The 142,357-nt window shown below is 39.4% G+C and overlaps 23 protein-coding genes and 2 pseudogenes across 24 annotated transcripts; 19 read left to right on the plus strand and 6 right to left on the minus strand.

The window, feature by feature from the left end:
• Window positions 1–21,898: 21,898 nt before the first annotated feature.
• LOC113142564 (olfactory receptor 1-like) lies at window positions 21,899–22,894 on the plus strand. The gene has a single exon (XM_026327602.1). It carries the CDS (start codon window positions 21,899–21,901, stop codon window positions 22,892–22,894), a length of 996 nt encoding a protein of 331 aa, XP_026183387.1.
• A 2,098-nt stretch (window positions 22,895–24,992) lies between these two features.
• On the plus strand, window positions 24,993–25,982 carry LOC113142565 (olfactory receptor 5K4-like). The gene has a single exon (XM_026327603.1). The coding sequence runs from the start codon at window positions 24,993–24,995 to the stop codon at window positions 25,980–25,982; it is 990 nt and encodes a 329-aa protein (XP_026183388.1).
• A 2,906-nt stretch (window positions 25,983–28,888) lies between these two features.
• On the plus strand, window positions 28,889–29,884 carry LOC113142567 (olfactory receptor 1-like). Its single transcript, XM_026327604.1, has one exon. It carries the CDS (start codon window positions 28,889–28,891, stop codon window positions 29,882–29,884), a length of 996 nt encoding a protein of 331 aa, XP_026183389.1.
• A 3,138-nt stretch (window positions 29,885–33,022) lies between these two features.
• LOC113143150 (olfactory receptor 1-like) lies at window positions 33,023–34,009 on the plus strand. The gene has a single exon (XM_026328617.1). The coding sequence runs from the start codon at window positions 33,023–33,025 to the stop codon at window positions 34,007–34,009; it is 987 nt and encodes a 328-aa protein (XP_026184402.1).
• Window positions 34,010–46,936: 12,927 nt separating this feature from the next.
• On the plus strand, window positions 46,937–47,920 carry LOC113142568 (olfactory receptor 5K4-like). The gene has a single exon (XM_026327605.1). It carries the CDS (start codon window positions 46,937–46,939, stop codon window positions 47,918–47,920), a length of 984 nt encoding a protein of 327 aa, XP_026183390.1.
• A 3,371-nt stretch (window positions 47,921–51,291) lies between these two features.
• Window positions 51,292–52,263, plus strand: LOC113142569 (olfactory receptor 1-like). Its single transcript, XM_026327606.1, has one exon. The coding sequence runs from the start codon at window positions 51,292–51,294 to the stop codon at window positions 52,261–52,263; it is 972 nt and encodes a 323-aa protein (XP_026183391.1).
• A 2,894-nt stretch (window positions 52,264–55,157) lies between these two features.
• LOC113142570 (olfactory receptor 1-like) lies at window positions 55,158–56,403 on the plus strand. Its single transcript, XM_026327608.1, has 2 exons — window positions 55,158–56,110; window positions 56,370–56,403. The coding sequence occupies exons 1-2, from the start codon at window positions 55,158–55,160 to the stop codon at window positions 56,401–56,403; spliced, it is 987 nt and encodes a 328-aa protein (XP_026183393.1).
• Window positions 56,404–65,028: 8,625 nt separating this feature from the next.
• On the plus strand, window positions 65,029–66,012 carry LOC113142571 (olfactory receptor 146-like). Its single transcript, XM_026327609.1, has one exon. The coding sequence runs from the start codon at window positions 65,029–65,031 to the stop codon at window positions 66,010–66,012; it is 984 nt and encodes a 327-aa protein (XP_026183394.1).
• A 4,107-nt stretch (window positions 66,013–70,119) lies between these two features.
• LOC113142572 (olfactory receptor 1-like) lies at window positions 70,120–71,103 on the plus strand. Its single transcript, XM_026327610.1, has one exon. The coding sequence runs from the start codon at window positions 70,120–70,122 to the stop codon at window positions 71,101–71,103; it is 984 nt and encodes a 327-aa protein (XP_026183395.1).
• Window positions 71,104–72,610: 1,507 nt separating this feature from the next.
• On the plus strand, window positions 72,611–73,594 carry LOC113142573 (olfactory receptor 1-like). The gene has a single exon (XM_026327611.1). The coding sequence runs from the start codon at window positions 72,611–72,613 to the stop codon at window positions 73,592–73,594; it is 984 nt and encodes a 327-aa protein (XP_026183396.1).
• A 1,742-nt stretch (window positions 73,595–75,336) lies between these two features.
• Window positions 75,337–76,332, plus strand: LOC113142574 (olfactory receptor 5K4-like). The gene has a single exon (XM_026327612.1). The coding sequence runs from the start codon at window positions 75,337–75,339 to the stop codon at window positions 76,330–76,332; it is 996 nt and encodes a 331-aa protein (XP_026183397.1).
• Window positions 76,333–76,938: 606 nt separating this feature from the next.
• Window positions 76,939–77,910, plus strand: LOC113143178 (olfactory receptor 1-like). The gene has a single exon (XM_026328665.1). The coding sequence runs from the start codon at window positions 76,939–76,941 to the stop codon at window positions 77,908–77,910; it is 972 nt and encodes a 323-aa protein (XP_026184450.1).
• A 3,291-nt stretch (window positions 77,911–81,201) lies between these two features.
• On the plus strand, window positions 81,202–82,173 carry LOC113143200 (olfactory receptor 1496-like). The gene has a single exon (XM_026328698.1). It carries the CDS (start codon window positions 81,202–81,204, stop codon window positions 82,171–82,173), a length of 972 nt encoding a protein of 323 aa, XP_026184483.1.
• A 6,602-nt stretch (window positions 82,174–88,775) lies between these two features.
• Window positions 88,776–90,275, plus strand: LOC113142575 (olfactory receptor 1-like). The gene is made up of 2 exons (XM_026327613.1): window positions 88,776–89,731; window positions 90,233–90,275. Exons 1-2 carry the CDS (start codon window positions 88,776–88,778, stop codon window positions 90,273–90,275), a joined length of 999 nt encoding a protein of 332 aa, XP_026183398.1.
• Window positions 90,276–91,998: 1,723 nt separating this feature from the next.
• On the plus strand, window positions 91,999–95,015 carry LOC113142576 (olfactory receptor 1-like). Its single transcript, XM_026327615.1, has 2 exons — window positions 91,999–92,800; window positions 94,837–95,015. The coding sequence occupies exons 1-2, from the start codon at window positions 91,999–92,001 to the stop codon at window positions 95,013–95,015; spliced, it is 981 nt and encodes a 326-aa protein (XP_026183400.1).
• A 1,543-nt stretch (window positions 95,016–96,558) lies between these two features.
• LOC113142577 (olfactory receptor 1-like) lies at window positions 96,559–98,296 on the minus strand (annotated as a pseudogene).
• Window positions 98,297–98,365: 69 nt separating this feature from the next.
• On the plus strand, window positions 98,366–101,309 carry LOC113142578 (olfactory receptor 1-like). Its single transcript, XM_026327616.1, has 3 exons — window positions 98,366–99,323; window positions 100,583–100,708; window positions 101,287–101,309. The coding sequence occupies exons 1-3, from the start codon at window positions 98,366–98,368 to the stop codon at window positions 101,307–101,309; spliced, it is 1,107 nt and encodes a 368-aa protein (XP_026183401.1).
• Window positions 101,310–105,122: 3,813 nt separating this feature from the next.
• On the plus strand, window positions 105,123–106,118 carry LOC113142579 (olfactory receptor 146-like). The gene has a single exon (XM_026327617.1). The coding sequence runs from the start codon at window positions 105,123–105,125 to the stop codon at window positions 106,116–106,118; it is 996 nt and encodes a 331-aa protein (XP_026183402.1).
• A 2,305-nt stretch (window positions 106,119–108,423) lies between these two features.
• Window positions 108,424–111,160, minus strand: LOC113142580 (olfactory receptor 1M1-like). The gene is made up of 3 exons (XM_026327618.1): window positions 111,145–111,160; window positions 110,792–110,950; window positions 108,424–109,280 (listed from the first exon to the last, which is right to left on the minus strand). Exons 1-3 carry the CDS (start codon window positions 111,158–111,160, stop codon window positions 108,424–108,426), a joined length of 1,032 nt encoding a protein of 343 aa, XP_026183403.1.
• Window positions 111,161–111,797: 637 nt separating this feature from the next.
• LOC113142581 (olfactory receptor 1-like) lies at window positions 111,798–112,793 on the plus strand. The gene has a single exon (XM_026327619.1). The coding sequence runs from the start codon at window positions 111,798–111,800 to the stop codon at window positions 112,791–112,793; it is 996 nt and encodes a 331-aa protein (XP_026183404.1).
• Window positions 112,794–114,336: 1,543 nt separating this feature from the next.
• Window positions 114,337–116,081, minus strand: LOC113142582 (olfactory receptor 2AT4-like; annotated as a pseudogene).
• Window positions 116,082–116,127: 46 nt separating this feature from the next.
• On the plus strand, window positions 116,128–117,123 carry LOC113142583 (olfactory receptor 1L4-like). Its single transcript, XM_026327621.1, has one exon. The coding sequence runs from the start codon at window positions 116,128–116,130 to the stop codon at window positions 117,121–117,123; it is 996 nt and encodes a 331-aa protein (XP_026183406.1).
• Window positions 117,124–118,791: 1,668 nt separating this feature from the next.
• Window positions 118,792–119,991, minus strand: LOC113142952 (olfactory receptor 2AT4-like). The gene has a single exon (XM_026328339.1). It carries the CDS (start codon window positions 119,965–119,967, stop codon window positions 118,996–118,998), a length of 972 nt encoding a protein of 323 aa, XP_026184124.1. The 5' UTR covers window positions 119,968–119,991; the 3' UTR covers window positions 118,792–118,995.
• A 264-nt stretch (window positions 119,992–120,255) lies between these two features.
• On the minus strand, window positions 120,256–122,128 carry coa4 (cytochrome c oxidase assembly factor 4 homolog). Of its 2 annotated transcripts, XR_003296998.2 has the most exons (3): window positions 121,992–122,128; window positions 121,091–121,438; window positions 120,256–120,935 (listed from the first exon to the last, which is right to left on the minus strand). XR_003296998.2 is itself a non-coding variant. In XM_026328340.2 (2 exons), the coding sequence occupies exon 2, from the start codon at window positions 121,396–121,398 to the stop codon at window positions 121,150–121,152; it is 249 nt and encodes an 82-aa protein (XP_026184125.1). In that variant the 5' UTR covers window positions 121,399–121,438; window positions 121,992–122,128; the 3' UTR covers window positions 120,256–121,149. The 2 variants fall into 2 exon arrangements, 1 of the variants encoding a protein (XP_026184125.1); XM_026328340.2 differs by having other exon boundaries at window positions 120,256–121,438.
• Window positions 122,129–131,526: 9,398 nt separating this feature from the next.
• Window positions 131,527–132,588, minus strand: tpbgl (trophoblast glycoprotein like). The gene has a single exon (XM_026329003.1). The coding sequence runs from the start codon at window positions 132,586–132,588 to the stop codon at window positions 131,527–131,529; it is 1,062 nt and encodes a 353-aa protein (XP_026184788.1).
• Window positions 132,589–142,357: the final 9,769 nt, after the last annotated feature.

The following is a 142,357-nucleotide window of genomic DNA, read 5'->3' on the forward strand; positions in this document are numbered from 1 at the left end:
ATATGAGTAAGTTATGACTATACACTGCTTAAAACAGTGTTTTTCTCAGTAATTCATTGAGATGTAGTTATTATTGTCAGGATCCATTTCTCTGGACTTCCTGTTATTTTATTTTGAAGGATCCTGACATGAACTGGTTTTTGATTATTTCTGTTTCCTTTATGTTAATCTAATTTGGTTGATTGTTTTCACCTGTTTCTTGTTTTGTGCCCGGTCTTTTTATACCTTGGTTGCTCTTTTAGTTGCCGGGTTGTCTGTTCTGTTATGCTTTGTCTAGAGTTCCTGTCAAGATATCTATTGACCCTATTTGATTCTCTTGTTTTCTTTTGGAGTTTTGGATTCCGGGTTACTTAGGTACCCTCAGCTTTAAGTTATGTATTCTGCCTTCTTTATTTTGTTCCCTGTCCTCTCCCCCATGTCTCCTGTTCTTGTGTCACTCTCTCGTGTCTTGTTCTGTGTTCTTTTGCCCTGTTGTCCTTGTCTACGATCCTGTTCTCTGTGTAGGCTGGTGCGTCTCCCTCTTTGTACGTGTGTGTGACCCAGTCTACCTCATGCCCTGACTCCCTGTCTCCTCTTTCATGTTTCCTTGTAGTCTGGTGCGTCTCCCCAGTGGTGTGTGACCCAGACTACCTCATGTTATAACTCCCTAGTTGTGTTTTGTTCTCCTGTGGTCTGGTGCGTCTCCCAAGGTGTGTGTGACCCAGACCTTCATGCCCTGACTCCTCGTTTTCTTGTTCAAGTGTCTGTGTGATCTGGTGCGTCTCCCCGAGTGTGTGTGACCCAGATTCCTCCGACCTTGTCCCCTTGTGTCCTTGTCCTATGTTCATGTTTTCATGTAGACCCCCTTGCCTTGATTCCTGATGTCCTGTTTATATTTCATGTCCTTGTGTTACCCTGCCTAGACCTGTCCCTTCTTAGTCTAATGTTTTGGTTCCTGTTTCTCCTACCCTGTAAATAAAGTCTTGATTTGAACCTTTAAGTACCAGAGTGGGCGCATCTTTTGGTCCAAACTTTATAATAGTTCCTCGAGTCCTGACAATTATAGCCATATAAAGATATTACATTATTTTAAACATATGTTTTAATTGAAATGAAAAAACAGTAGGTACAAAAACTTTTGGAAATTTCATCCTGGCAAATTTTTAATAGCTCAATTCTCTTTTGTCTCTGTCATGAGTCCCCTTTGGGACTTCCTGTCTGAGGACCTTTATTTTGTATAGACTTCCGGTTTTCCCCTTGCTCAGGTCTCCGGCAACTTTGTTAGTAATTTGTGTTCATGAGTTTCACCTGTTTCAATTATGTTCCTAATCACTGTTTGTGTTCTCCCATTTATACCTCCCCTCTTCCTTTGTAACCTGTCGGAGCATTAGTTATTGTTTGCCCGAAGAGAAGGATAGTGTTTTTACCTGCCTGTTTCGCCGAGCGGCGTTCCTCGCTGTCTCTTGTTTCCCCGCCAAGTGGCGGTGAATCTTGGTTTCCCAGAGCCCTGGATGTTCAAGGGAAATAACTTGTTTGTGTGTCCAGCACTTGGGTCCTACCTCTCCTTCTTCACACCGACATCACCACATCCTGACAGTTTCATAAAGTAAACATGGCTGAATCAACTTCTATCAGAATAAATGGATCAATGAATTATACCCTCTTTACAAAATGTAATGTTATTAATATTGTGCAAAGGGACAAAACTACTTTGATCATATCTGATTGTGCTTCACGCTGTTGTTACAACAAGAAGGTTTAATATCTGAATGCCTGAACCTTTGTGTGGGCAGTTTGCATGTTCTCTCCATATCTGAGTGAGTTTTCTCATGTCACCTCAGTTTGCACCCACAGTTCCCATGCTTGTTGAAAATAAACAACAGCAGCTTAAAAGTTTAATATGTAATGTTTAGAGTGATCTATCAACAGAAAAGAAATATGGAGTAAAATGTTGTCATTAGTGTGTAATCACTGGAAAATTCCAAACATTGCATTATCTTAATCTTAGAATGAACCTTACAAATCTACATAGGCAGCATCAACAAATGTCCCAGTTAGGTTTAGACATTATAATGAAAAAAAAAAAAATTAAATAATAACTGTTATATAACAATATAACACTGTTTCACTCTCATTGCCCCCAGTAGGTGAAGTAGGATCCTACTGACCAATATATATTTAGGACTGAGGTACGCTGATTCAGTAGTAAGATAACAGTCAAATCACCTGGAATTTGGTGGCACAAAGTTCTGATGACTCCTAGTTTGTTGCAATAAGTCTACTGGGTCTACAACATAAAGGCATTTTTTTAAACACTGTAGATATTAAATGGCGCAAGAGTCGTCAGACCCAGACTGAGTTGGTTTCACTTCACGCCTGGTCTCAATAGGCTTAATAGCTGAACAATGGAAGTGAGCACAGGTGAGTGTCATTAGGATCTAATCGTAGGCTCATGTGACCCCTTTGATCCACCAACTGGCTGCAGAGTGTGTCCTCCCTGAAGGATGTGTTCCTTAAAAGCCTTGGGAAATTTTCTGATGCAACGCTCAAGGACAGAGGCAATAAGACAAACCTATGGGGAGTGTGAGAGGTGGTTGCAAGAAGTAGACGAGAGTGGACCTCTAGGGCAGTTCAAGGCTTGGCTTTATCAGCATGGTATTTTTCCAAGACTACTATGGCCGATGAGGCCTGGAGAGGGTTGTCAGTTGGTTCCTGCCAAGATGGCTGGATTTACCTAGAAGCATCAGCAGCATTTCCATTTATGGAAAATCTTGAGTTCAAGGTGATGCGAGCAAGAGAAGTGCTGCAGTACCAGGAATCTTCAGACCTGAAGATTTCTGGAGCAGGAGTGGAAGTGAGAACAGGAAGGAAGTGGAAAGCAGAAGCAACAGTGGAAGGAGCTGAGACACGACTGTGCCACAAAGTGCTGGTAGGAAGAGTCGCTGAGGGAAGAGCTGGTTTCGGAAACCTTGAGGTCCCACGCTTTGACAGAGCAGAGGGGAAAGTGCGACGAGACCTGATTCTAGATGAAATCAGGGCAGCGGTGGAGGTGGAGAGCAGCCAGTGAGAGTACAGAGAGTGTAGCTTGCTTTGCTTCACCAAGACATGGCTGCATGAAAATATACCGGACAGCTCGCTTGAGCTGCCTGGATTCTCACTAGTGTGAGCGGACAGAGGGAAACAGAGCAGCAAGAAAAGAGGAGGTGGTCTCTCTGTTTTTGTTAACTCCAAATGGTGAAACCCTAGACATGTAACAGTGAAGGACTGCATCTGCACTCCAGACATTGAGCTGTTGGTGGTTGGACTGAGGCCATACTACCTGCCCGTGAGTTTTCACATGCCACTGTTGTGACTGTGCATTCCTCCATCAGCTGCAGCACAGAGTGCATGTGACATCATCCACACAGTTGTCGCTGGTCTCCAGACAAAACACCCCAGTGCCCTTATAGTAATTAATGGGTATTTTAATCATGTCAGTATTTCAGGAACTCTGATCAACTTCAAACAGTATGTGGACTGTGCACCACGAGAAAATAAGATTCTTGATCTCCTTCATGTCAATGTGAAGGAGGCATACAGCTCTTTAGCCCTCCCTCCACTTGGTGGATCAGACCACAACTTAATATATCTAGTACCAACACACAAGCCCATAGTAAGACAATAGTCTGCTACTAAGGGGTATGTGAAGGTTTGGTCAAAGGATGCTGAGGAGGCCCTGCAGGAGTGCTTCAGGGTTACAAACTGGGACCTTTTCATGGACGCTCATGTTGAGGACATCGAAGGCATCTCTCACTGTATCACAGATTACATCCACTTCTGTGAGGGCAATGTTGTTCTATCAAAAAAGGTTTGTTGTTTCCCCAATAATAAGCCATGGATAAATACGGACGTTAAAGGCCTCCTCAACAAGAAGAAGAGGGCGTTCATGGCAAGAGACAGGGAGGAACTCCAGGCAGTGCAGAAAGAACTCAAGAGGAAGCTGAGGGAGGCAAAGCAGCTCTATAGAGACAGAGTTGAGACAGAATAATATCATAGAATGAGATGAAAATAATGACTGGCTATAAGAAGTCACACACTGCTGTGGAAGGAGACTCAAAGTTTACTAATGAACTTAACCTGTTCTTTAATAGATTTGACACTGCCTCTGTTTCTTACTCTGACCCAGTGTCCTCACACACCATCCCTGGACAGCTTGCAGAGGTTTTTCAGAAACTCTTCAACCTCTCTCTGAGGCTCAAAAAGGTGCCTAAGTTATGGAAAACTTCCTGTATTGTCCCATTACCAAAAAGAAGCCATCCCAGAGTGCAGTGGATTCCTTCTCCAGTGCAAACTCATTCTGGACCAACATCCCCACGTGTTCCCCACGGATAGTTCAAAGATAGCCTTCGTCGTCACCTCTATGACGGGTCCCGCTCTCCAATGGGCAGAAACTATTTTAAGTTAGACGGGACACACTGCCCAAACGTATGACAATTTGACCGCTCACTTTCGGGAGGTGTTCTGTTGTCCTCCCGGAGACTCCTCGATTGGTGAGCAACTTTAAACTATCACTATCACTACTATCACTTTAAACTCCCTTCTCTCTACTATCACTTTAAACGGAGCGCTCACCATATAGCAATATTCCCTCAAATTCCGAACCCTGGCGGCCGCCAGCGGCTGGAATGAGCCTTCACTACTGACTTCCTTTCGCCAGGGACTGGAACCTGACCTACGCCGCCACCTGGCGGCCCACGACGATACTTACGGTCTTGAGAAATTTATCCAACTAGCGATACGGTGTGCCAACCGTATTAGTGCCTGCCCCCGGGATAGCCCGGCCACACCCATCAGATCACCTCCCAGCTTGCCTGTGATCTCCAGCACTCCAGAGCCCATGCAAACAGACGTCACTCGCCTCACTCCGGCAGAACGACAAAGACACCTAGGACAGGGTCTCTGCTTATACTGCGGCGGCAGTGGACATAGGATCAGAGATTGCCCAGTGCGTCCCATACGAACCTGGGTGAGTACGATCCATCCTCCTCTTCCCAAAATGAAACCCCTAACTACTATGGCCCATTTAACCCTTGGTATGTCTGTCATACCAGTTACTGCCCTCCTCGACTCTGGGTCAGTGGGGAACTTCATCTCCAGCAACCTCTGTCGGCAATTTGGAACCCCGACCACGACCACAGAAACCCCCTACAATGTCCAATCCGTGACCGGAACCCCGCTAATGACCTCCCATGTTTCTCGTTGTGTGGGGCCCCGGCTTCTCCAGGTGGGGCTACTACATGAGGAACGGATCCATTTACTAGTCCTAGAGGGAGCCACGGTGGATCTCATCTTGGGCCGCTCGTGGTTGATGAAACATAAAGTTCGGACGCACCCACCTACCAGCCAGGTCAGAGGGTATGGCTCTCCTCCCGGGACATCCACCTGCGTCTGCCCAGTCGAAAACTCAGCCCCAGATTCTTAGGACCCTTCACCATTTTACAGAGGACTAATCCAGTCACGTATAAACTCCAGCTCCCAGCTCATTATCGCATTCACCCCACTTTTCATGTCTCACTCCTAAAACCTTTTTACCTTTCTGTTTCCCCAGAGTCCTAGAGAGGATGTCCTGGACCCGAATCTCCTGACTGCATTCCACAGGGATCATCTTGCCTGTCCCGCTCCGCAGGGTAGGAGTAGACCACCACGACGTCGGGGTCGGTCCTCAGGAGCGGACCGTGAAGGGGGGGGTACTGTCACGGACCGGCCGGATTCTCCACCAATCCGGTAAGACGATCCAGTTCACCTGTGTTTTGATGATCAATTAGACTCACCTGTTCCTCGTCCCTCAGCTGCCTATAAAAACGCCCGGCGCTAGCGAACAGACATCCGATCTCGTTAATGACTGCAGTGACTTGTTGCAACGCAGAACCTATTGCCATTCAAAGGACTCTATCGTCAAAACCCTGTTTCTCCTGAGCCCCACACCACCACCTAGCCGACTGACCTCCGGTCCACCGGTGCTCTGATCTCCTGATTCCAGCATTCCTCCACGTTCCCTCGAGCAGTAAATAAAGACTCCTGAATCCTCCCTACTCCGTGTTTGCTTGAATACGTATAACACCAACATAAGTATATTGACCTCCAACATCCATCCTAATGCCTGGACCATAAACTCAGCTGTGTCAATCACAATACTATCTTTGCTCAGTCCTATGATATACTCAATAAACACAGAAGAAATTCTGAGCTCAATAAAGAGACTTTGTAAAAACCATCGGCTGATCAACATAACTTTCTCCACCAAGGTGACCTCTATATTCAATGCAAAGCAGAGTGTTAAAATAGCATAATACTGATTTGTAATTTCTTTTATTAATAAGTAAGTTTAATATTAAGTATCAAAGTTTTAGTTTTACAATGGTGGTTATTATGAGGTATTTTGTCTTCAGTGGTTTCTGGTTAAAGACTATTCATACCTACTACATACATTAAAAAGGTTAAATCAACTCAGATTGCAATACATAGATCAATAAACTATCCTATTTCTGAATCATTTAAGCAGCATGTTGAAAACCTTGTAACTTTGCTTAGTGATGTTTTTTTTTCCCAACACAGCTGAGTTTTCTTCAGAAGTCAGGAAAAGGCTGGTTGCTGCCTTCTTACAGAACGAAAAATGACAGCATGTATTTTGTTCTTGTTAACTGTCACAGTGTCTTCAATGTCAGTCTTTTGTGTCTGAAAATAAAGCAAAAACAAGAAGACATGAAAATGTGTAATAGAGGGGAGATTTTCTTCAATCTAAATCTCAAATCCTACTAAGTATTCATGTCTCTCAGAAGAGGACAATGGTTTAAATTGAATAGTTTTTACACTGTGCCATAAAGAATTATTTTGTATTCCACTGACAATCGTAACAGCTGAGTCAGAGCTGATTGTATTGAACCACATATTGATGAAAGATACTATGAGGAAGTTTCATATAGAATATATTAGTATATGATTCCTAATCATGTGATGCAGCTTCCTGCCTTTCTGCTGTCTCTCAATGACAGAAGAAAAGCATAAATGATGAGGCTCTTATAGTACAGCTCATTTTAGGGAACTGCACACTTGATAGTATCTGAGGTGAGTTTGGTTAGAACAGTTTCCATCAGTCAGCTGTGTTATGTCTTATTATAAATTGTATTTGCTCTTTTTACATCTACTTAAAGTGATAATGGTTCCAACAGTGAAAGCTGCTACCATATCTAATGTCACATTTGTTCGTCCTGCAAAAGTTTATTTCAGTGGATTTTCCAATATCCCTCATGTTACATATTTTTTAATCTTCCTGTGTTTTGCCTATATCATGACTGTTGTTGGGAATGTCTTCCTAATGTCAGTGATTTACCTGGTCAGGACTCTTCATACTCCTAAATACATGATTGTGTTCAACCTGGCTTTAGCAGATTTGTGTGGGAGCACTGCTCTCACCCCAAAAGTATTTGAAACATTTTTGTTTGACAGGACCGACATTGACTTTGAGGATTGTTTAAGTTATATGTTTTTTGTCTATTTTTTTACAGATGTGCAGTCATGGATACTTGTCATTATGGCATATGACAGATTTATAGCAATTTGCTTCCCTTTAAGGTACCATAGTATTGTGACTAATCCAGCTATTGCTGCAATGCTGCTGTTAGTGTGGGTTGTTATTATGAGTATAACAGCATTTATGGTTGGGCTACTTGATCGTCATTCTTTCTGTGACTCTTTGGTGATACAAAGCTTTTTCTGTAATCATGGATTGATATCGGACCTGTCCTGTGGTGACTCATCTTTAAGTTTCATTATTTCTGATATTAGCTTTGTTTTAAATCCCTGTTTACCTCCTATATTGATAACATTGACATATATTTACATTGCCATAGCACTGAGCAGGATTGCATCACAAAAGGAAAGACTAAAAGCTTTGAAAACCTGCACTTCTCATTTGATTCTAGTGGCTATTTGCTTTATTCCCATTTTCTACATCAGCGTAGCTAATTTGATTTCCGAAGTTGATCGTGATGGCAGGATCATAAGCATGACTTTATCATACATCATACCCCCTTTACTCAATCCTATTTTATACTCTTTAAAGACAGAAGAAGTGCTGAACTCTATCAAAAGACTTTGTAACAATATGCTGAGTAACATAACTATGTCCAAAAACGTATTCACTGCTATGCTGACAAAGTGGAAAGTGTTAAAATAGCATACAAAGGTTTAGAATGTTTTACTATTGATTTCTTACTAGCCAGTTGCAGTCATGATGTGGTATTTTGTCATTTATTGTATTTTGCTGCTGCAGTGGCCATGTATTTATCTGTTGTGCAAAATGAAATCAAACATGAATCTGTTAAGTCTGCACTGCTTAAGATATCACATATTTCAGAAAAATTCATTTTTACCTTCTCATCATTCACTGTTGTTTAACAATACTTCAACACCAGAGATGTACATATATAAAATAGATGAAATATATTTAAACATATGTGGTCAACATTTAGAAATTGGTTTTGAGGCATTTTGCCTTTATCTCAGTTGGATATTGACAGGCTGCTATGAAATGCCTCCATGTGCAACTTCCATGTGCATTAACACCTAAATGACACTCCATGACAACAGTCAGCACAGGAAATAAGGTCATAGTTGAAGAATAGCACCACCATTTTACTGTGAAGAAAAGCAGTAAAATCTACTGCAGCTTTTAGAAAGTGAGACTCAAAATTGTTTAGAGCAGCAGGATTTCTTTTATCTGATTTCACCAACACTTCATGTAGCTGAGACAAGGAGAGTGACTTAAATTTAAAGCTGCAAGTGGGAACAAAATATCCAATGAAAAACCACAGTATATTAGGGCTCTGTAGCTGTAGCTGAATTTACCAAGTGCAGGAAGGTAAATCAATAAAAGTTTTTCTCAGCCTATGAAGATTTAATTGATTTCTAGTCCTTTCTGGTTTCAGAAATGATTGACAGTGAAAGTACTGAATTAATTTTCAGATTCAGCATTTTTGATATTAGAACTACATTGATTCCTCATTTCCTGAAGTGGATCCAGTTTAATTCAGAGCCCGTCTTTCTTGCCTTAACCCCAGGCCTTTATGTCTCCCCCTTTCTGAATCCACACAGTTGTGCAATTATAAACACCAACTTGTAAAGTGATTGCCTGTACACCCTGTCAAATCAATTTGTTTGTCAACAAAGCTTTTCCAAGCTTGAACCTCAGGACCTTGATTTTCTTGATTGATTGGTGTTGCAGTAATTTTGTGGAACCCAGATGTTTTAGAAGTCATTGTGAGCCATTCTCTTTCTGGAAAACCATAATGTTAAGTAGACTCATTAATGTTTTTCTCTTCATATGCTGAATATACTCAACATATTAGGTTAATTGTTTTTAATGTACTTATTGCTTTCAGACTGTAGTCGTGTTTCTTTTAACCTTCAAATTGAAACTGCGAATAGAAAAAAAACATTTTTTTCAGAAAAAAGCTTTTAGAGAAATGGAGGAAATACAATGTTTTAGTTGCATAACGTGACCTAATGGAAACACTGTCATGTCAACATTGTGTTTTATCAACATTTGGAAAATAGCAATAAAGCTTTCCACAAATCTGTAAAGAAAATGCATTTAGTGAGTGTTTACTACAGTGACCACAACCAACCAAAATCTACATCAGTGGTTTTGTTTGGCAATGCCAAATTTAAAAAATTTAAATCACTTCAAAATTTCTATTTTTCAAAAGAATGTATAGTGAAAGACACATTTGAAAAATTATATAATTGTGTATAGAAAGGTATAATTCAATTGTTTAGTCAGAATAGTGTTGAATTAGGCAAACAGTTGGGTTTTATAATTATAGTTTAGGATTACATAAGTTACAACAAGTAAATAAATAAATATGGAATTAAAATTCATTTGTCTGTCTGTGCATGTTGTTGTTTAAGCAGTTGTCAGTCTAAACATTTATTAGTGACTGGGACTATGATGCATAAAACCTGATCAACAGATGTGCTTGACATCCACAGGCTGAAAGTAAAACATTAGCATTGGAAGTAATTTCAACATCTAAATGTAATGAATTTACATTGTTTTTTAATGACAAGATTCAGAGTATTAAACAAGCAATAAATTGCACAAGGCAGATACCAACTCTGCATCCATCCAGGAGACACTGGATGTAGAACTGACACACTTTACACATGTAAATGACGAAACAGTTGAAGAGATCATCTCCAGTCTGAATTCATCCACCTGTTGGCTTGAGGTTTTACCCACTAGATTTCTAAAATCAGTACTAAGCAGTTTGTTACCACAATTCACTCAATTAGTTAATAACTCATTACAGTCTGGAACATTTCCAAGGGCCTTGAAAATTGCTGTCATCAAGCCTCTCCTGAAGAAGAGCAGCCTTGATGCTATGGTACTGAACAACTAGCGGCCCATATCAAACCTGCCGTTTTTAGGCAAAATCCTTGAAAAAGTTGTTTACCAACAACTTACTGATTTTCTCATGCTAAACTACTGCTTTGATGATCTTCAGTCAGGTCTTAGGCCCCATCACAGCACTGAAACTGCACTCATAACGGTGACAAATGACATTCTTCTGAACACTGATGCTGGTGGAGTCTCTGTCTTAGTACTGCTGGATCTAAGTGCTGCTTTTGACACAGTGGACCATGTGATCCTGTTACAAAGGTTAGAGGACTGGATAGGCATCTCTGATACTGGCCTTGAATGGTTAAGTCCGATCTTGACGACAGGAAGTATTTCATTGAAGTTGGTAACTGTGTCTCAGACCAAATGGTGTTGATATGTAGGGTCCCCCAGGGGTCCATCTTGGGACCCCTTTTGTTCATCTTTACATGTTTACATATCTTTAGGCCAGTTAATATGCAGCAATAATGTGCCCTACCATAACTATGCAGATGACACTCACATACATTTCACTGAATGAATATGGGCCAGTCGATTCACTGTGTCACTGCATTGAACAGATCACTCTGTGGATGCAAAACAACTCTCTCCAAATAGACAGTGACAAGACTGAAATAATCATCTTTGGGCCACAGAAACAAAGAGAAAGTGTCAGCAGTCACCTTGAGTCTCTTTCTCTAAAATTTAAAAATCAAGTTAGAAATCTAAGGGTAATCATGGAATCAGACATGAATTTTAACAGCCACATTAAATCGATAACACCATAAGCATTTTATCATTTCAAAAACATTGCTAGAATCAAAGGGATCATGCCTAAACCAGATGTAGAGAGACTCCTCTACGCATTTACCTCTAGCAGGTTTGATTACTGTAACGGCCTGTTCACGGGGCTCTCAAAAAGAACTGTAAGGTAGCTCCAGTACATTCGGAACGCTGCTGCTCGTGCCCAGAGTCAGGACTAAACAGGGAGAAGCAGCATTTCAATTCTATGCAGCTAAAACCTGGAATAATCTTCCTGATGATGTTAGACAAGCCTCATCTCTCATCTATTTTTAATTACTCTGTGTATGAATTGTGCTATATAGAGAAACTTGCCTTTCCTAGTTCTACATGTTTGCACCAGTTATTACTTTGATATAATAGTATATTATTATATAGTTTATCATTTTAAAGTATTTCTTAACACAATGCTCATGTGTAAATTCCTCATCTCCAGTATTTGTAAATCAAACAAAATGCAGTGTGATCTATGTTTAAATATTTTTCTACAATTTTTGCAAATTTTTGGTTAGCATGTGATGTTGGGTCTGTACATCTGCAAATTTTCTGCAAAGTGTATCATTTAAATGTACCCAAGTGGAAAACATGTATTTCGGAAACTAGAATTTAGAGTGGATTCATTTTATATCCTTTTTACAAACACTAATCATACTGTGCAATTTGTACCATTCATTCTAATTTATGTGCAGTTTCGACACTAACAGAAATATAATTCAGTATTTTGGTGACGAAAGTTAACAAATTCAAATCTATTAGCACATTGATGACATAAACTATGAGGCAGGTAAAAATGGCAGGTTTCTCAGGGTACAGCTGCACACTAGTTACTGTCTGAGGTGAGTGTGGTTACAACATTTCCCATCATTCAGCTGTGTCATTTATTTATATATTGGGTTATTTTTGCTGGTTTTTCATCCAGAAAAGAAGGTATTCATAATGGCCCCAGCTGCTACCATATCTGATTTTCCTAGCCAAGACTCTTCATATTCCTAAATACATGATTGTGTTCAACCTGGCTTTGACAGATTTGTGTGGGAGCACTGCTCTCATCGCAAAAGTCTTAGACACATTTTTGTTTGGCAACAGATACATTGTCTATGAGGCTTGTTTAAGTTATATGTTCTTTGTTTGGGTCTTTGCAAGTGTGCAGTCATGGACACTTGTTATTTTGGCATATGACAGATTTATAGCAATTTGCTTCCCTTTAATGTACCATAGTATTGTGACTAAACCAGTTATTGCTGCAATGCTGCTGTTAGTGTGGGTAGTTTTATTGGGCTTAATTTCAATTCAGCATTTTCATTTCGGCAACTTGATTGTCTCTCCTTCTGTGGATCTTTGGTCAAACAAAGCTTTTTCTGTGATCAAGGACCAACATATTATCTCGCTTGTAATGATACTTCTTTAAAGGCACGTTTTGCGTGTTATATCTATAGTCATGTGTTTACTTTTACAATTAAAATCTATGCCTTGATATTTTACCAACAAATTTTTTTAAAAATGTTTTTAACAGCTTAGCTCCAGATGTATTGCAGATTGTCAATAGTTCTTTTCAGTCTGGGCAGTTTCCCCAGGCCTTAAAAACTGTTATAAAACCTCTTCTTAAAAAGCCTAATCTAGATGCTTCAGCAGTAAGTAACTACAGGCCAATATCAAATCTTCCATTTTTGGGAAAAATAATTGAAAAAGTAGTTTCTCAACAAATTCACAGATTTATGGTGCAAAACAATCTTTTTAATGCATTTCAGTCTGGATTTCGCGGACACCACAGCCCGAGACTGCACTTATTAAAATTTTAAATGATTTACATTTAAATAATGATGAATCCAAAACCTCTGTTTTAGTACTACTGGATCTCAGTGCTGCATTTGACACAGTTGATCATGATGTGCTGCTTGATAGACTGTATGAAAGGTGCAATACAAATAAATTTGCCTTTGCCTTTGCCTTTACCTCCTCTATTAATAGCACTGACATATTTACATTGCCATAGTGAGCTCAGTGAGCAGGATTGTATCACAAAAAGAAAGAGTCAAAGCATTGAAAACTTGTACTTCTCACCTGATTCTTGTTGCACCAACATAGCTGCAGTGACCTCCTACCTCCATCCTAATGCCAGGATCATAAACTCTACCTTAACACACACCATACCAGCTTTGCTCAATCCTATTATATACTCTTTAAAGACAGAACAAGTGCTGAACTCTATCAAGAAACCTTGTAAAACCAATAGGCTGAACAACATAACCTTATTGAACAAGGTGACGTCATAATAACTGCTGTATTCACATAACAGTGTTAAAACTGCATGAATGTGAATGAAGTTATGACTATACACTGCTTATGATGGCAAAATGTAATTATTTAAGCCATATAAAAATATTTTAAACATAACGGTTTTAATTGAAATGAAAAAACAGTACAAAAACTTTTGGAAATTTCATACTGGCAAATTTTTAATAGCTCTATTCTCCTTTGTCTCACAAAGTAAACATGGCTGAATCAACTTCTATCAGAATAAATGGATCAATGAATTATACCCTCTTTAAAAAATTTTATGTTATTAATATTGTGCAAAGGGACAAAACTACTTTGATCATATCTGATTGTGCTTCACACTGTTACAACAAGGTTTAATATCTGAATGCCTGAACCTTTGTGTGGGCAGTTTGCATGTCCTCTCCATATCTGAATGAGTTTTCTCATGTCACCTCAGTTTGCACCCACAGTTCGCATATTTGTTGCCATGTGTCTGTCCTGTGTTTGTCTGACAAACTCTCCAGGGTGTACCCTGCCTCTGAGACTGTACAGCATGAAATGGAGACTGTATTCTGTAAAGTGTAAGAGGAGCTCATTAGATTTTGTGTACTCAGTCCTAACTTAGAGATAATTAGCAAACCAGTTTGCTGTTCAGTCAGACCAATTTACATTAAGAAACCTTTGCTGTAACAGGGTATGATCCATGTAATCAAAGGCTTCAGACAAATGAATAAATACAGCTGTACAGCTTCATTTTGACAGGAAATGATATTCAGAACTTGGATTGTAGCAGTAACAGTACATCTATGCTGTCCAGACAATATAGCATCAACAGTGTGCACAACTATTTTTTGGCTGCGTAAGAAATAGTCCTATAATTAAATAAGTGTTGCAACCTTTAACAACAGTTGAACCAAAGCTGATTTCCACACTCCTGGAATCTCATTGTAGAAAAAATAACATTAAAAATGTGTGTTAGAGGAAAAAAATCTACAGCAGCTTAAAGGTTGAATATGTAATGTTTGGAGTGATTTATCAACAGAAAATAAATATGATGGAGTAAAATGTCATTAATGTGTAATCACTGGAAAATTCCAAACATTGCATTATCTTAATCTTTGAAAGAACCTTACAAATCTACATAGGTAGCATAAACAAATGTCTCGGTTAGATTTAGACATCAAAATGAAAAAACATAAAAACATACATTTATGTCAGTTGCTATTGCTGATCGCCACTCACTGTCATTGCCTCCAGTAGGTGAAGTAGGATCCTACTGACCTATACATATATATATATATATATATATATATATATATGTATGTATGTATAACAACCTGATGAGAAATGGGCTACTGGAACAAGACACTTGTGGACGAGGGCTGATAACAGAGAACTGTTGGAATGCTACTACATGAGTAACCCCAGCGATAGGGGCTACATGAAGAGGATGTGGGACCTATGGAAACTCCGAAACCCACCATCCACACTAGGGCCAAAGCATCTAGTAGCTCAGTGTTCCAACATCCGCCCTTCCAACGGCAGCTGCTATCACAACTAGAGATTGAAGAAATACAACACAAATGCTATGGCAAGGGGGAGCCAGGACGCCAGGTCAGGGGGGAAACCATATCACCCTGGGTATCAAGATTGGGTATCAAGCCCCAATGACAAGGCCCGACACACTCAACACAAGAGCAGCTGACCTGAGAGTGAAGATCGTAGACAAGATGGTCATCTGGAACCTCCGCAGCCGGTTACCAAGACTAAGTGAAGTACTCTCTGAAAGTCCACTAGAAGATGTGAATGCAGCATTACGAACAATCCCCACTGTGACCATCACCGAGACCAACAAGCTGATATACACCACGGCAACAGTGATCCTTGAGATGCTTGGCCACAAAATCCATTCCACCACCAAGGAGCAGTACCCTGCGTGGAGAAGGAGGTTAGAGGCAAAAATAAGGGCAACACGGAGAGAAGTTAGCCAACTATCAGAACTGCAGAGAAGGGGCATGGAGTTGGGTAAGAAATACAGCAGGCTGTCCATACCTGAGGCCCTGGAGACTGCCAAACAACGACTCACAGCCCTGGCCACACGCCTGAAGAGGAACACCAGAGAAATAGAAGCACGGAGAATAAACAGGATGTTCTCCACCGAACCATCCAAAGTGTACTCTCAGTGGGGGGGCAGTAACACGAGAGCAGACCCACCAAGGCTGGAGACTGAACAATACTGGGAAAACATATGGGAGAGGGAGGCATCACATAACACCAATGCCCAGTGGCTGGCAGACCTGAGAGCAGACCACAGCAACCTCCCTGAACAGGAACCAGTAACCATCGCAACGGCAGATATCCGAGAAAGGGTCTCAAACATGAAGAACTGGACAGCACCGGGGCCTGACATGATCCACACTTACTGGCTAAAGAAGCTAACTGCCCTCCATGAGCGCCTGGCAGCTCAGATGAACCAGCTGCTAATGGGTGGGACTCACCCAGAGTGGCTAACTGAAGGCAGGACAGTCCTGATCCTGAAGGACCCCCAAAAGGGAGCAGTCCCATCCAACTACTGTCCAATAACCTGCCTCTGTACAACATGGAAGCTCCTGTCGGGCATCATAGCGGCTAAGATGGGTAGGCACATGGCTCGATACATGAGCGGGGCCCAGAAAGGAATGGGTAAGGACACCAGGGGAGCAAAACATCAACTACTGGTGGATAAAGCGGTCGCTCGAGACTGTAAGACCAGACAGACCAACCTGTGCACCGCCTGGATTGACTACAAGAAAGCCTACGACTCAATGCCTCACACATGGATCCTGGAATGCCTGGAGCTGTACAACATCAATAGGACCCTAAGAACCTTCATAAGGAACTCAATGGGACAACAACCCTAGTAACCAACCTCAAGCCGATAGCACAAGTCTCCATCAAGTGCAGCATCTACCAAGGAGATACTCTGTCCCCACTGCTGTTCTGCATAGGCCTGAACCCCCTCAGCCAGATCATCACTAAGACTGGCTTTGGATACCGACTGCGAAATGGGGCAACCATCAGCCACCTCCTGTACATGAATGACATCAAGCTGTATGCCAGGACCGAGCGAGACATCGACTCACTGATCCACACCAACAGGATATACAGCAACAACATTGGAATGTCATTCGGACTGGACAAGTGTGGTCGGATGATAACAAAGAGAGGGAAGGTTGTCAGGACTGAAGGAGTTGAACTCCCAGAAGGCAGCATAGCGGATGTTGAGGGGAACTACAAGCCCACTTAGCGTTGTCACATGTTTTGAGGGCTGTCTTCAAATGTGTATCCTCCTCCTTCTTCTCCTCCATAGAGGTAGGGATGTTGCTCTGTGGACCAAAGTCCTGATGACTCCTAGTTTGTGTTGCAATAGGTGATGGGAGTCAAATAACAGGTATTGGTCCATGTTTGTGGGTTTCCTGTAGACTTCTATTTCTAGATGACAACCTCAGTCCAAAAAGGCTAGCCTGTTCTATTTTGCGTCCTCTCTGGGGAATATGATGTTTGTGTCTACTGCATTGATGTGATCTGAGAGGGCTTGAATTTCCTGGGTCTTGATTTTCACCCATGGCACATCCATGTTTCTGTCTGTAAATTCACCTCTGTGTGAGAAGTACGTGGTGTTCAGACATAGATCCAGAAGCAGGCAAATTTGGTCTGCGTTGAGGCTGCTCCTGGTTGAGAGGGTGCTGTTTTTTAGTCTTCTCCTAATAGATGTTAGAGCATTGGTGTTGAGGATGCTAGTGAAGAGGAATGTAATATCAAGGATACCATTGTTTCATCTGTATCCAGTTTTAGATGTCTGACTTTGGAGGCCAATTCCTCTGAATTCTGGATGTGGTGGTCTGTGTGACATACCAGTGGTGCTAAGATGGTGGCAAGGTGTTTGGCAATGTTTTATGTCACTGAGTTTATGCTGATGATGATGGGTCTGAGGGGGGCTTCTTCTTTGTGTATCTTGGGGAGCCCATACAGGCTGTTGTCTCCGCTGGATGCAGTCTGTGGTAGGTAGTCCTGTCAATGGCATTGTCCTGTTCCAGGTTTTTAAACAGTGCATCACCTCTTTCGTGTAAGTGCTGGTGGGGTCCCTTCTCAATTTTTCATAGGTCTCTCCAAAAGGGAGGTTACTTTTTCATGGCAGTCTACCGTGTTCAAGACCACAGTGCATCTCTGTTTGTCTGCAGACAGGATGGTAATAGTCTCAGAGGACAATGGCCGAACGCTGCAAATACAGAAACGCTGCAACAGCCAAAACACACGTAAAACGTCGCCTCTCTAAAAGTTAGCCAAACTTTGTTCATAGGATCCCTCAGTTCAGGGTCCCACTAGAGCGCTGGCGCACTTCGGTCCATGAATATGTAGCGTTTCTCTCTTGGTTGTGTTTTGGCTGTTGCAGTGTTTCTGTATTTGCAGCGATCGGCTGTTGTGGCGCGTTTGCCCTTGTCGGCCACCGTAGATCAACTGAGCAACATAACCTTACCAAACAAGCTGACCTCTTTATAACTGTACTGACATAACTGTGTAGTAAATAGTGTGTTTCATAAGATTTTACTGTCAACTGTGATTATTAAGTGGTGTTCCAGTCATTGTATTTTGCTGTTGCAGTAGCTCTATAATGATCTTTGCAAAATTAAATCAGAGATATGAATATGTTATGGCTCTACACTGCTTAAGACATCAAATATTTGGCAAAAAGAAATCATCATGCAGAACTTTTGTTTTTCAGTGATTCATTCCAGTGTAATTATTAAAGGCATATAAAGATATTACATTATATTAAATATAACAATTTGGAATGGAAATACAATGCAAGCTTTGTGTTTGACAAACTGTCCTAGGTGTCTAGTGTCACCTGGGCTTGGCTCCACCCCTGTTTTGACCCTGGATAGCAGGAATAAGCACTATAGATAATGGGTGTCTGCATTCAGTACAAAATGGAGCTGAATGAGCAGAGACTGTACAGCGTTAAAGGCGGTAATCTATAAGGTTTATGAGGCGCATATTAGCTTTGCTGTTTGGTCTGACACATTTCTGATTGCATCAGCACTTTGATGACCAACAATATAAGGAATCTCTAGAATATCAACATCTAATTCAAGATCATGTGACACTGATTTTTTTACTGTCTTACAATGAAAGGAAAAAATATAAACGCCAGGTGTCAAAACTCACTTCAGAAAATTGCATACTGTTACTGTAGTTTATCACAGTATTCAAAAGCACTGTAAGCACACAGACAAATGGTAGAAGGATGAAGTAGACAGTGATGTGGTGAAATGTCTGAAATGTGATGCTATAGAAGTCTGGATGTTGAATGATGACAGAGCCCTGAGAAAAAACAAAACTCCACCATGGCTGTACCCACCATTGAGGACACTGAGGTCATGACATCTGTATTTTTTCCAAGGCACATACAACTGATGTTGTGAAATATTTGCCTAAAATAACTTTGACTTCCGTAACCTTGTAACCTGAAAATTGCAGGTTCGAGTCTCAGGTCTCAGAGTGAATAGCCAGTGCCCTGTCCATCCTCAATACCACGACTGGGGTAAGACCCTTGAGCAAGGAACCGGACCCCCAACTGCTCCCTGGGCGCCGCAGCATTGGCTGCCCACTGCCCTGGGTGTGTTTGCACGGTGTGAGTGTGTGTTCACTGCTGTGTGTGTGCACTTGGGTGGGTTAAATGCAGAGCGCAAATTCCAAGTATGGGTCACCCTACTTGGCCATGTAAAGTCACTTTCACATACATTGTACTGCGTCAAAATAACCGACTTTATTGACTGAGCACTGAGCACTCTCTTCATGTAAATCTCTTTACATGGGGTACTTTGGCTGGCCTTTATAGTGCCTTTATACAAGAGGGAGAGTGCAGAGGAGGTGCAGGTGAGTGACTTGGGAACAGGTGAGACGAATAGTGGTGATTGCCAGGGGGAAAACCTGGCAGAACCGTAACAGTACCCCCCTCTCCACGGCCAACTCCTGGGGGCCGAACCCCCCTCTTGAGGACAGGGGACCGTGGAGACTGGGGACCGTGGAGACTGCGGACCGTGGACAGAGGAGAATGGGGACAGGGGACAGGGGACAGAGGAGACTGGGGAGAGAGGAGACTGGGGACAGAGGAGACTGGGGACAGAGGAGACTAGGGACAGAGGAGACTGGGGACAGAGGAGAGAGGAGACTGGAGACTGGGGAGAGAGGAGACTGGGGACAGAGGAGACTAGGGACAGAGGAGACTGGGGACAGAGGAGAGAGGAGACTGGAGGCTGGAGACTGGGGAGAGACGAGACTGGAGACTGGGGACAGAGGAGCCTGGAGACTGGGGACAGAGGAGCCTGGGGACAGAGGAGACTGGAGACTGGGGCGGCGACCTGAGACTCGGCAGCGACTCGGGAGGCTCTGGGAACGCTGGAGACGGCGATGACTGGAGAGACTCTGGAGACGGCGACGGCTGGGGAGACTCAGGAGACGGCGACGGCTGGGGAGACTCTGGCTCGGACGGCTGGAGACTCTGGCTCGGATGGCTGGAGAGACTCTGGCTCGGGCGGCTGGAGAGACTCTGGCGTGGACTGCACCTGCTGCAAGGGTGGTGGTTCCAGAGGCCACGGCAGCGGCGGCCACCACTCCGGAGGTGGCGGTTCCGGATACCGAGGCAGTGGCCGTAGCAGCTGTGGAGGCGACGGCTCCGGGGCCCGCGGCAGAGGCAGCAGCCGCTGTGAAGGTGGAGACTCAGGAAGCTCGGGGGACGCTGGAGACCCAGGGGACGCTGGAGACCCGGGGGACGCTGGAGAAACAGGTGACGCAGGAAGTACCGGAACTTCAGGGGGCCCAGGCGGCTCTAACTCCGGTAGCTGGGGAGACTCTAGCTCAAACTCTGGCTGCTGATGAGGATTCGGGAACACTGAGGGCATGAGTGGGTCCGGGAGATTAGTGGGAAGGAAAGAATCCATGATGGGCTGCTCGGGGAACTCCGCTGGTGGCAGCGGCTCCGGGGACACTGGCGGCGGTAGCTCGGGAAACTCGAGCGGATCCGGAGGTTCGGGTCCTGGTAGCAGCTCGGGAATCGGTCGCTCGGGAGCCGACCCCTCGGGAATCGACTGCACAGAAAACCGCTGCTCGGTGAATGGCTGTACGGAGCCTAGCAGCTCGGGAATCAGCAGCTCGGGAATCAGCTGTGTGGGGCGTGGCTGCTCGGGGAGCTCTGGAGGCTCGGCCGGGTGCTGCTGCTGCTGGACTGGCGGCAGCATAGGTGGGTCTGGGAGCGGAGGCGGCTTCGGGATCTCTGGGAGCAGAGGTGGGTCCGGGAGTTCTGGGAGCAGAGGCGGGTCCGGGAGCTCTGGGAGCAGAGGCGGGTCCGGCAACTCTGGGAGCAGAGGCGGGTCCGGGAACTCTGGGAGCAGAGGCGGGTCCGGGGGCAGCTGTAGGGACTCCGGAGGAGATGACTGGCGAGACGGTACAGGAGGCGGCGACCGGCGGGGCGGCACTGGAGGCAGCGACCGGTGAGGCGGCACTGGAGGCGGTGACCGGCGAGGTGGCACTGGAGATTCGGGTATCTGCAGAGGTACTGGAAAGCGTGGTGCTGGGGGTGTAAGAGGAATCCCGGCAGCGGAGACTTCATTAGGGGACGGCGACTCTCGGGCTGGTCCTTTACGATTCCGTCGTTGTCGTCGAGACGGCAGGTCAGGTGGCTGTCCTCCGAACCTCCTTGCCAGACGGGTACCGCGGACGGAGTTTCGGTGGGAATCCCCGATGAGGAGGTCTGTCCAAAAGAGGTCCCAGTCCTCATCGTCGAGGCCCTCCCCGTCAGAATAGTAAAGGAGATCCCTTGGTTCTAATCGGTGCCGCGGAAACTCTGGATCCTCGGGATACATCAGCCCCTCGGGATACTCTGGGTCCTCGGGATACTCCAAAAACTGGGAAGGAGGGAGAACGGGTGCGTCGGTGCACGGCGGCTTCAGGGTCCAGGGTCGTGCCTTAAGTTCCTGCCAAATGGCACGTGCCTCAGCCGGGGGTAGAGGCTGGGGAGCCATCTGGCGGAGCTGTGGCTGAGATGGCCGCGGCGACGGCCGGGGACGTGGCTGTGGAGAGGGCCAGGGAGATTCAGGCTTCGGAAATGAGTCCAGAGATCTCTTCCTGTTTGTTCGGTGTCGGTCGGATCTTCTGTAACGGACACCCTCAGAGACAGGAACGAGGAACATATTTGAGGTCTTTATTTAAACACTCACAATATCGCAGGAAACGAGGAAGAGGGAGAGTGCAGAGGAGGTGCAGGTGAGTGACTTGGGAACAGGTGAGACGAATAGTGGTGACTGCCAGGGGGAAAACCTGGCAGAACCTTAACAAGTCAGTTGTGTCATACTTTATTTTATATTGTGTAATTTTCTCTATTTACACTTAGTGAAAGAAATAATGGCCCCAGACAAGAAAGCTGCTACCATATCTAATGTCACATTTGTTCGTCCTGCAAAATTTTATCTCAGTGGATTTTCCAACATCCCTCATGTTACATATTTTTATATCTTCCTGTGTTTTGTCTATATCATGCCTGTTGTTGGGAATGTTCTGCTTCTCTCAGTGATTTTCCTGGTCAAGACTCTTCATACTCCTAAATACATGATTGTGTTCAACCTGGCTTTGACAGATTTGTGTGGGAGCACTGCTGTCATCCCAAAAGTCTTAGACACATTTTTGTTTGACAACAGATACATTGTCTATGAGGCTTGTTTAAGTTATATGTTCTTTGTTGTGTTCTTTCTAAGTGTGCAGTCATGGACACTTGTCACTATGGCATATGACAGATTTATAGCAATTTGCTTCCCTTTAAGGTACCATAGTATTGTGACTAAACCAGCTATTGCTGCAATGCTGCTGTTAGTGTGGGTTGCTATATTGAGTCTAATATCATGCATGGTTGGGCTACTTGATCGTCTCTCCTTCTGTGGATCTTTGGTGATACAAAACTTTTTCTGTGATCATGGACCAACATTTCGTCTGGCATGTAATGACACATCTTTAAATTACATGATGGCATGGGTTGTGTTTATAGTAATCATTTGTTTACCTCGTATATTAATAGCATTGACATATGTTTGCTTTGCCATAGCACTGAGCAGGATTGCATCACATAAAGAAAGAGTCAAAGCATTGAAAACTTGTACTTCTCACCTGATTCTTGTGGCTATTTTTTACTTACCTCTCTTGGGCACCAATATAGCTGCAGTGACCTCCTCCCTCCATCCTAATTCCAGGATGATAAACTCTGCTTTAACACACACCATACCATCTTTGCTAAATCCTATTATATACTCTTTAAAGACAGAAGAAGTGCTGAACTCTGTCAAGAAACTTTACAAAAACAATAGGCTGAGAAAGATAACCTTATCAAGCAAAGGGAGCCCTTCATAACTGCTGAACTAGCACATCACCTAGTGTTAAAATTGTATTGTGTTTTGTACATTTTTTATTATCAACTTTTACAAGCAAGTACTACAGTTTTAGTATACTTTTTACAATAAAGTTATTAAGTGGTGTATCAGTCATAGTATTTTACTGTTGCAGCAGCTCTATAATGACCTTCACAAAATGAAATCAGAGATATGAATATGTTATGGCTCTAATACGCTTTAAGACATATATTTGGCAAAAATACACCATCATGAGTAACTATTGATTTTCAATCCTTTATTCAGCTGTAATTTTAAAGGCATATAAAATATTCAGTTATATTAAAAATAACCATCTGAAATTAAAATGCAGTACAAAATTTTCAACTGGTGGAAATTTCACTGTTAAATATTTAATATCTCATATGTTATATGTGTTATACAGAGACAAAAAGCATGGCTGAAATAACTTTTGTCAGAATAAATAGATGAACCAATTATGCCTTCTTTACAAACTTTAATAATATTAATACTTTAAAAAGAGACAAAGCCTGTTTGGTAATATCTGACTGTAGAAATTGCTGTTGCTTTGATATTTGTTTGTCACCATGTGTCTGCTTTGTCTTCGGATGATAAACTGTCCAGGGTGTACCCTGCCTCTTGGACAGTGTCACCTGGGATCGGCTCCAAACTTGACCCTGGATGGTAGGAATTAGCACTATAGATAATGGATGAATATTTTGTCTTCATTCAGTACAAAATGGAGCTGAATGTGCAGAGACTGTAGAACATAAAACGAAGACTGTAGTTTGTAAAGTTTATGAGGGGCCCATTAGCTTTTGCGTGTTGAATATTACCTCAGACATAATGAGTAAAGCAGTCTGCTATTTGGTCAGACAAGATAATATCTACAGCTGCACAGCTCTGCTTTTGATTTCAAATAATATCACTCACAGCTTTGATTGTAGCAGTAGCAGCATTGCTAAGCTGCTTCCAAAATCCAGACTGATGCTCAGACAAACTAGCATCAACATGTAAAACCTTTTTCAAATGGCTGCTCACAAGAATTTGCAGAATCTTCGCATGCACATAAAACAGAGCTATAATTATTTAAATAAGTGTTGCAACCTTTAACATCAGTGGAACCAAAGCTGATTTCAAGGCTTCACAAATCTCACTGTGTCAAGAATAACATCAAAAATGTGTCTCGGATTAAAAACAAGAAAAATCTCCAGCAGCTTAAAAAAATAAGACTGTTAATATTTTGGAGCAGCTGGTGTCTGACCTCATTCAGCTCAGACCAGGTCAAAGGCTTAAATTGTTGAAATCATTTAAATTATTACAGTACATCTAAGTAGAAACTGTTGTATTTTCTCTACATTTGCTAAGATTGATGATAAATATTTGATTTCTAGGGTCAACCTGGTGGGGCAGTGGTTAGCAGTTGTCTCACAGCAAGGAGTTTATGGGTTTGAAACCCTGACCCAGGGCCTTTCTGTGTTGTTTTATGTTCTCCCTGTGTCTGTGTAGGTTTTATCTGAGTAACTGGACTTCAGTTCAAGTAATAACATGCAGTCAGGTGAGCTTAAATGGTGACTCTAAATCATCTATAGGTGTGAACGTGAGTATGAGTGTTTCTCTGTGTGTCAACCTTGTAAAAGACTGATGATGAATTCAGGATGTAAACTGAGGACCATTGTCAGCTGGACTTGACTGCAGCCCCTGCGACCCTGGATAGCAGTAACAAGTGGTAGATTAAAACTTTACTATTTCTTAAATCGCTAATTATAGTTTAGAATTTCAGGGATTTGTTGAGATTTTTCATGTTTATGTACTAAGCAATTAAAAAACAGTCAGTATCATTGTGACAACAATTGAGTGATCTTGATGACGTGTCTAATTTATGATCATGTGACACGTCTACCCTCATTTCTATTGTGTCACAGTGACAGAGGATACAATATAAATGGCAGGTCTGTCACAGTACAACTCACTTCAGGGAACTGCACACTTGTTACTGTCTGAGGTGAGTTTGGTTACAACAGTTCCCATCAGTCAGTTGTGTTATCGTTTATTATGTACTATATAATTTTCTCTATTTCCACGAAGTGAAAGAAAAAATGGCTCCAGACAAGAAAGCTGCTACCATATCTAATGTCACATTTGTTCGTCCTGCAAAATTTTATCTCAGTGGATTTTCCAACATCCCTCATGTTACATATTTTTATATCTTCCTGTGTTTTGTCTATATCATGACTGTTGTTGGGAATGTTCTCCTTCTCTCAGTGATTTTCCTGGTCAAGACTCTTCATACTCCTAAATACATGATTGTGTTCAACCTGGCTTTGACAGATTTGTGTGGCAGCACTGCTCTCATCCCAAAAGTCTTAGACACATTTTTGTCTGACAACAGATACATTGTCTATGAGGCTTGTTTAAGTTATATATTCTTTGTTTGGTTCTTTCTAAGTGTGCAGTCATGGACACTTGTCATTATGGCATATGACAGATTTATAGCAATTTGCTTCCCTTTAAGGTACCATAGTATTGTGACTAAACCAGCTATTGCTGCAATGCTGCTGTTAGTGTGGGTTGCTATATTGAGTCTAATATCATGCATGGTTGGGCTACTTGATCGTCTCTCCTTCTGTGGATCTTTGGTGATACAAAGCTTTTACTGTGATCATGGACCAACATATCGTCTGGCATGTAATGACACATCTTTAAATTACACAGTAGCAGTAGTTGGTTTTATTGTTGTCATTTGTTTACCTCCTACATTAATAGCATTGACATATGTTTGCATTGCCATAGCACTGAGCAGGATTGCATCACAGAAAGAAAGAGTCAAAGCATTGAAAACTTGTACTTCTCACATGATTCTTGTGGCTATTTTTTACTTACCTCTCTTGGGCACCAACATAGCTGCACTGACCTCCTACATCCATCCTAATGCCAGGATGATAAACTCTACTTTGGCACACACCATACCAGCTTTACTAAATCCTATTATATACTCTTTAAAGACAGAAGAAATGCTGAACTCTATCAAGAAACTTTCTAAAAACAATAGACTGATCAACCTAACAAGGGGACCTCTCTACTGCTAAACTGACAACAGTGTTAAAATTGTATAATGTGTTTATTAGCAAATATTAAGTTTTGGTTTTAAACTCTGTTTTTTTTTTTTTTTGTGGTATTTTATCAACCATTGTGTTTTGCTATTGCAGTAGACATATAATGACTCTATAACTCATAAGACTTCAAATGTGGTAAAAAAAAACATGATTTTATTTTGTTGGATTTCATAAATCTTTGTAATTATTAAAGGCCTATAAAAATATTACATCATATTAAGTATGACAGTTTTATAAATAATACAAAATATTCAGCTGCTGGAAATTAAGCAGTTGTAAATATTTTATAGTTCATGTGTTATGTCTCATACAGAGACATTAAGTATGGCTGTATCAACATACAGTGCTTTCAGAAAGTATTCAGATCCTGTTTTTTTCACTTTTGTTATGTTGAAGCCTGATACTACAATCGTTTAATATTTTCCTCATTCTACACTCAGTATTCGGTCTGAGCACTTTCTGAATGGACTGTATGTCAGATTAAATGGATCAATGAATCGTGTCCTCTTTACAACATTTAATAATATTAATACTGTAAAGAGGTGTTTACTTTGGTAATATCTGATTGTGGTTAACATTGTCACCTTACAACAAGGTTTTGGGTTTGAATCCTGGAACCTTTCCCGCTGGAGTTTGCATGTTCTCTTCCTGTCTGGGTGGATTTTCTCTAGAAACTCTGGTTTCCTCTCACAGTCCATATGTAACATATACATTAGGTTAAATGGTGACTCTAAATTGGCTGGTGGTGTGAATATTTGTGTCACTAATTGCATCTAGTTCCTGTTGTGACATAGTACACCAGCTCAAAATGGACACAGTGGCTAGAGCCCAGGAGTCGAATGTGTTATGGGTGGTGTACTGCCTTCAAGGCATTTCTTTCTAAATGTTTTTGTTATATTTATAATTCATCATTATAATTTGTTGTGATAGCGTTAAATAAGTGGGAATGTTAAAAACACATATATTTGTATATCACAGGGCAAACGGAATGAGTTTCGCTAACTTTAATCTACTTCCGGTTGATATTACCGGTCACAGCAACAACAGAGTTCAACCGTTTATCTTATCTATGTTGTAAAAATACGTTGAAATATTGAAGAAGCAATGCAGTAAGTCTTAAATATAACATGACATATAATATGAGGTCTTAAATCATATAAGTCATGTATGACAAGTTTATATTTTCTTTGTGTTTGTTGAAGAAATGTGGTTAGCTCGTTATGATTTAGCATAGCTACCTAATGTGTTGCTACATGGCATGTTGCTATGGAAACGAGTCACTGAATACTGAATACTGTCTGTACTGTTTACAGTTTTCACTGGCAATTTTAAAGAAAGGAGCAAACAGTAAAGCACCAGAATCTTACTACACGTCTCATCTTTGACTCCGGTTTAGCTACGTAAGTGTTTAGTCAGTATGAAAACACTACAGGTGGTAATGGAGTCTTTGAATTAAAAACCACCACTGACCCAGACCGGAGTATGGCCGCATGTACTCACATTGAGCAATTGCATCAGAACCTGCTCTGGCTGATGTTGGATTGTGGGCTAACTCTGTTTGTGGCTTCTACAGCCCAATTCTGGTCCAAAATTGAGGAATTGCCCATCACGTCAGCTGCCTTCACTCCACTACTCCCAGTCATTTCCCAGTCTCATTCTGCCACAGCATTCCAGTGTGTGACAGCCCCAGTATCATGTTGCATCTCAGCCTCAGCTTCCCAGAGTGTCTGTCCCAGTTTCCCACGGCATTTCTGCCCCAGTCTGTGTCTTTCACAGTGTCCCAGTGTGTTTCTGCCCCAGAGTTCCAGCATAACTTTGTTCTAGTTCCTCAGTGTTCCTCAGCCTGTTTCCCTGCCTCCTTCTTAGTCCCAGCCTCTGACACCAACCAAGGCACAAACCATAGGAAGGAGTTTAAGGCCCAGGCCATTTGTCTTTCACTTCTGTGGGGGCTCTGGGACTCCTGGGTGCAGCCAGTTCCACAGTCAGCTCCACAGCCAGCACACCAGGCATCTCCACCAGGCTTCATGGGTTCATCCCTCAAGCCTCAACAATAACATCATCCTCAGAGCACATCATTGCCAGAGTCTCCAGTCCAGCCACAGCCTTTAATCACATTATAGCTGCTGCCCCATTTAGAACCTTCAACCCAGCTACAACATACACCACAGCCCCAGCCTAGGCCTCAGCTCCAGATTACGCCAGAGCCCCAGCCTATGGCCGTTTTCCAGCATGGCCTCAGTTTCCTGCTAACCCAGTGTTCAGCTTTTCTTAGGGGCCACCCACCAGTATAGCCCCTGATTCTTGCTTGCCTTTTGGTTAATCCCCCCCAGACTCTCTGCCCTCCTGCCCACTCCTTCACCTCATTTCCTGGTTAGTGATTTTTTTTATTCCCTGTTAGTTTCATAAAACTCACTTCACTGGTCTGTCTTGCCCTGACTCCCTGGTTCTTTGTCTGCACATGGGCCCTTACCTTGCTTGTACTCTGACAGTGACCCTGTTTACATTATTTCTTAAATCACTGGACTCAGAATTTTTTCTATTCTTTTTCTTGTTTGTATCATGCAATTAAAGAATAAGTCATTATTCTGGTTACATTAGTTAACTGAGCTGATTGGATCAACACCTTGATGACATATGCTATAGGACAGTTGCACAATATCAATCGCTAATTCATGATCATGTGACACTGCTTTTTCTACTGTGCCACAAAGAAAAGAAAATATAAATGGCAGGTCTGTCACAGTACATCTCACTTCAGGGAGCTGCACACTTGTTACTGTCTGAGGTGAGTTTGGTTACAACAGTTCCCATCAGTCAGCTGTGTCATCTTTTATTATATATTGTGTAATTTTCTCTATTTACACTTAGTGAAAGAAAAAATGGCTCCAGACAAGAAAGCTGCTACCATATCTAATGTCACATTTGTTCGTCCTGCTAAATTTTATCTCAGTGGATTTTCCAACATCCCTCATGTTACATATTTTTATATCTTCCTGTGTTTTATTTATATCATGATTGTTGTTGGGAATGTTCTCCTTCTCTCAGTGATTTTCCTGGTCAAGACTCTTCATACTCCTAAATACATGATTGTGTTCAACCTGGCTTTGACAGATTTGTGTGGGAGCACTGCTCTCATCCCAAAAGTCTTAGACACATTTTTGTTTGACAACAGATACATTGTCTATGAGGCTTGTTTAAGTTATATGTTCTTTGTTTGGTTCTTTGCAAGTGTGCAGTCATGGACACTTGTCACTATGGCATATGACAGATTTATAGCAATTTGCTTCCCTTTAAGGTACCATAGTATTGTGACTAAACCAGCTATTGCTGCAATGCTGCTGTTTGTGTGGGTTGCCATGCTGAGTCTAATATCATGCATGGTTGGGCTACTTGATCGTCTCTCCTTCTGTGGATATTTGGTGATACAAAGCTTTTTCTGTGATCATGGACCAACATTTCGTCTGGCCTGTAATGACACGTCTTTAAATTTCATAATTGCAGGTGTTGTGTTTGCAGTAGTAATTTGTTTACCTCCTACATTAATAGCACTGACATATGTTTGCATTGCCATAGCACTGAGCAGGATTGCATCACATAAAGAAAGAGTCAAAGCATTGAAAACTTGTACTTCTCACCTGATTCTTGTGGCTATTTTTTACTTACCATTTCTGGGCACCAACATAGCTGCAGTGACCTCCTCCCTCCATCCTAATGCCAGGATCATAAACTCTACCTTAACACACACCATACCAGCTTTGCTCAATCCTATTATATACTCTTTAAAGACAGAAGAAGTGCTGAACTGTATCAAGAAACTTTGTAAAAACAATAGTCTGAACAAAATAACCTTATCGAACAAGGTGACCTCATTATAACTGCTGTACTGATATAACTGTGTTACAATTACATGAATGTGTTTCATTAGATTTGACTGTCAACTTTTTACTAGCAAGTAATGCATGTTTGCTTTTATATTGTACTTTTTATATGGTGTTACTGTATCGACCATTGTGCTTTGCTGTTGGAGTAGCTGTATAATCTGCTCGGCAACATGAAATCAGAGATATGAGTAAGTTATGACTATACACTGCTTAAAACAGTTTTTTCTCAGTAATTCATTGAGATGTAATTATTAAAGCCATATAAAGATATTACATTATTTTAAACATAACGGTTTTAATTGAAATGAAAAAACAGTACAAAAACTTTTGGAAATTTCATACTGGCAAATTTTTAATAGCTCAATTCTCCTTTGTCTCATAGAGTAAACATGGCTGAATCAACTTCTATCAGAATAAATGGATCAATGAATTATACCCTCTTTACAAAATTTGTTATTAATATTGTGTAAAGCGACAAAACTACTTTGATCATATCTCATTGTGCTTCACGCTGTTGTTACAACAAGAAGGTTTAATATCTGAATGCCTGAACCTTTGTGTGGACAGTTTGCATGTTCTCTCCGTATCTGAGTGAGTTTTCTCATGTCACCTCAGTTTGCACTCAGTCAAATACTATGCTATGTCCAAAGACATATATTTTGGTTAATTGATGACTCTGTATTGCCACTTGGTGTGAATGTTTGTTGCCATGTGTCTGTCCTGTGTTTGTCTGACAAACTCTCCAGGGTGTACCCTGTCTCTGAGACTGTACAGCATGAAATGGAGACTGTATTCTGTAAAGTGTAAGAGGAGCTCATTAGATTTTGTGTACTCAGTCCTAACTTAGAGATAATTAGCAAACCAGTTTGCTGTTCGGTCAGACCAATTTACATCAAGAAACCTTTGCTGTAACAGGGTATGATCCATGTAATCAAAGGCTTCAGACAAATGAATAAATACAGCTGTACAGCTTCATTTTGACAGGAAATGATATTCAGAACTTCGATTGTAGCAGTAACAGTAACCGCAGCAGCTTAAAAGTTGATTATGTAATGTTTAGAGTGATCTATCAACAGAAAAGAAATATGGTAGAGTAAAATGTTGTCATTAATGTGTAATCACTGGAAAATTCCAAACATTGCATTATCTTAATCTTTGAAAGAACCTTACAAATCTACATAGGTAGCGTAAACAAATTTCTCGGTTAGATTTAGACATTAAAATGAAAAAAACATAAAAACATAAATTTTTGTCAGTCGCTATTGCTGATCGCCACTCACTGTGATTGCCTCCAGTAGGTGAAGTAGGATCCTACTGACATATATATATATATATATATATATATATAAAATTTCCCGTCTCACCCCTATGGGTGGTGTGTGTCTTCCTCAATCTCGGGTCCTCTACCAGAGGCCTGGGAGTTTGAGGGTTCTTCGCAGTATCTTAGCTGTTCCTAGCACTGCGCTCTTCTGGACTGAGATCTCTGATGTTGTTCCTGGGATCTGTTGGAGCCACTCTCCCAGTTTGGGGGTCACAGCCCCGAGGGTGCCGATTACCACGGGGACCACTGTTGCCTTCACCTTCCACATCTTTTATAGCTCTTCTTTAAGCCCTTGGTATTTCTCCAGCTTCTCATGTTCCTTCTTTCTGATGTTGCTGTCACTTGGGATCGCTACATCTACCACTACGGCTTTCTTCAGTTGTTTGTCCACCACTACTATGTCCGGTTGGTTAGCCATCACCTGTTTGTCGGTCTGTATCTGGAAGTCCCACAGGATCTTAGCTCGGTCATTCTCCCTCACCTTTGGAGGCATGTCCCATTTTGACCTTGGGACCTCCAGCCCATACTCGGCACAGATGTTCCTGTACACTATGCCGGCCACTTGGTTATGGCGTTCCATGTATGCTCTGCCTGCTAGCATCTTACAACCTGCTGTTATGTGCTGGATTGTCTCAGGGGCATCTTTGCACAGCCTGCACCTGGGGTCCTGCCTGGTGTGGTAGACCCCGGCCTCTATCGATCTTGTGCTCAGGGCCTGTTCTTGTGCTGCTACGATCAGTGCCTCTGTGCTGTCTTTCAGTCCAGCTTTTTCCAGCCACCGGTAGGACTTTTCGATATCAGCCACTTCTTGTATCTGTCGGTGGTACATGTCGTGCAGGGGTTTGTCCTGCCATGATGGTTCTTGCTCTTCTTCCTCTGCATCGGGCTTCTGTTGCCTGAGATATTCACTAAGTATTCCATCGCTTCCATCCACAGGCAAATGGGAACCAGGAAGAAGCCGCAAGGAAAGCAGCCACAGCCAAATACCTAAAGAGAGTAAGGCAAGTCCTAAGAAGTCAGCTAAATGGGAAGAACAAGGTCCAAGCCATCAACACCTACGCCCTGCCGGTCATCAGATACCCCGCTGGCATAATAAGCTGGCCAAAAGAGGACATAGAAGCCACTGATGTTAAGACAAGGAAGCTCTTCACAATGCATGGAGGACTTCGCCCCAAATCCAGCATCCTGAGACTGTACACTAAGAGGAAGGAAGGAGGCCGGGGACTGGTGAGTGTCAGAGCCACCATCCAAGATGAAACAACCAAGATCCATGAGTACATCAGGAAGATGGCCCCAAGCGATGGAATATATATATGACTGAGGTACACTAATAACACTTATTCAATAGTAAAACAACAGTCAAATCAGCTGGAATTCTGCTCCACTCGGTCTACAACATCAAGGCACTGCAGATTTTGCTGTGTATTTGTTTTGATTACTTTTTAATACCATTTTTTATGCTGCATAATTTCTGGAATTTGGTCTAAGTGTTCCAGTTTCTGCATTGTCCCATTACAGGATACATTACTGTCAGTTTTTAATTGAGCCATTTGTATCAGCATCAGGCAGTTACACATTGAAAAAAATCAGTCTAACTCATGATCATGTGACACAGTGACATTTTTAGTGGCTCACAGTGACAGAGGATACAATATAAATGGCAGGTCTCTCACAGTACAACTCTCTTCAGGAAACTGCACACTTGTTACTGTCTGAGGTGAGTTTGGTTACAGCAGTTCCCATCAGTCAGCTGTGTCATCCCTTAATATAGTTTGTGCAATTTTCTCTATATGCATTTAGTGAAAGAAATAATGGCTCCAGACAAGAAAGCTGCTACCATATCTAATGTCACATTTGTTCGTCCTGCAAAATTTTATCTCAGTGGATTTTCCAACATCCCTCATGTTACATATTTTTATATTTTCCTGTGTTTTGTCTATATCATGACTGTTGTTGGGAATGTTCTCCTTCTCTCAGTGATTTTCCTGCTCAAGACTCTTCATACTCCTAAATACATGATTGTGTTCAACCTGGCTTTGACAGATTTGTGTGGGAGCACTGCTCTCATCCCAAAAGCCTTAGACACATTTTTGTTTGACAACAGATACATTGTCTATGAGGCTTGTTTAAGTTATATGTTCTTTGTTTGGTTCTTTGTAAGTGTGCAGTCATGGACACTTGTCACTATGGCATATGACAGATTTATAGCAATTTGCTTCCCTTTAAGGTACCATAGTATTGTGACTAAACCAGCTATTGCTGCCATGCTGCTGTTAGTGTGGGTTGTCATGCTGAGTATAATATCTTGCATGGTTGGGCTACTTGATCGTCTCTCCTTCTGTGGATCTTTGGTGATACCAAGCTTTTACTGTGATCATGGACCAACATATCGTCTGGCCTGTAATGACACATCTTTAAATTACATGATGGCATGGGTTGTGTTTATAGTAATCATTTGTTTACCTCCTCTATTAATAGTACTGACATATGTTTGCATTGCCATAGCACTGAGCAGGATTGCATCACATAAAGAAAGAGTCAAAGCATTGAAAACTTGTATTTCTCACCTGATTCTTGTGGCTATTTTTTACTTACCATTTCTGGGCACCAACATAGCTGTACTGACCTCCTCCCTCCATCCTAATGCCAGGATCATAAACTCTACTTTGACACACACCATACCAGCTTTGTTAAATCCTATTATATACTCTTTAAAGACAGAAGAAGTGCTGAACTCTATCAAGAAACTTTGTAAAAAAAATAGGCTAACCTTTATAAACAAGGTGACCTCTTTGTAACTACTCTGCTGAATATCATAGTGTTAAAACTATAATAACTATAATGATCTTTTTTCAAAAATGAAATTAGAGATATGAATATGTTATGACGCTACACTGCATTAATCTAAACCATACCATCAGAATTTACTGCTGTGGTTTTTAATAAATCATGGAGATGTAATTTATAAATACATACATAGAATTTACATTACATTAAATAGCCTATAACAGTTTGGAATGAAAATACACTACTAAATTTTCAACTCTTGGAAATTGAACACTAGTAAATATTTAATACCTCATATATCATTGAATATGAGGTATCATTGAATCATGCTCTCTATAAAAATGTTATTATTTAAATGAATGAATAAAATTGTACTATTAAAAAATGACAAAACTATTTTTGTAATATCTGATTAGGTTCAGTGCTGTCGCCAGGGTTTTAGGTTTGAATCCTGGAACAGTGGATTTTGCATGTTCTCCTTGTGTTTGAGTAAGTTAAACTGTAGTTTCCCTCCACAGTCCAAAGACATATACATTAGATTAAATGTCTAGAGGCTGACTCATGGCAACTGGACTTCTAGTTTTTTTTAGGTCAAAAGGTTTCACTACTCATCCAAATATCTTCATCAGCCTGTGGGAAAGCTGGTAGGAAACTCACATTTATCTTTTAGGTTGATTTCACTTCAGCCTAGCCTAAATAGGCTCGTTAAGTGAACTATGTAAATGGCGCGAGAGTCGTCAGTCGTCGCTGTAGCTGCCTTCTCTCCATGCTGCATGAATTAAACTGAGATGATTCGTCACACTTGAGAATTATCAACTCTCACAACCTAAAAGAAATTTCCACAACAAATTTGGCAATGAGGGTGGGATGGACACGTCACTGATCAACGCCTGTTCTAGACCAAAGGTTAAACACCAGTGGAAAATGTAGAAACTAAAGGAAAGTTCTGCTCCAACAAACAGAGGACTGGATCCCACCTGAGGTCAGGGAACGGGTGGAGGACAGTGGATGCTCCATGCATTTGATGAGTGAGCACAGTGTTACGAATAATTTCTTTTGTATGTTTCTGTTCAGTGTTGAATAAGAAAACCCTAGGTGTGTGTATGTTCACCTTGAAAGATAAGGTAGTCACGTGATTTTTGAAATCCCTTCATGTTAGAGAGACCATTGAGTCTGTGAGTGACAGATGCCATATGATGAAAAAATAACCATATAGAGAAAAAAAAAAGAAACAACAAAAACACCATTGGTTGAGGATTACAGAATTAAGTCTTCCTTTTGGGAAGCCATATGGTTTATAATGAAACTATCCCATATGAGAAAACATGAAAACTAATACAATACTATAGAAGTAAGTTATTATTTTAACAATAGTGTCTTAGAATGTGTCACACATAATGAATTGGGCATATGAATGAGGTGATAATTTCATAAGCTTTGTGGTGACTTCTTCAGTGTCTTGTATGCACAACGTGTGTGTGTGATATGATCTGACCATACAATGAGATGGAAAGATCAGTGTGAGTTATAAGCCCAGTTAAAGTGTAAGCACCAGTCCCAGTGAGTTTAGAAACATGGGTAATAAACCAGGGAAATTATAAGTCTTATCTGACTCTTTTACAGGCCCAGCTAAAATAATGGCAGAGAAATGGGGTAAATGTGCGATTGAGGATATGCCACTATGGCACGCCATCAGTGAGGGAGTGTTTCTGTTGCAAGGCACACTTAGCACAGGTTGTTTGAATCATTGTAAAATATTGTTACAAGAAAGAGAAGAGTAAGTGAAAAAGAAAAGGAAAGCAAAGAAAAAAATAATAAATTGGCACTCTTTCCAAAAGTGGGAAAGGGAGGCAGAAGTAAGAGAAAAAAAAATCTGCTGCAGGATTAATGGTAAAGTTAGAAAAGTCTAATGTAGGAAAATAAGAAGGATAACCAGAAACGTAGGACAAGAAATAGAAACCTGCCTCATGCTGTCTCTATGCCCATGGCTGGTCCACCAGCAGCACAGCCTCTCCAGGCCCAGGTGGCTATGTCAGCAAGTACCCAGTCAGATGAGAGTTCAGAAGAACAAGAAGGTGACACTGAGTAATTATATCCTGTCCTATCTTCTCTTTACATAACCCCTAAATCATCAAAAACCCAGACTGAGAAAAAAACTCAAAATTCACCTGAGCCCTCTAAGCAGAACAAAGTCTCCCCTACCAGCTACGTTTGATTACTGGCTGAGGAGCCAAACCAACAAAGGGGAAATACACCAAATGCCAATGATGATGTGTTGTGTGTGTCGCAGATTCTTCAAACTCCGATGGGCAAACATCAGACCCGCAACATGGTCAACAACAGCAACAGTGGGACCACAATTCACTGCCACGGTGGAAACCCTGTATGAAGCTATGCGTACTGCTTTTCCTTTGAGAGTCTGCTGGCCTGGGATTCATAATACCAGACAAAAAGAGAGTGAGTCAGCAGCTGATTATCGCACCCGCATGGAAACTGTATTTGTTGCTCACTTCGAAATTGTCCCAGATAATGCAGCATAGACTCACCTGTTGAAAACTGCATTAGTAAATGGTCTTCAACCTGGTCTAAAAAGCTGAATCATGACGTCATGTGTAGGCTGGGAAACAGAGACTTGGTCAAATGTATGGACACATCTTACACGCAGAAAGGAACCGAGTGGACGCTGACATAAACCAGGGAAAGAATCTCCAAACTGCTCAGTTGATGTACTACCAGCAGGGAACTACACAAACCCGCAGAAGGGGCCTGAAATCTCGACAGAACAATATAAGAGGACGTAATAGGAACCAAGGATCAGCTTCAAAGAGGACAGATTAACATGTATGTACAGTGTTATACCTGTGAAGGATATAAACATATATCCCATAACTGAATCAACAAATACTGCTGAAATACAGTTGAAGTCTGTGAATGATTGGGCCCCAGGAAACCCATGTAGTGATAGTGATCTAGATATGGAAATACCATGGCTAATAATGTAAAAAAAATAAAAATTCAAATTTGTAATGTCTTATGATTGATAATTGTAGTGACACTTTGTGTCAGGGGGGGGTGGTGGTTGTTTTACACAGGTTGTCAAAGGATCAAAGGATCACTTAATTGTGTTGGGCTAATGTGTTGAACAATGGAAGTGAGCAGAGGTGAGTGTCATCAGGATCTAATGGGAGACTCATGTGACCTGTCGTTGTTTTACACAGGTTGTCCAAGGGTCACTTAAATGTGTTGGGCTAAAGAATGCATGGTATGGGGGTTTTAGTGTTTTAGATGCCTGGAAATAACTGCCAATATTGTTTTAGAGCTGTTAGATGCCTGAATATAGGGGACACCTGAAAAAACATTTGGGGTCCTTTCAAGATGAATCCACCCCTTTCCTCAGCTATATAGAACGCTGTAGCTGCCTTCTCTCCATGCTACATGAATTAAAGTGAGATGATTCATCACATTTGTGTTTGTTTTTGAGATTTAGCAATTCTCACAACCTAAAAGAAATTTCCACGACAGACCCCTTTGATCCATCAACTGGCTGCAGAGTGTGTCCTCCCTGAAAAGACGTGATGTGTTTCTTAACTTCCTGAGAACAGATGAAAGGGCAGCCTGGTAGATTGAAGATAAGTTATATCTAAACCCTCCACTCCAGTTATGGGAGGGTTTTCCCATCTAAACATGTACAGCTTCTCTGACACCTCTTTCAGACCATCTATCTTCTCTGTCCAAAATATGTACATCACTGTCTTCACGGTGTCCTGTTTCCTTTAAATGGAGGTGCACAGCTGACTGTGGTCCTGAGGAGCTGGGCCATCCTCCTGTTAAGTGGTTGTTTGGTTTTTCCAATGTAGAGTTTTGATTTCTTAAATCATTAAGAAAGCACTGCTCTCATCCCAAAAGTCTTAGACACATTTTTGTTTGAAAACAGATACATTGTCTACGAAGCTTGTTTAAGTTATATGTTCTTTGTTTGGGTCCTGTCATGATCTGCACTTTTTGGACTTCCTGTCCCTTTTTATTTTGAAAGGATCATGTAGGAACTGGGTTTTGTTGATTTCGGTTTGATTTACGTTGTCTTGATTGTTTTGATTTGCTTCACCTGTGTCTTGTTTGTTTTTTTTCAGTTATATACCCTTGTTCATCCCCAGTGTCTTCGCCAGGTTGTCTGTTGTTATGTGCTCTGTTATTATGTGCTCTGTTGTTGATTTGTTCAAGTTATGCCTTACACTCCATGTTTAGAATTCTTGATTTTTCCCCACACCTCAAGTCTGTTTTTGTTTTGCCTTCTTTTGGGATTTTTGATCATGGACTAATTTTTGTTCTCTCCGCTTTAAGTTAAGTAGCTCTGGTTTGTCTTTGTGAGTATTTTCTGTGTCTTGCGTGTTTCCCTAGCTCTAATGATGGGCAAATGATACCGAGGCTTCGGAGCTTGTGTCACTCTTCCTGAAGCAGAGTGATTCGAAACACTGTGTCGAGGCTTGTATCAAAACACCAGTGTCACGTCGAACGTCATCACTGTTTCGCTTCACGCTTCATTGCTTCAAAATGTTTCAAAGCTTTTCATTGGCTCATAGTCTTTCAGTGTGTGTCATTGGCTCATGGCGTTTCAATGCATTCTGAGGCAATGACAGCTTGACAGGTTTGACAGATTTGAATGGTTTGGTGCCATACCAGCTATATAAGATACATCATTCTGCTTCAGGATTTGGAGAGTGAGAGTATTTTGGCAGGTTTCACGGCGAGTCCCACCAATAAGTGACGTTCTAAAGTTTGGGATCATTTTGATCTCAAGAGGTCTGAACTTTTATTGCTGTCATGGGATTGAAACAGTGCCAGTGCTTCATTCGTGCTCTTTAGAGGTTGCTATTGCTTCAGTTGTCCACCAGATGTCACCGTCACTGAAGTCTCGAAGCTTTGAATCTTTTTCGGCACAATTGTCAGGAAAGCCTCAGTGCTTCATGAGGCTTCACTTGCCCATCACTACCTAGCTCCTCTTGTGTTCAGGCTTTGTCTTGCTGCCCTGTTTTCTCGTTCATCCTTTTTTGTTCCAGTGTTGCTTGTTTGTCTTGTTCATGTTCATGTGTTTTTTTTACTTTGCACAGTTCTCCTGTGTCTTGTTTTCTGTTTTCAACTTTTGTTTTCTGTTTTTAAGTTTTGTTTTCTAAAATAAAGCCTGATTTCTCTGAACCTGGAGTACCAGAGTGGGTGCTATTATTGGTCCGATATTTCTAGTATGCAGTCATGGACACTTGTCACTATGACATATGATTAGATTTATAGCAATTTGCTTCCCTTTAAGGTACCATAGTATTGTGACTGTTTTATAGAGTTTATTAGCATTTTTAATTGGATTATTTGATCATCTCTCCTTCTGTGGATCTTTGGTGATACAAAGCTTTTTCTGTGATCATGGACCAACATATTGTCTGGGCTCAGCAAGAGAATGAGTGATCTATCTGCTCTTTTGGCATCCCTAGCTTGCTTACAATTTAGAGAAGAACACAGTCCAGTTACAGTATACTGCATTCTAATGCGCAAATGCATTCAGCAGCTCATTCAGATCCAGAACGTTCACTCTGGAGGGACTTCTCCCCCTTTCTTAGACTAGGGAGCAGACTCTGATCTTCTTGTCCTGCGCATGTTGGCATGTTGCCATGTTGTTTGACTATAGAATCTGTTGGCTTGGATTTTTTCACATGCTGTCCTGGATGCTACCAGAAAAATGTAGGTGTTTTCTCGCTGGATTGGACCCTGGACTCCATGCTAAATGTCAAAAACAGGGGGCTACTGACATAGAAGAAAGCCACAGCAACGACGATGTCAGATATTGCCCCACCTCAGTGAGGGCTTATCAACCTGATTATGACGTGCAGATGGACCAGTGTTTTTCTGGTGCATACATCTGTGGCGGAGTTGGTTGCAGGTCTGCTGTCATGGGCTACCAGTCAGAGTACAGGAGGAGGCACCAGTCCCTCCTTGACAGGCATCAGGAGAGGCACACCACCGGAGACTGGTCCTCTCCGCGTCGGGAGGCCCGGGTTTCATTGCCTGATCCCTCTGCATGCTGTCTGGGAAGCCGGAGTCTCCAGAGGGGTCCCAACGGAGGCGGGGGTCCTTCTCAGCATTCACCTTCTCTGGCCCCACTCAGATGAAGTCAGGGAAACTACCAGTAACTGGTGTTGGGATCTAAACACCATTTTCATCCATTCAGGGTCACAACAGAAGCTCGCCTACTGAGGCGGATGCCGATGCTATGGACTGTTATGAGGTGAGTGAGTCCAAATGTACATCCTATGTCAGGGGTTTGATTGAGGGGGTAGATGTAGCTAATCTGATTTACTCTGGTTCTAATGTCTCCTTGATGTCAGAGTTATTTAAGATGTCCATCCCAGCTCTTCGCAAACTTGTGATAAGTACAGATTATGTATTTATGTATGCCATAAATGGATTATTGCTGGACATGCTTGGAACAATGACAATTTCCATATGCCTACGTAAGATCTGGGTAGAAAAGATTGTGCATGTTGTGAGGGGGGGGCTACACAGAAGGTCATTTTGGGATTTGATTTCATGAAAGACTCTCAGGCTGGTGTTGGATGCTGCTTCCCCCGCTTGGGCGTAGTGGACATTCCACTGTTAAATGCTACTGACCTTATTCCGAAATTCTGTAATATCACAACATCTGGTGATGTCATCATTCCACTGTACTATGAAATAGTTGTCCCAGTGCAGGTGGAGACTAACAGTTTGTGTGGAGCACACATAAACTGTTAGGTTGGGTACTTGGAGCCAATCAAGTGTAACGACTATAGAGGGTCTAAATGCAGTGACGGTGAAGGATGAACATCCGCTGCCACGGGTGGATGACACACTTGATGCCCTAATTGGGGTTATATGGTTTAGCACGTAGAATTTCCCAAATGGTTACTGGCAAGTTGAGGTAGCGAAGGAAGACTGCAAGAAGATGGCCTTCACTACCAGCCATGGTCTGTACCAGTTTAGGTCTATGCCCATGGTTGTCACCAATGCCCCTGTGACATTTCAGAGGTTTATGGAGCTGATACTGAAAGGTCTCCCATGGCAGATATGCATGGTATACCTGGACAATATTTTGATTTACAGTAGGTCGTTTAGCAAGCATGTTGCAGCTTTGGAGGAGGTGCTTTCTAGGATTGGTGCAGCTAGGTTGCGGCTGACGGCTAGGAAATGTCAGCTAGCCTGTAATCATGTGGTGTTTTTGGGCCATGTAATCTCAGCCGAGGGGCTTCAGCCTGACCACAGGAATGTGTGCAAGGTGAGGAAATGGCCCATACCATGCTCTGCTACTGAGGTGCGTGCCTTTCTGGGACTTTGCTCATATTACAGAAGGTTTGTGAAGGACTTCATACAGCTAGTGTCACCCCTCATCTGCGTCACAGGAAAGAACGCCCCTTTTAACTGGACAGTAGAGTGTTTGAGAGTGTTTGAGTTCCTGTGGAACACTCTTTGTGCTGAACCTGTTATGTGTCAACCAGACTTTACGCAACCTTTTGTGTTGTACACCGATGTGTCACAGATTGCTGTTGGGGCTGTGCTGACTGAGATGGTTGATGGACTCGAGAGTGGTTGCCTATGCCAGCCATGTGCTCACAGCAGTGGAGAACGTGGGATAGGGAGTTTGGGCAATCCATAATTTTAGGCATTACTTGGACCTTCAGCCTTATACTATTGTCACTGATTACAGACCTCTACTGGGCTTGAGATGACTCCCTATTGAAAATGACAGAAATGGGGCGGTGTAGCCGCTGGGCCCTGGAGTTAGACCCATATGCCTGGATGATTGTGCATAAGAGCAGGGTGCAGCATATTGCTGATGCTTTGTCTTGCTGTCCTGATGCCCCTATAGCTCTGGTGAGCTCAGTGACACAGACTGTGGATGCTGTCTCTGGTGGAGAGACTGATGGAGCTTGCGTCCTTTCCAGCGTGTTGCTGCTGATATACTGGAACTGCCCATCACTTCCAGGGGAAACCAGTATGTACTGGTAGTGAAAGACTATTTACAAAATTTGTGAATCTGTGTGATGGTGTGATGGAGACACTCCATACAGACATCGGGAGGCAGTTTGGGTCTGAGGTGGTGATACAGTTGTGTAGGACGTTGGGTGTACAGAAAACACACACAACTCCCTACAATCTCAAGTCTGATGGCATGGTAGAGAGGCTTAATAGAACCCTCACTGACCACCTTGCTAAGACCCTGCTGGCATGAGAGGGTGAGTATCTGGCCCATTAAGGGCTGCTACCATAGGTTCATTGCCCCTTGAGCCATCAAATCCTTCTCTTTCACTAGTCACTCAGATTCGCCAAGATGGCGCCCGCGTGTGTGGCTGGCCGCTTGTCTCTACCAGTTCTGTTTGTGTTTTTGTTGTTATTAAGTTTTGTTACTAAAAATGTTGACGCTCTGCTGGTGTACGACCGTCAAATTCTTTTGGATCTGCGATGCTCTGCTGAAATTAAGCCTCATCACGGTGGTCATGAAACTTTGCCCCCGTTCCTGTCGGAGATCCCCGATTACCTTTGCCGTGGTCCGGTTTCATCCTACCGGAGGAAGCGTCGCCGTCACCGGGGAATACATAGTGGTAGGATGGTGAGACTGAAGGCCTGTTCTGTGGGGTCGTGGACTGCACATAGAGGGGATTATTACCTTGTTTCCTCCCCGTGTTTACTGGACCCTGTATACACTTGGTTGATACCTGTGGCCGGGACGGAAGAGTTGTTTCAGCCGTCAAAGCCCCGCTGTCCATACTATCCTCGTGCCCGGCAGCGCGGGGCAGTTCTGGGAAACCTGCGGCCTCTCGGCCGGGATCCGCGTAAGACTAGGGCCCCGGGGCCGTTGGCTCCTGCCAGATTTGGACTTGTTAATGCTAGATCACTAGCAAACAAGACTTTCATTCTTAAGGATTTTTTTTACCTCAAATGAACTGGACTTCTTCTGTGTGACAGAGACATGGGTGAACGTTGGTGAGTCCAGCGTTTTTGCAGAGCTCGTACCTTCTGACTGTGGCTACTTTAATTCCCCCCGGACATCAGGCCGAGGAGGAGGAATCGCGACTGTTTTTCGGAGTAAATACAAATGCAAGCAGGTTTGTTCGGCATCCTCTCCCTCCAGCTTTGAACTGAGCTTATTTGAGCTGGGTTGTTCACACTCAGCGTTGTGTGCTGTTATTTATCGACCACCTAAATACAATAAGGATTTTATAAATGACTTTTCGAATCTACTGGCTGAAATCGTGCCTAAATATGATCGAGTCCTTATTCTTGGAGACTTTAATGTACATGTATGCTGTCCCGATAAACCGATGGTGAAGGACTTTTTAAGTCTACTTGACTCTTTTAGCTTTTTGCAGTGGGTATCGGGACCAACGCATGAATGTGGGCACATAGTGGATCTTGTTTTATCGCATGGTTTTCCTGTTTTAAATTTAACAATTCTTGATGCAGTGTTTTCAGATCATACGCCTGTGATATTTGACATTACTTTGCCCTGTAGCGTTGGTAAACTTCGCGCTCCTGCGCAACGTTGTCGTGTTATTAATCCGTCCACTGCTGTACATTTCTCTGCTTTGTTTAATCAGTGTGACTTTCCTGAGTCTGCGTCTTCTGATACAGAGGAGCTCTGCTCCTGGTTTCATTCCACCTGCCAAACTGTATTAGATGCTGTGGCTCCATTTAAAAACTAGACAGCAAAAAATTAAATCCGAGCCCTGGCTGAATGACACAACTCGTGCTGTTAGACGCGAATGTTGTAGAGCCGAACGAAAGTGGAAAAAGGACAAGCTGCATATATCGTTTCAAATAGTAAAATACTGTTGGCATCGTTATCAGTTAAGTGTGAAAGATGCTAAAAGTGTATTTATCAAACATTATTCTGTCAAACTGTCAGAAGCCTCGTGTTTTATTTGGTATTGTAGATACTCTTTTAAATGCTCCTCAGACCTCCTGCATTGAACCTTCTCCTGAGGCATGTGAAGATTTTCTGAATTTCTTCGTGGATAAGGTGAATAATGTTAGGTTTCATATACCCCCTGCAGTTTCTCACCCGTTGGTCTCTGTCCACTGCTCTGCTGCCATTTACCAATTTGAGCCTGTGACTCTACCTTTTCTCTATGAGATCGTTGGTCAATTGAAGCCCTCAGGTTCTCCCACTGATGTTAGCCCACCTCGGTTTTTTAAAGAGATTATTTCTGTTTTAGGACCATCTGTTCTGGCCATTATCAATGGCAGCCTGTCCTCAGGTGTAGTTCCTAATATGTTTAAACATGCGATAGTGCAACCATTGATCAAAAAACCCAGCCTGGACCCTATGGTGCTATCCAGCTTTAGACCTGTCTCCAAACTTCCATTTCTGTCAAAAGTTTTGGAGAAAATTGTGTACACCCAACTGAAAACTTTTTTTAGATGAAAACGATGTGCTTGAAGTTTTTCAGTCTGGTTTCAAGACTTCTCATAGCACAGAATCTGCACTACTGAGGGTCTTTAATGACATCCTTCTGGCTACAGATTCAGGGGACTATGTGATTCTAGTTCTTCTAGACTTAACAGCGGCGTTCGACACAATAGACCATAATATTTTAATATCTCGTCTGGAGCACTGTGTAGGCATTCATGGTATTGCCTTGGAGTGGTTCAAATCGTATCTGGCTCAGAGAACTTTTTGTGTTAGGCTAAATGATTTTTGTTCCTCCGCTGCTACACTGTCATGTGGGGTTCCGCAGGGCTCCATAATTGGGCCTTTGCTATTTTCTCTGTATCTCCTGCCTCTTGGCTCCATTCTTAGAAAGCATAAAATTGCTTTCCATTGTTATGCAGATGACACTCAGGTTTATGTGCCCCTAAAACGCAAGGATGCCTACTCCATACAAACTTTGGTTGTTTGCCTAGAAGAAGTGAAAGCCTGGATGGTGGTTAACTTTTAAAATTTTAATGAAAATAAGACGGAGGTAATCATTTTTGGTCCGGTTGGTACCAGTGGGTCTTTTCCCGTGGACTTGGGCCCTCTGGCACAATTTGGAAAGCCTGTTGTCACTAACCTGGGTTTCAGGTTAGATAACGATCTTAGACTGGACAGTCAGATCGGTGCAGTGGTGAAATCCAGTTTCTTTCAGCTGAGACGTTTAGCTAAGATAAAAAATATTCTATCAAAAGATCTCTTCACAACTTTAATTCATGCTTTCTTTACAACTCGGTTGGACTATTGTAACTCTTTATGTTGGTGTTAGTCAGTCCACATTGTCTCGTCTACAGCTGGTGCAAAATGCTGGCACACGAAAGAAGGAGCACATTATCCCTGTGTTATCCTCACTGCACTGGCTGCCTGTTCATTTTAAGATTCTTTTATTTGTTTTTAAGTCTTTAAATGGTCTTGCCCCACCCTACCTCTCTGAGCTACTGCACTTGCACTCTCCTTCCCGGCTGCTCAGATCGGCTGGGCAGCTGCTTCTGGAGGGGCCGAGGACACAGCAGAAGTTCAGGGGGGACAGGGCTTTTTCCGTTGCAGCTCCTAAACTCTGGAATTCGTTGCCATTTCACATCAGACAGGCCTCTTCACTGCCCATTTTTAAATCTGCTCTCAAGACCCACCTATTTTCCTTGGCTTTTGATCCAGCATGAGTTGTTGTTTATATTTATGGTTAGTTGTGGCTATATGTTTTAATTTATTTAATTATTTATTAACTATTTTTATTATTATTAATATTGATTAATTATTATCAATATTAATTATTTTTAGTATTTCAATTCTTGTTATTGTATTTTATTCTAGTTGGATTTTTCTTATGTTCAGCACTTTGGTCGGTGGTTGCTGTATATAAAGTGCTTTATAAATAAAGTTGACTTGACTTGACTTGACTTGACTTGACAGATGTTCCTATGGGGGCTTCCTTTTCCTATATACCAAAATGTTGACATGGGGTCTAGTTCGTTGAGCACCACTGTGCGTATGGGTATTCCAGTGTGGGTTTCCCATGTGAGATGTCATACAAGACCACCTGTGCATTATGCTGACTATGTAATGAGTTAGTTTTTTTTTTTTGTGTGTACCTGCTGGTGTCTTTTGTAACTATGTTACACTGGTTTTTTGTTTATTGCTCTTTGTCATTACTGTTATTTTATTGATGGTGAAATATCAATAAAATTAAATGAAATGTCCCCAACATTTCATTTTGGTGAGAAGGGACAACTGTAAGTGAGTGTCTGAGCTGAGTGAGCCTGCACTGTTTTACGTGGTCCTGTTGGGGGTTACATGTTTTATCCCCCTCCTCCCCACTAGGTAGACTCAGGAAGATGCGCGTTTTTTTCGGTGCTTCTTGTAAACAGAGACTCGTCCCAGTTCTCCAAGAGTTCATTCGCCCCTGCATTTATCTTCACAGCATTAGTTTATCTGAGCCCCACTCAGCTTGCACGTTACACTGTAGCAGTAAGTGTCCAGCTTTCTGGTTCTATGTGTACTTACATTCCCACCTGGAGTTTGGTTAGGTTTTAGTGTTTTGGTTTCTCCTCCTGGTTTGTCAGGCCCAGTGAGGCGTGGATCATTTCTGGCTATCTCATTGATCCCATTAGCCATAGCCCACATGGCTACACCTAATTCATAGACTCTTGGGTTACAATGTGTAAGCATCATTTTCAATCAAGCCATTTGTGTCAGCATCAGGCAGTTACACAGTTAAAAACATGAATGTTTATCATGTGACACATCTATCCTCATTAATATTGTATCACAATGACAGAGGATACCATTTAAATGACAGGTCTGTCACACCTCACAACTGATTTCAGGAGCTGCACACTTGTTACTGTCTGAGGTGAGTTTGGTAACAAATTCCCATCATTCAGCTGTGTCATCTTTTATTTTATATTGTGTAATTTTAGTATGTTTACATTTAGTTAAAAAAATTATGTCTCCAGACAAGAAAGCTGCTACCATAACTAATGTCACATTTGTTCATCCTGCAACATTCTACATCAGTGGATTTTCCAACATCCCTCATGTTACATATTTTTATATCTTCCTGTGTTTTGTCTATATCATGACTGTTGTTGGGAATGTTCTCCTTCTCTCAGTGATTTTCCTGGTCAAGACTCTTCATACTCCTAAATACATGATTGTGTTCAACCTGGCTTTGACAGATTTGTGTGGGAGCACTGCTCTCATCCCAAAAGTCTTAGACACATTTTTGTCTGACAACAGATACATTGTCTATGAGGCTTGTTTAAGTTATATGTTCTTTGTTTGGGTCTTTGCAAGTGTGCAGTCATGGACACTTGTTACTATGGCATATGACAGATTTATAGCAATTTGCTTCCCTTTAAGGTACCATAGTATTGTGACTAAACCATCTATTGCTGCAATGCTGCTGTTAGTGTGGATTGTTTTATTGAGTTTATTAGTATTTTCAATTGGGCTATTTGATCGTCTCTCCTTCTGTGGATCTTTGGTGATACAAAGCTTTTTCTGTGATTATGGACCAACATATCGTCTGGCCTGTAATGACATATCTTTAAATAAGACAATGTCATACGTCAGCTTTGTAGTTGTCATGTGTTTACCTCCTGTATTAATAGCACTGACATATGTTTGCATTGCCATAGCACTGAGCAGGATTGCATCACGGAAAGAAAGAGTGAAAGCATTGAAAACTTGTACTTCTCACCTGATTCTTGTGGCTATTTTTTACTTACCATTTCTGGGCACCAACATAGCTGTACTGACCTCCTCCCTCCATCCTAATGCCAGGATCATAAACTCTACTTTGGCACACACCATACCAGCTTTGCTCAATCCTATTATATACTCTTTAAAGACAGAAGAAGTGCTGAACTCTATCAGGAAACTTTGTAAAAACAATAGGATGAGTAAGATAGCCTCATCGATCTTTTAACTGTTGTACTGACATATCAAAGTGTTAACGTTTTACAAAATAACGCTGAAAATGTTATCTACTTTTTACTTAGAAGTCTTTGCCGTTTTACTTTAAATTGTAATTATGTATTTTTTTATTATTCATTGAATTTCTCTGTATTAGCCATGTAATGATCTGCTTTGTAAAATAAAATCAGAGATATGAATATGTTATAACTCTACACTCCTGAAAACATCAATTTTTTGATAAAAAGACACCAACATCATTTTTTTTTTTTTCAAGTAATCATGGAGATGTAATTATTAAAGACAAATAGAAATATTTTATTACATCAGGTTTGGAGTGAAAATGCAGTAGAAAAAATTTCAACTCTTGGAAACTGATCACTGGTAAATATTCAATAGCTCATATGTTATATGTCTGATGCAGAGACAGAAAAGCATGACTGAATCATCTTAAGTCAGAATAAATGGATCAGTAAATCCGGATCTCTTTACAAAACTTGATAATAATAAATAAATAAATCATATTAAATAAAAGGACAAACTAGTCTTGTAATATCAGTGGTCAAAGGTGTTACTGCGCAACAAGAAGTTTTTTTTGGTTTTGAATCCTGGAACATTTCTGTGTGTCAGTGTTTTAAAATGCTGAAATGCAGACACAGACCAGATGAAATAACAATGTGTACAGTTTATTCACAAAGGTGACGATAAGTAACAAAAACTAAAGCATCAAGCTGTTGTTCAAAAAGTGAAAATTGATATAGACCTTTTCAAAATCAAACACCAAATGAGAAACAGAATGACAAAACATAATGTGCAAGTGTAGATCAGAGTTAAGAATAAATAGAAAACAAACAGAGATGAATAAATACAATAATCCAAATGGTGGCAAGAAAGAAAGAGTGACAAGTGCAGAAACTATAATGGCAACAACAGCATACATCAACAGTGGATCTAGACACAGGAAAGGAAGAAAGGCAAGTATAAGTATAAGAATTAACTAATTCAGCACAGCTAGAGACATTCAGGAAAAATGTGGAACATAAAGCAGAAAAACAAGAAATAAGACAACACAGGAAGTACTATCAAAATAAGTGTCTAAGACAGGAAGTCCATGACAGATCCTAACATTGTGGATTTTCTGCAGAAACCCTGTTTTCCTCCCACAGTCCAAAGTCATATACAGTGGGTACGGAAAGTATTCAGACCCCTTTACATTTTTCACTCGTTGTGTCATTGCAGCCATTTTCCAAAATCAAAAAAGTTCATTTTATTTCTCATTAATGTACACTCAGCACCCCATCTTGACAGAAAAAAACAGAAATGTAGAAATTTTTGCAAATTTATTAAAAAAGAAAAACTGAAATATCACATGGTCATAAGTATTCAGACCCTGTGCTCAGTATTGAGTAGAAGCATCCTTTTGAGCTAGTACAGCCATGAGTCTTCTTGGGAATGATGCAACAAATTTTTCACACCTGGATTTGGGGATCCTCTGCCATTCTTCCTTGCAGATCCTCTCCAGTTCTGTCAGGTTGGATGGTGAACGTTGGTGGACAGCCATTTTCAGGTCTCTCCAGAGATGCTCAATAGGGTTTAGGTCAGGACTCTGGCTGGGCCAGTCAAGAACGGTCACAGAGTTGTTCCGAAGCCACTCCTTTGTTATTTTAGCTGTGTGCTTAGGGTCATTGTCCTGTTGAAAGGTGAACCTTCGGCCCAGTCTGAGGTCCTGAGCACTCTGGAAGAGGTTTTCTTCCAGGATATCTCTGTACTTGGCCACATTCATCTTTCCTTCAATTGCAACCAGTCGTCCTGTCCCTGCAGCTGAAACCCCCCCCCCCCACAGCATGATGCTCCCACCACCATGTTTCACTGTAGGGATTGTATTGGGCAGGTGATGAGCAGTGCCTGGTTTTCTCCACACATACCGCTTAGAATTAATGCCAAAAAGTTCAATCTTGGTCTCATCAGACCAGAGAATCTTATTTCTCATGGTCTGGGAGTCCTTCATGTATTTTTTGGCAAACTCTATGCGGGCTTTCATGTGTCTTGCACTGAGGAGAGGCTTCCGTTGGGCCACTCTGCCATAAAGCCCCGACTGGTGGAGGGCTGCAGTGATAGTTGACTTTGTGGAACTTTCTCCCATCTCCCTACTGCATCTCTGGAGCTCAGCCACAGTGATCTTTGGGTTCTTCTCTACCTCTCTCACCAAGGCTCTTCTCCCACGATTGCTCAGTTTGGCTGGACGACCAGGTCTAGGAAGAGTTCTGGTCGTCTCAAACTTTTTCCATTTGAGGATTATGGAGGCCACTGTGCTCTTAGGAACCTTGAGTGCTGCAGAAATTCTTTTGTAACCTTGGCCAGATCTGTGCCTTGCCACAATTCTGTCTCTGAGCTCCTTGGGCAGTTCCTTCGACCTCATGATTCTCATTTGCTCTGACATGCGCTGTGAGCTGTAAGGTCTTATATAGACAGGTGTGTGCCTTTCCTAATCAAGTCCAATCAGTTTAATTAAACACAGCTGGACTCCAATGAAGGAGCAGAACCATCTCAAGGAGGATCAGAAGAAATGGACAGCATGTGAGTTAAATATATGTCACTGCAAAGGGTCTGAATACTTATGACCATGTGATATTTCAGTTTTTCTTTTGTAATAAATTTGCAAAAATTTCTACATTTCTGTTTTTTTCTGTCAAGATGGGGTGCTGAGTGTACATTAATGAGGAATAAAATGAACTTTTTTGATTTTGGCAAATGGCTGCAATGACACAAAGAGTGAAAAATTTAAAGGGGTCTGAATACTTTCCGTACCCACTGTAGATCAGGTTAATTTATGCCTTTAAATTGCCCATTGGTGTGAACATTTGTTTGTTGCCATGTGTCCACTCGTGTTTGTAACCTGCCTCTCATCCAGTGTCACCTGGGATTAGTTCCAACCTCACTATCACAATGAATATCAGTAGTTAGTGGTAGATAATGTTTGGAAGGATTAAAATTTTATTGTTAGGCTACTTAAATCATTCATTATGTTTTCTAATTTATGGGATTGGTTCTTTTTCTTGTTTACAATGCAATAAAAAATAATTTAGTAGGCTGGTGACAGTAGTTAGCTGATCTGATTGCATCAACACCTTGATGACGTATGCTATAGGACAGTTGCACAATAATAATTTCTAATTCATGATCAGGTGACACTGCTTTTTTTGCTGTACCATAAGGGAAAGAAAATATAAATGGCAGGTCTGTCACAGTAAAACTCACTTCAGGGAGCTGCACACTTGTTACTGTCTGAGGTGAGTTTGGTTTCAACGGTTCCCATCAGTCAGCTGTGTCATCTTTTATTATATATTGTGTAATTTTCTCTTTTTACACCTAGTGAAAGAAATAATGGCCCCAGACAAGAAAGCTGCTACCATATCTAATGTCACATTTGTTCGTCCTGCAAAATTTTATCTCAGTGGATTTTCCAACATCCCTCATGTTACATATTTTTATATCTTCCTGTGTTTTGTCTATATCATGACTGTTGTTGGGAATGTTCTCCTTCTCTCAGTGATTTTCCTGGTCAAGACTCTTCATACTCCTAAATACATGATTGTGTTCAACCTGGCTTTGATAGATTTGTGTGGGAGCACTGCTCTCATCCCAAAAGTCTTAGACACATTTTTGTTTGACAACAGATACATTGTCTATGAGGCTTGTTTAAGTTATATGTTCTTTGTTTGGTTCTTTGGAGGTGTGCAGTCATGGACACTTGTCACTATGGCATATGACAGATTTATAGCAATTTGCTTCCCTTTACGGTACCATAGTATTGTGACTAAACCAGCTATTGCTGCAATGCTGCTGTTTTCATGGGTTGTTTTATTGAGTTTATTTGCATTTTCAATTGGACTACTTGATCGTCTCTCCTTCTGTGGATCTTTGGTGATACAAAGCTTTTTCTGTGATCATGGACCAACATTTCGTCTGGCCTGTAATGACACATCTTTAAATTACACAGTGGCAATTGTAGTCTTCACTATAATCATGTGCTTCCCTCCTCTATTAATAGCACTATCATATGTTTGCATTGCCATAGCACTGAGCAGGATTGCATCACATAAAGAAAGAGTCAAAGCATTGAAAACTTGTACTTCTCACCTGATTCTTGTGGCTATTTTCTTCCTACCTCTCTTGGGCACCAACATAGCTGCAGGGACCTCCTCCCTCCATCCTAATGCCAGGATGATAAACTCTACTTTGACACACACCATACCAGCTTTGCTAAATCCTATTATATACTCTTTAAAGACAGAAGAAGTGCTGAACTCTATCAGGAAACTTTGCAAAAATAGTAGGTTGACCAACATAGCCTAATCAAACAAGATGACTTCTCTATCAATACTGTACTGACACATCAAAAGTTTAAAATGTTTAAACAGTAGTAGTTATCAAAGTTTATTATTTTTGTTTTTTTCTTTTAAATTGTTTTTATTTTATCACAATCTATATTATTCTGTGTTTTGCTCTTAGTATCCATATACTGATTTTCTTTACCAAATGAAGTCAGTGATATGAATATTTTGTCTTTACATGGCTTAAGATATGAAATATCTTCCAATATACACAATAGTTTTTACTTCTGAGATGTACATTTAATTATTTAAAATTAAAATATGTACAGAATTTTCTTTATATATATGTTCAAATGTTTGAAATGAATTGATAACTTATTACATTAAGTCAGTGTTTACATACACAGGCAGACAATGTAAGACATGCACCTTAGTGTGTTGATTGAGGGAAACATATTGCAGTCAAACTGTCATAGGCAAGTACAGCAAGTGCAAATGCCTCCAAAGTACCACAATCATTGTAAATGTGCATTTGGACCAAACATAAGTTGAATGGAACAACGTTATTCTTAATGAGGACTATTTTTATCATAGTGCAAGGTGCACACACAGTAACTTAAGACTTTACCTGAGCCTTGTCCTCAAAAGACTTGAAACTCGACTTTGACCTGATGTTTGGGACTTGTGAACAATGTTTATTTGTTTGGGCGTTGTGGTGCTGCCCTCTGTTGGTAGGGAGCACTACCCATTGCTGGTGCGTCTTGCCACAGGTGACAGTAAACTGCAGTAAACTGAATTAGTGTGGTGAACATGGCAAACATGCGGTCCTGTTTGTTATCAAAGTTGATACACAGCCTAAACAAACAACGGACAACATGCAATCTGAGCAGTAAAAAATAAAAGATGCTTGATCGAGCATATCTAATTTTATCAGGCACCTCTAAATGTCCTCGACAGGTGAGCCAGTCGACATCAGCTCTTTAACCTGAGCTTGTTACTATCCATAGGCGAGTTTAGTCTATTTTTAGTTTAGTTTACATATTACATGGTCCATTTCTGCAGACTTGGCTGGAGTAGGTTACTGACTATTAGCCTACAATGAGTTTTAAAGTGGGCTGTATTGCTGATAATGTTTAAAGTAATGTTAATGCTCATTTAACTTCATGGAAGCGAAATATGAGCACTTTGTTTTATAAATATGGCCATTTAGTTTGTCCATAGATTAAAGTGGGACTACTTTGCCACTCAATATAGTTACTGGTTTGGACAACCTCAAGCAGCTCCACCACATTACTGGTGATAGCCCATCAACAGTGGCCTACATGAATGGATAGTCTATTGAAATATTGTAAAAACAAACCTGAAACCCATTTGAAATTTCTTTTCTCCCTCACAAATGGACATATGTTTTTTTTGTACAAGAAAACAGACGTGCAGGTGAGAGACAAGGATGGAGAGGGAGAGGACAAAGACACAGAGCAAGACCTGGAAGAACCAGGTGTATCACCACCCAGAGACGAACATGTACGAAACATGAGTAAGTTGATAAATTCATGTTTTACTTAGTTTGGACTGTTCTGGTCATTGTGACTTAATCCTGTCATTTTACATTAACAAACATTTAGGAATGGTCCTTTCTAAATCAATCTGTTTTAATTTGTTGTTTCAAAATCTGTGATTGTTCACACTTCACCATTATTTAGAATAGTTAGAAACATATAAGCCACAGAAATGACAGATTGAACAGGTGGTTGAATGCTGATGCAGTTTGTCCATATGGGTAGATGGTGAAGGACCCATGAACAAATTTCATCCACTCATCATCCTAGATCCTTGTTCAATCAGATTTTTTTTTTTTTTTTTTTTACATGAGTTTAATATAAAAGGCCTTTATACTTGGTAGCCTAATCTCTCATCACTGTCATCTACTGAGGAGCTGAGCCCCCTAAACATGGAATCCTAGAATCACCCCTGTTACTAGCTTTGTGGAGCTTTGCAGTCTGCAACAAGTATTGTTCATTGCTACCATGTGACTTGAGACTTGACTCGTACATCCAACAAATGATTTATGAGCATCTCTACTGCAAACAATGAGACAAATGCCAGAAAGATGAAGGAGATATTGATGTGGGGAAATGTCTCAAATCTGATTATATAGCAGCTTGGATGTTGAATGATGACAGAGTCTTTGAGAACAGGCCTGAGAAAAGCCAAAATGCCACAGACTGTGTTTTAGAGAACAACCTCTGTGTAAAGGTTCTGCAGCCTGTAAAAAAAAAAAAAAAAAAAGGGAATCATATCACATTATAGGATCCCTGAAAGGTGCATGTGCATTATAATGACATTATGATTACTTTTAAACAGATTGTACTACAGTGGGAAGATATACTTTCCTCATTGATCTCCTGAGATAAACCTTCTCACTGACAGCACCCAACATAAAAGTTTTTAATGTTGTTAATTTGATCCACAAGAAACAGGCTGTAGTTAATCTGGAATGCACTCAAAAGTTTTGAATCAGTGTAGACTTTGCTGTTTATTTTGATTCATTTTTAAATCATTTATTTAGCTTAATATTTTCTGACATTTGGTTTAACTTTTGCAGTTTTTGCATTGTCCCACTACAGAGCATTTCATTCTGTTTCTGTCAACTGCATCAACATCAGACACATTAAAAAAAAAAACAATGTTTAACTCATGATCATGTGACACAGTGACCTCTATTTCTACTGTCTCACAATGACAGAGGATACAATATAAAAATGACAGGTCTGTCGCAGTACAACTCACTTCAGGAAACTGCACACTTGTTACTGTCTGAGGTGAGTTTGGTTACAGCAGTTCCCATCAGTCAGCTGTGTCAACTTTTATTATATATTGTGTAATTTTCTCTTTTTACACTTAGTGAAAGAAATAATGGCTCCAGACAAGAAAGCTGCTACCATATCTAATGTCACATTTGTTCGTCCTGCAAAATTCTACATCAGTGGGTTTACAAATATTCCTCATGTTACATATTTTTATATCTTCCTGTGTTTTGTCTATATCATGACTGTTGTTGGGAATGTTCTCCTTCTCTCAGTGATTTTCCTGGTCAAGACTCTTCATACTCCTAAATACATGATTGTGTTCAACCTGGCTTTGACAGATTTGTGTGGGAGCACTGCTCTCATCCCAAAAGTCTTAGACACATTTTTGTTTGACAACAGATACATTGTCTATGAGGCTTGTTTAAGTTGTATGTTCTTTGTTTTATACTTTGGGAGTGTGCAGTCATGGACACTTGTCACTATGGCATATGACAGATTTATAGCAATTTGCTTCCCTTTAAGGTACCATAGTATTGTGACTAAACCAGCTATTGCTGCAATGCTGCTGTTTGTGTGGGTTGTCATGCTGAGTCTAATATCATGCTTGGTTGGGCTACTTGATCGTCTCTCCTTCTGTGGATCTTTGGTGATACAAAGCTTTTACTGTGATCATGGACCAACATATCGTCTGGCCTGTAATGACACATCTTTAAATTACACAATGGCAAATGTAGTCTTCATTATAATTATTTGTTGTCCTCCTCTGTTAATAGCACTGACATATGTTTGCATTGCCATAGCACTGAGCAGGATTGCATCACATAAAGAAAGAGTCAAAGCATTGAAAACTTGTACTTCTCATCTGATTCTTGTGGCTATTTCTTACTTACCACTTTTGGGCACCAACATAGCTGTACTGACCTCCTCCCTCCATCCTAATGCCAGGATCATAAACTCTACTTTGACACACACCATACCAGCTTTACTAAATCCTATTATATACTCTTTAAAGACAGAAGAAGTGCTGAACTCTATCAGGAAAATTTGCAAAAACAGTAGGTTGACCAAAATAGCCTCATCAATCTCTTAACTGTTGTACTGACATATCAAATAGTTGCTGACATATGAAATAGTTGCTTCCCTCAAATAGTGTTAACATTTTTAGCGTTATTTTGTAAGACGATATCAACTTTTCACTTAGAAGTCCTGCAGTTTTACTTTGAATTGTAATTATGTATTTTTTTATTATTCATTGTATTTTGCTGTTGCAGTAGCCATGTAATGATCTGCTTTGAAAGAAACTTTGTAAAAACAATAGGCTGCTCAACACAAACACAGTGTTAAATTGTTAACTGTGTTTAGTAAGTTTTTATCAACTTTTTACTAGCACATACTATTTTGTTTTAAATTGTGGTTATTATAAGTTATTGTGTCAGTCGTGTTTAGCAGTTGCAGTAGTCATTATGATCTGTTTTTCAAAATAAAATCAATTATGAATATGTTATAACTCTACACTGCTTAGGACATCAGATATTTGACAACAACATCTTTACCTGTTTTTTTTCTTTAATACTTCATAGAGATGGAATTATTAAAGGCATATATAATCATGTTAACACATACTAACATATTGCACACTGGTAAATATTTAATACTTCATGTCTTATGTCTCATACAGAGACAGTAAATATGGCTGATTCAACTTATATAGGAATAAATGGATCAATGAATCATGCCCTCTTTACAAACTTTCATATGATTAATACTATGACCAGAGACTAAACTACTTCAGTGATATCTGATTCCCTCACAAGAAAAAGGTTTTGGGTCTGTATCCCATAACCTTTGTATGGGGAGTATGAACGTTCTCTTCATGTCTAAGATTTCTCCAGTCACCCTGGTTTGCATGTTCACAGTCCAAAGACATATACTTTAGGTTAATTGGTGACTCTATATTTCCACTTGATGTGAATATTTGTTTGTTGCCCTGTGCCTGCTTTGTGTTTGACTGACAAACTCTCCAGGGTGTACCCTGTCTCTTGTCCAGTCTCACCTGGAATAAACTCCACCCCCACCACAACACTAGACGCCACAACAAATGTACATTAAGAAAATTTTGCTGTAATAGACAACAATCCATATAATCAGGCTTCAGACAAATAAACATGTACAGCTGTACAACTTCATTTTGATTATAAATAATATTAAAAAGTTGGATTGTAGCAGTAACTATGCTGTTTCCAAAATCCAGACCGATACTAAGAAAATGTAACCTCTTTCTTGGCTGGTAACATGCTCCAGTTCTCTCTGGACAGGATTAAGAAGCACTTACGGTTTACTTGAACAGCGGCTTTATTCAGCTCTAACACGGCAGGTACAGCACATCAAAATCACATTGCAGGGACACTCTGACACACACTTTTTTTCAATCATGCGGTCTCCCCGAACTGTCACATTCAAAAACTGTGTCCTGTCCAAAACAAAAGGTAGGAAGTAAAATTATTCCCAACCAAAGGAACATAACTCAGCAACTAAGATGCTAAGTATACTTTTAGGGGGGTATATTATAATGGTGCTGAACATATTGGAATCTTTAGTTGAACCAAACCTGAAACATAAGGCTCTAAGAAGTGTGGACCAGCAGGTTTCTGACTTCATGTGGCTTGGACCAGTAGAATGATTTAAGTTGTTGAAACAACTGAACTTATTACAGTACATCTAAGTAGTCACAGTTGTATTTTCTGTCCATTTGTTAAAATCTATCAGAAAAACTTGGTTCGTAGGGACAGCCTGGTGGGGCAATAGTAGCACTGTTTCCTCACAGCAAAGCGTTTCCAGGTCTAAGTTCTGCTTGACATAGGGCCTATTTGTGTGTAGTTTGCATGTCCTGTGTCTGTGGAGATTTTCTCTAGTATTCTGACTTCCTCCCACACTCTAAATAGCACTTGCTCCTTAGCACCGTAATGACTCCTCGTTCTGTTTTTGCACCCCCTTGTGGGGGCTCTGTTTGACTGCATACAGTCGGCCACACCTCATTTTTCTCTCCTGAAAAACCACCCTCTTATTGGCAGGACCTCAGCAAGAGAATGAGTGATCCATTTGCTCTATTGGCATCCCTAGCTCGCTTGAAATTTAGAGAAGAACACAGTTCAGTTACAGTATACTGCGTCCTAATCCTGTTCAGGGTGTTCACTCTGAAGGGACTCCTCCCCCCTCCTCATGCTTCTGAGTAGTGAGCAGACTCTGATCTTCTTGTCCTGTGCACGTTGCCATGCTACCTGAGCCATTGCTGTTGCTGTAAGTGTCCAGCTCTCTGGTTCTGTGTGTACTTACATTCCCACCTGGGGTTCGGTTCAGGTCAGCCTTTAGTGTTTTGGTTTTTCTTCCTGGTTTATCAGTAGGCGTACTTAGCAGGACCAAAACAGGAAGTCCATGACAGTGTCCCTCCTCGCTGCCCAGCGGCCAGAACCTCAGTGCGCCCTTGTGGCCGTCCCCGCTGAGGTTTCACGCCACTTCCAGATCCCTGGAGTTATGGCGACAGCACCCACGTCGAACTCCAGCCTGTTCCAGTCCCTCGGAGTTGCGGCGAAGGTGCCAACGCCGAGCTCCAGCCTGTTCACCACCATCTCACAGCAGTGGATTTTCCAACATATGTTACATATTTTTATATCTTCCTGTGTTTTGTCTATATCATGATTGGTGCCGTTACCTTTGATGAGAAATAAGCAACAGGTTGTAGTTTGCCGCTGTGAGGTTGGCATAACACAGAAGAAGGCAGACCCAGTGTGGGAGCTACAGTGAGTGGTGCCTTTAAATCCAGAAAGGCTTTTTCTTCTTCACGAGTCAACATGATTTTGTCATGTGTAGAAAGTTGTTTACCATGCACCATAGCAGACGTTGGAGCTTCACGCAGCGAGTAATTTGGGATCCACTGCCTGCAAAATGATGTCGTGCCAAGAAAACTCATTTGTTTTTTTGTAATTGGCTTAAGAACATTTTGAATTGCAGCAATTCTTTTTTGTGACAGTGTCTTTCCTTCTGGGGTGATGATGTGACCCAGATATGTCACTTTTTGTTGTACAAACTGCAGGTTGGAAAGACTGACTTTATGGCCATTTTCTGCAAGATGCTTTATCAACTGCATTGTATCTATTTTGCCTGCTTCTTCAGATGGACTACAAATCAGCACATCATCTACATACAGCAGTAATGCTGAGCCGGCAGGTAAATAAAGGCCTTGAAGGTTTCTGCTGAGAGTCTGATGAAAGTAACTCAGGCTTTCAGAGTAACCTTGAGGACATCTGGTCCAGGTGTAAATCTTTCCTTCAAATGAAAAGGCAAATGCATTGGCCAAATCTACTACTGAAGAATGAGTTGAATTTGGTGGTACCAAAGACAAGATGGTTTGAGGATTACTTACTTCTGGTGCTCAGGGGCGGATGGCTGCATTCACCGCCTGTAAATCTTGCACAAAGTGCCATTCAGTTGGTTGGCCTTGGTCTCTTATTTTTTTAACTGGAAAAATGGGAGTGTCCACTGGAGGATTCTCACATGGAATTATTATGCCAGCTTTTTAACAAGGAATTGAACACAGGCTTTATACCATTGATGGCTTCCTGTTTTAAAGGGTACTGTTTTTACAAGGTCTGTACTCTGATTTTGGATGTACTATCAGAGGCTCTGCAGTTTTTACAAGGCCTACATCGTATTTATGGGCTGCCCAGAGAGATTTTGGAATTTGCTCAAGCTCTGGTAGTAAACTAGTTTCTGTGATGGTAAAGGCTGCAGCATTAGCGGCGTTCTGGCTATTAATGAGCTCACCTATTCGATTAACTTGTACAACTGGTGTACGATGTACATCACCCTTCTTGCTATACTCTGTCCTAGGATCTGATGCTGTTGGTTGAAAGTCCTCGGGGAACAGCAAGCTCTGCAACCAGCGTCTCAGGTCTTTCCAACTCCAGTCAACAGGTTTTGCCAGTGGGATGTGTGGAGTGTTTCCTGTAAAAAAATCTTTCTGGGTAGAAGAGAGCAGAACAGAGGCAACAGCAGCAGTCTTTGTCCAATAGACATGTGTCAAATTTATCATTTCCACTTCCTTATTTTCTACATACCACTGCCTTTCATACTCCTCTTCTGGTCCTACATCTACATGTGCTGTGCAGTGTAGTGATTTATGTTGTGTGAGGGTATCTGTAGTCTATGAGTTGTTATGTAACAGGAGTCTCACCTACAGTCTGCCATTTATATGCAAATTGTGAAAGTACATTAACCATCTGTTTGGTGTTCTGTTTCCTCAATGTGCATTTGAGAGGAACAGAGCAGCTTTCCAAAATAGGTTTTTCACTAGAACCTACTGTGAGACAAGACCTACCACTCATTTTAGGAGGGTATAAGTGAGTCAGTTTTCAGTACAGAGCTCGTAGCTGGAGAATCAACCTGAAATGTCACTTCATGTTTATCAGTAGAAAGACAAAGTTCTGGGAATATCTTATATTTGTCAGAATCACAGTACATGGAAAAATTTAACAAGTCATACTTTGGTTCTATCTTCCTATGTGTAGATGTGTAGGTTGGAGTTATCTGGTCTGGCGTCTGTTCCTGTTTAGGTGTCACCTGACCTGGCAGCTGCTCCACCCCCTCTCCAAGTCAATCAGCTTTCTGTTTATTCCCATAGAAGTCTCTTGTCCAATGTCCCTTTTCTCCACATTGGAAACAGACTTCTGGGTCTCGGTGGTAATGTCTTCGTCATTGTAGTGAAGTTTGGTAGTGATATGGAGGAGGTGGGGGAGCAGAGTCCAGGTCTGGATCCACTTTATGTAACTCAGAACAGGATACAGCGATTTAGTGTCAGAACAATCTTTTAGTCTATATACTAAGGTATATGTTCTTGTTCTGTTTGGTTCTGTTCATGGTTCTGTTCACACTTTTTGTCTCCATCTTCATACTGCCTTCTCATCATCTTACTCTCCCTCACATGACATTCTTCTTTCCACATGCAATAGGCTTTGCAGTCAGCTTGGAACAACTTGTGCTACTTTCTTTCTGTCTTGGACAAAGACCTGTGTTGCTCTGCACGCTCTCTTTCCTTCCTTTCAAGTTGATCTTTTAATTGCACTGATTGTCTGTTACTCAGACTCCCTTCTACAGGAAAACCCAGCTCCCACCATACTGTTAGTTGTTTACAACTTCCATTATACTTCTTTCTCATTTCTTCACATAACGGTGGCAATGCAGTTGATAGACCAGACCCTGGCCAGGCATTAGCCTCTTTCTCAGTACCCAGTACTATTCCCATTTCTGTAGTAGCCGTTCTCTCGTGTTATCTTTCCTGGTGCGACCCAGCCCCTTTACTTTGCTGCATACAACAGTAATTAATAACACAACGGTCTCTACCAAGACGACGTTTCGTCAACTACTCAACCGCGTAGTGAGTTAGCGCTTTCTCTTACCGTAACGTCTGTGCCGCTTCACCGTTGGTCCGCACTTTTATTTCTTGACGACCGGGCTCCTTAGGATGAAAGCTTCTCGACCCGCAGGGAGGAATCGCTGTTTAATGCGAAATGTTACTTTCCGTCCTACAGAGTCCAGACCGCGCGTCCATCCCACTTCTGACACCAAATCTGTCGTGGCAAAAAGCGCTTGGAGGCAAATCTCAGGTTATAGGATGGCAAGTTTAATAGGCAACACAGCAGAGTCACAAGCAGAGCATACGATCTGCAGAAAGGGTCAATACCGATTGACCCCGAACACAGAAAACTTTTACATCCATTATGCAACATTGATTTACACATCAGTCACTCACAAGTAAATCAGTTAGTGGTAGATAATGTTTGGATGGATTCAAATTTTATTGTTAGGCTACTTAAATCATTCATTATGTTTTCTAATTTCTGGGATTGGTTCTTTTTCTTGTTTACAATGCAATAAAAAATAATTTAGTAGGCTGGTGACAGTAGTTAGCTGATCTGATTGCATCAACACCTTGATGACATATGCTATAGGACAGTTGCACAATAATAATTTCTAATTTATGATCATGTGACACTGCTTTTTTTTGCTGTACCATAAGGGAAAGAAAATATAAATGACAGGTCAGTCACAGTACAACTCACTTCAGGAAACTGCACACTTGTTACTGTCTGAGGTGAGTTTGGTTTCAACAGTTCCCATCAGTCAGCTGTGTCATCTTTTATTATATATTGTGTAATTTTCTCTATTTACACTTAGTGAAAGAAATAATGGCCCCAGACAAGAAAGCTGCTACCATATCTAATGTCACATTTGTTCGTCCTGCTAAATTTTATCTCAGTGGATTTTCCAACATCCCTCATGTTACATATTTTTATATCTTCCTGTGTTTTGTCTATATCATGACTGTTGTTGGGAATGTTCTCCTTCTCTCAGTGATTTTCCTGGTCAAGACTCTTCATACTCCTAAATACATGATTGTGTTCAACCTGGCTTTGACAGATTTGTGTGGGAGCACTGCTCTCATCCCAAAAGTCTTAGAAACATTTTTGTTTTTCACAACAGATACATTGTCTATGAGGCTTGTTTAAGTTATATGTTCTTTGTTTGGTTCGTTGGAGGTGTGCAGTCATGGACACTTGTCACTATGGCATATGACAGATTTATAGCAATTTGCTTCCCTTTAATGTACCATAGTATTGTGACTAAACCAGCTATTGCTGCAATGCTGCTGTTAGTGTGGGTTGTTTTGTTGAGCCTAATAGCATTTACTGTTGGGCTACTTGATCATCTCTCCTTCTGTGGATCTTTGGTGATACAAAGCTTTTTCTGTGATTATGGACCAACATTTCGTCTGGCCTGTAATGACAAATTTTTAAACAACACAATGACAATGGTTGCCATGACAGTAGTTATGTGTTTTCCTCCTATATTAATAGTACTGACATATGTTTGCATTGCCATAGCTCTGAGCAGGATTGCATCACATAAAGAAAGAGTCAAAGCATTGAAAACTTGTACTTCTCACCTGATTCTTGTGGCTATTTTTTACCTACCATTTCTGGGCACTTACATAGCTCCACTGACCTCCTCCCTTCATCCTAATGCCAGGATCATAAACTCTACTTTGACACACACCATACCAGCTTTGCTCAATCCTATTATATACTCTTTAAAGACAGAAGAAGTGCTGAACTCTATCAGGAAACTCTGTAAAAACAATAGGATGAGTAAGATAGCCTCATCAATCTTTTAACTGTTGTACTGACATATCAAATAGTGTTAACATTTTTAGCGTTATTTTGTAAGATGTTATCTACTTTTTACTTAGAAGTCTTTGCAGTTTTACTTTAAATTGTAATTATGTATTTTTTTTTATTATTCATTGTATTTTGCTGTTGTATTAGCCATGTAATGATCTGCTTTGCAAAATAAAATCAGAGATATGAATATGTTATGAATCTACACTCCTGAAAACATCATTTTTTTGATAAAAAGACACCAACATCTTTTTTTTTTTCAACTAATCATGGAGATGTAATTATTAAAGACATATAGAAATATTTTATTACATCAGGTTTGGAATGAAAATGCAGTAGAAAAACTTTCAAATCTTGGAAACTGATCACTGGTAAATATTCAATAGCTCATATGTTATATGTCTGATGCAGAGACAGAAAAGCATGACTGAATCATCTTAAGTCAGAATAAATGGATCAGTAAATCTGGATCTCTTTACAAAATGTAATTATAATAAATAAATAAATCATATTAAATAAAAGGACAAACTAGTCTTGTAATATCAGTGGTCAAAGCTGTTACCGCGCAACAAGAAGTTTTTTTTGGTTTTGAATCCTGGAACATTTCTGTGTGTCAGTGTTTTAAAATGCTGAAATGCAGACACAGACCAGATAAACTAACAATGTGTACAGTTTATTCACAAAGGTGAAGATAAGTAACAAAACCTAAAGCATCAAGCTGTTGTTCAAAAAGTGAAAATTGATATAGACCTTTTCAAAATCAAACACCAAATGAGAAACAGATTGACAAAACATAATGTGCAAGTGTAGATCAGAGTTAAGAATAAATAGAAAACAAACAGAGATGAATAAATACAATAATCCAAATGGTGGCAAGAAAGAAAGGGTGACAAGTGTAGAAACTATAATGGCAACAACAGCATACAACAACAGTGGATCTAGACACAGGAAAGGAAGAAAGGCAAGTATAAGTATAAAAATTAACTAATTCAACAGAGCTAGAGACATTCAGGAAAAATGTGGAACATAAAGCAGAAAAACAAGAAATAAGACAACACAGGAAGTACTATCAAAACAAGTGTCCAAGACAGGAAGTCCATGACAGATCCTAACATTGTGGGTTTTCTGCAGAAACCCTGTTTTCTTCCCACAGTCCAAAGTCATATAGATCAGGTTAATCGATGCCTTTAAATTGCCTATTGGTGTGAACATTTGTTTGTTGCCATGTGTCCACTCATGTGTTTGTAACCTGCCTCTCATCCAATGTCACCTGGGATATGGTCCAACCTCACTATCACAATGAATATCAGTAGTTAGTGGTAGATAATGTTTGGATGGATTAAAATTTTATTGTTAGGCTACTTAAATCATTCATTATGTTTTCTAATTTATGGGATTGGTTCTTTTTCTTGTTTACAATGCAATAAAAAATAATTTAGTAGGCTGGTGACAGTAGTTAGCTGATCTGATTGCATCAACACCTTGATGACATATGCTATAGGACAGTTGCACAATAATAATTTCTAATTCATGATCATGTGACACTGCTTTTTTTTTTTTATTTGCCGTGCCATGAGAAAAATAAAATATAAATGGCAGGTCTGTCACAGTACAACTCACTTGAGGGAGCTGCACACTTGTTACTGTCTGAGGTGAGTTTGGTTTCAACAGTTCCCATCAGTCAGCTGTGTCATCTTTTATTATATATTGTGTAATTTTCTCTATTTACACTTAGTGAAAGAAATAATGGCTCCAGACAAGAAAGCTGCTACCATATCTAATGTCACATTTGTTCGTCCTGCAAAATTTTATCTCAGTGGATTTTCCAACATCCCTCATGTTACATATTTTTATATCTTCCTGTGTTTTGTCTATATCATGACTGTTGTTGGGAATGTTCTCCTTCTCTCAGTGATTTTCCTGGTCAAGACTCTTCATACTCCTAAATACATGATTGTGTTCAACCTGGCTTTGACAGATTTGTGTGGGAGCACTGCTCTCATCCCAAAAGTCTTAGACACATTTTTGTTTGACAACAGATACATTGTCTATGAGGCTTGTTTAAGTTATATGTTCTTTGTTTGGTTCTTTGCAAGTGTGCAGTCATGGACACTTGTCACTATGGCATATGACAGATTTATAGCAATTTGCTTCCCTTTAAGGTACCATAGTATTGTGACTAAACCAGCTATTGCTGCAATGCTGCTGTTAGTGTGGGTTGTTTTATTGAGCATAATATCATTAACTGTTGGACTACTTGATCGTCTCTCCTTCTGTGGATCTTTGGTGATACAAAGCTTTTTCTGTGATCATGGACCAACATTTCGTCTGGCCTGTAATGACACATTTTTAAACGACAAAATGGCAATGGTTGCCATGATAGTAGTCATGTGTTTCCCTCCTATATTAATAGCACTGTCATATGTTTGCATTGCCATAGCACTGAGCAGGATTGCATCACATAAAGAAAGAGTCAAAGCATTGAAAACTTGTACTTCTCACCTGATTCTTGTGGCTATTTTTTACTTACCGCTCTTGGGAACTAACATAGCTGCACTGACCTCCTCCCTCCATCCTAATGCCAGGATGATAAACTCTACTTTAACACACACCATACCAGCTTTGCTCAATCCTATTATATACTCTTTAAAGACTGAAGAAGTGCTGAACTCTATGAATAAACTTTACAAAAACAATAGGATGAGTAAGATAGCCTCATCAATCTCTTAACTGTTGTACTGACATATCAATTAGTGTTAACATTTTTAGCATTATTTTGTAAGATGATATCTACTTTTTACTTAGAAGTCCTGCAGTTTTACTTTGAATTGTAATTATGTATTTTTTTATTATTCATTGTATTTTGCTTTTGCAGCAGCCATGTAATGATCTGCTTGGAAAGAAACTTTGTAAAAACAATAGGCTGATCAACATAAACACAGTGTTAAATTGTTAACTGTGTTCAGTAAGTTTTTATCAACTTTTTACTAGCACATACTACTTTTTTTTCAATTGTGGTTATTATAAGTTATTGAATCAGTCATTGTGTTTAACAGTTGCAGTAGTCATTATGATCTGTTTTGCAAAATAAAAACAGGTATGAATACGTTATGACTCTACACTGCTTAGGATGTCAGATATTTGACAACAACATCTTTACCTGTTGTTTTTTTTTTAATACTTCATAGAGATTAAATTATTAAAGGCATATATAATCATGTTAACACATACTAACATATTGCACACTGGTAAATATTTAATACTTTATGTCTTATGTCTCATACACAGACAGTAAATATGGCTGAATCAACTTATATAGGAATAAATGGATCAATGAATCATGCCCTCCTTACAAAACTTTCATATTATTAATATTAAGAACAGAGACTAAACTACTACGGTGATATCTGATTGTGGTTAGCACTGTCCACTCTCAAGAAAAAGGTTTTGGGTCTATATCCCATAACCTTTGTACATAAAGTAGGAATGTTCTCTTCATGTCTAAGTTTTCTCCAGTCACCTCGGTTTTCACCCAGAGTCCAAAGACATGTATTTTGATTAATTGGTTATTATATTTCATCTTGTTGTGAATATTTCTTTGTCGCTGTGTGTCCACCCTGTTTTTGACTGACAAACTCTCCAGGGTGTACCCTGCCTGTTGTCCAGTCTCACCTGGGATTAGCTCCACCCCTATGACAACACTAGATAGCAGAATAAACAGCATAGACAGATTCTTATGTCATCTTGAAATACAAAAATTGCATGTTCTTAATCCTAGAATGAGTCTTTTAACTTTACAGAGGGAGCAGGTCTCCTTTCAAGTGGACAACCATGTTGCTCTGCCATGTTTCTACAGTAGCCCAGAATGGACTAAGCAAATAAAGGCTCTGACAAGGAATCACATTTTGTTGTAATAGTGATGGCCACTAATCCCTGTGTTATGTCCGAAAGGGAGGGGTTATCGTGTGAGGGGATGCGTTAAAGGTTTCATTCTGCAATCTCAATACTAAATGCTGCTAAATCTTACACATAAGGTTCTCAGTAGTTTGGACCAGCAGGTTTCCGATTTCATGCGGATAGGACCAGTAGAATGAATTAAGTTGTTGAAACAACTGAATTTATTACAGTACATCTAATTAGACACAGTTGGATTTAATTTTCTGTCCATTGGTTAAAATCTGTCATAAATATTTGGGTTTGTATGGACAGCCTGGTGGCTTTGGTAGCACTGCTGCCTCAAATACCCATATACAGGCAGGTTAGGTTAGCTGATGACTTTAAATTATTAGATGTGATTGTGAGTATGAGTGTTTCTTTGTTTCTGTGTGTCAGCATATGATAGTGACTTTCTGTCTGGGACGTAAGCTACATTACGACAGTTGCATCCGGCCGTTACACAAATCATTGTCTAATTCATGATCAGGTGACACAACCACCCGCATTTCTACTGGCTCACAATGAAAGAGGATATAATATAAATGGCAGGTCAGTCACAGTACAACTCACTTATATGGCATATGGCAGATTTATAGCAATTTGCTTCCCTTTAAGGTACCATAGTATTGTGACTAAACCAGCTGTAGCTGCAATTCTGCTGTTAGTGTGGGTTGTTTTATTGAGCCTAATAGCATTTACTGTTGGGCTACTTGATCGTCTCTCCTTCTGTGGATCTTTGGTGATACAAAGCTTTTACTGTGATCATGGACCAACATATTATCTTGCTTGTAATGATATTTTTTTAAATGGCATCATGGCAGATGTTGCTATAATTGTAATCATGTGTTTACCTCCTCTATTAATAGCACTGACATATGTTTGCATTGCCATAGCACTGAGCAGGATTGCATCACATAAAGAAAGAGTCAAAGCATTGAAAACTTGTACTTCTCACCTGATTCTTGTGGCTATTTTTTACTTACCATTTCTGGGCACTTACATAACTGTACTGACCTCCTCCCTCCATCCTAATGCCAGGATCATAAACTCTACTTTAACACACACCATACCAGCTTTGCTCAATCCTATTATATACTCTTTAAAGACAGAAGAAGTGCTGAACTCTATCAGGAAACTTTGTAAAAACAATAGGATGAGTAAGATAGCCTCATCAATCTCTTAACTGTTGTACTGACATATCAAATAGTGTTAACATTTTTAGCGTTATTTTGTAAAACGTTATCTACTTTTTACTTAGAAGTCCTGCAGTTTTATTTTAAATTGTAATTATGTATTTTTTTTATTATTCATTGTATTTTGCTGTTGTATTAGCCATGTAATGATCTGCTTTGCAAAATAAAATCAGAGATATGAATATGTTATGACTCTACACTCCTGAAAACATAATTTTTTTGATAAAAAGACACCAACATCTTTTTTTTTTCAAGTAATCATGGAGATGTAATTATTAAAGACAAATAGAAATATTTTATTACATCAGGTTTGGAATGAAAATGCAGTAGAAAAAATTTCAACTCTTGGAAACTGATCACTGGTAAATATTCAATAGCTCATATGTTATATGTCTGATGCAGAGACAGAAAAGCATGACTGAATCATCTTAAGTCAGAATAAATGGATCAGTAAATCCGGATCTCTTTACAAAATGTAATTATAATAAATAAATAAATCATATTAAATAAAAGGACAAACTAGTCTTGTAATATCAGTGGTCAAAGCTGTTACCGCGCAACAAGAAGTTTTTTTTGGTTTTGAATCCTGGAACATTTCTGTGTGTCAGTGTTTTAAAATGCTGAAATGCAGACACAGACCAGATGAAATAACAATGTGTACAGTTTATTCACAAAGGTGAAGATAAGTAACAAAACCTAAAGCATCAAGCTGTTGTTCAAAAAGTGAAAATTGATATAGACCTTTTCAAAATCAAACACCAAATGAGAAACAGAATGACAAAACATAATGTGCAAGTGTAGATCAGAGTTAAGAATAAATAGAAAACAAACAGAGATGAATAAATACAATAATCCAAATGGTGGCAAGAAAGAAAGGGTGACAAGTGCAGAAACTATAATGGCGACAACAGGATACATCAACAGTGGATCTAGACACAGGAAAGGAAGAAAGGCAAGTATAAGTATAAGAATTAACTAATTCAACACAGCTAGAGACATTCAGGAAAAATGTGGAACATAAAGCAGAAAAACAAGAAATAAGACAACACAGGAAGTACTATCAAAACAAGTGTCTAAGACAGGAAGTCCATGACAGATCCTAACATTGTGGGTTTTCTGCAGAAACTCTGGTTTCCTCCCACAGTCCAAAGTCATATCGATCAGGTTAATTGATGCCTTTAAATTGCCTATTGGTGTGAACATTTGTTTGTTGCCATGTGTCCACTCATGTGTTTGTAACCTGCCTCTCATCCAGTGTCACCTGGGATTTGGTCCAACCTCACTATCACAATGAATATCAGTAGTTAGTGGTAGATAATGTTTGGATGGATTAAAATTTTATTGTTAGGCTACTTAAATCATTCATTATGTTTTCTAATTTCTGGGATTGGTTCTTTTTCCTGTTTATGTACAATGCAATAAAAAATAATTTAGTAGGCTGGTGACAGTAGTTAGCTGATCTGACTGCATCAACACCTTGCACAATAATAATTTCTAAATCATGATCATGTGACACTGCTTTTTTTGCTGTACCATAAGGGAAAGAAAATATAAATGGCAGGTCTATCACAGTACAACTCACTTCAGGGAGCTGCACACTTGTTACTGTCTGAGGTGAGTTTGGTTACAACAGTTCCCATCAGTCAGCTGTGTCATCTTTTATTATATATTGTGTAATTTTCTCTTTTTACACTTAGTGAAAGAAATAATGGCCCCAGACAAGAAAGCTGCTACCATATCTAATGTCACATTTGTTTGTCCTGCAAAATTTTATCTCAGTGGATTTTCCAACATCCCTCATGTTACATATTTTTATATCTTCCTGTGTTTTGTCTATATCATGACTGTTGTTGGGAATGTTCTCCTTCTCTCAGTGATTTTCCTGGTCAAGACTCTTCATACTCCTAAATACATGATTGTGTTCAACCTGGCTTTGACAGATTTGTGTGGGAGCACTGCTCTCATCCCAAAAGTCTTAGACACATTTTTGTTTGACAACAGATACATTGTCTATGAGGCTTGTTTAAGTTATATGTTCTTTGTTTGGTTCTTTGGGGGTTTGCAGTCATGGACACTTGTCACTATGGCATATGACAGATTTATGGCAATTTGCTTCCCTTTAAGGTACCATAGTATTGTGACTAAACCAGCTGTAGCTGCAATGCTGCTGTTAATGTGGGTTGTTTTAATGAGTATATCAGCATGCTTGGTTGGGCTACTTGATCGTCTCTCCTTCTGTGGGTCTTTGGTGATACAAAGCTTTTTCTGTGATCATGGACCAACATATCGTCTGGCCTGTAATGACACGTCTTTAAATTACACGATGGCAAATGTAGTCTTCACTATAATCATTTGCTTCCCTCCTCTACTAATAGTACTGACATATGTTTGCATTGCAATAGCACTGAGCAGGATTGCATCGCGGAAAGAAAGAGTCAAAGCATTGAAAACTTGTACTTCTCACCTGATTCTTGTGGCTATTTTCTTCCTACCTCTCTTGGGCACCAACATAGCTGCACTGACCTCCTCCCTCCATCCTAATGCCAGGATCATAAACTCTACTTTGGCACACACCATACCAGCTTTGCTCAATCCTATTATATACTCTTTAAAGACAGAAGAAGTGCTGAACTCTATCAGGAAACTTTGTAAAAACAATAGGATGAGTAAGATAGCCTCATCAATCTCTTAACTGTTTTACTGACATATCAAAGTGTTAACATTTTTAGCGTTATTTTGTAAGATGTTATCAACTTTTTACTTAGAATTGTAATTATGTATTTTTTTATTATTCATTGTATTTTGCTGTTGTATTAGCCATGTAATGATCTGCTTTGCAAAATAAAATCAGAGATATGAGTATGTTATGACTCTACACTCCTGAAAACATACATTTTTTGATAAAAAGACATCAACATCACTGTCCCCTCTCAAGAAAAAGGTTTTGGGTCTATATCCCATAACCTTTGTACATAAAGCAGAAATGTTCTCTTCATGTCTAAGTTTTCTCCAGTCACCTCGGTTTGCACCCAGAGTCCAAAGACATGTATTTTGATTAATTGGTTATTATATTTCATCTTGTTGTGAATATTTCTTTGTCGCTGTGTGTCCACCCTGTGTTTGACTGACAAACTCTCCAGGGTGTACCCTGCCTGTTGTCCAGTCTCACCTGGGATTAGCTCCACCCCTATGACAACACTAGATAGCAGAATAAACAGCATAGACAGATTCTTATGTCATCTTGAAATACAAAAATTGCATGTTCTTAATCCTAGAATGAGTCTTTTAACTTTACAGAGGGAGCAGGTCTCCTTTCAAGTGGACAACCATGTTGCTCTGCCATGTTTCTACAGTAGCCCAGAATGGACTAAGCAAATACAGGCTCTGACAAGGAATCACATTTTGTTGTAATAGTGATGGCCACTAAACCCTGTGTTATGTCCGAAAGGGAGGTGTTATCGTGTGAGGGGATGCGTTAAAGGTTTCATTCTGCAATCTCAATACTAAATGCTGCTAAATCTTACACATTTTACAACTTACACATAAGGTTCTCAGTAGTTTGGACCAGCAGGTTCTGATTTCATGCAGCTAGGACCAGTAGAATGAATTAAGTTGTTGAAACAACTGAACTTATTACAGTACATCTAATTAGACACAGTTGGATTTAATTTTCTGTCCATTGGTTAAAATCTATCATAAATATTTGGGTTTGCTTGATTTGGGCCTATCGATGTGTAGTTTGCATGTTCTCACTGTGTCTGTGTGGGTTTTCTCTGAGTAATCTGACTTCCACCCCAAATGCTCATATACAGGCAGGTTAGGTTAGCTGATGACTTTAAATTATTAGATGTGATTGTGAGTATGAGTGTTTCTTTGTTTCTGTGTGTCAGCATATGATAGTGACTTTCTATCTGGGATGTAAGCTACATTACGACACGTGACTCAGCATCCGGCCATTACACAAATCATTAATGTCTAATTCATGATCAGGGGACACAACCACCTGCATTTCTACTGGCTCACAATGAAGGAGGATATAATATAAATGGTAGGTCAGTCACAGTAAAACTCACTTCAGGAAACTGCACACTTGTTACTGTCTGAGGTGAGTTTGGTTTCAACGGTTCCCATCAGTCAGCTGTGTCATCTTTTATTATATATTGTGTAATTTTCTCTTTTTACACTTAGTGAAAGAAATAATGGCCCCAGACAAGAAAGCTGCTACCATATCTAATGTCACATTTGTTCGTCCTGCAAAATTTTATCTCAGTGGATTTTCCAACATCCCTCATGTTACATATTTTTATATCTTCCTGTGTTTTGTCTATATCATGACTGTTGTTGGGAATGTTCTCCTTCTCTCAGTGATTTACCTGGTCAAGACTCTTCATACTCCTAAATACATGATTGTGTTCAACCTGGCTTTGATAGATTTGTGTGGGAGCACTGCTCTCATCCCAAAAGTCTTAGACACATTTTTGTTTGACAACAGATACATTGTCTATGAGGCTTGTTTAAGTTATATGTTCTTTGTTTGGTTTTTTGGAGGTGTGCAGTCATGGACACTTGTCACTATGGCATATGACAGATTTATAGCAATTTGCTTCCCTTTACGGTACCATAGTATTGTGACTAAACCAGCTATTGCTGCAATGCTGCTGTTTTCATGGGTTGTTTTATTGAGTTTATTTGCATTTTCAATTGGGCTACTTGATCGTCTCTCCTTCTGTGGATCTTTGGTGATACAAAGCTTTTTCTGTGATCATGGACCAACATTTCGTCTGGCATGTAATGACACATCTTTAAATTACACAGTGGCAATTGTAGTCTTCACTATAATCATGTGCTTCCCTCCTCTATTAATAGCACTATCATATGTTTGCATTGCCATAGCACTGAGCAGGATTGCATCACATAAAGAAAGAGTCAATGCATTGAAAACTTGTACTTCTCACCTGATTCTTGTGGCTATTTTCTTCCTACCTCTCTTGGGCACCAACATAGCTGCAGGGACTTCCTCCCTCCATCCTAATGCCAGGATGATAAACTCTACTTTGACACACACCATACCAGCTTTGCTCAATCCTATTATATACTCTTTAAAGACAGAAGAAGTGCTGAACTCTATCAGGAAACTTTGTAAAAACAATAGGATGAGTAAGATAGCCTCATCAATCTCTTAACTGTTGTACTGACATATCAAATAGTGTTAACATTTTTAGCGTTATTTTGTAAAAGGTTATCTACTTTTTACTTAGAAGTCCTGCAGTTTTACTTTAAATTATGTATTTTTTTTATTATTCATTGTATTTTGCTGTTGTATTAGCCATGTAATGATCTGCTTTGCAAAATAAAATCAGAAATATGAGTATGTTATGACTCTACACTCCTGAAAACATACATTTTTTGATAAAAAGACACCAACATCATTTTTTTTCAAGTAATCATGGAGATGTAATTATTAAAGACACATAGAAATATTTTATTACATCAGGTTTGGAATGAAAATGCAGTAGAAAAAATTTCAATTCTTGGAAACTGATCACTGGTAAATATTCAATAGCTCATATGTTATATGTCTGATGCAGAGACAGAAAAGCATGACTGAATCATCTTAAGTCAGAATAAATGGATCAGTAAATCTGGATCTCTTTACAAAATGTAATTATAATAAATAAATAAATCATATTAAATAAAAGGACAAACTAATCTTGTAATATCAGTGGTCAAAGCTGTTACCGCGCAACAAGAAGTTTTTTTGGTTTTGAATCCTGGAATATTTCTGTGTGTCAGTGTTTTAAAATGCTGAAATGCAGACACAGACCAGATGAAATAACAATGTGTACAGTTTATTCACAAAGGTGAAGATAAGTAACAAAACCTAAAGCATCAAGCTGTTGTTCAAAAAGTGAAAATTGATATAGACCTTTTCAAAATCAAACACCAAATGAGAAACAGAATGACAAAACATAATGTGCAAGTGTAGATCAGAGTTAAGAATAAATAGAAAACAAACAGAGATGAATAAATACAATAATCCAAATGGTGGCAAGAAAGAAAGGGTGACAAGTGCAGAAACTATAATGGCGACAACAGGATACATCAACAGTGGATCTAGACACAGGAAAGGAAGAAAGGCAAGTATAAGTATAAGAATTAACTAATTCAACACAGCTAGAGACATTCAGGAAAAATGTGGAACATAAAGCAGAAAAACAAGAAATAAGACAACACAGGAAGTACTATCAAAACAAGTGTCTAAGACAGGAAGTCCATGACAGATCCTAACATTGTGGGTTTTCTGCAGAAACTCTGGTTTCCTCCCACAGTCCAAAGTCATATAGATCAGGTTAATTGATGTCTTTAAATTGCCCATTGGTGTGAACATTTGTTTGTTGCCATGTGTCCACTCATGTGTTTGTAACCCGCCTCTCATCCAGTGTCACCTGGGATTAGGTCCAACCTCACTATCACAATGAATATCAGTAGTTAGTGGTAGATAATGTTTGGATGGATTCAAATTTTATTGTTAGGCTACTTAAATCATTCATTATGTTTTCTAATTTCTGGGATTGGTTCTTCTTCCTGTTTATGTACAATGCAATAAAAAATAATTTAGTAGGCTGGTGACAGTAGTTAGCTGATCTGATTGCATCAACACCTTGATGACGTATGCTATAAGACAGTTGCACAATAATAATTTCTAATTCATGATCATGTGACACTGCTTTTTTTTTTTATTTGCTGTGCCATGAGAAAAATAAAATATAAATGGCAGGTCTGTCACAGTACAACTCACTTGAGGGAGCTGCACACTTGTTACTGTCTGAGGTGAGTTTGGTTACAATAGTTCCCATCAGTCAGCTGTGTCATCTTTTATTATATATTGTGTAATTTTCTCTATTTACACTTAGTGAAAGAAATAATGGCCCCAGACAAGAAAGCTGCTACCATATCTAATGTCACATTTGTTCGTCCTGCAAAATTTTATCTCAGTGGATTTTCCAACATCCCTCATGTTACATATTTTTATATCTTCCTGTGTTTTGTCTATATCATGACTGTTGTTGGGAATGTTCTCCTTCTCTCAGTGATTTACCTGGTCAAGACTCTTCATACTCCTAAATACATGATTGTGTTCAACCTGGCTTTGATAGATTTGTGTGGGAGCACTGCTCTCATCCCAAAAGTCTTAGACACATTTTTGTTTGACAACAGATCGATTGTCTATGAGGCTTGTTTAAGTTATATGTTCTTTGTTTGGGTCTTTGCAAGTGTGCAGTCATGGACACTTGTTATTATGGCATATGACAGATTTATAGCAATTTGCTTCCCTTTAAGGTACCATAGTATTGTGACTAAACCAGCTGTAGCTGCAATGCTGCTGTTAGTGTGGGTTGTTTTATTGAGTTTATTAGCATTTTTAATTGGATTATTTGATCATCTCTCCTTCTGTGGATCTTTGGTGATACAAAGCTTTTTCTGTGATCATGGACCAACATATCGTCTGGCATGTAATGACACGTCTTTAAATTATATGATGGCATGGGTCATCTTTCTAGTTGTCATGTGTTTTCCTCCTATGTTAATATCTTTGACATATGTTTGCATTGCCATAGCACTGAGCAGGATTGCATCACATAAAGAAAGAGTCAAAGCATTGAAAACTTGTACTTCTCACCTGATTCTTGTGGCTATTTTTTACTTACCGCTCTTGGGAACTAACATAGCTACAATGACCTCCTACCTCCATCCTAATGCCAGGATGATAAACTCTACTTTAACTCACACCATACCAGCTTTGCTCAATCCTATTATATACTCTTTAAAGACAGAAGAAGTGCTGAACTCTATCAGGAAACTCTGTAAAAACAATAGGATGATCAACATAAACTTCCCAAACAAGGTGACCTCATTCTAACTGGGTACTGACATATCACAGTGTTAAATTGTTAACTACTAACTCTTACTAACAAGTACCATTTTTTAAAATAAATTCTGGTTATTATAAGTTATTGTATCATTCATTGTGTTAAGCAGTTGCAGTAGTCATTATGATCTGTTTTGCAAAATAAAAACAGGTATGAATATTTTATGACTCTACACTGCTTAGGACATCAGATATTTGACAACAACATCTTTACCTGTCGTTTTTTTTAATACTTCATAGAGATGGAATTATTAAAGGCATATATAATCATGTTAACACATACTAACATATTGCACACTGGTAAATATTTAATACTTCATGTCTTATGTCTCATACACAGACAGTAAATATGTATATAAAATATAATTAATGTCTAATTCATGATCAGGTGACACAACTACTTGCATTTCTACTGGCTCACAATGAAGGAGGATATAATATAAATGGCAGGTCAGTCACAGTAAAACTCACTTCAGGGAGCTGCACACTTGTTACTGTCTGAGGTGAGTTTGGTTTCAACAGTTCCCATCAGTCAGCTGTGTCATCTTTTATTATATATTGTGTAATTTTCTCTATTTACACTTAGTGAAAGAAATAATGGCTCCAGACAAGAAAGCTGCTACCATATCTAATGTCACATTTGTTCGTCCTGCAAAATTCTACATCAATGGGTTTACAAATATTCCTCATGTTACATATTTTTATATCTTCCTTTGTTTTGTCTATATCATGACTGTTGTTGGGAATGTTCTCCTTCTCTCAGTAATTTTCCTGGTCAAGACTCTTCATACTCCTAAATACATGATTGTGTTCAACCTGGCTTTGACAGATTTGTGTGGGAGCACTGCTCTCATCCCAAAAGTCTTAGACACATTTTTGTTTGACAACAGATACATTGTCTATGAGGCTTGTTTAAGTTATATGTTCTTTGTTTGGTTCTTTGGAGGTGTGCAGTCATGGACACTTGTCACTATGGCATATGACAGATTTATAGCAATTTGCTTCCCTTTAAGGTACCATAGTATTGTGACTAAACCAGCTGTAGCTGTAATTCTGCTGTTAGTGTGGGTTGTCATGCTGAGTGTAGTATCATGCATGGTTGGACTATTTGATCGTCTCTCCTTCTGTGGATCTTTGGTGATACCAAGCTTTTACTGTGATCATGGACCAACATATCGTCTGGCCTGTAATGACACATCTTTAAATTACACGATGGCAAATGTAGTCTTCACTATAATCATTTGCTTCCCTCCTCTACTAATAGTACTGACATATGTTTGCATTGCCATAGCACTGAGCAGGATTGCATCACGGAAAGAAAGAGTCAAAGCATTGAAAACTTGTACTTCTCACCTGATTCTTGTGGCTATTTTTTACTTACCATTTCTGGGCACCAACATAGCTGTACTGACCTCCTCCCTCCATCCTAATGCCAGGATCATAAACTCTACTTTGACACACACCATACCAGCTTTACTAAATCCTATTATATACTCTTTAAAGACAGAAGAAGTGCTGAACTCTATCAGGAAACTTTGCAAAAATAGTAGGTTGACCAACATAGCCTAATCAAACAAGATGACTTCTTTATCAATACTGTACTGACACATCCAAAATGTAAAATGTTTAAACATTAGTAGTATATATTAAAGTTTATTTTTGTTGTTTTTTTTCTTTTAAATTGTTTTTATTTTATCACAATCTATATTAATCTGTGTTTTGCTCTTAGTATCCATATACTGATTTTCTTTACCAAATGAAGTCAGAGATATGAATATTTTGTCTTTACATGGCTTAAGATATGAAATATCTTCCAATATACACAATAGTGTTTACTTCTGAGATGTACATTTAATTATTTAAAATTAAAATATGTACAGAATTTTCTTTATATATATGTTCAAATGTTTGAAATGAATTGATAACTTATTACATTAAGTCAGTGTTTACATACACAGGCAGACAATGTAAGACATGCACCTTAGTGTGTTGATTGAGGGAAACATATTGCAGTCAAACTGTCATAGGCAGTACAGCAAGTGCAAATGACTCCAAAGTACCACAATCATAGTAAATGTACATTTGGACCAAACATAAGTTGAATGGAACAACGTTATTCTTAATGAGGACTATTTTTATCATGCTGGGAATAATGCATGTGTTTAGAATTAAATCAGTCACTGCAAGATTGAACACAGCCAAATATGTTGGAGTGTGTAAACAATGATTAATGGTAACTATGTAGATCACCACAGTATTCAACAGCACTGTAAGCCAGAGATGGGGACTCGAGTCTACGTCTTCGACTCAAGACCCACTTAAGGTGCACACACAGTAACTTAGGACTTTACCTGAACCTCGTCCTCAAAAGACTTGAAACTCGACTTTGACCTGATGTTTGGGACTTGTGAACAATGTTTATTTGTTTGTTTGTAACACATCGATATAAATTTCAGACAAGCAGTGTGCTGACAATTTCCTCACGGTAAGTGGCACCAAAGGCGTTGTGGTGCTGCCCTCTGTTGGTAGGGAGCACTACCCATTGGTGGCGCGTCTTGCCACAGGTGACAGTAAACTGCAGTAAATTAAATTAGTGTGGTGAACATGGCAAACGTGCGGTCCTGTTTGTTATCAAAGTTGATACACAGCCTAAAAAAAACAACGGACAATATGCAATCTGAGCAGTAAAAAATAAAAGATGCTTGATCGAGCATGTCTAATTTTATCAGGCACCTCAAAATATCCTCGACAGGTGAGCCAGTCGACATCAGCTCTTTAACCTGAGCTTGTTACTATCCATAGGCGAGTTTAGTCTATTTTTAGTTTAGTTTACATATTACATGGTCCATTTCTGCAGACTTGGCTGGAGTAGGTTACCGACTATTAGCCTACAATGATTTTTAAAGTGGGCTGTATTGCTGATAATGTTAAAGTAATGTTAATGCTCATTTAATTTCATGGAAGCGAAATATGAGCACTTTGTTTTATAAATATGGCCATTTAGTTTGTCCATAGATTAAAGTGGGACTACTTTGCCACTCAATATAGCCTACTGGTTTGGACAACCTCAATCAGCTCCACCACATTACTGATGATAGCCCATCAACAGTGGCCTACATGAATGGATAGTCTATTGAAATATTGTAAAAACAAACCTGAGACCCATTTGAAATTTCTTTTCTCCCTCACAAATGGACATATGTTTTTTTTGTACAAGAAAACAGACATGTGCAGGTGAGAGACAAGGATGGAGAGGGAGAGGACAAAGACACAGCACAAGACCTGGAGGAACCAGGTGTATCACCACCCAGAGACGAACATGTACGAAACATGAGTAAGTTGATAAATTCATGTTTTACTTAGTTTGGACTGTTCTGGTCATTGTGACTTAATCCTGTCATTTTACATTAACAAACATTTAGGAATGGTCCTTTCTAAATCAATCTGTTTTAATTTGTTGTTTCAAAATCTGTGATTGTTCACACTTCACCATTATTTAGAATAGTAAGAAACATATAAGCCACAGAAATGACAGATTGAACAGGTGGTTGAATGCCGGTGCAGTTTGTCCATATGGGTAGATGGTGAAGGACCCATGAACAAATTTCATCCACTCATCATCCTAGATCCTTGTTCAATTGGATTTTTTTTTTTTTCATGAGTTTAATATAACAGGCCTTTATACTTGGTAGCCTAATCTCTCATCACTGTCATCTACTGAGGGGCTGAGCCCCCCTTAACATGGAATCCTAGAATCGTTCCTGTTTACTAGCTTTGTGGAGCTTTGCGGTCTGCAACAAGGATTGTTCGTTGCTACCATGTGACTTGAGACTTGACTCGGACATCCAACAAATGACTTATGAGCATCTCTACTGCAAACAAAGAGACAAATGCCAGAAAGATGAAGGAGATATTGATGTGGGCAAATGTCTCAAATCTGATTATATAGCAGCTTGGATGTTGGATGATGATAGAGTCATTGAGAACAGGCCTGAGAAAAGCCAAAATGCCACAGACTGTTTTTTAGAGAACAACCTCTGTGTAAAGGTTCTGCAGCCTGTAAAAAAAAAAGGGAATCATATCAAATTATAGGATCCCTGAAAGGTGCATGTGCATTATAATGACATTATGATTACTTTTAAACAGATTGTACTACAGTGGGAAGATATACTTTCCTCATTGATCTCCTGAGATAAACCTTCTCACTGACAGCACCCAACATGAAAGTTTTTAATGTTGTTAATTTGATCCACAAGAAACAGGCTGTAGTTAATCTGGAATGCACTCAAAACAAACATCTAATTATTCTTTTGTAGGATCATTTAATGAGTTTGATGATGTCACTAGTCCTCCTATCTTAATGCTGAAGTACTGTGCATGTAATCTGATCATAATAATATAGAATAAAATAAATTCATGACAGGTTATACTTGCTATGGCAAGTAAGACTCTACAATATGAAGGCAGTTTTGAATCAGTGTAGACTTTGATGTTTATTAATTTTTAAATCATTTATTTTGCTTTACATTTTCTGACATTTGGTTTAAGTTTTGCAGTTTTTGCATTGTCCAATTACAGAGCATTTCATTCTGTTTTTGTCGACTGCATCGACATCAGACACATTAAAAAAAAACGTTTAACTCATGATCATGTGACACAGTGACATCTATTTCTACTGTCTCACAATGACAGAGGATACAATATAAATGGCAGGTCTATCACAGTACAACTCACTTCAGGAAACTGCACACTTGTTACTGTCTGAGGTGAGTTTGGTTACAACAGTTCCCATCAGTCAGCTGTGTCATCTTTTATTATATATTGTGTAATTTTCTCTATTTACACTTAGTGAAAGAAAAAATGGCTCCAGACAAGAAAGCTTCTACCATATCTAATGTCACATTTGTTCGTCCTGCAAAATTTTATCTCAGTGGATTTTCCAACATCACTCATGTTACATATTTTTATATCTTCCTGTGTTTTGTCTATATCATGACTGTTGTTGGGAATGTTCTCCTTCTCTCAGTGATTTTCCTGGTCAAGACTCTTCATACTCCTAAATACATGATTGTGTTCAACCTGGCTTTGACAGATTTGTGTGGGAGCACTGCTCTCATCCCAAAAGTCTTAGACACATTTTTGTTTGACAACAGATACATTGTCTATGAGGCTTGTTTAAGTTATATGTTCTTTGTTTTAGTCTTTGGAAGTGTACAGTCATGGACACTTGTCATTATGGCATATGACAGATTTATAGCAATTTGCTTCCCTTTAAGGTACAATAGTATTGTGACTAAACCAGCTATTGCTGCAATGCTGCTGTTAGTGTGGGTAGTTTCTTTGAGTATAATATCATGCTTGGTTGGGCTACTTGATCGTCTTTCCTTCTGTGGATCTTTGGTGATACAAAGCTTTTACTGTGATCATGGACCAACATATCGTCTGGCCTGTAATGACACATCATTAAATTACACGATGGCAAATGCAGTTTTCATTATACTTATTTGTTTTCCTCCTCTGCTAATAGTACTGACATATGTTTGCATTGCCATAGCACTGAGCAGGATTGCATCAGCGAAAGAAAGAGTCAAAGCATTGAAAACTTGTACTTCTCACCTGATTCTTGTGGCTATTTTTTACTTACCACTTTTGGGCACCAACATAGCTGCACTGACCTCCTCCCTCCATCCTAATGCCAGGATCATAAACTCTACTTTGACACACACCATACCAGCTTTGCTAAATCCTATTATATACTCTTTAAAGACAGAAGAAGTGCTGAACTCTATCAGGAAACTTTGCAAAAATAGTAGGTTGACCAACATAGCCTAATCAAACAAGATGACTTCTTTATCAATACTGTACTGACACATCAAAACTAATGTTTAAAAATAATGTTTAAAATGTTTGTTTAAAATGTTTAAACATTAGTAGTAGTTATTAAAGTTTTTGTTGTTTTTTTCTTTTAAATTTTTTATTTTATCATAATCTATATTATTCTGTGTTTTGCTCTTAATATCCATATACTGATTTTCTTTACCAAATGAAGTCAGAGATATGAATATTTTGTCTTTACATGGCTTAAGATATGAAATATCTTCCAATATACACAGTAGTGTTTACTTCTGAGATGTACATTTAATTATTTAAAATTAAAATATGTACAGAATTTTCTATATATATATATATAATAATAATAATACATTTTATTTCATGGCGCCTTTCAAACTCTCAAGGTCACCTTACAGAGAGAAAAAGGAAGCATACAGCATGAGATACATAGAGTGCATTAAAACAACAATAACAACAATGCATAAACAGAGGGCCAGAATGTAAAGGCAAAAGTGCAGAGCATCCAGGAAGTGGGCGATGTACAGCAAAAGCAAATTGAAACACAGAAACCCAGATGACAGAACAACAAATATGAAACAATATGAGACAATATGAAATAGGCGGAGGGTGGTAGAACATCACGGGCTGCTTTGAGAAGTTAAGAGAGTTAGGTGGAAAACGCTACACGGAACAGATATGTTTTGAGTGATGATTTAAAAGTTGATAAGTCCGGAGACGACCGGATGCGATGAGGGAGAATGTTCCAAAGGCGGGGCGCAGTGTGGCTGAAGGATCTAGCGCCCATGGTGGCCAGGCTCACTGTAGGGGTGCAGAGGAGAGTGGAACTGGAGGAGCGGAGAGTACGAGGCGGAGAATAGATATGAAGTAGATCAGTGATGTATGGTGGGGCAATAGAGTGGAGGGCTTTGTAGGTGAGAAGGAGGATTTTATAGTTTATACGGAAGGACACAGGGAGCCAGTGAAGTTGTTTAAGGACAGGGGTAATATGATGTGAGAATGGAGTTCTGGTGATGATTCGGGCAGCAGAGTTCTGCACAAGTTGAAGTTTATGAAGTGATTTGAGAGGTAGACCAGTGAGGAGTGAGTTACAGTAATCCAAACGAGAGGTGACAAAGGCATTAACGAGTATGGCCGTGCTATCGATGGTGAGTGAAGAACGGATGCGGTTTATGTTACGTAGATGGGAGTAGGCCGACCGGGTAGTGGTATTGATATGCTGAGTGAAGGAGAGAGTACCGTCTAGGATGACACCCAGGCTTTTAACTTGGGGGGAGGGGAGGACAGTATTGTTGTCAATTAGAATGGAGAAGGTGCTGGTTTTAGAAAGGGTGGATTTGGTGCCCACGAGGAGAATTTCAGTTTTGGTTTGGTTTGGTTTTGGTTTCAGTTTCAGGTTGAGTTTCAAAAAGTTATTGGTGAACCAGGATTTGATATTATGTAAGCAGGTAAGGAGGGAGGGAGGGGGGAGGGTAGAAGATGGAGCAGCAGAGGTAGCAGCAGAGGTAGAGCTGGGTGTCGTCTGCATAACAGTGGAAATTGATGTTATGTTGCCTAAAGATATGTCCGAGAGGAAGGAGATAAATAATGAAGAGGAGGGGCCCCAGGACAGAGCCCTGGGGCATGCCACAACTGACAGTAGAGGGCTGGGAGTGGAAGTTCTGGAGATGGACGGACTGGGTGCGGTCAGAGAGGTAGAAGGTGAACCATGAGAGGACCGAGCCGGCTATGCCAATGGAAGCAAGGCGATGGAGGAGAATATTGTGCGAGATGGTGTCAAAAGCTGCAGTTAGGTCAAGGAGGATGAGGATGGAGACAAGGCCAGAGTCTGTGGCTACTAGGAGGTTGTTGGTGATTTTGACCAGGGCAGTTTCAGTGCTGTGAAGATGGCGGAAACCAGATTGAAAGTGTTCGTATAGGCTATTGGCGGCAAGGTGGGTATGGACCTGGTGGTGGACAACTTTTTCAAGAATTTTAGAGAGGAACGGGAGATTGGAGATAGGGCGGAAGTTGTTAAGGTCCGCAGGATCGAGACCAGGTTTTTTTAGGATTGGTGTGATGATGGCTGTCTTGAGTGATGGGGGTACGATACCAGAACTGAGGGAAGTGTGAATAATGTGGGTAAGATGAGGAAGGAGAGAGGGGAGACAGAGCTTGACGAGGTTGGTTGGAAGGGGTCAAGTTTGCAGGTTGAGGGTTTGGATTTGAGGATCAGGGAAGAGATAACCGTGGTGGGTGGAATGATAAAACTCGAAAGAAGGGAGGATACTGATAGACAGGGTAGGGTACAGTGGAGGCAGTTCGCAGTGTCACAGATGGGGGGAAATTGCTGGTGTATATTTTCTATTTTTGATGAGAAGAAATCCAGGAAGTTATTGCACAAGGTGGTGGAGAGTGAGGGGAAGAGAGGAGTATCGGGAGGGCCCAATAAATTTTTGACAGTGGAGAAGAGGGAACGCGTGGAGCCTGAGGCGGATACAATAAGAGATACAATAGAAGTCAGATTTTGTTTGAGTAATGGTTTGCTTGTACATCAGTATGTGGTTTAGGTATAAGTCCTTGTGGGTGGATGAACCGGTTTTTTTGAAGAAACGTTCAAGGCGACGGGCTTGGGTTTTGAGGAGGCAGAGTTCGGGGGTGTACCATGGAGCAGAGTGCGTAAAGGATACAGATCTAGTTTTGAGTGGGGCGAAGGTGTCGAGTAGATTTCGTTGCTCAAGGTTGAAATTGGATAACATGTTGGAGAGGGACGGAGTATAATTAGTACATGAAAGGTTGTTGAGAGCAGCAGTGAAGGAGGGGAGGTCGATGTTTTTTAAGTTACAGAAGGTGATGGTGCGGGAGAGGTGGGTTTTGAAGATAGGTAGTTTGGAGTTAAAGCAGACTAGTTTGTGGTCGGAGAAGAAGGTGTCGAGGGTAGAACATGACTGAGCTGTGATGCCAGAGCAGCAGACTAAGTCGAGGGTGTGGCCTAGAGAATGTGTTGGGGAGGTGATGTATTGTTGGAGCCCAAAGCTGTCCAGACAGGAAATGAAATCTTTTGTTGTGGTGTTGTTGGGATTGTCGAAGTGGATGTTAAAATCACCAAGAAGAATTATATTGGCTGACAGAGAGATGAGGTTAGCTAAGAGATCAGACAGTTCATCCAGGAAGGTCGGGTTAGGTTTTGGTGGGCGGTAGATCGTGGCCAAGAAGGTTGGTGTGTGACCGTGAATACGTGCTATGAGAGCTTCAAAGGACTGAAAGGTGACAGTGGGGTGGATGGATATTTTGTATTTAAGGTTGAACAGTATGGTGAGGCCGCCACTGTGTCCCGAGAGGTGTGGATGGGTGAGATATGTGAAACCAGGAGGAATAGATTGATTAAGTTCAGTGAAGTCGTTGGGCTGCTGCCAGGTTTCAGTTAAGCACAGGATGTCGAGATTGTGTTTAAGAATAATGTCAAAGATGAGGGATGCTTTTTGAGAGAGGGAGCGAACATTAAGTAGCCCAAAATGAGTGTTATGGAAAGGTGTAGAGTCCATGTATCTGGGGATGTTAGCTAGAACAGAGTGGTTGATCAGGCGTATACCTGGTTTCCTCGGCTGAGGTCGGGAGGATGACCAGATGGAGGGGATTGGTAGTATGGAGTCAGATAGTCAGGCTTGTGGGACAGAATGGACAGGTTGTCCAGTGTTAGCGTGGGGGGTACAGTGAGCTGCATGTTGAATGTTGGTGGAAAGTATATGGGAGCCCAGGCGGTTAGGATGCAGACCATCTCCTGCAAAGAAGGCAGGTCAGTTCCAGAAGAGGTTGAAGTTGTCGATGAACTGGAGATTGTAGGACAGGGAGACAGACTTGAGCCAGGTGTTGAGACTGAGGATTCTACTGAAGCGGCCAGAGCCTCTTCCAACCGTGGGGATGGGACCAGACATGAAAATAGTCTTACCACAGTTGCTTAGGAGGTGGAGGAGAGAGAGAAAATCCTTTTTAGTTAGTTCAGACTGGTGGAGTGACGTGTCACAAGTTCCAATATGAACAATCATTCTAATGATGGAAGACGGAAGTGTTGGCAGTAATCCAGGAAGCATGGCCAAGATGTCAGAGGCCGTAGCTCCAGGGAGACAGTGAGTAGTGGCGTTGAAAAAGCGTACATTCCTTATAATTGAGACTCCGATGATTAACGTGGTTGGGGGGAAAAGGGGGCGTGGAGAAGACGCCAGTAGTTGGCCGTTTGAGTCGTGTCGTCTTGCTGACTGGCGGGGAGGCGGGGCGGTGACATCAGGTGCTGAGGTGGAAGATTGAGGCGGCAGTTCGGTTGGTCCGTAGCTAGGGAGCCCGTGAGTGTGCCTGAGCACGGCCTCGCGAAGGATCCTACGGCGCACGGATGTAGTAGCTGAGCGGGATGGAGACTGTTTTCCGCCGTGGCAACGGGCTTCGCGAGGAGCACTTGGACTAAGGCGGGGGCGGCGGGTGTCGTCAGAGGGGAGCGAGAGCAGGTGACGGCACCGAACGACATTGGCGGGTGACGGGGGTTGTTGGGATACCGGAGCGGAACGATCCGGTACGTGATTGGCGGATGAGACAGTGATATTTTTTCCGCCCACGAACCGCAACCTCGGTCCAGGAGGACCGAAGACATGGTGTAGAAGAGGAAGAGGGTCGTGGACAGGTTGACCGGTCCCATGGGGCAGTGTCCTGGAGAGTGAAGGTAAGTGTGGAGATCTTCCTCGACTGCTTGAGGGCAATGTCCCTGAAGCTAGTCAGTATGGAGTCTTTCTGTTGGAGATTGTGAGAGAGGCGGCGTATTTCCTGCTTTAATTTGGTGATTTCATTGTTTGCTAGACGGAGTAGTAGATTGGCATTGTCCGAGTTGGTATTGTCAGGTAGTGTTGGCGTTGTTGTTGTTGTTCTTGGTGTTGGTGGCGTTGTAGGTGCCTCACTGATTGTGTCGGTCGCCATCTTGATATATGTTCAAATGTTTGAAATGAATTGATAACTTATTACATTAAGTCAGTGTTTACATACACAGGCAGACAATGTAAGACATGCACCTTAGTGTGTTGATTGAGGGAAACATATTGCAGTCAAACTGTCATAGGCAAGTACAGCAAGTGCAAATGACTCCAAAGTACCACAATCATAGTAAATGTACATTTGGACCAAACATAAGTTGAATGGAACAACGTTATTCGTAATGAGGACTATTTTTATCATGCTGTGAATAATGCATGTGTTTAGAATTAAATCAGTCACTGCAAGATTGAACACAGCCAAAAATGTTGGAGTGTGTAAACAATGATTAATGGTAACTATGTAGATCACCACAGTATTCAACAGCACTGTAAGCCAGAGATGGGGACTCGAGTCTGCGTCTTCGACTCAAGACCCACTTAAGGTGCACACACAGTAACTTAGGACTTTACCTGAACCTCGTCCTCAAAAGACTTGAAACTCGACTTTGATCTGATGTTTGGGATTTGTGAACAATGTTTATTTGTTTGTTTGTAACACATCGATATAAATTTCAGACAAGCAGTGTGCTGACAATTTCCTCACGGTAAGTGGCACCAAAGGCGTTGTGGTGCTGCCCTCTGTTGGTAGGGAACACAACCCATTGCTGGTGCGTCTTGCCACAGGTGACAGTAAACGGCAGTAAATTGAATTAGTGTGGTGAACATGACAAACGTGCGGTCCTGTTTGTTATCAAAGTTGATACACAGCCTAAACAAACAAAAGACAACATGCAATCTGAGCAGTAAAAAATAAAAGATGCTTGATCGAGCAGCCTGTAAAAAAAAAAAAAAAAAAAAAAAGGGAATCATATCACATTATAGGATCCCTGAAAGGTGCATGTGCATTATAATGACATTATGATTAAATTTAAACAGATTGTACTACAGTGGGAAGATATACTTTCCTCATTGATCTCCTGAGATAAACCTTCTCACTGACAGCACCCAACATAAAAGTTTAATGTTGTTAATTTGATCCACAAGAAACAGGCTGTAGTTAATTTGGAATGCACTCAAAACAAACATCTAATTATTCTTTTGTAGGATCATTTAATGAGTTTGATGATGTCACTAGTCCTCCTATCTTAATGCTGAAGTACTGTGCATGTAATCTGATCATAATATAGAATAAAATAAATTCATGACAGGTTATACTTGCTATGGCAAGTAAGAGTCTACAATATGAAGGCAGTTTTGAATCAGTGTAGAATTTGTTTATTAATTTTTAAATCATTTATTTAGCTTTATATTTTCTGACATTTGGTTTAAGTTTTGCAGTTTTTGCATTGTCCAATTACAGAGCATTTCATTCTGTTTCTGTCGACTGCATCGACATCAGACACATTAAAAATAACATCAATGTTTAACTCATGATCATGTGACACAGTGACCTATATTTCTACTGTCTCACAGTGACAGAGGATACAATATAAAAATGGCAGGTCTGTCACAGTACAACTCACTTCAGGAAACTGCACACTTGTTACTGTCTGAGGTGAGTTTGGTGACAACAGTTCCCATCAGTCAGCTGTGTCTTTCTTTATTTTATATTTTGTGATTTTACTCTATTTACACTTTGTGAAACTAATAATGGCTCCAGACAAGAAAGCTGCTACCATATCTAATGTCACATTTGTTCGTCCTGCAACATTCTACATCAGTGGATTTTCCAACATCCCTCATGTTACATATTTTTATATCTTCCTGTGTTTTGTCTATATCATGACTGTTGTTGGGAATGTTCTCCTTCTCTCAGTGATTTTCCTGGTCAAGACTCTTCATACTCCTAAATACATGATTGTGTTCAACCTGGCTTTGATAGATTTGTGTGGGAGCACTGCTCTCATCCCAAAAGTCTTAGACACATTTTTGTTTGACAACAGATACATTGTCTATGAGGCTTGTTTAAGTTATATGTTCTTTGTTTGGTTTTTTGGAGGTGTGCAGTCATGGACACTTGTCACTATGGCATATGACAGATTTATAGCAATTTGCTTCCCTTTACGGTACCATAGTATTGTGACTAAACCAGCTATTGCTGCAATGCTGCTGTTTTCATGGGTTGTTTTATTGAGTTTATTTGCATTTTCAATTGGGCTACTTGATCGTCTCTCCTTCTGTGGATCTTTGGTGATACAAAGCTTTTTCTGTGATCATGGACCAACATATCGTCTGGCATGTAATGACACATCTTTAAATTACACAGTGGCAATTGTAGTCTTCACTATAATCATGTGCTTCCCTCCTATATTAATAGCACTGTCATATGTTTGCATTGCCATAGCACTGAGCAGGATTGCATCACATAAAGAAAGAGTCAAAGCATTGAAAACTTGTACTTCTCATCTGATTCTTGTGGCTATTTTCTTCCTACCTCTCTTGGGCACCAACATAGCTGCACTGACCTCCTCCCTCCATCCTAATGCCAGGATGATAAACTCTATTTTGACACACACCATACCAGCTTTGCTAAATCCTATTATATACTCTTTAAAGACAGAAGAAGTGCTGAACTCCATCAGGAAACTTTGCAAAAACAGTAGGCTGAGGAACATAGCCTAATCAAACAAGATATCTTCTTTATCAATACTGTACTGACACATCAAAAGTTTAAAATGTTTAAACATTAGTAGTAGATATTAAAGTTTATTTTTATTGTTTTTTTCTTTTAAATTGTTTTTATTTTATCACAATCTATATTATTCTGTGTTTTGCTCTTAGTATCCATATACTGATTTTCTTTACCAAATGAAGTCAGACATACGAATATTTTGTCTTTACATGGCTTAAGATATGAAATATCTTCCAATATACACAATAGTGTTTACTTCTGAGATGTACATTTAATTGTTTAAAATTAAAATATGTACAGAATTTTCTTTATATATATGTTCAAATGTTTGAAATGAATTGATAACTTACTACATTAAGTCAGTGTTTACATACACAGGCAGACAATGTAAGACATGCACCTTAGTGTGTTGATTGAGGGAAACATATTGCAGTCAAACTGTCATAGGCAAGTACAGCAAGTGCAAATGACTCCAAAGTACCACAATCATAGTAAATGTACATTTGGACCAAACATAAGTTGAATGGAACAACGTTATTCTTAATGAGGACTATTTTTATCATGCTGGGAATAATGCATGTGTTTAGGATTAAATCAGTTACTGCAAGATTGACCACAGCCAAAAATGTGTGTGTAAACAACGATTAATGGTAACTTTGTAGATCACCACAGTATTCAACAGCACTGTAAGCCAGAGATGGGGACTCGAGTCTGCGTCTTCGACTCAAGACCCACTTAAGGTGCACACACAGTAACTTAGGACTTTACCTGAGCCTCGTCCTCAAAAGACTTGAAACTTGACTTTGACTTGATGTTTGGGGCTTGTGAACAATGTTTATTTGTTTGTTTGTAACACATTGATGTAAATTTCATACAAGCGGTGCGCTCTTTCCTCATGGTAAGTAAGTGGCACCAAAGGCGTTGTGGTGCTGCCCTCTGTTGGTAGGGAACACAACCCATTGCTGGTGCGTCTTGCCACAGGTGACTGTAAACTGCAGTAAATTGAATTAGTGTGGTGAACATGGCAAACGTGCGGTCTTGTTTGTTATCAAAGTTGATACACAGCCTAAACAAACAAAAGACAACATGCAATCTGAGCAGTAAAAAATAAAAGATGCTTGATCGAGCATGTCTAATTTCATCAGACACTTCAAAATATCCTCGACAGGTGAGCCAGTCAACGTTGTTCATTGCTACCATGTGACTTGAGACATGACTTAGACTTCCAACAAATGACTTATGAGCATCTCTACTGCAAACAAAGAGACAAATGCCAGAAAGATAGAGTAGATAGTGATGTTGGGAAATGTCTCAAATCTGATTATATAGCAGCTTGGATGTTGAATGATGACAGAGTCTTTGAGAACAGGCCTGAGAAAAGCCAAAATGCCACAGACTGTGTTTTAGAGAACAACCTCTGTGTAAAAGTTCTGCAGCCTGTAAAAAAAAAAAAAGGGAATCATATCACATTATAGGATCCCTGAAAGGTGCATGTGCATTATAATGACATTATGATTACTTTTAAACAGATTGTACTACAGTGGGAAGATATACTTTCCTCATTGATCTCCTGAGATAAACCTTCTCACTGACAGCACCCAACATAAAAGTTTAATGTTGTTAATTTGATCCACAAGAAACAGGCTGTAGTTAATTTGGAATGCACTCAAAACAAACATCTAATTATTCTTTTGTAGGATCATTTAATGAGTTTGATGATGTCACTAGTCCTCCTATCTTAATGCTGAAGTACTGTGCATGTAATCTGATCATAATAATATAGAATAAAATAAATTCATGACAGGTTATACTTTCTATGGCAAGTAAGAGTCTACAATATGAAGGCAGTTTGGGATCAGTGTAGACTTTGTTTATTAATTTTTAAATCATTTATTTTGCTTTATATTTTCTGACATTTGGTTTAAGTTTTGCAGTTTTTGCATTGTCCAATTACAGAGCATTTCATTCTGTTTCTGTCGACTGCATCGACATCAGACACATTAAAAATAACATCAATGTTTAACTCATGATCATGTGACACAGTGACCTATATTTCTACTGTCTCACAGTGACAGAGGATACAATATAAAAATGACAGGTCTGTCACAGTACAACTCACTTCAGGAAACTGCACACTTGTTACTGTCTGAGGTGAGTTTGGTTTCAACAGTTCCCATCAGTCAGCTGTGTCATCTTTTATTATATATTTTTCTGTATATATTATACTTTGTGAAACTAATAATGGCCCCAGACAAGAATGCTGCTATGACATATAATGTGACATTTGTTCGTCCTGCAAAATTCTACATCAGTGGGTTTACAAATGTTCCTCATGTTCAGTATTTTTATAGCTTCCTGTGTTTTGTCTATATCATGACTGTAGTTGGGAATGTTCTCCTTCTCTCAGTGATTTTCCTGGTCAAGACTCTTCATACTCCTAAATACATGATTGTGTTCAACCTGGCTTTGACAGATTTGTGTGGGAGCACTGCTCTCATCCCAAAAGTCTTAGACACATTTTTGTTTGACAACAGATACATTGTCTATGAGGCTTGTTTAAGTTATATGTTCTTTGTTGTGTTCTTTCTAAGTGTGCAGTCATGGACACTTGTCACTATGGCATATGACAGATTTATAGCAATTTGCTTCCCTTTAAGGTACCATAGTATTGTGACTAAACCAGCTATTGCTGCAATGCTGCTGTTAGTGTGGGTAGTTTCTTTGAGTCTAATGTCATGCATGGTTGGGCTACTTGATCGTCTCTCCTTCTGTGGATCTTTGGTGATACAAAGCTTTTACTGTGATCATGGACCAACATTTCGTCTGGCCTGTAATGACACATCTTTAAATTACACGATGGCATTAGTTTGCATTGCAGCAGTTATGTGTTTTCTGCCTATATTAATAGTACTGACATATGTTTGCGTTGCCATAGCACTGAGCAGGATTGCATCACATAAAGAAAGAGTCAAAGCATTGAAAACTTGTACTTCTCACCTGATTCTTGTGGCTATTTTTTACTTACCACTTTTGGGCACCTACAGTGGGTACGGAAAGTATTCAGACCCCTTTAAATGTTTCACTCTTTGTGTCATTGCAGCCATTTGCCAAAATCAAAAAAGTTCATTTTATTTCTCATTAATGTACACTCAGCACCCCATCTTGACAGAAAAAAACAGAAATGTAGAAATTTTTGCAAATTTATTAAAAAAGAAAAACTGAAATATCACATGGTCATAAGTATTCAGACCCTTTGCAGTGACACTCATATTTAACTCACGTGCTGTCCATTTCTTCTGATCCTCCTTGAGATGGTTCTGCTCCTTCATTGGAGTCCAGCTGTGTTTAATTAAACTGATTGGACTCGATTAGGAAAGGCACACACCTGTCTATATAAGACCTTACAGCTCACAGTGCATGTCAGAGCAAATGAGAATCATGAGGTCGAAGGAACTGCCCAAGGAGCTCAGAGACAGAATTGTGGCAAGGCACAGATCTGGCCAAGGTTACAAAAGAATTTCTGCAGTACTCAAGGTTCCTAAGAGCACAGTGGCCTCCATAATCCTCAAATGGAAAAAGTTTGGGACGACCAGAACTCTTCCTAGACCTGGCCGTCTAGTCAAACTGAGCAATCATGGGAGAAGAGCCTTGGTGAGAGAGGTAAAGAAGAACCCAAAGATCACTGTGGCTGAGCTCCAGAGATGCAGGAGGGAGATGGGAGAAAGTTCCACAAAGTCAACTATCACTGCAGCCCTCCACCATTCGGGGCTTTATGGCAGAGTGGCCCGACGGAAACCTCTCCACAGTGCAAGACACATGAAAGCCCGCATAGAGTTTGCCAAAAAATACATGAAGGACTCCCAGACCATGAGAAATAAGATTCTCTGGTCTGATGAGACCAAGATTGAACTTTTTGGCATTAATTCTAAGCGGTATGTGTGGAGAAAACCAGGCACTGCTCATCACCTGCCCAATACAATCCCTACAGTGAAACATGGTGGTGGGTGCATCATGTTGTGGGGGTGTTTTTCAGCTGCAGGGACAGGACGACTGGTTGCAATTGAAGGAAGGATGAATTCGGCCAAGTACAGAGATATCCTGGAAGAAAACCTCTTCCAAAGTGCTCAGGACCTCAGACTGGGCCGAAGGTTCACCTTTCAACAGGACAATGACCCTAAGCACACAGCTAAAATAGCAAAGGAGTGGCTTCGGAACAACTCTGTGACCGTTCTGGACTGGCCCAGCCAGAGCCCTGACCTAAACCCAATTGAGCATCTCTGGAGAGACCTGAAAATGGCTGTCCACCAACGTTCACCATCCAACCTGACAGAACTGGAGAGGATCTGCAAGGAAGAATGGCAGAGGATCCCCAAATCCAGGTGTGAAAAACTTGTTGCATCATTCCCAAGAAGACTCATGGCTGTACTAGCTCAAAAGGGTGCTTCTACTCAATACTGAGCACAGGGTCTGAATACTTATGACCATGTGATATTTCAGTTTTTCTTTTTTAATAAATTTGCAAAAATTTCTACATTTCTGGTTTTTTCTGTCAAGATGGGGTGCTGAGTGTACATTAATGAGAAATAAAATGAACTTTTTTGATTTTGGCAAATGGCTGCAATGACACAAAGAGTGAAAAATTTAAAGGGGTCTGAATACTTTCCGTACCCACTGTATATAGCTGCACTGAGCTCCTATATTCATCCTAATGCCAGAATCCATCCATCCATCTTCTATACCCGCTTTTCCTGGTTCAGGGTCACGGGGATCTGCTGGAGCCTATCCCAGCTCTCTCTCGGGTGGAAGGCAGGGGTACACCCTGGACAGGTCACCAGTCTGTCGCAGGGCCACATATAGACACAGAAAGACAGACAACCTCACACACTCACACTCACTCCTACGGGCAATTTTAGAGTCACCAATCAACCTAACATGCATGTTTTTTGGACTGTGGGAGGAAACCGGAGTACCCGGAGTAAACCCACGCAAGCACAGGGAGAACATGCAAACTCCACACAGAAAGGCCGGGATGCGAACCCACGACCTTCTTGCTGTGAGGCAACAGTGCTAACCACTCAGCCACCATGCTGCCCAATGCCAGAATCATAAACTCTATTTTAACACACACCATACCAGCTTTACTAAATCCTATTTTATACTCTTTAAAGACAGAAGAAATGCTGAACTGTATCAGGAGACTTTGTAAAAGCAATAGGCTGAGCAACATGACCTTGTCAAACAAGATGACCTGTTTATAAGTGTTGTACTGACAGATCAAATAGTGTTATTTATTTATTTATTTTTTTATGATTCTACTTACTTACTACGTTCAACTTTTTACTAGCAAGTCCTGGAGTTTTATTTTAAATTGTATTATTTATGTAGTGTGGTAATATTTATTGTAGTTTTCTGTTGCAGTAGCTATTTAATGATCTTTTTTGCTAAATGAAATCAGAGAAATTAATATGTTCTGACCGTACACTGCTTAAGGTTCAAATTTTGCAAAAAGACACCATCATCTTTAATTGGTGTTTCTCATGAATTCATGGAGATCATGTTCTCCTTATTCAAAGTACATATTCATGAACAAATACATTTATATTTGGTTTTAGATGAAGGACAAACTCTTTTTGTAATATCTGATTTTGGTTAGTGCTGTCGCCTCACAACAAGAAGGTTTTGTGTTTGAATCCCGGAACATTTCTGTGTAATGTTTGCATGTTCCTGTCATTTTTGTGTGTCAGGTTTTTCAAAATAAAGGGCTCAAATGCAGACACAGACCAGGCAAAGTGAAAATGTGCATGATTTATTAACTAAGGTGAAGGCAACTAACAAAAACTAGAGCACTGAGCTATTGTCCGAATTGGGAATATCCTCACAGTCTTTCTAAACACCAAACTGGAAACAAGGTGGTAAATACATATGTTGGAAGTGTATTTCCCATGGAGGATTAATAAAGTTATGATTATACTGTTTATCCATCATGAATGTGGTTCTCAAAACCTGTAAATCATCCAAAAATACATTAAGAGTAAAAATTACAATATTTGACTGAAATGTAATAAATAGGAAGTAGTAGAAATTTGTGTCGATACGTCAAAACACTGGACTTTAGTACAACACTTGAGTAAATGTACTTAGTTTCTACCGTCTGGTCCTTTGAAATAGGCCTTTGAAGCTGAAGGTGAAACATGGAATTAGCTGCAGTTCTAGTAGGCTTGCACCATCTAGTGGTTTGTAGTGGTGCTATTCTGGATTACAAACAAGCAGAAACAGAGGTTTCTGTTTGTGATAGAAACTACACTCACTGAGCACTTTTTGAGGTAAACTTTAATAATTAATACTTCAGTGCTGGGTGCTAAAAATCAACTCTATTTGTATATTCTTATCAAATTAAATGAAACAATTTGAAATTCACAGGTAGGCAACTATTCTGGCGCTCCATAGGTTTCCTGGATGTGCCTTTGATTCTCAGTATTTCAAATATCAGTAATTATCAGTTATTGCATTGTTTCATGGAGTTCATATTTGGGCAGATGCACAAAGCATATATATGAAATAGGTATGTTAATTTGACATACTGTCTCTTTTGGCCATTGACAAAACATCTTCAGATCCGTAATTGAATAAAGAAAACTTTATTCAATGAAGTAAACCATGTAGTGCTGAGAGTCTTTAATGAATGTCATCCATAGTACAACTTCCACTGTAAACATAAAGTCACTAGAGGGCAGACTGTCATTATTTCATTCTCTAATGTAAGTATGTTCTTCTTTTTTTCTCACTTGTTTTCTTAGATTCTCAAACCTTTGAGCTGAGACGTATCTGCTGCTGTGATGAATTTAACATAGGATTGATGCACGGTGGGATGCAAGAGGCCAGAGACAGGCTCGGCACACGCTGGTCTGGGTCAATGAGTCGCAGATAAAACCCAATAGTAAAAATTGTAATGACTGGAATGTAAAATACAGCAACAAGGATCAGATGCTCAGCACAAGTGGCCAAAGCTTTCACTCGATTGTCGATTGACTTCATTCTGAACACAGTCACCAGAATGCTGACATAAGACAGAAATATAAAAGCAAAAGGTCCTACAAGGTTCAGGAAAGTAAGCAAAGAGGCCACAGACCACTGCATTGTGTAATCATTACAGGCAAGTCTAAATACAGTCACAGAAATAACTGAAAATGTTGAGAGAATTGCAAAAGGACAGTCGAGTCATTATACCTACTGCAAATCCAATGACTCCCAGAGTCAAACACCAAGTCAGGCAGACAATGTAAGACATGCTCCGCAGTGTGTTGATTGAGTTCTGACGCAGAGGGAAACATATTGCAATCAACCTGTCATAGGCAAGTATAGCAAGTGCAAATGACTCCAAAGTACCAAACGCATAGTAAACGTACATTTGGACCAAACATAAGTTGAATGGAACAAAGTTATTCTTGATGAGGAATATTTTTATCATGCTGGGAATAATGCATGTGTTTAGAATTAAATCAGTTACTGCAAGATTGACCACAGCCAAAAATTTTGGAGTGTGTAAACAATGATCAACGGTAATTACGTAAATCACCACAGCATTCAACAGCACTGTAAGCACATAGACAAATGCTAAAAAGATGAAGCAGACAGTGATGTGGGGAAATATCTGAAATCCAATGATATAGAAGCCTGGAGAATGAATGATGACGATGATGAGTATGATGAGTCATTGAGAACAGGCCTGAGAAAAGGCAAAACACCACAGACTTTGTTTTAGAGAACAACCTCTGTGTAAAGGTTCTGCAGCCTGTAAAAAAAAAAAAAAGGGAATCATATCACATTATAGGATCCCTGAAAGGTGCATGTGCATTATAATGACATTATAATGACATTTAAACAGATTGTACTACAGTGGGAAGATATACTTTCCTCATTGATCTCCTGAGATAAACCTTCTCACTGACAGCACCCAACATAAAAGTTTAATGTTGTTAATTTGATCCACAAGAAACAGGCTGTAGTTAATTTGGAATGCACTCAAAACAAACATCTAATTATTCTTTTGTAGGATCATTTAATGAGTTTGAAGATGTCACTAGTCCTCCTATCTTAATGCTGAAGTACTGTGCATGTAATCTGATCATAATAATATAGAATAAAATAAATTCATGACAGGTTATACTTGCTATGGCAAGTAAGACTCTACAATATGAAGGCAGTTTTGAATCAGTGTAGACTTTGTTGTTTATTAATTTTTAAATCATTTATTTTGCTTTATATTTTCTGACATTTGGTTTAAGTTTTGCAGTTTTTGCATTGTCCCATTACAGAGCATTTCATTCTGTTTCTGTCGACTGCATCGACATCAGACACATTAAAAAAAAAAAAACATCAGTGTGTAACTCATGATCATGTGACACAGTGACATCTATTTCTACTGTCTCACAGTGACAGAAGATACAATATAAATGGCAGGTCTGTCACAGTACAACTCACTTCAGGGAACTGCACACTTGTTACTGTCTGAGGTGAGTTTGGTGACAACAGTTCCCATCAGTCAGCTGTGTCTTTCTTTATTTTATATTTTGTGATTTTACTCTGTTTACATTTAGTGAAAGAAATAATGGTCCCAGGCAGGAAAAGTGCTACCATATCTAATGTCACATTTGTTCGTCCTGCAAAATTCTACATCAATGGATTTTCCAACATCCCTCATGTTACATATTTTTATATCTTCCTGTGTTTTGTCTATATCATGACTGTTGTTGGGAATGTTCTCCTTCTCTCAGTGATTTTCCTGGTCAAGACTCTTCATACTCCTAAATACATGATTGTGTTCAACCTGGCTTTGACAGATTTGTGTGGGAGCACTGCTCTCATCCCAAAAGTCTTAGACACATTTTTGTCTGACAACAGATACATTGTCTATGAGGCTTGTTTAAGTTATATGTTCTTTGTTTGGTTTTTTGGAGGTGTGCAGTCATGGACACTTGTCACTATGGCATATGACAGATTTATAGCAATTTGCTTCCCTTTAAGGTACCATAGTATTGTGACTAAACCAGCTATTGCTGCAATGCTGCTGTTTTCATGGGTTGTTTTATTGAGTTTATTTGCATTTTCAATTGGACTACTTGATCGTCTCTCCTTCTGTGGATCTTTGGTGATACAAAGCTTTTTCTGTGATCATGGACCAACATATCGTCTGGCCTGTAATGACACGTCTTTAAATTACACAATGGTAATTGTAGTCTTCACTATAATCATGTGCTTCCCTCCTCTATTAATAGCACTGACATATGTTTGCATTGCCATAGCACTGAGCAGGATTGCATCACATAAAGAAAGAGTCAAAGCATTGAAAACTTGTACTTCTCACCTGATTCTTGTGGCTATTTTCTTCCTACCTCTCTTGGGCACCAACATAGCTGCACTGACCTCCTCCCTCCATCCTAATGCCAGGATCATAAACTCTACTTTGACACACACCATACCAGCTTTGCTCAATCCTATTATATACTCTTTAAAGACAGAAGAAGTGCTGAACTCTATCAGGAAACTTTACAAAAACAATAGGATGAGTAAGATAGCCTCATCAATCTCTTAACTGTTGTACTGACATATCAAATAGTGTTAACATTTTTAGCGTTATTTTGTAAGACGATATCAACTTTTCACTTAGAAGTCCTGCAGTTTTACTTTGAATTGTAATTATGTATTTTTTTTATTATTCATTGTATTTTGCTGTTGCAGTAGCCATGTAATGATCTGCTTTGAAAGAAACTTTGTAAAAACAATAGGCTGCTCAACACAAACACAGTGTTAAATTGTTAACTGTGTTTAGTAAGTTTTTATCAACTTTTTACTAGCACATACTATTTTGTTTTAAATTGTGGTTATTATAAGTTATTGTGTCAGTCGTGTTTAGCAGTTGCAGTAGTCATGATCTGTTTTTCAAAATAAAATGAATTATGAATATGTAATAACTCTACACTGCTTAGGACATCAGATATTTGACAACAACATCTTTACCTGTTTTTTTTCTTTATTACTTCATAGAGATGGAATTATTAAAGGCATATATAATCATGTTAACACATACTAACATATTGCACACTGGTAAATATTTAATACTTCATGTCTCAAGTCTCATACACAGACAGTAAATATGGCTGATTCAACTTATATAGGAATAAATGGATCAATGAATCATGACCTCTTTACAAACTTTCATATGATTAATACTATGACCAGAGACTAAACTACTTCAGTGATATCTGATTCCCTCACAAGAAAAAGGTTTTGGGTCTGTATCCCATAACCTTTGTATGGGGAGTATGAACGTTCTCTTCATGTCTAAGATTTCTCCAGTCACCCTGGTTTGCATGTTCACAGTCCAAGGACATATACTTTAGGTTAATTGGCGACTCTATATTTCCACTTGGTGTGAATATTTGTTTGTTGCCCTGTGCCTGCTTTGTGTTTGACTCACAAACTCACCAGGGTGTACCCTGTCTCTTGTCCAGTCTCACCTGGAATAAACTCCACCCCCACCACAAAACTAGACGCCACAACAAATGTACATTAAGAAAATTTTGCTGTAATAGACAACAATCCATATAATCAGGCTTCAGACAAATAAACAAATACAGCTGTACAACTTCATTTTGATTATAAATAATATTCAAGAGTTGGATTGTAGCAGTAACTATGCTGTTTCCAAAATCCAGACCGATACTAAGAAAATGTAACCTCTTTTCTTGGCTGGTAACATGCTCCAGTTCTCTCTGGACAGGATTAAGAAGCACTTACGGTTTACTTGAACAGCGGCTTTATTCAGCTCTAACACGGCAGGTACAGCACATCAAAATCACATTGCAGGGACACTCTGACACACACTTTTTTTCAATCATGCGGTCTCCCCGAACTGTCACATTCAAAAACTGTGTCCTGTGCAAAACAAAAGGTAGGAAGTAAAATTATTCCCAACCAAGGGAACATAACTCAGCAACTAAGATGCTAAGTATACTTTTAGGGGGGTATATTATAATGGTGCTGAACATATTGGAATCTTTAGTTGAACCAAACCTGAAACATAAGGCTCTAAGAAGTGTGGACCAGCAGGTTTCTGACTTCATGTGGCTAGGACCAGTAGAATGATTTAAGTTGTTGAAACAACTGAACTTATTACAGTACATCTAAGTAGTCACAGTTGTATTTTCTGTCCATTTGTTAAAATCTATCAGAAAAACTTGGTTCGTAGGGACAGCCTGGTGGGGCAATAGTAGCACTGTTTCCTCACAGCAGAGAGTGTCCAGGTCTAAATCCTACTTGACATAGGGCCTATTTGTGTTTAGTTGCATGTCCTGTGTCTGTGGAGATTTTCTCTAGTATTCTGACTTCCTCCCACACTCTAAATAGCACTTGCTCCTTAGCACCGTAATTAGTCCTCGTTCTGTTTTTGTGCCCCCTTGCTCTGTTTGACTGCATACAGTCGGCCACACCTCATTTTTCTCTCCTGAAAAACCACCCTCTTATTGGCAGGACCTCAGCAAGAGAATGAGTGATCCATTTGCTCTATTGGCATCCCTAGCTCGCTTGAAATTTAGAGAAGAACACAGTTCAGTTACAATATACTGCGTCCTAATCCTGTTCTCATGCCCAACTGCATTCAGCAGCTCATTCAGATCCAGGGTGTTCACTCTGAAGGGACTCCTCCCCCCTCTTCATGCTTCTGAGTAGTGAGCAGACTCTGATCTTCTTGTCCTGTGCACGTTGCCATGCTACCTGATCCATTGCTGTTGCTGTAAGTGTCCAGCTCTCTGGTTCTGTGTGTACTTACATTCCCACCTGGAGTTCGGTTCAGGTCAGGCTTTAGTGTTTTGGTTTTTCCTCCTGGTTTATCAGGAGGCGTACTTAGCAGGAAGCCCATGACAGTGTCCCTCCTCACTGCCCAGCGTCCAAAACCTCAGTGCGCCACTGTAACCTTCCCCGCTGAGGTTTCACGGCAGTTCCAGTCCCCTGGAGTTATGGCGATGGCACCCACGCCGAACTCCAGCCAGTTCCAGTCCCTTGGCGTTGTGTTGAAGGCGCCCATGCTGAGGACTAGGCTGTTCCAGTCCCCCCGCATCGTGGCGAAGGCGCCCACACCGAGGTCCAGCCTCCAGTTCTGGCTCCTTGGCGGCCGAGCGAGATCCTCCACGCCGAGGTCCAACCTGTTCCAGTCCCCCGGAGTTGCGGCGAAGTCACCCACGCCGTACTCCAGCCAGTTCCAGTCCTTTGGTGGCGGAATGGGGTCCTTCGTGCCGATGTCCAGCCAGTTCCAGTCCCTCGGCATCGCGGTGAAGGCGCCAATGCTGAGCTCCAGCCTGTTCACCACCATTTCACAGCAGTGGATTTTTGTTTTTGTCTTTTTGTTGTACAAACTGCAGGTTGGAAAGACTGACTTTATGGCCATTTTCTGCAAGATGCTTTATCAACTGCATTGTATCTATTTTGCCTGCTTCTTCAGATGGACTACAAATCAGCACATCATCTACATACAGCAGTAATGCTGAGCCGGCAGGTAAATAAAGGCCTTGAAGGTTTCTGCTGAGAGTCTGATGAAAGTAACTCAGACTTTTAGAGTAACCTTGAGGACATCTGGTCCAGGTGTAAATCTTTCCTTCAAATGAAAAGGCAAACGCATTGGCCAAATCTACTACTGACGAATGAGTTGAATTTGGTGGTACCAAAGACAAGATGGTTTGAGGATTACTTACTTCTGGTGCTCAGGGGCGGATGGCTGCATTCACCGCCTGTAAATCTTGCACAAAGTGCCATTCAGTTGGTTGGCCTTGGTCTCTTATTTTTTTAACTGGAAAAATGGGAGTGTCCACTGGAGGATTCTCACATGGAATTATTATGCCAGCTTTTTAACAAGGAATTGAACACAGGCTTTATACCATTGATGGCTTCCTGTTTTAAAGTGTACTGTTTTTACAAGGTCTGTACTCTGATTTTGGATGTACTATCAGAGGCTCTGCAGTTTTTACAAGGGCTACATCGTATTTATGGGCTGCCCAGAGAGATTTTGAAATTTGCTCAAGCTCTGGTAGTAAACTAGTTTCTGTGATGGTAAAGGCTGCAGCATTAGCGGCGTTCTGGCTATTAATGAGCTCACCTATTCGATTAACTTGTACAACTGGTGTACGATGTACATCACCCTTCTTGCTATACTCTGTCCTAGGATCTGATGCTGTTGGTTGAAAGTCCTCGGGGAACAGCAAGCTCTGCAACCAGCGTCTCAGGTCTTTCCAACTCCAGTCAACAGGTTTTGCCAGTGGGATGTGTGGAGTGTTTTCTGTAAAAAATTCTTTCTGGGTAGAAGAGAGCAGAACAGAGGCAACAGCAGCAGTCTTTGTCCAATAGACATGTGTCAAATTTATCATTTCCACTTCCTTATTTTCTACATACCACTGCCTTTCATACTCCTCTTCTGGTCCTACATCTACATGTGCTGTGCAGTGTAGTGATTTATGTTGTGTGAGGGTATCTGTAGTCTATGAGTTGTTATGTAACAGGAGTCTCACCTACAATCTGCCATTTATATGCAAATTGTGAAAGTACATTAACTATCTGAGTGAGTTGTGTTGGATAATCCTCATCTCCCTGTTTCAGAACCTTTATTCCATTAGGTATTGAATGTAACACTATGACAAATTGACACATAAAATCTATCTATATTTATCTAAAATTTACAGGACAATTTTGTGACATAATGAATGAATGTTTGGTGTTCTGTTTCCCCAAAGTGCATTTGAGAGGAACAGAGCAGCTTTCCAAAATAGGTTTTTCACTAGAACCTACTGTGAGACAAGACCTACCACTCATTTTAGGAGGGTATAAGTGAGTCAGTTTTCAGTACAGAGCTCGTAGCTGGAGAATCAACCTGAAATGTCACTTCATGTTTATCAGTAGAAAGACAAATTTCTGGGAATATCTTATATTTGTCAGAATCACAGTACATGGAAAAATTTAGCAAGTTATACTTTGGTTCTGTCTTCCTATGTGTAGATGTGTAGGTTGGAGTTATCTGGTCTGGCGTCTGTTCCTGTTTAGGTGTCACCTGACCTGGCAGCTGCTCCACCCCCTCTCCAAGTCAATCAGCTTTCTGTTTATTCCCATAGCAGTCTCTTGTCCTTCGTCTTTGTAGTGAAGTTTGGTTGTGATATGGAGGAGGTGGGGGAGCAGAGTCCAGGTCTGGATCCACCTTATGTAACTCAGAACAGGATACAGAGATTTAGTGTCAGAACAATCTTTTAGTCTATATACTGGTAAAATGCTGAAATGCAGACACAGACCAGATAAAATAACAATGTGTACAGTTTATTCACAAAGGTGAAGATAAGTAACAAAAACTAAAGCATCAAGCTGTTGTTCAAAAAAGTGAAAATTGATATAGACCTTTTCAAAATCAAACACCAAATGAGAAACAGAATGACAAAACATAATGTGCAAGTGTAGATCAGAGTTAAGAATAAATAGAAAACAGAGATGAATAAATACAATAATCCAAATGGTGGCAAGAAAGAAAGGGTGGCAAGTGTAGAAACAGACACAGGAAAGGAAGAAAGGCAAGTATAAATATAAGAACTAATTCAACACAGCTAGAGACATTCAGGAAAAATGTGGAACATAAAGCAGAAAAATATGAACTAAGACAACACAGGAAGTACTATCAAAATAAGTGTCCAAAGCAGGAAGTACATGACAGATCCTAACATTGTGGGTTTTCTCCAGAAACTCTGGTTTCCTCCCACAGTGTAAAGACATATCGATCAGGTTAATTGATGCCTTTAAATTGCCCATTGGTGTGAACATTTGTTTGTTGCCATGTGTCCACTCATGTGTTTGTAACCCGCCTCTCATCCAGTGTCACCTGGGATTAGGTCCAACCTCACTATCACAATGAATATCAGTAGTTAGTGGTAAATAATGTTTGGATGGATTGTTAGGCTACTTAAATCATTCATTATGTTTTCTAATTTCTGGGATTGGTTCTTTTTCTTGTTTACAATGCAATAAAAAATAATTTAGTAGGCTGGTGACAGTAGTTAGCTGGTCTGATTGCATCAACACCTTGATGACGCATGCTATAAGACAGTTGCACAATAATAATTTCTAATTCATGATCATGTGACACTGCTTTTTTTATTTGCTGTGCCATGAGAAAAATAAAATATAAATGGCAGGTCTGTCACAGTACAACTCACTTCAGGGAGCTGCACACTTGTTACTGTCTGAGGTGAGTTTGTTTGCAACAGTTCCCATCAGTCAGCTGTGTCATCTTTTATTATATATTGTGTAATTTTCTCTATTTGCAATTAGCGAAAGAAAAAATGGCCCCAGACAAGAAAGCTGCTACCATATCTAATGTCACATTTGTTCGTCCTGCAAAATTTTATCTCAGTGGATTTTCCAACATCCCTCATGTTACATATTTTTATATCTTCCTGTGTTTTGTCTATATCATGACTGTTGTTGGGAATGTTCTCCTTCTCTCAGTGATTTTCCTGGTCAAGACTCTTCATAATCCTAAATACATGATTGTGTTCAACCTGGCTTTGACAGATTTGTGTGGGAGCACTGCTGTCATCCCAAAAGTCGTAGACACATTTTTGTTTGACAACAGATACATTGTCTATGAGGCTTGTTTAAATTATATGTTCTTTGTTGTGTTCTTTCTAAGTGTGCAGTCATGGACACTTGTCACTATGGCATATGACAGATTTATAGCAATTTGCTTCCCTTTAAGGTACCATAGTATTGTGACTAAACCAGCTATTGCTGCAATGCTGCTGTTAGTGTGGGTTGTTTCTTTGAGTCTAATATCATGCATGGTTGGGCTACTTGATCGTCTCTCCTTCTGTGGATCTTTGGTGATACAAAGCTTTTACTGTGATCATGGACCAACATTTCTTCTGGCCTGTAATGACATATCTTTAAATTACATGATGGCATTAGTTTGCATTGCAGCAGTTATGTGTTTTCCTCCTATATTAATAGTACTGACATATGTTTGCATTGCCATAGCACTGAGCAGGATTGCATCACATAAAGAAAGAGTCAAAGCATTGAAAACTTGTACTTCTCACCTGATTCTTGTGGCTATTTTTTACTTACCACTTTTGGGCACCTATATAGCTGCACTGAGCTCCTATATTCATCCTAATGCCAGAATCATAAACTCTATTTTAACACACACCATACCAGCTTTACTAAATCCTATTTTATACTCTTTAAAGACAGAAGAAGTGCTGAACTCTATCAGGAAACTCTGTAAAAACAATAGGCTGATCAACATAAACTTCCCAAACAAGGTGACCTCATTCTAACTGGGTACTGACATATCACAGTGTTTTAACTTTGTAAAAGCAATAGGCTGAGCAACATGACCTTGTCAAACAAGATGACCTGTTGTACTGACAGATCAAATAGTGTTATTTATTTATTTTTTATGATTCTACTTACTTACTTACTACGTTCAACTTTTTACTAGCAAGTCCTGGAGTTTTATTTTAAATTGTATTATTTATGTAGTGTGGTAATATTTATTGTAGTTTTCTGTTGCAGTAGCTATTTAATGATCTTTTTTGTAAAATGAAATCAGAGAAATTAATATGTTCTGACCATACACTCCTTAAGGTTCAAATTTTGCAAAAAGACACCATCTTTAATTGGTGTTTCTCATGAATTCATGGAGATCATGTTCTCCTTATTCAAAGTAAATATTCATTAACAAATAAATTTATATTTGGTTTTAGATGAAGGACAGGGCAGCATGGTGGCTGAGTGGTTAGCACTGTTGCCTCACAGCAAGAAGGTCGTGGGTTCGCATCCCGGCCTTTCTGTGTGGAGTTTGCATGTTCTCCCTGTGCTTGCGTGGGTTTACTCCGGGTACTCCGGTTTCCTCCCACAGTCCAAAAACATGCATGTCAGGTTGATTGGTGACTCTAAAATTGCCCGTAGGAGTGAGTGTGAGTGTGTGAGGTTGTCTGTCTTTGTGTGTCTATATGTGGCCCTGTGACAGACTGGTGACCTGTCCAGGGTGTACCCCTGCCTTCCACCCGAGAGAGAGCTGGGATAGGCTCCAGCAGATCCCCGTGACCCTGAACCAGGAAAAGCGGGTATAGAAGATGGATGGATGGATGGATGAAGGACAAACTCTTTTTGTAATATCTGATTTTGGTTAGTGCTGTCGCCTCACAACAAGAAGGTTTTGTGTTTGAATCCCGGAACATTTCTGTGTAATGTTTGCATGTTCCTGTCATTTTTGTGTGTCAGGTTTTTCAAGATAAAGGGCTCAAATGCAGACACAGACCAGGCAAAGTGAAAATGTGCATGATTTATTAACAAAGGTGAAGGCAACTAACAAAAACTAGAGCACTGAGCTATTGTCCGAATTGGGAATATCCTCACAGTCTTTCTAAACACCAAAGTGGAAACAAGGTGGTAAATACATATGTTGGAAGTGTATTTCCCATGGAGGATTAATAAAGTTATGATTATACTGTTTATCCATCATGAATGTGGTTCTCAAAACCTGTAAATCATCCAAAAATATATTGAGTAAAAATTACAATATTTGACTGAAATGTAATAAATAGGAAGTAGTAGAAATTTGTGTCGATACGTCAAAACACTGGACTTTAGTACAACACTTGAGTAAATGTACATAGTTTCTACCGTCTGGTCCTTTGAAATAGGCCTTTGAAGCTGAAGGTGAAACATGGAATTAGCTGCAGTTCTAGTAGGCTTGCACCATCTAGTGGTTTGTAGTGGTGCTATTCTGGATTACAAACAAGCAGAAACAGGTTTCTGTTTGTGATAGAAACTACACTCACTGAGCACTTTTTGAGGTAAACTTAAATAATTAAAACCAGTCCAATACATTTATGAAGCTCATAATTGTTGTTTTTGCTTAAAAGTGCTGAAAAGTATAATTCAGTGACATCTGTATTTTTTCCCCAATTTTTTAGGTTTCCTGGATGTGCCTTTTGATTCTCAGTATTTCAAATATCAGTAATTATCAGTTATTGCATTGTTTCATGGAGTTCATATTTGGGCAGATGCACAAAGGATATATATGAAATAGGTATATTAATTTGACATACTGTCTCTTTTGGCCATTGACAAAATATCTTCAGATCCACAAATGAATAAAGAAAACTTTATTCAATGAAGTAAACCATGTAGTGCTGAGAGTCTTTAATGAATGTCGTCCATAGTACAACTTCCACTGTAAACATAAAGTCACTAGAGGGCAGACAGTCATTATGATTTCATTCTCTAATGTAAGTATGTTCTTCTTTTTTCTCACTTGTTTTCTTAGATTCTCAAACCTTTGAGCTGAGACGTATCTGCTGCTGTGATGAATTTAGTATATGAGTAGAAATAAAGCATAAATGACATAAATTAGAGACCTTTAATGCATGAAGACTTTAGCCCGCTGCTATAGCTCTTTTTGCATTATATCCATTCCATTTAGAAATATTAAAAGTGAACTAAAGCCACAGAAATGCAAACAAAAAAGGTTTTTAAAAAAAGCAACAGCTCTGCCAATTATAGTTTTGTATGAGTAGAGCCAGGGCTCTGGGTTTCCTAAAATGAAAGCTTCTGCCCTTACCTTTACACAAATATTTAAGGTCTACATTTTTGTTTATGTTGATCTTGGCCAATTTGATTTTTTCTTACCAGTGCCAGGGCTCTGTTTTTGATCTCTTTAGTTTTCAAAGAGTATACCATAGGATTGATGCACGGTGGGATGCAAGAGGCCAGAGACAGGCTCAGCACACGCTGGTCTGGGTCAATGAGTCGCAGATAAAACCCAATAGTAAAAATTGTAATGACTGGAATGTAAAATACAGCAACAAGGATCAGATGCTCAGCACAAGTGGCCAAAGCTTTCACTCGATTGTCGATTGACTTCATTCTGAACACAGTCACCAGAATGCTGACATAAGACAGAAATATAAAAGCAAAAGGTCCTACAAGGTTCAGGAAAGTAAGCAAAGAGGCCACAGACCACTGCATTGTGTAATCATTACAGGCAAGTCTAAATACAGGTGCATAGTCACAGAAATAACTGAAAACGTTGAGAGAATTGCAAAAGGACAGTCGAGTCATTATACCTACTGCAAATCCAATGACTCCCAGAGTCAAACACCAAGTCAGGCAGACAATGTAAGATATGCTCCGCAGTGTGTTGATTGAGTTCTGACGCAGAGGGAAACATATTGCAATCAACCTGTCATAGGCAAGTATAGCTAGTGCAAATGACTCCAAAGTACCAAACGCATAGTAAACGTACATTTGGACCAAACATAAGTTGAATGGAACAAAGTTATTCTTGATGAGGAATATTTTTATCATGCTGGGAATAATGCATGTGTTTAGAATTAAATCAGTTACTGCAAGATTGACCACAGCCAAAAATGTTGGAGTGTGTAAACAATGATTAATGGCAACTATGTAGATCACCACAGTATTCAACAGCACTGTAAGCCAGAGATGGGGACTCGAGTCTGCGTCTTCGACTCAAGACCCACTTAAGGCGCACACACAGTAACTTAGGACTTTTTCTGAACCTCGTCCTCAAAAGACTTGAAACTCGACTTTGACCTGATGTTTGGGACTTGTGAACAATGTTTATTTGTTTGTTTGTAACACATCGATATAAATTTCAGACAAGCAGTGTGCTGACTATTTCCTCATGGTAAGTAAGTGGCACCAAAGGCGTTGTGGTGCTGCCCTCTGTTGGTAGGGAGCACAACCCATTGCTGGTGCGTCTTGCCACAGGTGACAGTAAACTGCAGTAAATTGAATTAGTGTGGTGAACATGGCAAACGTGCGGTCCTATTTGTTATCAAAGTTGATACACAGCCTAAACAAACAAAAGACAACATGCAATCTGAGCAGTAAAAAATAAAAGATGCTTGATCGAGCATGTCTAATTTTATCAGGCACTTCAAAATATCCTCGACAGGTGAGCCAGTCGACATCAGCTCTTTAACCTGAGCTTGTTACTATCCATAGGTGACTTTAGTCTATTTTTAGTTTAGTTTACATATTACATGGTCCATTTCTGCAGACTTGGCTGGAGTAGGTTACTGACTATTAGCCTACAATGATTTTTAAAGTGGCCATTTAGTTTGTCCATAGATTAACGTGGGACTACTTTGCCACTCAATATAGCCTACTGGTTTGGACAACCTCAAGCAGCTCCACCACATTACTGATGATAGCCCATCAACAGTGGCCTACATGAATGGATAGTCTATTGAAATATTGTAAAAACAAACCTGAGACCCATTTGAAATTTCTTTTCTCCCTCACAAATGGACATATGTTTTTTTTGTACAAGAAAACAGACATGTGCAGGTGAGAGACAAGGATGGAGAGGGAGAGGACAAAGACACAGCACAAGACCTGGAAGAACCAGGTGTATCACCACCCAGAGACGAACATGTACGAAACATGAGTAAGTTGATAAATTCATGTTTTACTTAGTTTGGACTGTTCTGGTCATTGTGACTTAATCCTGTCATTTTACATTAACAAACATTTAGGAATGGTCCTTTCTAAATCAATCTGTTTTAATTTGTTGTTTCAAAATCTGTGATTGTTCACACTTCACCATTATTTAGAATAGTAAGAAACATATAAGCCACAGAAATGACAGATTGAACAGGTGGTTGAATGACAGTGCAGTTTGTCCATATGGGTAGATGGTGAAGGACCCATGAACAAATTTCATCCACTCATCATCCTAGATCCTTGTTCAATCAGATTTTTTTTTTTTTTTTTTACATGAATTTAATATAACAGGCCTTTATACTTGGTAGCCTAATCTCTCATCATTGTCATCTACTGAGGGGCTGAGCCCCCTAAACATGGAATCCTAGAATCACCCCTGTTTACTAGCTTTGTGGAGCTTTGCAGTCTGCAACAAGTATTGTTCATTGCTACCATGTGACTTGAGACTTGACTCGTACATCCAACAAATGACTTATGAGCATCTCTACTGCAAACAATGAGACAAATGCCAGAAAGATGAAGTAGATAGCGATGTGGGGAAATGTCTCAAATCTGATTATATAGCAGCTTGGATGTTGGATGATGACAGAGTCATTGAGAACAGGCCTGAGAAAAGCCAAAATGCCACAGACTGTGTTTTAGAGAACAACCTCTGTGTAAAGGTTCTGCAGCCTGTCAAAAAAAAAAAAAGGGAATCATATCACATTATAGGATCCCTGAAAGGTGCATGTGCATTATAATGACATTATGATTACTTTTAAACAGATTGTACTACAGTGGGAAGATATACTTTCCTCATTGATCTCCTGAGATAAACCTTCTCACTGACAGCACCCAACATGAAAGTTTTTAATGTTGTTAATTTGATCCACAAGAAACAGGCTGTAGTTAATCTGGAATGCACTCAAAACAAACATCTAATTATTCTTTTGTAGGATCATTTAATGAGTTTGATGATGTCACTAGTCCTCCTATCTTAATGCTGAAGTACTGTGCATGTAATCTGATCATAATAATACAGAATAAAATAAATTCATGACAGGTTATACTTGCTATGGCAAGTAAGACTCTACAATATGAAAGCAGTTTTGAATCAGTATAGACTTTGTTGGTTATTAATTTTTAAATCATTTATTTTGCTTTATATTTTCTGACATTTGGTTTAAGTTTTGCAGTTTTTGCATTGTCCAATTACAGAGCATTTCATTCTGTTTCTGTCGACTGCATCGACATCAGACACATTAAAAAAAAAAACAATATGTAACTGATGATCATGTGACACAGTGACCTCTATTTCTACTGTCTCACAATGACAGAGGATACAATATAAATGGCAGGTCTGTCGCAGTACAACTCACTTCAGGAAACTGCACACTTGTTACTGTCTGAGGTGAGTTTGGTTACAGCAGTTCCCATCAGTCAGCTGTGTCATCTTTTATTATATATTTTTCTCTATATTACAGTTTGTGAAAGAAAAAATGGCCCCAGACAAGAAAGCTGCTACCATATCTAATGTCACATTTGTTCGTCCTGCAAAATTTTATCTCAGTGGATTTTCCAACATCCCTCATGTTACATATTTTTATATCTTCCTGTGTTTTGTCTATATCATGACTGTTGTTGGGAATGTTCTCCTTCTCTCAGTGATTTTCCTGGTCAAGACTCTTCATACTCCTAAATACATGATTGTGTTCAACCTGGCTTTGACAGATTTGTGTGGGAGCACTGCTCTCATCCCAAAAGTCTTAGACACATTTTTGTTTGACAACAGATACATTGTCTATGAGGCTTGTTTAAGTTATATGTTCTTTGTTTTATTCTTTGTAAGTGTGCAGTCATGGACACTTGTCACTATGGCATATGACAGATTTATAGCAATTTGCTTCCCTTTAAGGTACCATAGTATTGTGACTAAACCAGCTATTGCTGCAATGCTGCTGTTAGTGTGGGTAGTTTCTTTGAGTATAATGTCATGCTTGGTTGGGCTACTTGATCGTCTCTCCTTCTGTGGATCTTTGGTGATACAAAGCTTTTACTGTGATCATGGACCAACATATCAGCTGGCCTGTAATGACACATCTTTAAATTACACGATGGCATTAGTTTGCATTGCAGCAGTCATGTGTTTTCCTCCTATATTAATAGTACTGACATATGTTTGCATTGCCATAGCACTGAGCAGGATTGCATCAGGGACAGAAAGAGTCAAAGCATTGAAAACTTGTACTTCTCACCTGATTCTTGTGGCTATTTTTTACTTACCACTTTTGGGCACCTATATAGCTGTACTGAGCTCCTATATTCATCCTAATGCCAGAATCATAAACTCTATTTTAACACACACCATACCAGCTTTGTTAAATCCTATTTTATACTCTTTAAAGACAGAAGAAATGCTGAACTCTATCAGGAAACTTTGTAAAAGCAATAGGCTGAGCAACATGACCTTGTCAAACAAGATGACCTGTTTATAAGTGTTGTACTGACAGATCAAATAGTGTTATTTATTTTTTATTTTTTTATGATTCTACTTACTTTTACTTACTACGTTCAACTTTTTAGTAGCAAGTCCTGGAGTTTTATTTTAAATTGTATTATTTATGTAGTGTGGTAATATTTATTGTAGTTTGCTGTTGCAGTAGCTATATAATGATCTTTTTTGCAAAATGAAATCAGAGCAATTAATATGTTCTGACCGTACACTGCTTAAGGTTCAAATTTTGCAAAAAGACACCATCATCTTTAATTGGTGTTTCTCATGAATTCATGGAGATCATGTTCTCCTTATTCAAAGTACATATTTATGAACAAATACATTTATATTTGGTTTTAGACAAAGGACAAACTCTTTTTGTAATATCTGATTTTGGTTAGTGCTGTCGCCTCACAACAAGAAGGTTTTGTGTTTGAATCCCGGAACATTTCTGTGTAATGTTTGCATGTTCCTGTCATTTTTGTGTGTCAGGTTTTTCAAGATAAAGGGCTCAAATGCAGACACAGACCAGGCAAAGTGAGAATGTGCATGATTTATTAACAAAGGTGAAGGCAACTAACAAAAACTAGAGCACTGAGCTATTGTCCAAATTGGGAATATCCTCACAATCTTTCTAAACACCAAACTGGAAACAAGGTGGTAAATACATATGTTGGAAGTGTATTTCCCATGGAGGATTAATAAAGTTATGATTATACTGTTTATCCATCATGAATGTGGTTCTCAAAACCTGTAAATCATCCAAAAATACATTAAGAGTAAAAATTACAATATTTGACTGAAATGTAATAAATAGGAAGTAGCAGAAATTTGTATCGATACGTCAAAACACTGGACTTTAGTACAACACGAGTAAATGTACTTAGTTTCTACCGTCTTGTCCTTTGAAATCGGCCTTTGAAGCTGAAGGTGAAACATGGAATTAGCTGCAGTTCTAGTAGGCTTGCACCATCTAGTGGCTTGTAGTGGTGCTATTCTGGATTACAAACAAGCAGAAACAGGTTTCTGTTTGTGATAGAAACTACACCCACTGAGCACTTTTTGAGGTAAACTTTAATAATTAATACTTCATTGCTGGGTGCCAAAAATCAACTCTATTTGTATATTCTTATCAAATTAAATGAAACAATTTGAAATTCACAGGTAGGCAACTATTCTGGAGCTCTGTAGGTTTCTTGGAAGTGCCTTTGATTCTCAGTATTTCAAATATCAGTAATTATCAGTTATTGCATTGTTTCATGGAGTTCATATTTGGGCAGATGCACAAAGCATATATATGAAATAGGTATGTTAATTTGACATACTGTCTCTTTTGGCCATTGACAAAACATCTTCAGATCCGTAATTGAATAAAGAAAACTTTATTCAATGAAGTAAACCATGTAGTGCTGAGAGTCTTTAATGAATGTCATCCATAGTACAACTTCCACTGTAAACATAAAGTCACTAGAGGGCAGACTGTCATTATTTCATTCTCTAATATAAGCATGTTCTTCTTTTTTCTCACTTGTTTTCTTAGATTCTCAAACCTTTGAGCTGAGACGTATCTGCTGCTGTGATGAATTTAACATAGGATTGATGCACGGTGGGATGCAAGAGGCCAGAGACAGGCTCGGCACACGCTGGTCTGGGTCAATGAGTCGCAGATAAAACCCAATAGTAAAAATTGTAATGACTGGAATGTAAAATACAGCAACAAGGATCAGATGCTCAGCACAAGTGGCCAAAGCTTTCACTCGATTGTCGATTGACTTCATTCTGAACACAGTCACCAGAATGCTGACATAAGACAGAAATATAAAAGCAAAAGGTCCTACAAGGTTCAGGAAAGTAAGCAAAGAGGCCACAGACCACTGCATTGTGTAATCATTACAGGCAAGTCTAAATACAGGTGCATAGTCACAGAAATAACTGAAAACGTTGAGAGAATTGCAAAAGGACAGTCGAGTCATTATACCTACTGCAAATCCAATGACTCCCAGAGTCAAACACCAAGTCAGGCAGACAATGTAAGACATGCTCCGCAGTGTGTTGATTGAGTTCTGACGCAGAGGGAAACATATTGCAATCAACCTGTCATAGGCAAGTATAGCTAGTGCAAATGACTCCAAAGTACCAAACGCATAGTAAACGTATATTTGGACCAAACATAAGTTGAATGGAACAAAGTTGTCCTTGATGAGGAATATTTTTATCATGCTGGGAATAATGCATGTGTTTAGAATTAAATCAGTTACTGCAAGATTGACCACAGCCAAAAATTTTGGAGTGTGTAAACAATGATTAACGGTAATTACGTAAATCACCACAGCATTCAACAGCACTGTAAGCACATAGACAAATGCTAAAAAGATGAAGCAGACAGTGATGTGGGGAAATGTCTGAAATCCAATGATATAGAAGCCTGGAGAATGAATGATGACAGAGTCATTGAGAACAGGCCTGAGAAAAGCCAAAATGCCACAGACTGTGTTTTAGAGAACAACCTCTGTGTAAAGGTTCTGCAGCCTGTTAAAAAAAAAAAAAAGGGAATCATATCACATTATAGGATCCCTGAAAGGTGCATGTGCATTATAATGACATTATAATTACATTTAAACAGATTGTACTACAGTGGGAAGATATACTTTCCTCATTGATCTCCTGAGATAAACCTTCTCACTGACAGTGCCCAACATGAAAGTTTTTAATGTTGTTAATTTGATCCACAAGAAACAGGCTGTAGTTAATCTGGAATGCACTCAAAACAAACATCTAATTATTCTTTTGTAGGATCATTTAATGAGTTTGATGATGTCACTAGTCCTCCTATCTTAATGCTGAAGTACTGTGCATGTAATCTGATCATAATAATATAGAATAAAATAAATTCATGACAGGTTATACTTGCTATGGCAAGTAAGACTCTACAATATGAAGGCAGTTTTGAATCAGTGTAGACTTTGTTGTTTATTAATTTTTAAATCATTTATTTTGCTTTATATTTTCTGACATTTGGTTTAAGTTTTGCAGTTTTTGCATTGTCCAATTACAGAGCATTTCATTCTGTTTCTGTCGACTGCATCGACATCAGACACATTAAAAAAAAAACAATATGTAACTGATGATCATGTGACACAGTGACCTCTATTTCTACTGTCTCACAATGACAGAGGATACAATATAAATGGCAGGTCTGTCGCAGTACAACTCACTTCAGGAAACTGCACACTTGTTACTGTCTGAGGTGAATTTGGTTACAGCAGTTCCCATCAGTCAGCTGTGTCATCTTTTATTATATATTTTTCTCTATATTACAGTTTGTGAAAGAAATAATGGCCCCAGACAAGAAAGCTGCTACCATATCTAATGTCACATTTGTTCGTCCTGCAAAATTTTATCTCAGTGGATTTTCCAACATCCCTCATGTTACATATTTTTATATCTTCCTGTGTTTTGTCTATATCATGACTGTTGTTGGGAATGTTCTCCTTCTCTCAGTGATTTTCCTGGTCAAGACTCTTCATACTCCTAAATACATGATTGTGTTCAACCTGGCTTTGACAGATTTGTGTGGGAGCACTGCTCTCATCCCAAAAGTCTTAGACACATTTTTGTTTGACAACAGATACATTGTCTATGAGGCTTGTTTAAGTTATATGTTCTTTGTTTTAGTCTTTGGAAGTGTGCAGTCATGGACACTTGTCACTATGGCATATGACAGATTTATAGCAATTTGCTTCCCTTTAAGGTACCATAGTATTGTGACTAAACCAGCTATTGCTGCAATGCTGCTGTTAGTGTGGGTAGTTTCTTTGAGTATAATGTCATGCTTGGTTGGGCTACTTGATCGTCTCTCCTTCTGTGGATCTTTGGTGATACAAAGCTTTTACTGTGATCATGGACCAACATATCAGCTGGCCTGTAATGACACATCTTTAAATTACACGATGGCATTAGTTTGCATTGCAGCAGTCATGTGTTTTCCTCCTATATTAATAGTACTGACATATGTTTGCATTGCCATAGCACTGAGCAGGATTGCATCAGGGACAGAAAGAGTCAAAGCATTGAAAACTTGTACTTCTCACCTGATTCTTGTGGCTATTTTTTACTTACCACTTTTGGGCACCTATATAGCTGTACTGAGCTCCTATATTCATCCTAATGCCAGAATCATAAACTCTATTTTAACACACACCATACCAGCTTTGTTAAATCCTATTTTATACTCTTTAAAGACAGAAGAAATGCTGAACTCTATCAGGAAACTTTGTAAAAGCAATAGGCTGAGCAACATGACCTTGTCAAACAAGATGACCTGTTTATAAGTGTTGTACTGACAGATCAAATAGTGTTATTTATTTTTTATTTTTTTATGATTCTACTTACTTTTACTTACTACGTTCAACTTTTTAGTAGCAAGTCCTGGAGTTTTATTTTAAATTGTATTATTTATGTAGTGTGGTAATATTTATTGTAGTTTGCTGTTGCAGTAGCTATATAATGATCTTTTTTGCAAAATGAAACCAGAGAAATTAATATGTTCAGACCATACACTGCTTAAGGTTCAAATTTTGCAAAAAGACACCATCATCTTTAATTGGTGTTTCTCATGAATTCATGGAGATCATGTTCTCCTTATTCAAAGTAAATATTCATGAACAAATACATTTATATTTGGTTTTAGACGAAGGACAAACTCTTTTTGTAATATCTGATTTTGGTTAGTGCTGTCGCCTCACAACAAGAAGGTTTTGTGTTTGAATCCCGGAACATTTCTGTGTAATGTTTGCATGTTCCTGTCATTTTTGTGTGTCAGGTTTTTCAAGATAAAGGGCTCAAATGCAGACACAGACCAGGCAAAGTGAGAATGTGCATGATTTATTAACAAAGGTGAAGGCAACTAACAAAAACTAGAGCACTGAGCTATTGTCCGAATTGGGAATATCCTCACAGTCTTTCTAAACACCAAACTGGAAACAAGGTGGTAAATACATATGTTGGAAGTGTATTTCCCATGGAGGATTAATAAAGTTATGATTATACTGTTTATCCATCATGAATGTGGTTCTCAAAACCTGTAAATCATCCAAAAATACATTAAGAGTAAAAATTACAATATTTGACTGAAATGTAATAAATAGGAAGTAGCAGAAATTTGTATCGATACGTCAAAACACTGGACTTTAGTACAACACATGAGTAAATGTACTTAGTTTCTACCGTCTTGTCCTTTGAAATCGGCCTTTGAAGCTGAAGGTGAAACATGGAATTAGCTGCAGTTCTAGTAGGCTTGCACCATCTAGTGGTTTGTAGTGGTGCTATTCTGGATTACAAACAAGCAGAAACAGGTTTCTGTTTGTGATAGAAACTACACCCACTGAGCACTTTTTGAGGTAAACTTTAATAATTAATACTTCATTGCTGGGTGCCAAAAATCAACTCTATTTGTATATTCTTATCAAATTAAATGAAACAATTTGAAATTCACAGGTAGGCAACTATTCTGGAGCTCTGTAGGTTTCCTGGAAGTGCCTTTTGATTCTCAGTATTTCAAATATCAGTAATTATCAGTTATTGCATTGTTTCATGGAGTTCATATTTGGGCAGATGCACAAAGCATATATATGAAATAGGTATGTTAATTTGACATACTGTCTCTTTTGGCCATTGACAAAACATCTTCAGATCCGTAATTGAATAAAGAAAACTTTATTCAATGAAGTAAACCATGTAGTGCTGAGAGTCTTTAATGAATGTCGTCCATAGTACAACTTCCACTGTAAACATAAAGTCACTAGAGGGCAGACAGTCATTATGATTTCATTCTCTAATGTAAGTATGTTCTTCTTTTTTCTCACTTGTTTTCTTAGATTCTCAAACCTTTGAGCTGAGACGTATCTGCTGCTGTGATGAATTTAGTATATGAGTAGAAATAAAGCATAAATGACATAAATTAGAGACCTTTAATGCATCAAGTCTTTAGCCCGCTGCTATAGCTCTTTTTGCATTATATCCATTCCATTTAGAAATATTAAAAGTGATCCAAAGCCACAGAAATGCAAACAAAAAAGGTTTTTAAAAAAAGCAACAGCTCTGGCAATTTTAGTTTTTTATGAGTAGAGCCAGGGCTCTGGGTTTCCTAAAATGAAAGCTTCTGCCCTTACCTTTACACAAATATTTAAGGTCTACATTTTTGTTTATGTTGATCTTGGCCAATTTGATTTTTTTCTTACCAGTGCCAGGGCTCTGTTTTTGATCTCTTTAGTTTTCAAAGAGTATACCATAGGATTGATGCACGGTGGGATGCAAGAGGCCAGAGACAGGCTCAGCACACGCTGGTCTGGGTCAATGAGTCGCAGATAAAACCCAATAGTAAAAATTGTAATGACTGGAATGTAAAATACAGCAACAAGGATCAGATGCTCAGCACAAGTGGCCAAAGCTTTCACTCGATTGTCGATTGACTTCATTCTGAACACAGTCATCAGAATGCTGACATAAGACAGAAATATAAAAGCAAAAGGTCCTACAAGGTTCAGGAAAGTAAGCAAAGAGGCCACAGACCACTGCATTGTGTAATCATTACAGGCAAGTCTAAATACAGGTGCATAGTCACAGAAATAACTGAAAACGTTGAGAGAATTGCAAAAGGACAGTCGAGTCATTATACCTACTGCAAATCCAATGACTCCCAGAGTCAAACACCAAGTCAGGCAGACAATGTAAGATATGCTCCGCAGTGTGTTGATTGAGTTCTGACGCAGAGGGAAACATATTGCAATCAACCTGTCATAGGCAAGTATAGCAAGTGCAAATGACTCCAAAGTACCAAACGCATAGTAAACGTACATTTGGACCAAACATAAGTTGAATGGAACAAAGTTGTCCTTGATGAGGAATATTTTTATCATGCTGGGAATAATGCATGTGTTTAGAATTAAATCAGTTACTGCAAGATTGACCACAGCCAAAAATTTTGGAGTGTGTAAACAATGATTAACGGTAATTACGTAAATCACCACAGCATTCAACAGCACTGTAAGCACATAGACAAATGCTAAAAAGATGAAGTAGATAGTGATGTGGGGAAATGTCTGAAATCCGATGATATAAAAGCCTGGAGAATGAATGATGACAGAGTCATTGTGAACAGTCCTGAGAAAAGACATAGTTGAACTCCAGACTGTGTTTTAGAGAACAGCCTCTGTGTAAACGCTCTGCAGTCTATAGGATTCCTGAAAGGTGCATGTGCATTATAATGACATTACAATTACATTTAAACAAACTGCACTACGGTGGGAAGATATACTTTCCTCATTGATCTCCTGAGATAAACCTTCCCACTGGCACCACCCAACATGAAAGTTTTTAATGTTGTTAATTTGACCCACAAGGAGCAGGCTGTAGTTAATTTTGACCAAACTTATCGTTTTAATGAACTCAAAAGAAACATCAAGTTAGTGTTTTGAATCATTTAATGAGTTTGATGATGTCACCAGCATTTGCAGCTGTGTCACACATGCCTTATGTCTGCTTGGTCACATAAAACATTAATGACATCAACTTACCTATCATGATCTTGTAATTTTATTGCTTAGATGTACAGTGTATAAGTTTACTTTTCCAACATATTCATGCGACACTATAGAAATCTATTGTGAGAACCATGAGAAATTGATGATTTGTCTATTGCATAAAGTTCCCGAACACTAAGCAGGTCAGTGTGAGTCAAAACAAAATGGTTCTAATGAGCCCAATTTGTGATGCCATCACCAGAGAATTCTGGATAATGACCTTGTCTTAAACAAATAGTACAAACCTTGTGTTGTTTGGACTTCACACTAATTAATCTCAATGGCATCTATTAAGAATAAAAACAATTATAAACCCAAGGGAAAGGTACATTGTGTAGTATTTAGAGTGGTCAATTAGCAGAAATGGAATATAGTATTCAAAATGATGATGCCATTAGTGTGTAATCACCAGAAAATACCAACCATAGTATTATCCTAATGTTAAAATTAGCCTTTTAAATCTATATAGGGAGCAGGTCCTCTTTCTTGCAAGCAGCCATGTTGCACATGCATGTTTCTACAGCAGGGTTGTAGCAGGGGAAATCCAGCAGATCCCTGTGACCCTAAATAGGAATAAATGGGTATAGATAATGGATGTATGTTTGTGTCATACTTATCTTTTGGACTCTGCCATACAACTTGAAAATCCAAACTAGGATTTTATGCAACTGTTCATATGTTATTTTCATCACAAATAAATTATTTAAAGTCTTTTCACCTTCAGCATGTCAAGCAAGTCTTAAACACACCCAAGCTACTGTATGGGAGATGCTTGGTTCAGGTGGGTGCTGACTCAGTAGAGGTTGACTGCTGCTTCATCAGTTGTTCTTTACGGGCATTTTGGAAATTCATCATGCAGTCTTTGAAGGTGCCAACCTGCTTCTGGCACGCTCGCCAGTCCTGGTATTCAGCCATGCACTCTTGCACAGCATAATGTAGCTCAGCACAGCCAGTGCGAGATATCATCTGTTCAACAGGGTCATCCTCATCCACTCTGCGGCTACGATCATGTGAAGGGAACGCCATCCTGTTTCAATGCACAGTCTTTGTCCAGGTATCAAGAAACCTGCAAAAATACAGTTTTAAGAACAATAACACAATGTCCTTGTTAGTCATTAAGCTTATGTCCTCTATTTTGGCTTGGTGTAGTGAAATTAATTTCTTAATTACCAAAAGTAAAATCTTTAAGCTGCCTTTTTAAAATTTTGATAGGGCCAATTCAGACACTTAAATGGACTAAGTGATTTTATTGTGTTTACAGTTTAACTCATATTTTCTTATCTTCTATGAACCTTTGGTTGGTGTGTGTTGTAAGTACATGCTGTCTCATACAGACTTTTCTAACTATATCTCATATCTCATTTGTGCATGTAAACTGAACCCACATCTTTTTGTTATAGTCGTGGCACATATGCTGAAATATAACCTACTGTGCTGTAAATATCTAAGTACAATACGAAAATATTTTAGTTGTGTTTGGTTGGCGTTATCTCCATTATGTAACTTGATACGTAAAACTAGAATTTAGCTGCAGTGTTTACGCAGACACTCTAACATTGCAGGAATGGAGCAAAGTTAACTAACACAAATTCTCACATCTCTCTCTTTTATTTTTTTACCTGATTATTGGCCGTCACGTTACTGAAATTACGTTTCTATAACCTGCATAACGACGAACTCGCCGTATCCAACCTCACGGTCAACTCTAACAGTAGCATGTGAAGGAGGACACATTTGAGCAGAGGACCAAACAAGGTGTAGCCGTCAAATCGTTCCGTTGACGCACACATCAGTTCCGCGCTATAGCAGCACACTAGGCCTGATAATGGCTGACTGACTGACTTATAAAAGTAAAGTTCGAAAAGTAACTAAACAATATCGCAGGTGAAATAAAGACCAACGGACAGTGTAATGTGACTAATCATTATTAGTACTAATATTAGCTAATAAACCTTAAAGAAAGAATAATGATGTTCAGGAAATGTATATACTTGAGAAAAGTGCAAGTGGCTTGAAAATGTACTAGTAAAAGGTAAATGCATTTTGTGACTTTACATAACATTTTAATAAGTCCTTTTTTAAAAACACTTTACACTTGCCTGGAGTATATCAAGTTATGTAACAAAAAATATAACACGAAAATAAACTGTATTTCCTCAGGGGGCTTTTATCATAAAACAGGACACAGGGAAAACAGCATAAAGAATCCTTTGAGGTCCCTGGGGACCCTGCTAATGAACCCCGTTTGTAACGTCATCACCAAACAATGCTGCTTAATGACCTTGCCGGTAACAAGCAAACTTTTTATTTACTACACTGACTTAAACCTAATTAATCTCACATGCATTCATTAGGAGCTTTTGCACTGTTGCAATTAAAACCGGAGTGTAATGGGATGGGGTATATACTGATATTAATGAGCCATTAGTGTTCTTGAAACATAAACCCCCAGATTGTTTAACATTACTTCTGAAGTCTGTACTAACCTGCAATTAGTTGGCCAAATGACTGCCTATGTAGAAAAAAACTGATTTCCTATGTAGAATATATTTAATGCCACTAGGTTAAGTTAAGTTAATTTAATCTAAGTTAAAATAGCTCTTTTTTCCAGTGGTAACGAATGAAGGGGGAGATTAATTAGTCAAAAGGTTCAACATTAGAAGGTTTCTTTGTTTATGGGGAAAGTCATTAAGCATCGGTCCCTGATGAGACTCATTAGAAAGAGTCTTAGGCATTAAAGAAACATGATCCCTTTGTCTCGGGTAGCAATGCCCTTTTTGATAATAAAATGAATCTAAGTTGTAAATTCCACTGAGAATATTATGAAAGTGTCAGGCTGTCAGAGAAGGCAATAAATAATTAAATAATTAATGTCTTCTTGGTTCTTTATGCGACTCTGTTGTATCTTCATGTCAATCTACTTTTAAATAGCAGACTGACCTTGATGAACTGCTTATACCCTATACCCCTGACAAACACTGTCTTCATGATTTACACTAGGAACAAACTGATGAGCATGGGTTGGACTGTGATTTACAGTGCATTCATTAAGTATTCAGACCCCCTTTTTTCAATTTTCTTATGTTGCAGCCTGATACTAAAATAGTTTTCTCATTAATCTACGCTCAGTACCACATAATGACAGAGAAAACAGAATTTTAGAAATATTTGTAAAATTTATTAAAAAGAAAAATCAGAAATATTCTGACAGTTGAAGCACCTTCGGCAGCAATTACAGCCTGAAGTCTTTTTGCGTATGAAACAAGTTTTGCACAACTGGTTTGGGCAATTTTGTGCCATTCTTCTTTCCAACTTGGTCGGGTTCTGGCTTGGCTACTGTAGGACATTCACAGCGTTGTCCCCAAGCCATTCCTGTGTTGTCTTGGCTTCAGCCCAGTCTGAGGTCCTGAGCACTAGGGAACAGGTTCTCACTGAGGACATCTCTGCACTTTATTCCATTCAGCTTTCCCTCAATCCTGACCAGTCTCCCAGTCCCAGCTGCTGAAAAACACCCCCTCAGCTTGGTGCTGCCACCACCCTGCTTCACTGTTGGGATAGTATTGGGCAGCTGATGAGAGGTGCCTGGTTCCCTCCAGACATAACATTTAGAACTGTTGCCAAACAGTTCAATCTTGGTTTCATCAGACCAGAGAATATTGTTCCTCATAGTCTTCAGAGAGTCCTTCAAGTGCTTTCTTGCAAACACCAAGCTGGCTTTTATGTCTTTTGTACTGAGCAGAGACTTTCGTCTCTGGCCAAAAGCCAGCTACTCTGCCATAAAGCCCAGATTGGTGGAGGGTCGCAGTGATGGTTGTCCTTCTGGAACTTTGTCCCATCTCCAAATAGGATCTCTGAAGCTCTGACAGAGTGACCATCAGGTACTTGGTCACCTCACTCACTAAAAAGTGAAGGGGGTCTAACTTTCTGAATGCACTGTATGTAGGGTCATTGTGTGACAAAAGATGACTGGACAGGAGGCTCCTGATTAACCTTCTTGAATTGATATGGACAAATAGGAGTGGTTGGCATTAAAGTGTCAGGAGCATAGATTGTGACTTACAGCTCAGGTTTTTGTGAAGCACTTCAATATGTGAGTTCACCATGGAAAGAATTCAAAAAGTAGCAAGAAGTACTTATTGTCAAAACATTTAATATGTTGAAGTTTTAAGGGAGAATATCATTTTAACAAACCTATTGCTGCTGCTAGCAAACACAATTCATTTATTTTTTCACAAACTTTTTAATCTACATTTTCTAATCCAAGTAATAAACACTTTCTCTCTTCTCAATACAGAGATGAAATATCCTGGTATTCCCTTATGCAGAACACAGCTCTATCCTACCTCTTTGGCTAATGGAGCCTTTCTCATTTATGTTTCAAACATGATGTAATCAGGGCATTCTGGTTTAATGACTTTTCATGTAACAATCAAATTTTTTTAAACTGGAGCCTAAATTAGCACATCAGCCTCTATTGCAAAACACTAACACTAACTTCCACAATAAAGTTCTAAACTAAAATCATTTCCCAAATATTGAATAATATTTCTGTAATTGATGGGTGAGGCTGAGTGAGTGTTGAGGAGCTTTGGTGAGTAATACACGTCTATATATAACACATGCCCATTAATTTTGTCTTACTGCCACATGAGGGCAGTAGTACACAGTTTAAAGATTTTAATGGCACAGAACTGAACAGGATTTCTTCAGACAGGTACAGAAATTTACTGTGAGCTCATATATGCACATCAGTGAGTTTTTCTGCTGCATTTTATGTAATTTTGATAAAATAGGAGCACCAGTATGACAAATTGTAGGTGCTTTGTTTTCCAATTCCTTTTCATATGTGAATATAAATGAGCACAGTAAAAATTGTGAAAGTATTGTACTGTAATAGAATTTATTGTGGTTGCATGTTGAAATTCAGATCAGCTTGAGGCTGTACTGAGAAGAAAGAGCTTTCGCTTAGGAAGTGATTGACAGGTTGTCAGAGCAGATGCTGTTTTCTTTGAGCTAATGGGGCAATGGTATGACCAGTAAAGTATCAGCGTGAAGGACAGCATGAAATATTAATACTGCTGAGACTGCAGTTTTTTGAGGGCCATTTGAATGAGAAAATACCCATTAGAGACTGTACACATACTATTCAAGCACACTCACTGCCAACTAATTAGCAGAGCTAAAATAGATTTTGGTGTGATTTATGGGAGCTTTATTGAACATTAATGCTTCAAAATAATTAGGATGAATAATTTTTAAAATGCATCTAAATGCTTTATTATTTTTTTTAAAAATGTTTTTTTAAGATTGTTTCAGTGATAAAAACAAAAAACAATACAATTCTGTAAGTAAGCAATTCTGTAAGTAAACTGAGGCCATAGTGGTTTTCTTTAATCTAATGTAATACGGAAAATCAGCAAATGCTTTACAGCCTAATTGAGCAATGTGGAAATGTTTGTCTCATAAGTAGAACACAATTCTGCTTAGAAACACAAGCATAGGTCTGCTGTGCGTAACTACTATAGAATGCAAAACATTACTTAAAATCATGAATGGATTAACCTCCTGAGGGACAATGGGGAAAACATTTGTCATTGTCCAATCCACAACCTGGGTTCATGACCTTGACAAGGGGTCAGAGGATAAATTTTTCCATGACCTGTAAATAACGCAGCTGAGGATTACTTGAGTCACAAATTGGCATTGCTTTAGTTTAAGGGATCACAATCCAAAAATGTTTGGAACCAGTGGTCAATGGACTGTTTGAGTTCTAGGAGGAACTAGGAGGTAACCTGGAATCATGTTTGTGATTCTTGTTAACCTCATTAACTATTTCAAAATAAACACCTGGGCCCATGCAAGAAAGCACATGATTAAAATTAGCAGGTAAAATAATTTAAGATTAATGTTTATCCTGCAGTGTGAGATTACATCTATACTTCTATTAGACATCTATATAGCTTATTAAGACAGAACCTTGATCCTGGTCAAAGACCAATTGACCAGAAAACTGTTTATCTACAGTAGAGGATAAATTGAAACCGAGACCAGGACTGCAGATTGATGTGGTCTGGATTAAATCCCAAATAGCCTAGAAGAGTATAAGTCAAAAAAGTTCACTATATCAGAATTAGTAGTTTGTCTTTGCACTGCAGAGTAAACAGTAAGTGATGTAGTGCAAATTTAAGCAGGGACTGATGCTTGATTTCATAATTATCTCCCAGATCGAGAAGTATATTAATATCAGTCTTGTATAGCACTTTTGTGATAGTCGCTGTGGGCTTATCTTACTGTGTGGGAGCTTTGGATGTATGAAGTCAACAAAATAATATGATGACATGTTAAATCCATAGTATTCCCTGAGGGTGCATTTACCATCAAACAAGACAAGGTGACCCCAGAGAAAAGATTCGCCCTTGTCTTTTTGACTGAGAGTCTTTCTAATCAGCTTCATTTGTGATGACATTACCACTTAGTGCTGCTTAATGAACTTTCTTGTTACAAATAACCCCTATACAGTTCAAATATCCACTTATTTCATTCATCGTCACCCTCTTACAATAATGGCCTAAGTCATATTTTCATGTTTTTCAAAAAACTGAATCAGATATACAGTGCAGTACAGTAATAAAACAACTGGAGAGTTCCAGACCGAGGCGGACGTCCGCGGCGCCATCTTACTTATATCTAGTATATTATATTTATTAATCATTTCACACAAAGAGGTTATGACAACACATGACTATTTACATGCAAATAATGCTGTCAATCAGTTGTGTAACATAAGAGGATTAGATGACTTAGGCCAATTTAGGAACTTGCTTTTGCAACTTACTCAATTTTGAACCTGACTTTGGCCAAATTACTTCTGGAATAAATGACTTCGGTAAAACAGTGCACTTCTTTTTTTTCCCACTGCTGTGACAGACCATTGGGAAGTGTAAGCCACAAACATTTGAAAATAGTAGTGGAGCACACAGAAACTCAGCAGTGGGTGGCCCTTTAATTCAGTAAACGCAAACTCAAACAGCAAAACTGTAATCACTCTTAGATAAACCAAACAAATGGTAGGTCATCTTTTGATGATCATTATCATTATCTCTGATAATGTGAAATGATTGTTCAACTCTGTGCACAATAAAGCACAACTGAACAATTAAACAAAAAGAAAAGACACATGCATCTCCTCACTTCTCCCTCCACCTTATCTTTGCTGGGTTTTTGAATCTTATCACTTTCCAATGGAGTCTGGGTCCTGTATTATGGCAATAACTTCACGAGCTAGGAGGAGTGTCTTTCTTTTTGAAGTGGCTGCCATCTTGAAAAGCTTATAAAGTTGCCTAAGTCACTCTGTCTTGTGACTTGGGCAAATTAAAATTGCCTAAGTCACACTGTTGACATAGGCAATTATATTATGGGGTTAGAATTGCATGATCTGTACAACTGAGGATTTAGTGGATTTTACCAGAGGTGGCCTGCATCATGAAGCTCACTTAGGCAAAAAAATCATTTTTGTCAAAAAATGACTTATTTTTTTAAGAAGGTGACATTATCATAAGAACCTATGAGGAGTCTCTAATCTCCTCTCTAACAGGTAAAATAGGAAGGAAATTTTTGGAGGTACACATTAATAGTGCGTCATTGAGATGTGTCTTAAAGCAGCCTTTTAATTTAGAGTAAGCATGATAATTGTCAAATTGCTAACCCTTGTCTACACATATTCAGATCTGTGTGTGTTTAAGTGCTGGTTTAACAGGTGCTCGTTGACTTGTACTTCCTCACAAGAGCTCTTCTGGGAATCTCTTGCATTCCAATCGCTAGCATCAAATCTCAAGCAGAGAGAGTGAACAATAATGGACACTAGATGAGCATATAAACTCCCAAATGTTTATATCAGTATCAGTATAAAAAAACTAGTGTCAAATGGACAATACTAAAGACACAATTCTGTCAGGTGATGTCGATAACATGCCATGATTTACCAAAGTGCAACTGGCTTCCCTTGTCATACTCCTGACCACTGGCAGTGTCATGTAATAACTTCATTTGGTTGGTTAACCTTTTTTCACCAAGGGATGTGAATTTCTACCTGGCTTCCTCACAGATATTAGTGGTATGAGTGCAAGACAGTTTTTCACGATGTAACATTTAGGTGGGTGTTGTTTCACTCACTGTAAAATAATTAATAAGGAATGGGCCAGCCAGCAATCCCACTGAAGAATTTCTGAAACTGACAAGCGTAGTGTTTTCAATATAATGACAACTAAAACACAGTCTGAAAATAAAGCTGAAGACTTTGGGAGAAAATACCACTGTTGCTGAAATCATTTCATGAAACGCTGAACTACTGGACATTATAGAAAGATTAACTCAAACAGTTTTCAACCTGAAAGATTGAACTTTCAACCCCCTCCAGCCTACAGCAACACCTCTAGTTTTCTTCTCCCTTATCTTCAGACAGCAGCAGAGGCACAACTAGTGTTTAATCACCAGACTAGACGTGATAAGGGAAAAGTCAAGTCTAGTTTGTAGAAGACTACAAATTATCATTCAATTCTGAAAACATTCAGCATCCAAAGAGGCCCCTAATCACTTCAGCAGACACTGAGCATTTATTTACCATATATCACATTTGCTTATATGTCCAATCTGTAACACCTAATGAGTCATGTGTAAAGATAACCATACTTTTGAATGAGTTGGCTGATGGACTGCACATTATGGTAAAATTGTTCCAGTGGAGAAAAGTTGAAGGCCATTTTAAAAATGCCCTGAAGTTTAGATGCACAGATATGATTGAATTCCCTGAAAGAAGCAAATTATTCAACAAAAACGTGACATTTTTTCATTCCTTTCCCTCAGGTTGTAGTTCGACTTTGGCCTCCCAGACAGTCATATGTAGAGCAAGACGATGAGTCATCACTTTAAATAAGGCAAGGACATTGGGCGCCCAGACTGAAGACTTCTAATGAATCTTTTCTCTGTACACGCCTTTTCTTTATCTTTATTTTGCCGTTCTTCCCTTTTGCTAGACTCAGCTTAAACCCTGTCCCTGTGTCCTTACAAAGTCACTCAGCTGGATAAAGTCATTTACCTGGATGATGAGGAGAGAGAGGGGGAATAGACAGAGTCAGAGGGAGTGTGGGGATGTAGAGCACAGAAGAAATCCTGTATTTCTAAGAAGAATGTAGAAAAATACAAAACAAATGGGAGCAATTCCAAGCCAAATATACAAAGATCCTGAATATTAAAAAGACTATTTTAGTCTTCTACTGACACACTGATCAAATGATATTTTTTTACTATTAGATAAACTGCCATTCAACATTTATGGTTTTCAAAGGAAGAATGGACCTCAGTAATCCCATGATTTTCCCTGAGTGATTTTGAGGTGTATTTTTGTAGGTTTAATTTTTCCATCATCAGGTCAAACACTTTAACTTGTCCAGGAGCTGGTTTATGACCCGGTACCTGCAAATCTGAAGGATCAGCCTCTGCTTTACTTGATGCTTAGTGTTATTTTACAAATGTCAGCATGCTAACATGCTAAACTAACACAGTGAACATAGTAGACATTACATCTGCTAAACAAAAGCATGTTAGCATTGTCATTGGGAGCATGTTGGAAAGCTGATGTTGGCATTTAAATGAGAGCAATGCTGTGTCTCTACCCTACATTAAGTGTGTGTTCTCAAATCAGCATACTTTTGTGCTTGGACACTGCTGTCCATATGATTAGGTTCCATTTCCTCTGCCTCCACATATAACATGACAGTGTTTGGTCCACTGCCATGTTATATGATGTAGAATTATTTTGATGTAGAGTCATCTCCTATACTACTGACATAGTGAAATACTCACATCAAGAGTGTAGTGAAAATGAAGTAAAAATTATAAGTGGTATTTGTTGTTTTATATTTATTATACATTATATTATACTACAACTTGCCTTACATCGGCTGACTACTGCTACTGTGTTTTTACAAGGCGAACTTAAATTAACACACACTTTCTCAGACACACACACAGCTTTCCAGCTTTGCATGTTTGACCTTGGTTCCAAAACCCCTGTCTTACTAATGTAGACCTTTAGTTAACAGGGTTGATGAGCTCTGGGCCATAGAGAGATAATGACTTCACAGGTCAATCATTATTCTCCGTGGTTTATTAGTCACAGCACTGATGAGATTAACACTGCTTTTCTATTTTATCTCCCCGTGCACACCTCCACCAATCTTTCTTTGCTTTCTTTCTTCGGTGCCTTAAAAAGGAGCAGATGAGATAGCCTAGGCCTGACGATATGACATCTTGCTGTAGTTCAGAGTAAGAGTTAGTGTTTTTTTCTTTATTTCACAGAGCGCAAATGTTCTGACACTTCACAAATGAAAAAATTACAAGGAAAACTTCCTGTTTCCCTCAAAGTGCTTCATAGAGTGAAGGATAAGATGCAGCAACATAAAGAACACTGCTAAGTCAGTTTTTATTTGACCTTTTATTAACATGTTACTTGGTTTTCTAGGCCTACAACAGTCACATGCATGGTTAGTCTTTCTACTCTGCGTTTAACCCTTTGATAAACTGACCTGGGGTCAAATGCTACATTTTATTTTTTTAGATAAGAGTGTTTATAAATACAAAGTTGGTAACTCATCCCATGTGGTTGATGAACTATGACAGTTTGCTCCAGCATTGCCTGCTCAAACAAACATGGCACTCCAGACTTTAGACAGTCTGAGGGTTTAAGTGATTCACTATTTCATTCCAGCTTTTCAAATCAGAAACTTGCATATATACTTTACTGTATATTTCTCTCTTGATTAAGAGGATAAATAATACTAAGTCTAATAAGCTGCTTAAATTACACATGAACGGCATCTCTCTGTCTTGAGGAAATACTTACTGTATATATACAATATGTATACTGTTAGTTTAAGAATTCACTGGTGTAAGATGAACAAACACTTATTAGTTCTTATATCATTCACCTGTGGCTCTGTGCATATCCCAGGGACTCTTTATAGGTCAGATGTAGCAGTGATTAAACTGGTATTAAAAACTATTGGTTCTGATCGGGACAGGTCAGTGTCTCTTTGAAAAAGTACATAAAACATTGCCTGCCCTGTCCCCCCAGCGCTGGTCTATTGTTTGGGTATGTTAAACAGCCACGTTGGCCAGTCTCGGGTCTGAGTCCTGCTCGTAGCGGTAATGGTAGACCTCCATCTGGTCTCGGCACGCCTCCCTGATGTTGTTAAGCCAGCGTTTGATGCCTCCTCGGTTAAGATACAGGACCATTAGAAAAACCACCCCGATCAGAGCCAACACTATACCGAGGAAGACATAGGACACCGCCTCAAGGTTCTCATTCATACAATCCACGTCCTCTCCCCGGAGCTTATCCACAGGACTCCCCCTCTTGGCCTCCGGCTCACTGCACAGGAGACGCCCCGCATCCGGGCACTGGGATGAGTTCTTCAACCAGTAGTAAAACGCCTCCAGGTCACAGTTGCACCGAAACGGGTTTAAGGACAAGTAGACGCGTAATCGCCGTTGCTGGTACAAATTGGTTACGTTTTCCCTCCCGATGGTCTCTATGGAGTTATTTATCAGTACTAATGCGTGAAGATTGTATATATCTAATCTGATCAGGGGGATCGAAGTCAGTCTATTCCCCGTCAACTCCAGTCTGTGCAGGTTGCGCAAACTTTGAGTGCTGAGCGCACTTATTAGCTGCGCCGTTGCCTGAGGCATTATGGAGTAATTGAGGTAAAGAGAGCGCAGCTCCGTTAATCCATGGAAAGCCCTGGCTGAGATAGACTCCAATCGATTGTGGCTCAGATCCAGCAGATGCAATCGGGGAAGTCCCAGGAAGGCGTAGGGTTCAATAGCCTGGATCCCGTTATAGGACAGCGAGAGTGTCATCATTTCCAACTCCGTGTCGTTGGTCATGAACGCACCGCGCTGTAAAGTTGAGATGTTTCTCCCCTTGAGTATCATGGTGGACGTCCACTCTGGTATGTTTCCCGGTACCTCAGTTTCGTCTCCATCACGGCAGGTCACCGTCCCCGACTCTCTGGCACAGATGCAGGATGACGGGCAAGCATCATCCGTCCTGACAGGCGAAAACAACAAACACACCACAGCCACGTAACATAAACACCACTGATTCCAAATAGGAAACAGACTCTTTGAATTGTTGGCACTGTAAAATATCAACATCTTCTCCCTCATTTTGGTGCCAAAGCAGGTATATGTCGATATGTCTTCCGAAGAAAGCGACCGACTACAATCCTCCCAGGCATGTAAAGTCGAATCTGACCGAGATCGGTTACTTTGAACCATCAAAATAGAAAAGCCGCTCTACCCACTGTCATCTCGGCGATCCGCGTCTCTATCTCGAGAAAATATGAGTTTTCTTTGGGATATTTACACATTGGAGCAATGAACAAGAGCCGAGTGTGGCTGCGTGGAAAGCTGCTGATCCGTGCTCCTTTGGTGGTATTTTTGACGCCTGTCACTGAGAGAGAGAGAGAGAGAGAAAGAGAGAGATAGAGAGAGAGGGGGGAAAGAGGAAGAGAGAGAGAAGTACATTGCAATACAAGTACTTTTATCATAATGTACTGTCCATTACTGTCCAGAACTGTACATTACTGTTATTATTGTTGTTGCAACTTTTATTTGTCCTCCAGTTAGCATATCATTCCTGACGTTGGAAAAACCTGATATTCACAAGTAATGGTGCCTTGCTCAGTGGTTAAAAATGTTCTTCGTTGTGTTAAATGTAACTGCAAAACCAAATGTTCCTATCTCACTTGATTGTTTCAGGATCATTGAACTCCAAGAAAGTTGGTTGTTTCCTTTCCACATCATGTTTCCATTATTACAGCCTTAATTTACAGCAAATCATCTGCTGTAATTGAATGAGGCCAGTGAAGTCTGTTTAATGGGGCCTTGGTCAGTTCTTTCTGACTGATCCATTTATTTAGAGCGATAACTTGCTTTCACAATGTTGGTCAGGCTCTCTACGTCGATGCTTAGATGAGTTATAGACCATTCCTCCACTAACCAATGTTATTCTGTGCTGAACACAATGATTAGTCAATGTCACAAACAAAAAGTGGTAGCACAGAAAATGGATCCCAGTAATAAAGTAGTGTAAGTTAACAATCATCAAGAAAGAGATCTTGAAAGGAGGACTCCTCCCAGGAAAACTGTTAAGAGGTTCAGAACCTTGGACAGCTCCACAGAGCAGCACGTTACTTTGCTGTGAAAAATATTTGATTTGTTCTGTTATAAAGAAAGCAGGGACAGTAATAACAGAATTGTTTTATATACAAGTATAGATAGCTCCAGATGGTGACACACTGCAGTTAGCTCTGAGTGGTCAAAAGAGGACACTGAACAAATAAGTGGAAATAAAGAGTCTGTTAAAAGTAAACAGATTCATCACCATGAACAGTACAGAAGAGAAAAGCACTACAGAAAACAACTGAAAGAAATAATTACCAAATACTGCCATGTACGATATGTGCCACAATATCTGTTACTCACTGTCACATGTAATCATGTGTGGTCAAATCTTTCATACATATTGGATACAGCAACAAGTGTCAGACTGATCTGACCACAATGGCCTGTCAACAAACCAAGTACAAATGAGATAATTTGGTGTGTAATCAAATAAAGCAGCAGCAGAGTAACAGCAAGTTGTCATTTGCCCTGTCACAATGAGCACAACTCATTATATCTGCAAGCTGCCTTGTATTTAAGTGCCAGTCTTTTCAGTTTTACACATCTATATGATGACAATTCTCTGGGGAACCTGTAATGTGTAGTAGTGACGATTGTGTTTGTAGTATTCATAGAAATTGTATTTTTCTATTTATTATTTCAGTGCTTTGGACCCACACATGAAATGTTTTGGCACTAGTGCATGTAAATTACATGAATACTTACCAAAAAATTAGAAACTCACAACTGACTCAGTGACATAACTTATAAAATAAAAAGAACAGTTATGAGAGGAGTATTGATCTACTCATCTAAAACTTGACAAGAAAACAAAAATTACAAACTATCCCTTTAATGTGCAATAAAAAGAATAGAAGCTCTGAAAACAGGAGCTGTGGCACTGGTGAGCTGATTGCTGTCACACTCAAGAACACTTCCTCTGTAAAGGATGGCCAGAAATGGCTGTTGTGGGAATGTAAATGGTCTATATTTACAGAGGGAGATGATGAGAAACTGAGACAGAGAGACAACCGGACAGAAGAGGATAGAATGGTTTACGATGGCCCTCCTCCTGCTGCTCCTGATAAGGACATAGAGCATATTAACATCAGGTTGTTTTGCCTATAAAGGCATATGGGATAGTATTTCTTCTTCAGAACAGACAAGAATATCTCCTTAGTCCTTCTCTTCTCCTCTCAATACCCCTGTGCCTGCTCCACGGGTGTACGCTCTATCTGCTGGTGCAGTGAGTTGATTTAGTGACGGCTGTTGTTGCTGGGATATTGTTATGGTGGCCTCCTTGTGGCCTTCAAGTTGACACTGAACCTCGTAATTGATTTACTCAAGGCTGCCCATCCCTATCGCCTGGCTACAGGGTGTGTGTTTGTAAACATGAGTGAGTGACCATTTGCCATTAATGGCGTGGAGTTTTCTTTCTATACTGTGAGCGTGTTGTTATTTCAGACAGCTCTAGTACACATGAGAACTTAGCAGCACCATACTGTTTTTGTATGTGTGTATGTATGTACTGTGCATTATGTATACATGATAACATTTTCTGTGTTTGGTGTGTGTAGAAGTATATAACCATTGCAAACTGCTCCCACTTCACACACCCCATATTTTGGTTTCCTCCTTCATCCTTGCTGTGTCACTTGTCATTCATTAACCTTGTTTTAATAGCAAGCCTGGTCTTTGCTTCTTCCTCCCTCCAGCTGGCACATACTTTCACTGTCACATGCTGGACTCATATTTAATACGATCCAATATGACCCAAGTAAAGGACATACATGTACACTATTCAGTCTTTTAGGTGTAAGGTTATATCGCCCAGTGTAATTCAACACAATGTGAACATGAATGTGCAACTGGAAAAATACAATAACTTAGAGATTTTGAAGCATCTTTATTGACCGAACACACATTTACATATGTTGACCTTTGCCAAAGGGTGTTTGAGTACACTTACGGTCCATATTTAGCTGATCCTCTGCGTGATAATAATTCAGGTAGTGTGAAGTTTGGGTGGTGAAATAGATGTTCAGATGATTCAAATAACATTCAAAGCTGTAGTTTGAGGTGTTATTTTATTACACCACATTATGGTGTAAGGTGTTCCCTTTTCCTACTTTTCCCATAATCATTCTGAAATTCTGACATTTAAATAACTGGCTGATTTCCTTTCCGGAGTTTGCAGTATTCATCTTCCATGGATTCTGTCATTCTTCTTACCTTTGATAGATTATAGTCATTTAGGTTCTGCATGAACAGTACTTAAAGCTGAGGAATAAACTTGAATTAAAGTGAAAATTTCTTTCATGCTCTGCAGAGACTGAAGAACTTAGAAATATACTTCTCTTAATTAGAAAGGTGACCTGAGCAGCTTTGTACTGTACATTGCTGTATAGGATCATTATTTGTTAGAAGCATACACACACACACACACACACACACACACACACACACACACACACATGCACACAGACACTCTCTCTGTTATACCTCTGCTGTCCCCTAAGATGGGTGCTAGAGGACATATTGTGGTACACCCATGAGTAACAGTAATTCCATGTAAAATCTTCTTTAATCTTTCTCCATGCACTGTGTGCTGCTGTGGGTGCACTGTGCTCATAGGCAGATGGAGATCAGGACTCATTCAGATCCCCCCTCCATACAAAGAGCAGCAAAGATAGTAACACGTCACCCACTTCACTCTTTCCAGCTTACGCTACCATCCCATCCCAAACGCAGTCTGCACCTCTATTTGTCTGGTCCACCTGTCCCTCAATCTGTCCATCTGTCTATCTGCAGCCCTGCCTCTTAAACAGTACTCCACCACCTGCTGAATAAGAAATGAGCGATGAGAGTATAGGGGTGAGGAGTAAAGAAATGCACTGGAGTCCAGGCAGAGCCTCATGGGATGAGGGTGTAAATGTATCTTGAGGAGCTGGTGTCATATGTCCATTAATTAGTCAGTTAGACTTGTAATGGAGTGAGCCGCCGCCAGACATACATAACAGGCCATACAAAGCCAAATCACTCAGTCAGAGGAGTTAGCTGCTGATAACTCTTTGTAGAAAACTATAGAGTGATCTGAGGGATCACTGAGCCTGTGTCATAACACAACAGGATTAAATACATGCAGGTGGACATAAGAGTGCAATAAATGAGCTTTGTAAGATTCTGGGATTTTCAGAGGCACATAAAGGATCATATATAAGAGAGAGTTGTAAAGAACTATGACTTTTTTATGGTCAGTTCTTTTTGTTATATTCTAGTGAAATATAAATTTATTTAAAAAGTCTAATGATAGGTATAATATAATATCCCATTAGAATATTCCATTAGTTCATAATTCATTTGAAGTTTGCAGTTGAAGAATGTTTTAAAACCTTATAATTACAGTAATGCATAAATTCATCGTTTTTTTCACATTACACTCCTGATGAGGGGCTGTGCCTTTTTTTTTTCTTGTATCACATTCACTCAGTAGTAATCCGTAGTACTCAAATACTTACATTTGTGAGTCTGAGTGTAATATGATATGAAAATCAATAGTTCATACACTTTCCTCTCTCCAATAGTTTGGACACACTTTCAATTCAGTGAGAATATGTGTCCATACTTTTGACTGGCAGTGTAGGCCTTTGAAACATTGTCGACACCACATAAAGAGGTAAACACATATTTACAACTTTATGTGTATTTCTAACTCCCAAAAGCCATTATGGTTTTACAGTTAGTACTTAGAAGCCAGTTGGTTTGGTTTCCATCTCTTCCCCTGGTCCGTGAAGAACATTAAGTTTCTAACAATCACGTAACAAGGAAATGATATAGATACTTGACTTGCAGTGCCTTTATTTAGATTGAATTACAAAACGGTTGATATCTGATGTTCAGGTGACCGCTGTTTGTCCTTCTGGCTGTCAGCGACTCATGATACCAAGGCACCTATGGCACTTAAAACACTCCTGCTGATGGGTGAAGTGTATCGGTGACACCTTGGAAAGTGAACCAGCTGACTGAGTCGGAGCAAGCCACAGCCCTGCTGCCAGTCCTGTTAGAAAGGGTTTATCAGTCACAGTCCTGGGTGATCATGTTTCAGTATCATTATACAAGTAAAATGTTTTGGAAAAGGGGATTTAATTCCAATTGTCTTTTAGGTATTTGTTTTATAAATGTTGCATTGGAAGTTTTTTTTGTTTTACAAAGTTTTCTCTTGAACACAATAACATAATATATAAACAAATGTTCTTTATAATTTTGGTCATATCACATTTAGATAACTGCTACAGTGGTGATACTCGATTTGCAAGCACATTGCCATAAGGTGTCAAAAAAGTCTTTGATGTGATATAATACTGTGTTAGACACACTTTTGATGGCTACTTTAAATTTAAGACTGGAATAAGGAATAACATTGATGAGGGTCAGGGTTTAGATTTGGGTTCTGGTAAAAGACAAGAATTAAAGTTTCTAGAGTCTGTAGAGGTCATCTCTAGTCAGATGACAGTGTTGATGAAATACCAATACTGGGTTATGCAGATATTGTAAAATATAGTTAATAAAAAGAACAAATAAAGGTCTAAGGCCCATTTTTTTCAGAGTGAGGTATATACTTTTACTGGGTGACTGTGGCGAGTCAGCCTGACATCACTCCCTAAACAGCTCTCAGTAAACCTTGGTGCTGTCATGAAGTGGCAAAGTTAGACAATATTTATGTTTGGGGGCACCGTAGTCGGACTCGTAGTACCCTCTATCCATCAGCAGCTGAACTGCAATTTACATCTAGCCAGAGTCAGGGTGAACTTTGCTGGGCAAGCGGTGCTGCTCTACAGCAGTACACTATAGAGACAGACAAGCAGTGTAGTGCAAAAACCTACTTCTCATTTGTTCAATAATTAATGTGTGTTTAGTTGCTGAGGGATGTGCGATGTGAGAACTCCAGGACAGTCTGTGGTGAAAGAGTAACTAGGAAAAGTTAGTAGATATGGTGGAAATGAACTCTACCTAAGTACAACTAATGGTTTTTGATGTTTGGTACATTACTTGAGTATTTCCATTTTATCCTACTTTAAACTGCATTTCAGAGGACATATTGTACTATTTTTCTCTGCTATATTTATTTGGCAGCTGTAGCTACTAGTTTTTTTACATTTTAAATATTAATAATGAAGGAAAACACAATGTATTGTCAAAGTGTAGCAGTTCCCTAGTTCTCCTTGCAGTAAAGCAGTGTCTTGTTGGGTCTCCTTCTCTTGTTTCCTGTTAGTGCGTCCACCAGAGACATGTTTCCACTTCTCAGGTTTTATTTCATTATTTTTTCACATTCCAGAGTGCTTAATTACCCAACAAAAAAGTGCCTAATTCTGATATACATTTACGTGGCAGTTTTTTCTTTCCTGCCTCATTAACAAGCTAATGACCTCTCAGATTTATCTTGTGACCCTTTGTACATTTGGGTGAAACACTTCTGTTCTTTCACTCAAATCACATTTTGAAAAATGAAAGATTTTTACTTGAAATATTTTACATGGTCTTTTTGGTGCTTATGTACTGCCACCACTACTGTGACCTGATATTTACAGGAGAACCAACAAGTATTACCCCCTGCTGGTGTCCTTGAACACCACATCAAATCCCCAAAATCCCTTTCCTGTTCTGCAGCTTCAGCTTCTAAAGCTCCTGCGCTTTTTGGACAATATTAAAAGAAAATTTCCCTACAGAGAATAATAAAAGATCATATTACATTACAGAGAGTGATAACTGATGAACAAGAAACTTTACCAGTCATATGGACAAATGTTTTCATCATCCATCCACATTTCAACACAGTGCTGAAAATACTTGTGTCATTATGCCTGTTATGCACAGAAAAAGGGAGGCGTGGATAGATGGACAAAGAGAATGAGGAGATGATCTTACATTTATTATCATGAAGCAAATTAAACAGTGGAAGTCATTATTTTTATCTTGACAGAAGAGAGAGAATGACCTATTCTTAGCGTTTACCCCATGCTGGGTCGACAAGATAGATATATAGTTTTATGTCAGCCTGTTTTAGAAACCCAAACCTGACTCTGCCAAACTATACTTTATCAAATGCACACAAAATAAGAAGCAAATACTTCCTAAATCTGATATTAATATTGGATTGTCAGATACACATTTAAGGCATTTATGAAAAAAGAGTTGAGGGCCTTTTATTGTTCAGTTAAGATATTTACTACCAAAGACAGCAGAGGAGAATGCTGAAGCCACAGAATATAAAGTTAGTAAATAAATAAGTTTCCCCAAGGGTGACTTTCCCCTCAGTATTTTTTATTTGCTTTTTGAGGTTTGAAATATGTCATCTAGGTTATTGTTCCCTGGAGTAGGATGAACAATGTCAGCAATATTCAGTTTTCATATCTGGAAACATCATTACAGGATAGCAAACACTTATATGGGGGAAAAAATTACTCTATACAGTTTGTGAACCCTGATTTCTCTCATTGTGGAAGATAATGTGGTGACAATGAAACCAACACCATGCAAAATAAAAATACATATAAATATAAGAAAATACTAAGACAAGAACTGGCTGATGTGAAAAAGGTCAAACCTTATTTGACAAGCCCAAAAGAAACAAGACTGAAAGTCTAGAGCCAGTAAGAAACAGATTTGTCTTGATGCTGAAAAATTAAGAATCAACAAGGTCACCACAATTCATCCTGATGGGGACATGGATGTAAGTACAAAATTTAATAGTAATCCATCCAATAGATGTTGAGATATTTCATGTTAAACCACAAATGAGGAGAATCACCAAAGTCATTCCAAGTTCATCATCCATGAATGTCTGAACCAAATGCTGTGCCAATCCATTTAGTAGATGTTATTCGCTAGAACACTCCTGACTGGACACAGTCATCTAGACTGCAAGCTCTGCACACTCAACTTGTCATGAGGCTCTTAATGATAAATACAAATCTTCTAACCTTGCTTTTGTATATCTCTTCAACAAAAAAAGTGAAAAACTTAAATCTAAGTCAATAGGATTCATTGAAATCCAACCAACAGATTATTTCATTTGAGACCAGAGTTGGGAACAAAGCCACCGAATAACTGATATTTCTAACAATGGCTAAAATTACAGACGATTGCAGGGTCAATCAAAAACTTTACCTTGTATGTATGAAGCTGCCTAGTCATAGGAGTGTGACTGTTCCAGCAAGGTGAGAAGGCTATTTTTGAATGTGAGCGATTGTAGGTAGGTCTCTCATGTACACGTGTCAAATTCAACATGCCCCTCTCTCTGCAACTGAAATTACACCAGGCCTTAAACGCGTAGATCATGATTTTCATTCGACCCACAAGTCCTTTCGCTCTTTCTAACGATGATTTGCATGTTGAAATTGTAGCACAAGCAAAAGAAAAAAACCCTGATTGTTTCTATTCTTTTTTTCAGCAGAAATTGGGACTAACTCAAAAATAACTCTTTCTAAGTTGTTTTAAATATATCATCCTTATATTTAACATTGAGTCTGAGTGACTATGATTTACTCTTATTCCTTTTCTTGTATAATCGTGGATAATAGCCTTGCCTGTGTGAGAGAGTGATGGAAATTTTATTTTTACATGAGCACCAGCCATATTACCATCATCTGCATCATGTATCAGATGTCATCTGCTGGGAACGGAAGGGCAGATAATGCATAAAATACTAACTAAAGGAGCAAATCAATTTTAAAGCAGATGCAGACATAAGAGAGCATGAGAGCTTGAGGATGTCAGGTCACATGTACTATAACTGTCTGTGTAGGAGAAAAGTGGGAAGAGGGATTATTTTGTCTGGCAAAGGTCAGTTTTGAAAACCCTCTAAAGGGGTCTGCATGGAAGAATTCAAAGTGCAACATCTATGATCACAAACCAAAAAATAAACAAATAGCTGCTCAAAATTATTAAAATATGATTGATGTTTTGGGCCAATGATTTTAAGTATCAGGTTGTCCTCCTCTATTGGACAGATAAACTGATAAAAGTCTTGCTTGCAAAACGAATCAAGGCAGAAACCTAAACCTAATCAAATATCATGCAGCTTTACTCAATGGATTTTACAGACAGTGCATGGGTCATGATGTAAAAGTAGCTGTAAAAACAGTTGTACGATGTTTCCTTAAAACAAGTCATTGAGGTTAAAACTGCACTTCAAACAGTTGGTACTTTTAAAAGATGTGGATATTTGTCAGGTATAGAGGCACTCTATACAGAAGACTGGGCTACCCCAGCAGCTCTCTAAGGTTCTACACTTACAAAAAGTGCTTTAACGTAATTGCTGATATGAGCATACTAACACGCTCACAATGGCAATTCTAATATCTGACTCCTCCACTTAACTCACTGCAGCAGTTGATATGTTGGTGATGTGATATTAGAATTGCTATTAGTGACAATCTACTTTTATGTAAGTACCACAGGCTATGAAGTACAACCACCTTATATGTTATAAAGACTGAGTACTTCTTCCATTACCAACTGATGGTACTCAAATTGTCCCAGATGAGGACTTCACTGTCAGTGTGTGTGAGCCTTTTGCTTACTTTGACCATCCAGTCACACCTTTAGACTGAGGGTCAGGGGTTATCGTTATGGTTACGTATGTGTGTATAATTCATGTAGAGGTGGTTGTAATGTTAATGACCAGCATGTTGTGTCAGGCCAGCCCAGCTGTTTGTAACTCTGTCAGCCTGTGTTACAGATACTGACGCAGGCATTG

The sequence above is a fragment of the Mastacembelus armatus genome, chromosome 14, assembly GCF_900324485.2.
Source record: "Mastacembelus armatus chromosome 14, fMasArm1.2, whole genome shotgun sequence".
Classification (NCBI taxonomy): domain Eukaryota; kingdom Metazoa; phylum Chordata; class Actinopteri; order Synbranchiformes; family Mastacembelidae; genus Mastacembelus; species Mastacembelus armatus.

Excerpts from the sequence above, each read along its gene's own strand:
- LOC113142569 (XM_026327606.1), top strand. The coding sequence starts at position 51,292 with ATGGCCCCAGACAAGAAAGCTGCTACCATATCTAATGTCACATTTGTT.
- LOC113142568 (XM_026327605.1), top strand. The coding sequence starts at position 46,937 with ATGTCTCCAGACAAGAAAGCTGCTACCATAACTAATGTCACATTTGTT.
- LOC113142575 (XM_026327613.1), top strand. The coding sequence starts at position 88,776 with ATGGCTCCAGACAAGAAAGCTGCTACCATATCTAATGTCACATTTGTT. Across the intron at positions 89,732-90,232 it reads CTTTGCAAAAACAGTAGGCT|AAGTACCACAATCATAGTAA; the intron begins GAGGAACATAGC and ends CAAATGACTCCA.
- LOC113142576 (XM_026327615.1), top strand. The coding sequence starts at position 91,999 with ATGGCCCCAGACAAGAATGCTGCTATGACATATAATGTGACATTTGTT. Across the intron at positions 92,801-94,836 it reads ACCACTTTTGGGCACCTACA|CCACCATGCTGCCCAATGCC; the intron begins GTGGGTACGGAA and ends CTAACCACTCAG.
- LOC113142571 (XM_026327609.1), top strand. The coding sequence starts at position 65,029 with ATGGCTCCAGACAAGAAAGCTGCTACCATATCTAATGTCACATTTGTT.
- coa4 (XM_026328340.2), bottom strand. The coding sequence starts at position 121,398 with ATGGCGTTCCCTTCACATGATCGTAGCCGCAGAGTGGATGAGGATGAC.
- LOC113142581 (XM_026327619.1), top strand. The coding sequence starts at position 111,798 with ATGGCCCCAGACAAGAAAGCTGCTACCATATCTAATGTCACATTTGTT.
- LOC113142578 (XM_026327616.1), top strand. The coding sequence starts at position 98,366 with ATGGTCCCAGGCAGGAAAAGTGCTACCATATCTAATGTCACATTTGTT. Across the intron at positions 99,324-100,582 it reads TTACAAAAACAATAGGATGA|CTCTAACACGGCAGGTACAG; the intron begins GTAAGATAGCCT and ends GGCTTTATTCAG. Across the intron at positions 100,709-101,286 it reads TGTCCTGTGCAAAACAAAAG|GACCTCAGCAAGAGAATGAG; the intron begins GTAGGAAGTAAA and ends TCTTATTGGCAG.
- LOC113142952 (XM_026328339.1), bottom strand. The coding sequence starts at position 119,967 with ATGTCTTTTCTCAGGACTGTTCACAATGACTCTGTCATCATTCATTCT.
- LOC113142565 (XM_026327603.1), top strand. The coding sequence starts at position 24,993 with ATGGCTCCAGACAAGAAAGCTGCTACCATATCTAATGTCACATTTGTT.
- LOC113142564 (XM_026327602.1), top strand. The coding sequence starts at position 21,899 with ATGGCCCCAGACAAGAAAGCTGCTACCATATCTAATGTCACATTTGTT.
- LOC113142580 (XM_026327618.1), bottom strand. Across the intron at positions 109,281-110,791 it reads TGCAGTAGAGATGCTCATAA|TGCTGTTGAATACTGTGGTG; the intron begins GTCATTTGTTGG and ends TCTGGCTTACAG.
- LOC113142579 (XM_026327617.1), top strand. The coding sequence starts at position 105,123 with ATGGCCCCAGACAAGAAAGCTGCTACCATATCTAATGTCACATTTGTT.
- LOC113142574 (XM_026327612.1), top strand. The coding sequence starts at position 75,337 with ATGGCCCCAGACAAGAAAGCTGCTACCATATCTAATGTCACATTTGTT.
- LOC113142583 (XM_026327621.1), top strand. The coding sequence starts at position 116,128 with ATGGCCCCAGACAAGAAAGCTGCTACCATATCTAATGTCACATTTGTT.
- LOC113143150 (XM_026328617.1), top strand. The coding sequence starts at position 33,023 with ATGGCTCCAGACAAGAAAGCTGCTACCATATCTAATGTCACATTTGTT.
- LOC113143200 (XM_026328698.1), top strand. The coding sequence starts at position 81,202 with ATGGCTCCAGACAAGAAAGCTTCTACCATATCTAATGTCACATTTGTT.
- LOC113142572 (XM_026327610.1), top strand. The coding sequence starts at position 70,120 with ATGGCCCCAGACAAGAAAGCTGCTACCATATCTAATGTCACATTTGTT.
- LOC113143178 (XM_026328665.1), top strand. The coding sequence starts at position 76,939 with ATGGCTCCAGACAAGAAAGCTGCTACCATATCTAATGTCACATTTGTT.
- LOC113142567 (XM_026327604.1), top strand. The coding sequence starts at position 28,889 with ATGGCTCCAGACAAGAAAGCTGCTACCATATCTAATGTCACATTTGTT.
- LOC113142573 (XM_026327611.1), top strand. The coding sequence starts at position 72,611 with ATGGCCCCAGACAAGAAAGCTGCTACCATATCTAATGTCACATTTGTT.
- LOC113142570 (XM_026327608.1), top strand. The coding sequence starts at position 55,158 with ATGGCTCCAGACAAGAAAGCTGCTACCATATCTAATGTCACATTTGTT. Across the intron at positions 56,111-56,369 it reads AAAATTTGCAAAAACAGTAG|GCTGCTCAACACAAACACAG; the intron begins GTTGACCAAAAT and ends TAAAAACAATAG.
- tpbgl (XM_026329003.1), bottom strand. The coding sequence starts at position 132,588 with ATGTTGATATTTTACAGTGCCAACAATTCAAAGAGTCTGTTTCCTATT.